A 144,179-nucleotide genomic window follows, 5' to 3' on the forward strand; every position below is an offset into this window, starting at 1 on the left:
TGAATTTTCTGAAAAACATACTTTTTCGAACTCCTCCTAGGCCGTTACTCCGATTTTCACGAAAATTGAACCAGGTCATCTTCAGACCATGACGACAAAAAGTTATGGATTTCAAGTTGATAAGTCAAACCGTTTTCGTATAACGGAGCAAAGAATTTGTGAGATTATGCAAAAATTACTCTTGAAGCTGTATCTCTACAATGCTTTGACATATTCAGACCAAACTTGGTACGTGTCATCACAAGCATGACCTGAGGCATCATACAGTGTTTCGGCGCAGCGCCACCTACTGGAGTGGAGATATGAAAAATGGCTATTTTTGCTTATAACTTCTGATGGGTTTGACCAAAATTCATTAATTTGGTATGGGTCATCAGGACAATGCCCTGAAGCAGCCTGAGAAGTTTCGGACCAGCGCCACCTCGTGCTCAAAAGTTATAACAACCTTGACAAAAATGCTAATAACTTTTTTTCTAATTGCTCACTGCTGCTGTTGGTCTGATGCTCACGGCCATGTTGGCTGGCTTCTTGTGCCGTTTTTGTGCTAGATATGAAAAATGGCTATTTTTGCTTATAACTTCTGATGGGTTTGTCCAAAAATCATAAATTTGGTCTCGTTGGATTCGGGGAATCATGCCGAGTCGAATGATATCCAATTTACCCATATCGGACATTTTAGCTGTCGGCCATTTTTAATTTTGTGCTAAAATGCTGTATTTTACGAACGCATTAGCGTATCGTTACGAAACTCGGTATGGGTCATCAGGACAATGCCCTGAAGGAGCCTGAGAAGTTTCAGCACTGCGCCACCTTGCTGTCAAAAGTTATAACGAAATTTACAAAAATGCTAATAACTTTTGACTATATTTACCGATTGTAATGGAACTTGTCTCAGTAGATTCCTTGGGTCATGCTAAGAACATAGATATGAAATTTGCCATAGTCAGCTAAACGTCCTGTCCGCCATATTGTTTTTCTTTAAAATCCTACTTTTTCGAACTCCTCCTAGACCGTTGCTCCGATTTTCACCAAAATTGAACCGTGTCATCTTCAGACCATGTCGCCAAAAAGTTATGGATTTTAAGTCAATATGTCAAACCGTTTTCATATACCAGAGCAAAGAATTTTAGGCATTATGCAAAAACGACTCTTGAAGTTGTATCTCTACAATGCTTTGACATATTGACAACAAACTTTGCAAGTGTCATTGTCACCTCAGTCTGACCATACCACAACAATTTGGACACAGCGCCACCTATTGGTCGAAAGTGATGAAGCAGTAAATCCTCATTTTTGATCATTTTTCAGCTCTTTTGCCTAAAATGATATTAATAGGTCTTTAATTGCTCACTGTTGCAGTTAGTCTGATGCTCCCAGCGGTGTTGGCTGGCTTCTTGTGCCGTTTTTGTGCTTGGCCCCGTAATTGCTGCTTGCAGCTATATTTAGAATTGTTACTAGTAAGAATTGAATTAAAGAGCTCTCTAATTCAGTTTTTACTAGTAACAATAACAATTAGAGAGCTCTATAATTCAGTTTTTACTAGTAACAATTGAATTAGAGAGCTCTCTAGTGGAATTGTAGAGCTCTGCAATTGGATTATTACAATTGAATTATGAGCTCTGCAATTGAATTCTTACTAGTAATAGGGTCATTCTACAGAAACGTCCACTTTTGGTATGACAAAATGTCTTAAAATATATTTCTTTTTTTAACATTTAAACTTAGACCACATTATTATATTACACTTGGACTTTATGAATACACATAAATGACAGCTTAATGATTTTTTATTTTTTTTGTACATTTATTTAAAGATTGCATGTCCCCTTTTTTTGTCACTGGTGTTACCTTACTACTTTGGCATTTGTAAACATTTTTATGAAATATTATTTCTCAATTTTTTTCTGCACATTCAGTCAGAGTTACAGATCATTAATTAACATTCAATTAATGTAAAATTATTATCATGTCACATATGACATTTTATTTAATGTGACAGACAAAAAACAGTAACACCAGTGACACAATGGATCACCAGTGACGTATACATAAGACCAAAGATCCTTAATTTTTCAACTAGAATTAAGTAGTTTGGACTAAATTTTTACATTTGGTGTACAATAAAAGACTATCATTGACACTTAGTGAAAGCAGTCAGTAAAAGATCATAAACAACATTTTAAAACTAAAGTCGCTGCACTGAATTTAGCCAAATCCCCTTAATTTAGCCATATCTGACCAAAGGAGGATTAACAATGAGAAAGAAAAGTTAGGATCATGTAATCTTAGTGCTTTTTTATGCAAAATAACTAAATGAATAGCTTTAAATAAAGTTTATCTATAAACGGGTAACACCAGTGACAGTGACACCAGTGATATTTTCATAAAAAGGTAACACAAGTGACAGTAACACCAGTGACATTTTTCATGAAAAATGCATTTTACAAAATGGCTGCTGCAAGGAATCAATCCACATGTTGTGAATCATGATATATTCACTAAATTAAGTAATTTAATCCATTTGTATTCTAGTTTTTTATAATTCCCTAGCAATAAAGTAGGTCACACCAGTGACTTCAACTAAAAGCTTCATATGAAAACATGATTTTATAATTAAAATATCTGATAACTGAAAAGAGATAGTGGACTTTCCATTGGCCTTTCTTCATTGATCTTCAGGAAATAGAAAGAAGGAAGTCAAGTGATGTCATCAGTGTGATTTTTTCTTTCAAAATAAGAGATTTTTGTTAAAGGTAACACCAGTGACACAACACCAGGGGACCACTACATTCATTAAAAAATTTATAATATTTATTTAGCATTTGGTTTTTTTTATGCCATTTACATTATATATTTGATAGTTATGCATACATTATTGTATTTAAAATGGTAGAAAAACCTGTTTGTGAGCTCAAAATAAAGCACTTTCCCTCTGTACATGACTGTGGGGACGAGCACTTCTGTGGCGCTTGGAATTTTTATAATTAATTAAAAAACAAATATTGCCACATTGATGGCTCAACAAGGTTTCATTGTTCAAATAACATATTGTTTCATATTAAAATATAAAAAAATTGTAATCCTAAAGTGTTTTTTAAGTGTAATATTTCTGTAAAGTCTAGGGACAGAAAAGTGGACGTTTCTGTAGAATGACCCAATAAATGAATTGTAGAGCTCTCTAATTGGAATTGTTACTAGTAAAAACTGAATTATAGAGCTCTACAATTCAGTTGTTATTAGTAAGAATACAATTGCAGAGCTCTATAATTCAATTAGAGAGCTCTACAATCATAATTGTTACTAGTAAAAATTGAATTATAGAGCTCTATAATTGTAATTGTTACTAGTACAAATTAAATGATAGAGCTCTTTAATTTAATTGTTACTAGTAAAAATATAATTACGACGAGTAACGCTGGAACGTTTTTATGCTGAAACTGCCTTCCATACGCTTGGTCTAATCATTAACACTCAAACTAAATTGTTGAATACAAACATTTAAATTAAACACATTTCTAGTTTTAGTGAGTGAATGTTTAATTATTATTATTATTATTATTATTATCATCATTATTATTTGACGTCTTTGCAGTTGAAACACTGCAAGATTATATTCCCTGTGATGGACTTGCCACCTATCCAGGGTGTTTAGTGTAGATGGGTTTCAAAGGTAAGCGAGTAAATAAATATTAATGTAGGGTGAATTCAGGTTGATTGGGACACTTCTTCCAAGTTGGGGAAAGTGTCCCAATCACCCTGAATTCACCCCTATATATTAGTGCAAACGATATTGACTAACGGTCTCCCTCCAATGGCAAAGCAGTGTATTAAATGGGACTACTTGGTTTTTAATATTTATTATCCAAGCCTTATAACCACGCAAAGTCTACATTATGTTATTAATATTCATGAAGAAGGGCTTTTTAAAGGTCTGGAAGACCTTATTAATATTCATAACCCAAAAACCTTCGTCATAGCATTTTGATATGAGGATTACTTAGTCGCTCGCCGAGCACATCGATCTAGTCATCATGCAGTTGCAGCGTCATTGTGGGCTGCCGTTTGAATGAAGTTATAAGACACACACATTTTCCGCATCCCAACTTAAACCCGGCCTTTGGAGTAGAGCTGTTTAAAGGACAAGGAAATAGAAAGATGCCCGTATTTACAGGTTTGTTCACATTATGATTTTACATAAATAATAGTTAGTCTTTAAACGATAATAGATGCGTGAGAAAAGGCAGCGCCGTTAGCATGAGACATTAGCTTCAGGCCTCAATTCATGGGTTGTGTTTAAAAACAGAGGGAAAGCTGAACAAGAAAGAGAAATCCCAGAGCAAACATTCTGGTGTGACATGTATTTAGGCGTTGTGTTTATTTTATATGAATATTTGCGATGTGAAATGTAAATGATCAGACTTGAGTATTAGTAATGCAGCATGTTATCATGCCGGCTAGGCACACTTTATTAAAACGCCTATAAATCTTATAGCACTTTCAATCAACCAATATTCAATATAATCAACCAATCAACCAGTATTACTGAACAGTAAGTACAGACTTTACGTCTACATGTTTTATTTAATTTATTTATTTTGCAGAATTGGCCATAGAACTTGTAGACATCAAATTTGATGCATCATGGCTTGTAGTTGTATCCTGCGTGCTACATATCTGGTGTGCCAGATTTACTAGATCATTGTAATGGATTTCCAGTGCTAAATCTGTTAAAGCTATATTTATTTATGTCTTGCTGCTGTAACAGCTTTCATGTGTCATTTTTGTAGACCAAAGTCAGTATCTCATTAGTTTAATATGTTTTGTATGTAGCACCATAAAAATGTATACTTGTGTATAAAAGTGTACACAAATTTTGCACTATATTCCAAGTCGTCTAAAGCAATTATTATTATTTTTTTTTAATCTGGCTCTCAAGTTTTGTTGAAGTGTGTCTGTACAGTTTCAAGATGTTACGATGTTATTTTATTATTTCAAAAGACATGAAGGTAAGTAGAAGATGATTAAATTTTCACTTTATTGTCACTTTTAAAGCAGGTGTTTTAAAACCGTTTCGGGAGCCTCCCCAGCCCTACACATTTTGTATGTTTTCCTTATGGACCCTTTTCATATTTCTGTGGTTCTCATAAGCATTTTGCGATATCACTAGATGAAAATGTGCATACAAATACGCATGCGTTCAGTTGAGGTGGGTAAATGTATTATCCGATAAGACATGCAAATAAACTATGATGGAAACCCATTTCCTGAATAAATCCCTTGATGCACAACAAAAATCTCACATGACTTTGCTTTGACAGAGAATATGATTGGCTAACTGGACTCACCAGTGTACAGCATCTCAAATGTTGGTTTGGTCTTTCTGGGGTGTGATTCCTAAAAGCATCATTAGCCAACTATGGTCGCAAGTTCCATTAAACTTTGTTGGTAACAATGGAACAGGTGGCTTTGGGAAATGCATCCCTGAAATGTCTGAGCCAAAGTCTGTCATCAAAATGATTTGGTTTATTTCCTCCCCAGAAGTGTCTTACATGATAGCCTTCCCAAACACCAGGCGTCTGAACGCAAGATAACGTGACAGCGTTTATTGCATTATTGTATTTCAACTGAGGCATGAGTCATTTATGATTGGAGAAAAGAACCACAGTTTCTTCCCCAATTGCAGCAACTTCCATTTCTATTACAGATATTTTACACCAGTTTCCCATTCTTTTTAACAACACTGCTGGATGGAAATGGTGCTTTATTCGCAAATGTTTTATGCAATATTCCAATTTTGCGCATAAGTTAAATTCGCAACTTTGGATGGAAACTGCTATAGCTATAGATTGGTATTGTGATGAATGAGAATTATTTGCTCCAATAGCAAAAAAATATCCACAATAATGTTTTTACGACTTTCCAAAAGAGGGAAACGATATAGTGTGGTTGATTTACGACAGACAGAAAAGAGAAAGGTAATAAATTTACTGTCACTCCCTCAGGCGCTGTTATAGAAACACCCCTTCAGCAGTGTTTTTTATGGTTTTAATACCAAGGTAATATGAAAAGTGTAGTAATAACGTATGTACGTTATTAAAAATGTACGTTACATTTTTAAAAATTAAAATATAAACATTTTACTGGAATATTGTGGAAATCACTGAAATAAGTCAGCAAAGTCATTGCTATCAGCAATGTGCAGATGTGTGGTGCTGAATGATTTTGTGTGACTAATTTTTTTGTCTTGATTTTTCTTTCTTTTTTTCTTTGAATATCTTAGTGAATGTGAAATGGGGAAAGGAGAAGTTTGATGCGGTGGAGCTAAATACAGAGGAGCCGCCCATGGTGTTCAAAGCCCAGCTTTTCGCTCTAACAGGGGTTCAGCCAGAGAGACAGAAAGTCATGGTGAAAGGAGGAACACTGAAGGTAGTGGCTGTGATCTGTAATGGAAAGCATTAATATTTGCTGTCCTCTGGTATTGCAGGTGTCTGACTTATTTTACTTTTGTTCACCAGGATGATGAATGGGGCAATATCAAGTTGAAAAATGTAAGTATATGGCTAAGTCTGTTTTTTGATTAGATTTAGAAAATGTACTTCAAGAGTTGTCCTGTAATCAGAATTCAGCAGTTGTTAAATATTGAAACATAAGATCTAAAATAGTTTATCCAACAGTACGCCTTAAAATAAGCATTGATTCTAATTAGTTCCTTAAAACATGTTCCTAGTCTTAATTTGTGCGCGTTTGTTGATGACCAATCGAGCATGGTTGTGCTGCTTTCAGAGCAGAAACGAGAGTTGATGCTCTCTGTTTGTTTTTCCGTCGTCTCTGGGCGTGTTCATATGTTAATTTATTCAAGCTTATTTTGTCCATTAGATCGAAAGATCTGAAAAAACCCATAGATTTACCTGCCCATTGACCCTCCCCTTGAAGAAATCAGGACAGAATTGGTTTAAAGTGGACACGAGACGGATTAAAACACCAGGTGTAAACTGGTATGCCGCCCTCGTCCACTTGTGATCCAGTCAACCAAAATGCATCTTGAAGGGGACCTATTATGCCCCTTTTTACAAGATGTATTATAAGTCTCAGGTGTCCCCAGAATGTGTCTGTGAAGTTTCAGCAATTTTTCTAGGGCAACACTGGTTTGTTTTAATAACCCAGACTAGTCCTGACTAGTCCCAGTGACTCGTTAGGGGTGATAAAATTATCATCACTCTCAGATTAGATTTGAGGACGCTGATTTTTATGTCATAGTGTGAATGTTCTTTTCTTGAATCAGCAAACCTGCTACATAAACCCGTGTCCTGTAGGCGATTTCCCCAGAACTGAAATTTAGACATGCAGGAGCTGTGTAGGGAAGGCGTATATTTTGCACAGATGATTTCCTATCAACACATACACTACATGTACAAAAGTATTGGGGGCACACCTCATAATTATTGAATTTAGGAGTATACATTTCAATCGGACCCATTGCCACAGGTGTATAAAATCAAGTACTTAGCCATGCAGTCTGCATTTACAAACGTTTGTGTAAAAATGGGTCTGTGTTAGATACTGAATAATGATAAATATTGAATATTAATAATTCTGTTTGCTTTAAGACCATTTTGTTGTAAACCTTTAATATTTATTCAAACATACAACATGTCCCATGAGCAGCAGCAGTCTCTTGTTTTGTTTGTTTGGAGTGTGGAAAAGAAACAGAAGACATTTGACTTATTAGAAGTCAGTGTGCCATAAGAATGATTTTGAAACTGATATTTCTAGGTAAGAAGAAACTTAAATACAGTTGTTTTAAAGGGTTAGTTCACCCAAAAATGAAGATAATGTCATTTATTACTCACCCTCATGCCGTTCCACACCCGTAAGACCTTTGTTCATCTTCGGAACACAAATTAAGATATTTTAGTTGAAATCCGATGGCTCAGTGATGCCTCTATAGCCAGCAATGTCATTTCCTCTCTCAAGATCCATTAATGTACTAAAAACATATTTAAATCAGTTCATGTGAGTACAGTGGTTCAATATTAATATTATAAAGCGACGAGGATATTTTTGGTGCGCCAAAAAAACAATGACTTATATAGTGATGGATGAGTTCAAAACACTGCTTCATGAAGCTTCGAAGCGTTATGAATCTTTTGTGTCGAATCATGATTTGGATCGTGCGTCAAACCGCCAAACTGCTGAAATCACGTGACTTTGGTGCTCTGAACCGCTTATTCGACATGCTGATTCATAATGCTCTGAAGCTTCCTGAAGCAGTGTTTTTAAATCAGCCATCACTTTATAAGTCGTTATTTTGTTTTTTTTTTGGTGCACCCAAAATATTCTCTTCACTTTATAATATTAATATTGAACCACTGTACTCACATGAACTGATTTAAATACGTTTTTAGTAGGGCTGCACGATATATCGCATGAAATTGTCACGCGCATTTCGTCAGTAAAGCCGGTTCCCTGATTACCGCTAAATCGCCATCACCTGCTTTCAAATGGAGCGGCATTTAATAGACAGAGCCGTAGTTCACTGAAAAGCCACGCAATATCGCGTTCATTATCGAAGGCGATTCATCTGCGATATGAACGCGATATTGCGTGGCTTTTCAGTGATCTACGGCTCTGTCTATTAAATGCCACTCCATTTGAAAGCAGGTGATGGCGATTTAGCGCTAATCAGGGAACCGGCTTTACTGACGAAATGTGCGTGACAATCTCATGCGATATATCGTGCAGCCCTAGTTTTTAGTACATTAATGGATCTTGAGAGAGGAAATGACATTGCTGGCTATGGAGGCCTCACTGAGCCATCGGATTTCAACAAAAATATCTTAATTTGCGTTCCGAAGATCTTGCAAAGGTCTTGCGAGTGTAGAATGGTGGCATGAGGGTGAGTAATAAATGACATTATTTTTCAACATTATTTTCATTTTTGGGTGAACTAACCCTTTAACAATCCACTGCAAACTCAGGTCTGGCTATATTCTGTTACACATCACCCATTTTTCATAATCCTATAAATTCCTGATTGTTAAAATCAAGTTCCACACATTTGTTTTGTTGAATAATGCAGCACATTACGTAAGTACAATAGGTTGCAAATGCTGTTTCATGTTGACTTTAAATGTGTTTTCTTCAGTTAAATAGATGTTTTGATCCATGTAGGGGATGACTCTTCTGATGATGGGCTCTGCTGATGCCCTGCCTGAAGAGCCTGTAGTACGACCCATGTTTGTAGAGGACATGACGGAGGAGCAGCTTGCATCTGCAGTAAGTTTTCAGCCAACAGATCTTGGATCAGAATGATCTGCTATTTAAGTATTTTAGCAGGAATCACAGAAACAGGCCTTCTCGTTTTAACTGCTCATTTCTGCAATCTCTGTCATGTTCAGATGGAGTTGCCATGCGGATTGACAAATCTGGGCAACACATGCTACATGAATGCAACAGTGCAGTGTCTACGCTCTGTGCCTGAGCTCAAAGGCGCTCTCAGGAGGTACAATTTAGGCATGCCCATCATATCAAATTCAGAGATTTTATGTGGTGTAATACATCAATGTGTTTTTTTTTTTTTTTTTTGGTAGGTACTCTGGTGCCTTGCGGTCTTCAGGAGCTAATGCACCTTCCCAGTACATCACAGCAGGTGATGAACTTTCACTGTGTATCAGTTTTGAGGTTACAAAATAAATTCTTGACTCTTTCATTACTTATTTGCCCAACATTTTGGGATCAGTATGTCCAAGCTTACTGCTCAAAATCAATGCATAAAATAGTTAAGCTGTGTAGCAATACTGAATATTACAGTTTTTGTGGACAGCATGTAGCATATGTTTGATCAAGTGAATTCTTTACTTAGCTCTGCGTGATTTGTATGAGTCCATGGATAAGACCTCGTCAAGCATTCCACCCATCATTTTGCTGCAGTTCCTGCACATGGCCTTCCCACAGTTTGCTGAAAAAGGAGACCAGGGACAATACCTTCAGCAGGTCAGGTCATATCTTTTTAGCTGAATACATTTAATCAGAATATTTTCTGTAAAATTGTAATGTGTCTTTTTCCTTAATTTTATTAAAAAATTTTGACTATCTTTTTATAAACATTTGAAGGCTACATGCTGTTTAAATGTATTATTTATTATTATCATCATAAATAAGCTTATTGAATTTAATTAATATTTTTATCTTCAAATAGTTAAATAAAATGGTAAAATAGTTATTTTTTCAAGGTATCAAAATTGGTACCAAAAACCATTAAATTTTACTCATTATGGTACTGTGACAACTATATTACAGAAATGCATAGAATTTAGTGTAAAAAACCCCAGGTCTTTATCATATTTGTCTGGAACTATTTTACAAATAATTAGTGCATTTTCTTTCTGTTTGCATGTTTATGGTCGTGTATGTGTGTGTATATATAATTATATTTTCCCTTCCCTCCCATTTACTCAGGATGCCAATGAGTGCTGGGTCCAGATGATGCGGGTCCTTCAGCAGAAATTAGAACCTGAAGAACTAGAAACCCCACCGGAGGCAAGGCTACTGTATTATATATTATAGGGTTGTCAAAAGTACCAAAACTTCAGTAACAAGTTGGCACTGAAATTTTAAAAATATGACTATACTAGCATTTCTGCAATACCCGTGAATGCAATGGCCAATCAGAGATCAAGTTCAGAATCCGCTCAACACCACTCAAAACACCGGAGCTTTAATTCACCATGCGCTTTAGAGTTCTGCATGCTCGTGAATCCTTTAATTATTACCAAAAAGTGTAAATAAGAGATTCATTGTGCAATATAGATAGCTTTTTTTATTATTATAGTGGGAGATTTCATAGTAGTGTAGATGTTATGGATTTACATCTGTTTTTAATTGTGCATTTGAATCCGAAACTGCAATGTTTGACAGCGATATTACCATAGCAACAGATGGGACAAAGCAATCTGATACTCTGTCGAAATAGAGGCGCATTAAGTCTGTGTAAATGCAAACTAATTGTCCTGCCGCTTGTTCTATGTATTGTATATACATTTCTTTGTCCTTCATTTTATTACTAATTTTTGACTTTTTTTTTTTTATTTATTTTTTTATATATATATATATATATATATATATATATATATACATTTGAAGGCTACATGCTGTTTAAATCAACATAAATGTGACCCGTCACGGAAACCAGGGACACAAGTCGGCAGCACAGCTATCGAGCAAAATGAGAAAGAAGCGTTTTTTTTTTTTGTTTTTTTTTTTAAATTGGTGATTTTCTTTTTTTTTGCAGAATCTGTTAGTTGAGATCACGAAGAAGCCTCTCCATGTTTGAGATAGCAGTTTTAGTATAGTCTAGTGTAGTCTCCCTCTGAACAAAGTCCAACCTGATAGTTCTCAGAAAATGAACTGTAACTTATGAATACTAATCACAAAAAAAAAACACTTATGTCTAAAGACACGTTGAAATGACAGGTTTTCAATCGTGTAACTCAAATCGAAAACAAACATTCTGTGTTTATGTAATCTGTATGAAAAGAGAGCCATGTCAGAAGTCTGTGATTCAGCTCATTATCCACTAATGCGGCCACGCCCACGGAGCCAGCGCTATTCAGACGCAAATAGTGCCCCAGGGATGACGCGTTTTTGTAGGCCAACCCGGAAGTTAGCGGCGCATGGGTTCCCTCGATCGAAAGCCTATGCATTTTTCCCATAGACTTTTGGAAAATCGCAGAAAATAAGCTCTGTGTTTAACAAAGGGTTATGACACTTACACGTTTGTCTATCAAGATAATCTTTACAAGTTATCACAACATTTATAGATTTTGAAGCCTAAATAATGTTGTCTAGCCTGGATGCCAGCCGAACTTAGCCCCGCCCACAACATTTTGAGGTCGGGGAGTTCGGTCTGGACTCGATCCGTAGAGGAGTAATTATGCCCGAACAGAAACTGTTCGGACCAATCACATTGTCAGGGCGATGATTGACAGATTATCACCAGAAACGTAATCAGCCACGTCATCAAAGAGCGCTTGGGGAGTTTGATTGACAAGCGATCTAACCAATCAGAACGCCGCATCCGCCATTTTGACCGACAAAGCAGTCAGGAGTTAGAAGATTAACCTCGGTGGAGTTAAACTTGAAAAATTGTGCATATTGATGTCTTTCCGCGTTTGAAACAACATTCATTCTCATGTTCATTCATGTTTATTTGATGCTATAAATGGACTAGTAGGAAGAGATGATCGGTTCATGAGCCTCTTGAGCTGAGGCGCTACAGCAATCTGTCACGGTCATGGTCACAACCCATTAAAGAGCCACAAAACGGTTTTTATTGTTTTAATTTTTTTAATAACTACACAGTTTGAAAGCTGGGACTTTGTTTAATATCATAAGTAACCTGCTCTGTCTCGTCTGTCGATGTGTTGTCAGTTTCCTCTTTGCTCCGCTATGTATTTTCCACTCTGTGTGGCGTGACAGCGCCACGGCTTGTCGGACAAAGCAACAATAACTAAGGGGGGCGGGTCTTTGCGAAAGGTCAATTAGTTTACAACAATGATGGCTGTTGAAGAACTGAGATGTGTAGATTCCGCCATCGCGTCCGTTATAGAAGATATCGACAGCGCATTAATTTTAAAAAAGGAACAGAGGACCGCGATCAAGGCATTTGTCGATGGGAAAGATGTCTTTGCCGTCCTTCCTACGGGATTCGGCAAAAGTTTGATTTATCAGCTGGCCCCGATGGTCGCTAAGAAGAGTTCTGTTGACAACTATGCGTCGCTCAACATACGTCACTTACTCTGTAGCTCTGATTGGTTGTAGGTCTATCCAATTGAGGTCTTTCCTGGATCGGTTGAAATACGCCCCCATAATCAAAGCCCAATGGAGCAGTATCAGACTCATATTCGAGCTAGAATTGAGTATGACCACGTCAGGCTAAATGTTGTCAGATATAAAAGGCTAACAGTAGGCTATAAACGGACTACAGCACACCATGGTCGCGGATCAACGTCGTCACCACCAAACTTCCTCAAACTATTTAAAAAACAACTTTACTTAAAAACATGCTCGCTGATTATGATCTGTGCTGTTATGAATACTTATCCACTTTTTCATGAGAAATGTAAGACCAAATGTCCCGTTTTTAATGATGATGTCTAAAGTCCCCGCCAAAGGAAGTAGTCCCTTTTAGCAATTTGTTAGCAACCGCCGATTTTAAGACACAGTAAAAGTTTAAAAAATCTCAAGTGGGTTATAACTGGTGTGTTTTATGTCATAGATCAAAACGTGAAAGTATTTAGAGGCTTTGTTAACCACAGACCTTATTTCAGGCGATTTAGCAAAAACTAGGGATGTCCAGATCCGATCACGTTACCTCCCGATCAGGACTCGGATATATATATTCTCATTATTTTTAACACATCTATAGTTATGCGGTGGCACAGAGTTAGGCCTGTTTCACACTGCAAGCATAAGCGGCGCATGAGCAGCGCATATTTTTTCAGCGTGCATGTTAACTAACGGATGCATTCACACAGGCAGCAGGAGCAGCTCGAGCATCAGGCAGGAGCGTCGCGTAAGCAGCAGTGCCGCGATCGTCTCGGCACTGAGTCTATCCCTGTGTCTCAATCAGCTCCCTAGGTCGTGAATCAGTATATAATGAAAGTGAATGTGGCTGATACCCTGATCAGTGCCCTGACTACTGAACTAGGGAGCTGATTGAGACACACGCTGCGCTGCTGATGCTCAATTAAAGTGAAAGCACACTTTTGATGGACAAAATAAATACAATTTCACACAAAAAAGTGTTCAAAATGCACAGAATAAGCATGTCTAATGTGTTTTAACAAGAATTTGAGTATGACACAAAAGAAAATTAAGAATCAAAAATTAGTAATGGAGATTTACCCATTTAAACTTGTTTTTATTTATTCAGTTTGGGTTAAAGTATGGTGTATTATAAAAATCTAAAGTAAACTAGCCAGAAAATATGATATATATAAACATTATTTTAGTTATTACACAGACTGCAGCATACCCAAATCAAACCAAATATATTTGTTTTTATATTAGACTTTTTTTATATTTACTGTTGCACTAAAGTCCAAAAGTGAAGAATTTGTTATTTATTACTTGATTGTTCAAGCTACCTCACAGAAGTTTGTTAACAGAGTTGTTGAATGTTAAAATAAGGAACATCCTGGATCTGTTTTTTCGCTCTTCTTTATTCTTTTTTAATGTATTATAGAAGTATCGGATCGGGACTCGGTATCGGTAGATACTCAAAATCAAATGACTCGGACTCGGACTCGAGGGCAAAAAAACCTGATCGGGACATCCCTAGCAAAAACCCATTCAAAAAACCCATAGACTTGACGGCATTGGAACCGGAAGTCCTAAAATGCTAACTCACTTCCGGATTTTGCCTACAAAAACGCGTCATCCCTGGGGCACTCTATACTGAGGCAATACATGCATTCATCGTCTCATTCGTGTATTTATTGTCTTGAAACGTGTTGATCTGTATGTTAAAGCCATGGTTAGCGACCTCTAGATTAGAAGACATGCCGTTAGTTCCTGGTTCCTATTCTTCTTTGGATGAATTTGTGGACTAAATGTGCACAGAGCGCCCTCCGGCTGCAAGTATGAATTGAAAACACAGTATCCAGCACTCATAGTGATGACAATAAATATTGAATATTACTCCTCTGTATAGAAAATTGACATAAACATATGAGGATCCATCAATATTTCTCGAAATGTGCATGCTTTTAAGCTAAAAGCCTATATGAAATGCCATAGAGGTAACATAATTGTTCAGACACTTTGCATCACAGAAATACATTAGGCTACATTTTAAGGTATATAATACCATTATTTGAAATTGTAATAATATTTCACAGTATTGCTGTTTTTTCTGTATGTTTGATATACACCATCACAGAGGGTTTTTTCACAGCCTACCTGACTGAAAGGCCTCATTATTATGCAAGTAATTTCAGGTCATTATTATGTGATTCTTTTGTCTTCTCAGGTGAGAAAATTTCATTTCATGATTATAGTGACCAAAATGATCACAGTTATCACAGAATCCTGTTCAAAAAGTCCTAATGCTACACAATGAAATCAATTCACCAAGTTTTATGTAGAAAACCAGCAAATAACATAAATTTTACATAAACATTAAAATAATAACATTAAAAATGAATTTTTAAGATTTAAAGGAGTGTCTTGCAACATGTTATCTCCTAAATCATTTTCAGCTTCTAAATTATTTTTATAAAAGTCAAAAAAGATAAATTACTGACATTTACAATGCACATTATCCTTTATTATTAATAGTATGCGGTCCATGCAGCTTTACAGGGGGTATGGCTTATCTAAATGAGATGTAAATGAGCCCTATTGTCACTCCCAGCAGGTGAGAATAGGTGAGAACTGCAGAAACTTTAAAGGGGGTTTTCTCCCATTAGAGCTTTTTTGAGTGCCTATCTTCAAATGGCCACAATTTCTCCAAATATTATCAGATTTCCATGTGTTACACATCGTTGGAAAGCTTGGAGACTGCACTTTCGGAATCTGTGAATAACTCAAAATGCCCCAGAACCAACTTGTGTCCCTACTTTCCGTGACTGGTCACAAATAAGCTTATTGAATATAATTTTATTTTCAAATAGTTAAAATGGTAAATTTTTCTATGGTATCAAAATTGGTACCAAAATCCATGACATTTTACTCGTTATGGTACTGTGACAACCCTAATATATTCAAACTATATAATTACAGGAATGCAGAGAATTTAGGTCTTTATCATATTTGTCTGGAAATATAAACGGTCTTACAAATAATTTATGCATTTTTTTCTGTTTGCATGTTTTTGGTCGAATAACAGACTGACAGTGATAGTGGAGCTGCTGCCTCCACAAAAAAGAAGAATTTCATCGATCAGTATTTTGGTGTTGAATTTGAAACTACGTATCCTTTGACAAGTGCTTGTTGTGTAAGTCTATATCAGCATGTGCTCTCTGTCAGTATTTCTTTGTGCTGCAGCTGTTTTTATTATAATAAACTGCACGGCCCGTTTATTCCTTCAGCCTTACCTTGCAACTCCAGAACCCGATTTGGATTTAGTCTTAAAAAAAATAGAATAATAATAATAATTCACAGTGTGGTACAATTTCACACCCTGACCCTAAATAATTGCTTGTTGGCAGCCTGGCCTACAAATAAATAGATTTTGTCATTTGATTAAAATGTGCTGAGTTTTGTTTTTTTTGGTTGGGAGGTGGACAGGGTGATGATTCATCAGAGTTTTTAGTCTTTGAGTTGACTTAAGCTACTCTGATACATTGAGAAATTAACTCCTGAAGAAAATTGATAGGAGGAAGATAGAATTTTTATGTTTGGGGGAATTATCTATAATGCCGCTGACTCTTTGTTTACTTGACTCTTTTGAATTCCCTGCATTGCATTGCTCTGCAGCCATAACTATGTATTGAGGGGATGGCCACACTTAATGAACTGAGCATTGCGATTTGTAGTCGGAGTACTCCTGGACCGAGTAGAAATTTTCTCCAGTCCTATAGATATGAACGTGCGACATTTTTAAGGTACTTAACCTTTATGTGTCCAGTATGAAATGTACTGAATCAGAAGATGAGGATCCAGCTAAAGGCTCAGAGAGCCAGCTGCAGCTTAGCTGCTTCATCAACCAGGAAGTCAAATATCTCGCCACTGGACTCAGATTGGTGAGTGCAACGTTCCATATGTAGGAAGTACCACCAGTGTTCACAATCCCTGTTAATCTTTACCTTTTTTTCTATATACCTAGAGGCTACAGGAGGACATCACAAAGTTTTCCCCATCCTTACAAAGAAATGCCCTCTATATCAAATCTGTATGTATTACCCTTTGGCATTTCTGACTTTTGTGGCATCACTGGAGAAATGCTGCTTTGTTCAAGTGTTTTCTTTCGTACAATAAAAAATGAACAGTCACTTATTATGTTTTTGCATTTAAGTCCAAAATCAGCCGTCTACCGGCATATCTCACAGTTCAAATGGTCCGGTTCTTTTACAAAGAAAAAGAGTCCGTGAATGCCAAAGTTCTTAAGGTAGGTCTTTTGCTGAGGTGTGATTTGGCATATAAAGTGTTGTCACTAAAATATATATAAATTGATTTGATAACTTATTTTGTGTAAACTTTAATTTTGCTGCATTTAGGATGTCAAATTTCCTCTTATGCTGGACGTCTATGAGCTGTGTACTCCTGAACTTCAGGAGAAGATGGTTCCTATGAGGTCAAAGTTTAAGGAGTTTGAAGACAAGAAATTGGAGATGCAACAGCAGCCGAAAGCAAGTGCCCATGTCATACTCAACATTTCTCGCATTTTGAAAAGCTATCCGTAAACTGGCTAACTTTTTGTTTTTCATTTTATTTCACATTTAACAGGTGATTCAGAAGGTTGGGGCTCCAAAGGAAACAAAATATGAACCTTTCTGTTTTTCTGAAGGCGAGTACTCACTGCAAAGCTACTTGATTTATTTAAAAAAAAATTTTTATTATTATTTATAAGCTGTTAACTTTTTTTTTTTTTTTTCCCTTCTCTATAGACTTGGGCTCTAACAACAGTGGTTACTATGACCTGCAAGCAGTTCTGACACACCAGGGCCGATCCAGTTCATCTGGCCACTATGTCGCCTGGGTTAAAAGGAAAGAAGGTCAAGTATTGTCGATGTCTGATCAAGTTTTTGCATTCATTATTTGTAAAACGTACTTGCATAATCTTTATTTTTGCCTTTGTAACTGTAAACGTAGCTTGATTGCATTCTTTGGTGGCTTTGTTGTTGGATAATGTTACTTTTTCAAATAATCCATTACAATATTTCATTAAAATGCTTTGGAAAAAGGCAGAAGTAACGTGTAGGAAAGGACATTTGATTTTATTCTAGTGAATGAGAAATAATTGAAGTGTTCGGATCAACCACTGTAGAGTTAGAACCGGGGAATTGAGTTTACAGCTTTTATAGAGCATGATGTCAGCCAAATCAGTCCCTGTTGGAACACTAATGGACGTGGTACAAAAGAGCTCAATATCTAAACAAGTTGGCAAGATTAATCTCCAGCTCAAGCTATTTTTTTTGACAAGGTTTATTGTTTCTGATGCCATTTCTGTAGAGTCCACTCCTGCTTTTAGAGGAAAAATTTCTTGCATTGCGGAGCAGGTTGCAGCTAAACAGTTTCTAATATTCCTTAAGACCTTGATTAGCTTGTTTAGGTGTTTTATTTAGGATTGGATATCCCTGCTCTACAGCGCTTTGATGTTCTAGCTGGTATTGATATTTCACTCTCTCTGAACAGATGAATGGATGAAGTTTGATGATGATAAGGTCAGCGTGGTGACCCCTGAGGACATCTTGAAGCTGTCTGGTGGTGGGGATTGGCATATAGCATATGTCCTTCTGTATGGCCCTCGACGTCTGGAAATACTTGAGTAACAGTGTTTCACAGAAAAAACTTAAACCATAATTGCCAGTTTCAAAGCACTGTCTGTATAGATGTGCAAATAAATGTGTCTTTAAAAACATGACCTTAATTTCTGAACTCTTCATGCATCTCAAGTGGCATGTCTGTTAAGGGTGTTTTCCCTTTTTATGGATGGTAGATTGCTGGACCTGATCCTTTTTATTGGACTTGGAGCAATTTTTTTTTTTTTTTTATATATACATTCACTTTTTTTAAGCCTGTGAAAAGGTGTTCATGCTCAACAGTGTCCCATCACAGGAGAAGTAGTGACTTGGTATCTAAAGATGTTCTTGGCCACAGGTTTTGGACATGTAAAACAAATACATCAACAGGAGTTGTGTGATACTGGGATCTTACCAAAAGAAACTCAGTTTACAAGGATCTGCTGTGTGAACCGAAATGTATCAAAGGTGGATTTCATATCATAGCACTTTGAGAGGATGTCTTTATGCTCAATTACTGCTTCTGTCTTCTAGCTACCATGCAACAAATGCCACTGTAAACTTTTGTGTCCTGAAATATTCAAATACAATCAAAGAGAATTTACCTCTGTAATAAGTTTACTGGCTTTTCATAAGCAGTGAAAACAAATAAACATGCCATTGACACTCGTGTGGATTTTGCAAACAAAACTATTAAATTCATTTCAGATTCCATTTATTTAAAAAAAAATGTAGACAACTCAAAGTACAGGAAAAAAAACAACAAACATTAAAACCAAACAAGATAAAGAAGATGCTGTTATGTTTCGTTGAGACCATCTGCGATGTTACGGAATCCAGCTGTGGTCAGGGCTGTGACCAGACTCTCCATTGTTGCTTGAGGGCCTTCTCGGTCCTGCCAGGCCACCAGTAGCATCTTTGCCTGAAGTTCTACATCCTCACTGTCAGCCTCTATCACACGAATCTCCTTCTCGCTCATCTCCAGATGGTCTGCCAGCGTCTTCCACTGGGACCCAAGCTTGGCTGCAATCTCATCCATCTGACTGTTGGTCACTCCCTTGCTCTGAATGCTGGGACCTGGAAAAATTCACTTTATTTATAAATATATAATATAAAAAACCCTCACTGAAGAATTCACTTTTAGTAAAACTAGCTTTGCCACATGAAAAGTACTTAAGGAGAGATTCTAAAATGCACGTCCACTGGACACTATTATCCCGTGAGGCCACAGGAGAAGATGTGTGAATGGCAGTGAAGCGATGCAATTGATGGCGCAGGTGACATGGCGGATGTAGTATGTCTGAATTTCATTCATACTAGCCATATTCATATTATATAGACCATACTTTAAGTTTTAAACCAAATGTATCATGCGATTTCAAAAGTAGTGCTAGTGTTGCAAACCTTAAAGGGTTAAGTCACCTAAAAACAAAAATTATCGCATAATTTACTCACCCTCAAGCCATCCTTGGTGTATATGACCACCGGTCACAAATTAGAAGTCTAAAACGAGAATTTTTAAAGAGTAATGTCGGAGGAGCTTGAGTTTGTTGCTAAGCCCTATTTGTTTGAACCACGAGAGGCGTCTACCCTCACCTAAGCTTACGCTACATTCTACGTCATACAATGGAACTCGACTCTCTTGTGAAAGGATGTTACCGGAAACTAGTGATTACAGTTTATAACGTTATAATTATGGATATTTTTCTTACAAAAACACATCGATTCGCTTCATTTATTACCCCCCTGGAGTCGTATGGATTACTTTTATGATGGATGGATGTGCTTTTTTGGGCTTCAAAAGCTCAGTTACTATCCACTTTCTGAGTTGAACGCACAACACTGTTAAGATTTTTCCAATTAGAATTTTCATAAACTACTCATAGTAGATGATTCATTCCATCATGATGGAATGCGTGTACGCCAAAGGGGATGTGAGGCTGCCTCTCTGCAACACTTTGGTGTATTGAGATGAAACTTAACTACCTGTCATCACAAGCATGACCTGAGAGTACTTGCACAGTTTTTGAAAGGAAATATGAAAAATGGCTATTTTATAACTTTTGAACAGATTGGCAAAAAAAAGAAAAAGAAAAAAAAACAAGACTGGATTTTTTTTAGATTTAGTGCAACATACAGTCTCGAACGACGCACAATTTTCACACTGGTCATTTTGAGCGGCTGTCATTTGGAATTTTGACGCACAGGTGTACATGGTTCCTACACATTTGCCATTTCAAAATTCTATACTTTTTCAGACTTAAATTTCCAAACCTTTTTAGACCATATTTAACAAATGATTCATACAGCATTATTTTCTGCTTTATATTTGGTTTATAGTACAGTCATCTGTAAATATTTTTAATTATCTCAGGGGTTTTTATATTTATTTTCTGGAAGTGATAGAGCCCCTAAAAAACACCACCACATATACACATACACATATATACAGACTTTACGTGCCCTCGAGAAATTGCATTTACATTTATTCATATATAAAATGGAAAACTAGGGTATAGGAGGGCTAGGCACAGTAACGCAAAAAAAAAAAAAAATTGGCCCAACGATGCAGTGTCTTTGTGTTTCTATTAGTGTCTGAGTCATTCATGATGACAATCGTGTATCTTGAGAAACATGGCCATCATTTTGATGGAAAGATGTCAAAAAGATCTGAAGCTGCAACGTAGATGCGATTTCTGTCAAAATGGATTAAAGCTCTACACTGCTCTACACTGAGGTGAATTTGTTCCCTCTTCTCTGCTCACCTCAAGCAGCAATTTAATCCTCTTTCTTGGGACCTTTATACTACATTGACGGCAGACAGACCCAAGTGCCATTCTGTGATGATGCTTTGAAAACAAAACCACAGCACAAAGTGAGGTGAGCAATACCATCCTGTTGCTGCCACCCCTTTTGAAGATGTTACCTAGCCACAGCTGCCACTTTTGATAATGCAAATGTACTGCTGTTCTGATCCAAAGAGTACAGTTTCAACTAGGGGTGTGATATTAAATTGTGACAATATTTCTTGTCAAGGTTAAAGCTGTACTGGAAGTGGTCCGCATTATTAGACCGTTTTCTAAGGCTGCAGCCACTGCAATATATTTTAAAACCATTTCATAATGTTATTGTAAAATCACAAAGGATGCGATTCAATTAAATAAATATGTACTACAGGTTTTGGAGTGATCTGTTGTTAATCACAATTTCAAAATAAAAGTTTAAACCCTCGCTCTGAGTTTGCATATTTTGATGTCCAAGAAATTACAGAGGCTGTAGCATTTCTATCATAAGTGGCCAAATATTAAAGATTAAGTGGACTTTTAAAACTAAACGTTGTTTGGCCAATATTAAACAAGGATTTGATCATGCTGTAAAGTGTAACAACAACAACTAGGCCATTGGCACCCTCTGCAGGCATGTGTTATAATATATACAGAAGTTGTACAGGAGAGATTATCATTTATACTAAATTACATTATATATTTTAACAGTGCTCTTCAATAAAACCATATGATTACTCGATTTTGATACTTTATTTGAACCAATTATTATTGCCTCATTATTATATATGTATTTGAATTCATTTTAAAGGCTGTTGTTCACTTAAGTGTATTTTTATTAACAAAAAAAATCTTTTATCCGATTACTCAATCAAAAATCGATCAATTACTTGATTACCAAAACAAACGGTGACAGCCCTAGATTGAAAAATGCATCTGCATTGTTTTGCATTTTGTGACTTTCAGTCATATTTTGTTGCTGAAGATTTCTGAATCTCGTCTTGTGCTCGTAAACCCAATATCGTGTATCGTCTCGTTTAGTGAGCCAAGTGTGTCGTCACACCCCTAGTGTCAACAGAATCTAGTGGAGGCAGGGCAATAGCAATAAAAATGGCTTCTGAGGTTTAATAATAAACAAGAACACACAACTCACTGTCATTGCTGTCTTTCAACAGGTTATCTCCATTCTCATCATCATCTTCCTCTCCAGTTTTTATCTCCTCAGAAGGAAGGTCTTTCTGTTTAAAGATAAACAAAAATTCAGTCCCATTTCAGAATTTATATAATACTCAAATATTTTGTTTACCATTTTACTCAAATATTCAGTGAGTTTGTCTAATTTGAATTAATTTAAACTATATTGTACACCGTTCTCCACTAATATTGGCATCCTTCATAAATGAGCAAAACTACAAAAAATTGGAACATACTTAAGCATGCGTGATGTGATGCTTGTGGTGTCAATAATTATGGAATGCATAGATTTAATGGTTAGATTTTTGTGGATTTTTTGATTGAAAAACCAAAGGATAAACACCAAAGACACTTTCCATGGCCATATTTACCAAGGGTGGCTATATTTGTAGATGCCACTGTATATATGTTGCCATAACAGTGGTTTTCGTACAGGAGGAGTGTTTTCATAGTTCTTATAACTATTGGTGGAAGTACCTGCTTTTTGGCACGTTCGCACCACGGGAACAAGGAATGATTTTAAGTATAGGAATGCCTTTTGGGGGGACTAAATTATCTCTTATTTCAGAGAAGGGTCCAACCCACCACAACAGGAACTACCAGTGAGTGTACGTTGGTTGGCCATGAGCATTTGAAACATTGGCACCCGCCATTTTTTAAAAAGCCATACCAACGCACAGTTTATAGCCTATACATTTACCCCCCAAACAAGGAAAACAGTGATAGATGGACCAATGCCGAAGTCCATGCACTTCTCAACCTTTATGCTGAGGAGGAAATCCAATGCGACTTTAAAAAGGACCAAGCAAAACATGATTATGTATTTCCACTTTGGGCATCAACCACATAACGCTATAATAATTTATCGTACACTGTTTACTTTCTTCGTTTAACAGTGCTATCTAATAACGTATTACAACTAATGAAGACAGAGAATGGAAGCATGGTGTACTCAGGCATACTCAGCGCCGTCAAAGTAAAAGTCTGCCTCGCCGTCAAAATAAAAGTCCCACACAACAATCAAAATGGCAGCAAGTAAGTTGATGTCACTTCAGAGTTCCCTACTCCTGGTGCGAATGCAACCAGGAAAATGGCCCTAGGGTAAAATAAAGTTCTCTGTGAACCACCCTGGTGGCTAGTTCCTATAATTGAGTTCCTAATAACTACCTGGTGCAAAAGCCCCTGATATCAGCCACTGAAAAGCCTATATTGGGCAAGAACTAGTTTGAATGTTATCTACATTCTAGAAAACTCCCCTAGTGTTTGATAATATGGATGTCCACTCACAGGAAGCTCTTTGGCCAGTTTGATGACCATGTTTTCCAGATAGTCTGCCAGACTCTTGAACTGCTGATTGGTTGGCTGGAAGAAGTGAGGACTCCTCCTGGAGAGCAGTCGCAAGGCTCTCCAGCCGTAGTTTGAGTTACGCACAACTCTGAGGGAAGACGGTGAAGAATTAATTTAATCTGATGATTAATGTGATGCATAGTTTGTAATCATTTTTATTCTTTTAAGAGAATCGATTATTAATTCTCTGTACTTGTACTCATCCTCCACCATGTTTGCTGGATCTGCCTGTTCAATAGCTTCTTCAAAAAACTCCTCCAGTGATGGCATGAATTCCCTTTAAACAAGACATGCATTAATGCAAAATTTCTCATATTAAGCACCTTTAAGCAAGTGTTTACCAAACACACACCTGCTATCTGACTTGCAGGCCTCCATGTTGTCAGGGTTTAGATTCCAGAGTCTTGTGAGTTCCTCACTGTTGATGGTCAAGAACAGCAGAAATGCAAAATAAGATCCGAATCGAAATCTTGACAAAGTTACAGAGAAATCAAATATTATCTTACTTTCCCATGAGAATTTTGCGATCAGGTCCTTTCCCCAAAAAGTCCTCTGGTGCTTGTCGCTTTCTGCTGGGGCGCATGGGTTTGGTCTCTGCTGGTCTGAGAGAAACAAAAGATTCTATTCACATATTCATTCATAACTTCAAAAATAACCGTGACCATAACTGCAAACTAATGTATTATCTTTTTATTTCTGACTTTTAATGCATTTTAAATCTTGCTGTCTGGTTGAAAGAGCTAGGAGAATTAGGAAGTAAGCATTTATAATCCCTGGATGAAGCTCTGACAGAGTTAGTCCAGGAAGATTTGTCTGTAAGGGTACTGTTTAAACGCACAGCTACCTGACAAATATTTTTACAGTTATCCCTCCAGCGTCAGGAACATCCATTTAGATCTGCCCTGATGGATAGATCCGTTTAGATCCGCTCTGACGGACAACAAAGTTGAGTAGAGTTATCCCTCCAGCGTGAGGAAGATTCAATTAGATCCGCTCTGATGGATAGATCCATTTAGATCTGCTCTGACGGACACAAAAAGCTCCCTGAAACTTCCTAACTCTTCCATCCGGATAGTGATATTCTCTGTTTTTACTGTTATTTTTATTGTTAGTTTTTACTGTTATTTTTACTGTTAGTTCCATTTTTATTCTTATGTATTTGGTTCTTCTTTATATAAAGCACTTTGAATTTCCATTGTGTATGAAATGTGCTATACAAATAAAATTGCCTTGCCTAATGAGAGATGAACAGTAGCTAAGTTTCCATTCAAAGTTGCGAATTTAACTTATTTGCAAATGTTTTATGCAATATTCCAATTTTGCGCATAAAGCACCGTTTCCATCCAGTGAGTTGAAGAGAACAAAATCCTGATAAATTGGCAGCAAATATCATGAAAAAAAAAGGAAGTTGCTGCAGCAGGAGAAGCCACATATATAATAAATGACTTGCGGCTCAAAGAGCACAGACAAAATGCAATAAACGCTGTCATGTTATCTTGCGTTTGGGTTCCTGCTGTTTACAAACAGTCAAGACAGACAGTTATGGGAGGTCATTATACCCAACCACTTTGATGACAGACTTTGGCTTAGTCATTTCAGAATAACCAAAACATTTCAGATGCTGATCAAGACCACTGGTTAGTCAAATTATGCCACCCCAAGCAAAGGTCACATGACCTTTTTGATGCACATCAAGGGATGTATTAAGATATGTCTGACTAATATCAATGCAGGCGAACCAACTGAATTTAAATATTCAAGTTTTAAACAAGTAAACTGTGTAAACATTTTAATAATTTATTGATAATGTTTTCTGTGTTTTTGGCTGCAGAGATTAAGTCAATGTTGCTGACTCGTCTCCGCAGTAGTGGCCTATATGCACATTTCCTACAGACAACATAATTAGAATTTTTTTTTTTTTCACCTGAATTGGTTGACAATCACTTGACATTTCAATCTATCTATTAGATATATTTCTCATGTCCGTGAGGCAAGTATACGTTTTTTTCTTTTTGACACACTCCAGTTCAACAGAGACCAAGACGGCAGAAAGCGCATCCTGTTTGTTTTCTTTATTTTACAAAGGCACAACGTTTTCTTGTTATTGTGAGTTTACACAAACATAGTTTCGAAGTTTACTCTTATCTGTATCTGCTGTTATCAGGAAAAAATGCAAGTGATCCCACCAGCACCTCCATGTCCATAAGCGCACTACATCTTCCACACTCCACACAAACACTCGGATATGCACCTAATAATAGTGCACATATACCTAAGTTAACGTTAGAGTGAGCAGCCATGTAAAGTTGCTACTACTTACATATTTCAAATAAGCCATATTTGAGTTTCATGGACGATAGGCGAACGTTTGGATTTCCTGTCCAACATACTGTAATTACCACAAGGACCCACATTAACGATCTGTTGCTCACGGACTGCGTGACTTTGCTATGAGTTTTCTGTCTGTCTAATACAATTTGTTCAATTAACGAATAGTAGGAGGCAGCCCTACATAATTCAAACGATTTGTTCATTCTGGCCATGAGTTGCTCAGAGACACAAAACAGTCCTGTGGCTTTGTTTGGAATGATTTTCATTGGCAAAATAGAGCTAAAACAGGCAATATTGTCTAAAATCTAAGCCAATTAATATTAATTTGTTTATTGAACTACTGTATAAAATCCAAATCACATTTGTTATCATGCTGATATTTGGAGAGAAAAAAAAAAAAAAAAAAAAAAAAAAAACAGCACTCTTTGTGTGATATTGATCAACTATATTAAATGATACAGAGGTAGTTTTGTCCCTTTTTCCTGAATATTTGGGGCATTCTAAATGCATTTTAATAGACTACATCACATAGTAGTGTATGAGTGCACTCTAAATGCACAGGCACACTAGTCTAACCTACTAGATACTGATCCTGCTGATACGGTCTTCTCTATCTGTCTTCTAAATTTTAATTGTGATTTTAACTTTAAAATGGTAAGCAATCACTTTGTTTTAGAATGTAGAATTTTCTATTTTAACCCTTTAATGCATAATCATGTACAGCATAGCCTACATAGATACATATACATTTTTCAATAACATTTTATTAATAAAACTGGATCCAACCAATCAATTATTAAAATAATTGTAAGTTGAAATCATACTTTTCACAATACACAGTGTGTATTCAAAGCAGCTTTACAGATTTGGATTACAATACTGTGGCATGTATATTTACTTTGTAAGTAAAAGTACTAATTTTAGTCATAAGGATATAAGATTTTGGTCATATCACCCAACTCTAAGAATTTTTTTTTAATCAAGGAGCTGCAAGAAAGCAGCTAATAACTTGTAAAACACTTTGCATAAATGCATCTGCTAAATGAATAAAAGTCAATTTGGAAAACAGTTAATTATATCTACATAATACGCTATAAAATTGAAGATAAATTGAAGATTTTTTTTTTTCAGAATAAAATGTAACAATACGATAAAGACTAGAATACAAGTCATTAACCTTGCATAAATGTAGTGTATATCTAATATTTAATGGGATAAAGTGTTTTGTGCTGTTTTTATTTAATACCTTTCTTTCACGAAGCTTGGGCAGCCCTCATTTTTCCAGGAGTTCCAGTTTTCTTCTGTATTCAGGATGTGCTGTTGGAGACAGCACAGTAAATCAAGATGACAAGAAAAGAGTTTTGGAGCACAAAAATGTACAGTATTCATCACAAGATGAGAGTGAAACCTAAAATCCATACACATGTATAATTTGCAGATACTTACCTCAACCATAGATGCAAATTTGTCACCATCTGGAGGGGTTTCTCTCAGTAACTTCAATGATAAGAAAAGTAGGTGAACAGTAATAAACAGTATGACACAGCTATGTAATTAATGCATTCCTGTGTGATGTGCCCAGGGTCAAATGTTCCAGAGATGCATATGGTTCATAGGATCCTATTGCCTATGTGCGTTAACATTATGTTAGTTAATTAAATGCACTTTTTTTTTTAAACTATAAATTCACTCCCATAAAACCTAAAATGTTGCTATCATGTTTTTATGGTAAAGTGCTGGCAACCACAGATGTTTTTCTGTACATTTTATGGGTTTATTTTTTTTTACAGTGTGGGAACCTGAAAAAAAAAAAAAAGAAAAGTCTCCAAGCTCTGTATTTGTTTAATATGACATGGAATTTTGTGGAACATGTCGAAGGTTAGGGTTACAAGTTTATAAAGTTGATAGAGCCCTGGGAAAAGCAGTCCAGTCCATTTAAATAAAAAATAAAATAAAAAAAAATAATAAAAAACCTACTGTGTGTTAACAGATCATTGAACTGGGGAACATAGGACCCTGGGAATATAGGTACACTCCCTTAAGTCCTGAAAAAAGTCACACTTGTACTCCTCTTGGTCAAAAATGACTGCATTGGAAATGAATGGAAAACAAATTTCATCTAGTGGAAGCTTTTGGTATTGCACCCAACCAAAATCTTACTGAAAGCTCATTTTTATAGATATCAAGCTCAAATTTGGAACAAATTGATTAGATTAATGGCTTTGATTTTCTCGCAGTTTTAGAGTAAAACATGTTTTGAAAATACAGATTTCATATAAAAATTGAAAATAGTAGTTTTTCATTTTTCATAAACATAAAACTAACTTAACTAAACTTTTTACTTAGCAATAATCTGTCAAGTGTCATCTTTAAAAAGAACATACTTAAGTCTGTGCTCCAAAGCATTAAAGATTTATGACAGTCTGAGTTGGAAGTTTCATTTTCAGATCTCTGTTCAAAAAGTGTATAAATGGATTAGAACTACTACATAAATATAAAATCTAAAATCATAAATCTTGATTTATTCAGAACGATTTTTTTTGGTTTGTTTTATTTTTTTACTGTCACCTTAAAACCTTAACTACAATATGATTTAAGTAACATTCTCTTTATTAACAATCTGGTTAAAAAAGTTCCATTCCAAGTACACCACACATGAAGTGATCAACATGGTGTAAATGTAAAACAATTAGTTAAATATCTTTGCAGAAATATGCCTGAAATATGAAGGCAAAACGTTTTACAAACTTATCTTAAACACATCCTATATGATCAGAATTAATATAAAATAAGAAAATGCTAAATATTTTTAAGTAATAGCAATAAATAACACCAGAAATAGGCTATTACTAACAGCAAATGCTTTGTAAAAACAGAAAACAACAGCAGCTTTTCAGCCTGTAACCATCATGCAAACATGAAATATCAAACAGATTTACAGGTTTTTGCATCCCATTGTGCTATTTGTCCTATTGTTTTTATGTTTGGCGGACATGTTTACGTGTTGCACTTGTGTCTCACGTCTTTTGCAGCATGTCACCCATGAAACGGCATTGTAAAATCACAGTGGTCAAGTTAAAAAACTGAACTCACATTTAATAACTTTGCCTTTTTTTCCCTCATTCCACTGCCTGCATCTTATTTTTTATAACGCAATAATGCATTTCTGAATGAACAGACGCTTAAGAACAGTGATGTGTTTTACGTTCATAGAGCGTCACATGAGAGCGGTTAATCAGGCGCGCCAGCGCCATCCTGAGGTCGGATCATTTTCTTCTCCTAATACGGTTATCATTGCTGTATTGTCAACATGTCTAATTGTAACGCTTGCTAACATTTTTATTCAAAATCATGATTTCTCAATTAAAAAAAAATAATAAAATCGAGGCAAAACAAATTCGAATTAATCAGGGGAGAAAAAAAAAAAAAAAAAAAATTGAAAAAATTGAAAAAAAAATCGCCCAGCCCTACCGAGTACCATAAAATCCACTAAAAATACAAAATATTAAATAAAAATATTATCAAACTAAACTATAGTACATTCACTTCATTGACGAGAAAAAAAAAAGAAAGAAAAAAAGTCATTTTTGGGCACCAGAGTGTTAATATGTACCACACACCTCCAATCAGTAATACTTAAGGTTAAGACTAACCTGATAGACAAGTTTGGCTGTGTCCTCAATCCACGAAGACTGATCATCATTCAAAACACAGCTGGAACTGCAAAGGTTAAAGAGAAATTATAGGAAAAAAACATTTATTAATGAAGCAGGGAAAACATATCCTTACAGCTTGAAAAGAAAAGCTTGCCGTTTCCCCTGACCTCTTGAACTTGACTTGGCCCTTGAGATACTGGAAGAGGATGAGATATTGAAGCAAAATGTGTCGTCTGAAGTTGCTGTCACTCAACTGAAGGTCCATCAACTGCAGAAAGGAGGGAGATTTGCCTTATATTATCAAGTCAATGACTGGGATGTACTAAACTCAGTTCTAGCTGTTATTTCTTTTTATTGAATAGTTGAATGAAAGACTGGAAGAACCAACTTTCTCACTGGTGAGGAACTTGGCAAAGTAGACATGGTCTCCAGCAGCAGTCCTCATCTCCTTCAGCTTTCTCTTCGATGCTTGCATGTCATCCAGTTTATAGCTCTTAAACACAGCTAGTGTCTCATCTGAATACTGCACAGAGAATACAATTGAGGGGACATTAAAACAAGATACATGTGGACCAAGCCTGTCAGTTTACCTTTTGAAACCAAACTAATCATTTTCAAAACCACTGAAAACCAAACAAACCTAAATGACATTTAATAATCCAATTTTCTCAGAAGCTTGACCAAATACGAAAAATAACTTTTAAGTGCAAACCCTTCAAGAATTGATTCACCACTTTGCCCATAATAAATACATTTACCTCAAATTAATCCAACAAGACAGCTTTTGAGGATGACTCTTTATATATTGGTTTGGATTAAAAAAAAAAAAAACCTTAAAATATCAAATACCTTAAGGAAAGTCATCCACGAGAACTTGTCGTAGCATTGTACAGGGTTTCTGAAATAGTCCTGCAGGGTCCAGAATTTTCTGTACAAGTTGTAGTCAATAGGAATGGAGCTACAAAACAAAAGCCCTCTGAATTAGACTAATAAATAAAAAGAGTCTGATTACAGGCAAAATAAAGCAAAAGCAACTCTTGGGCTGCACCGAAATCGCATACTCTCCTGACTAATTATTTATTCAGAGTAAGTAATTACTATAAGGATCATACTTTTTTAGCACTCGCAAAGTATGAATGTATGTATGAAGGTAAACTGAACGTACGACATCCTCTCTGTTGCCATTATCATATGACTTTCCAGCGTCAGTTGCGTCACTTCACTGCCATTCATAAATCCTCTCCCTCAGCCTCATGGGACAGTAAAGTCATCTGGATACTTTTTGGCTTCTCTTTTATGAGTACAGTGAATTCAGACATACTTTTGTCACACAGTTTTTCGCCAACTATATAGTGGGAAAGTGTGCAATTTCTGATGCAGCCACTGACTTTGCAGCTTAGAAGCTGTGAAAATACAAATATCTTTTACCACGGAGCAGGTGCATCTTCATCACCCATCTCTCCCTCCTCCACCTCCATCCCATCCTCCTTAACTTCTGTGTGCTTGGAGAAAAAAAAAAAAAAAAAAAAAAAGTTTAACATCTAATAAATAACACACTATAGATGTTGAACTAGCCATATTTCCATTCAACATTACAAAATTTAACTTGTGCACAAAATTGGAGTTTCCATCCCATGTGTTCAAGAGAACAAAATCACTTCCTGGGAAATTGGTGCAAAATATCTGTAATAAAAATAGAAGTTAATCTGTAATAAAAATAGAAGGGAATAAATTGTGGCTCTTTTTTCCTACAATATAAATGACTTGCGCCTCAGAGCGCGCGGACAAAACGCACTAAATGCTGTCATGTCATCTTGTGTTCAGATGCTGGTGTTTAGGAATGCAATTATGTGAGATGCTTCTGGGAGGGAAAACCAAATCATTCTGATGACTGACTTTGGCTCAGGCATTTCAGAATGATCAAACTGCTGTACGTAAACTTAAATAAATCCCTCGATGCGCAACAATAAAACTTACGTGACTTTGCCTCAACAGAAGATGTGATTGGATAACTGGCTGACCAATCACATCTTCTGTTGAGGCAAAGTCACGTAAGTTTTTTGTTGCGCATTGAGGGATTTATTTCGGCAAAGGTGTTTCCATGGTAGTTTATGCGCATTTCTTATAGGATAAAAAAAAAAAATAAATAAATAAAAATGTATTTGCCTCAGACCATAAGTTTATGCATATTTTTAGAATGTATGCACTGCAGTGAATAATTTTATCCCTTAAAACTCATCTTTGAACTGATCTCATCAGTTCATTTGAGTACAGTGGTTCAATATTAATATTATAAAGCGACGAGAATATTTTTGGTGCACCAAAAAAAAACAAAATAACGACTTATATAGTAATGGCCGATTTCAAAACACTGCTTCAGGAAGCTTCGGAGCATTATGAATCAGCGTGTCGAATCAGATGTTCGGAGCACCAAAGTCACGTGATTTCAGCAGTTTGGCGGTTTGACACACGATCCGAATCATGATTCGATACGCTGATTCATAAGCCTCTTGAAGCAGTGTTTTGAAATCGCCCATCACCAAGTTTTTTTTTTTTTTTGGCGCACCAAAAATATTCTCGTCGCTTTATAATATTAATATTGAACCACTATACTAACATGAACTGATTTAAATATATTTTTAGTACATTAATGGATCTTGAGAGAGGAAATGTCATTGCTCCCTATGCAGGCCTCACGGAGCCATCGGATTTCAACAAAAATATCTTAATTTGTGTTCCGAAGATTAACGAAGGTCTTACAGGTGTGGAAACGGCATGAGGGCGAGTAATAAATGACAGAATTTTCATTTTTGGGTCAACTAACCCTTTAACTCTACACCCTTGCTTCATTTAGTATACCTGATACATGAATATGCAAATTAGCCCCCGCCTCCACTCAATCACAGCAGATCGGTCTTCCTGATCTGCTCTGTCAACTGTAGTGAACGCTACACAAATGGCAAGTGTAAAAATTGCTTTAATTCAGCCATATGTGTTTGAAACAGATACTGATTCAGAAGAAGAGGAAGAACAAATTATACAGGTTTGTCTGTATAGTCGATGTATAAGAATTGGTCATTCGTTTTATCTAATCACGCTCTACAACATCGAACACACAACGGTAACTAATAGGATTAGCCTTTGTTATCAAACAGCTAATAATTCTAATGTTAATGTTACACAACCATGTTCCAATTCACCATCTCAGAGTCAGACAGCTGCCTTCTAAAAATCAGTGACCTTAGAAACGCTTTGAACCTCATAGAAAGTCAGTGGAAAAAAGCCCCACACCGCACGTTGATGGGATTGGTTAAATGTGTGTGACGGTAGGGAACGGGCGATTTAAAAAAACAAGTTTGAGACTGTCTTTGGTACACTACAATTTTAAGGAGAAAATACTTAGAGGTGGTGTTGACTGATGAATTGGCACATGGTTTGTCTTAAAGCATATTAAAACCACCACATAGACATATAAACAAAAATAAACTTGATTTTCACCACAGAGGGTCTTTCACATTTTCTTCTCACATGAACATTCAAAAATAATCTATTTAGGGAAATCAAGTCCAACATGTTACTTTACCTGCAGCCCAAGTGTGCTGTCCTGCTCATTTTTGTTAAACACCGTGATGTTATCAAGGTTGAACTGACTCTGTAAGTTCAGTCCTGTAACACAGGGGAAACACATCAGTCAAAAACAACCACTGAACAAAGAACTAAGAAAAACAACAAATGGAGAAAAAAAAAGAAGAAAAAAAAAAAAAAGTATACCTGATTTTTCAGACAAAGGGAAGAGACGTGCTAAAAACAGTTGGATTCGTCCACAAAACACTGTATTCTGAGACTTGGAGAGTCTTCTAAGGAGGTCTGCAGGCAAAAAACAGTGGTAATGTTAGGCTACCTCAGCACATTCTCAAAGAATACTGCTGAAGATATACTTGAGTATGTGCACATGGCCAGTTAATAAAACTCTGAACAGCAAATTCATCAAATTTCGTTTTCTATTCAGCACCTAAACTCTGGAACAGTCTTCCTAGTGCTCAGAAGCAGAAAATCTGCAGATCCTTCTTTTAACCTTGACAATCAATTGGACTTTCATTGCCAGACAAACTACAACCCCCGTCAATGATTTCAGCCCGTTCCAACACAGCCCACATACATCTGTATCCAAGATAAAGGAACTGTCTGCATCTTTAGCATTTACCATTTTAAGATAAATACTATCCATTTTTAAAATACTAACTTTCTGTAGCTGTATCATCAGTCACTCTGTGCCCATACTGTAAAGCCAGGAAGAACTCATTCACTGACACTGTATTATCCTCAGTAGGATGCTTAGCTGCTAAAACTCAGTTACGAGACATTTGCACTAATTTCTACAGTATAACTGCTTTAATGCAATTTGGACTGGATAAAGTGCTATATAAATAAACTTGAAACTCACCATTGCACATTCGTAACAAGTAATTTTTTCCAGCAGAGTAAAACGTATTCTGTGAACAAGAAAGAACAAACATAAATATGGTCAATAGAAAAACAGACTGAACAAACCATTCTTATGACTATTTTTAACAGCTGGTTTAAAATCCATTAACAGAATTAATTTTAAATGTAAATGCTGTAAATATCTCATTCCGTTTATGATAGCCATCACCATTTATAAAAAGCTTCCCTTTGGCACACAGACTCGACTTTTTAACATATTATTCCCCAAGGTACACAAAAACTCAAACAGACAGGTTATTATATCAATGGTTTCTTTTCTGAAGGGGCAAATGAGTTTGTAAATATTAGCATTTTACTGTAAAATTCATAATTGTTGATACCCAAAATGGCCAACATGGGAAATTAAGTATCGCTCCACTGATTTAGGTATTGCTTGGAAGGAGAGAAGAGCAATACAGGACTAAAAATAACATTACCTTTCAAAGGATTCTAATGCTAGGAATATGGTCATTTTCAATAATGTGAATGTCTCAGTTGAGCATTTATTTCTATTCGGTACATTTCACTGTGGATTCTTTGGTCAATCAATCGCATTTCAGGGCAGGCTTTGCTAACAGACTTTTACGATATGGACTCGACAGCAACATGTAAGTAACTGTGTTAATTCTAATGCCTGATCTGATATGTAATGTTTCACGTACAGTCAGATGTTCTTTGTCTATGTGTCAGTAAATCAAACCAGTGACAAGTGATTAAATTATATATAGAAAGTGATCAAAGAACACTCCCTTTACAATCGCTGTAGCTGTCAATCAAACAGTGCGAGTTTATCAGTGACTGAGTTCTGAACTCGTGCCAAAAATTCCATTTTATTCAACAAATCTCTTAGTTACATCGCGTTTGCACTGTTAGTTATGAGTTATCTCATATGCAACGATGTTAGCCAATCACAGCAGTGGGCATTTACACTGAAGTCTCACAGCAGACACGCCCCTTAAAACAGAGCATTCATATAAAAGGTCTAAAATCAGGGTAGGAAAAATGCCTTTAATTTCTACATTATTAGTTTGCTTTTTATTTAAAAAGCATACTAACATTATAAGTGCACCCCAGGAAACATTATAAAACAATAAAACAGCGCAGTTTGAAATAAAGATTCCAAATTTGCTATGGCACAACGGTCCACTTTCTGTGTGCAAAATTTCATAACTCTCATGCAAGCAGTTCTATGGGCTGCCATAGACTTCAATGGTGGAAGAAGAAGAATAACAAATACAACAGATTTCTACACTTCTTTGGTTCTTGGCCTCTAAATATTTGTCTAATTTATATCTATAAATAACAAAAACAAAGCACTACCAACTAAAAATTCCAAACTTACAGACTTCCATGTAGAGACATTTTCTTCAACAAAGGTGAAGATTTTGTCACACTGATCCAGAGGAAGACAGTCGAGAACATCTCCCAGCAGAAGAAAAGGAGTGGAAGCAGAGCAGATGCCTGTATGGACAAGAGATTGATGATCTGCAAATCATTTTTTATACATAGTATGTGCAGACTAACAGGTGATTGCAAAAAAAGGTGGGAGTGCACACATACCTTCAGTCACTCCATCAATACTGATGTAGATCAGAGAAAGGAAATCTTCAACATTCACTTTCTGCTTCACCTGCGCAAATAAAATGCAATCATCAGACTCATATGCAACATAACTGCACATATGCCAGTGTTGTTAGATGAACTTGATATTAAATAGTGCACAAAGGGGAAGCTGTGGACTCACTATTTGCTCTTCAAGAACTCCACGCAGGGCTTGATCAAGAGTGGCCTTCTTCTCAGTTTCACTGTGAAAAACCAAACAAAAAGATTATCCTTTCAAATATATCACTGAAGCGTAATAAACCAACTCCCGCAGCACAATTTAGAATGACCATGACTGATATTATTGATAAAGAGGAATAATTACTTTCCAGGCAGATGACTGAAGGCGTTGGTCAGTGGTTTACAGTTCCTGAGATCAACAGCACATTTAGCTGCAGCCTGCAAAATAAATAAATAAAAAATAAGCATGACTACGATTGAGCAATTGACTGATGCGATTGTATGACACAAACACTACACTGTGTGCAGAATTATTAGGCAAGCTGATTTTCTGATCATATTTTTTTTCCAAGCACATTTTACCAATTCCAATCCACATCAATCTTAATAACTACTATTAATATTGTTTTTAATCATTTATAAGTGATATATAATTGTTCATGAAGGCTGGAAATGAAAAATGCCTTATATTCAGGTGTGCAGAATTATTAGGCAGGTTTGCTTTTACAGGCAAAATGAGCCAAAAAAAAGAGATTTAACTCAGACTGAAAAGTCAAAAATGATTAAATACTCACGAGAAGGACGCAATACTAATGCAATACTAGAATTTGCAAAGTTAAAGCATGACCAAGGGAAAGCAAAATGCTCATGGGGTCAGCGGGGTCATACAAAATCAGGTGGAAAAGAAAAGACACATGTTAACTGCAAAAGATTGAAGAATTAAGGTGAAGAATTAAGTGTGAAACCATCAGGAACCCTTTAGTCTCCAGCGCCACCATTTTCCAGAACTGCAACCTACCTGGAGTCTCCAGAAGTGCAAGGTGTCAGGATCTCAGAGACTTAGGTTAGCTAAAGAATCCTAAAAAATGACCCGCTCTTAATAATAATCACAAGCTGAAATGTTGTGAAATACATGAAGACTGGGTTTTTATAGGCTTTATAGACAGACAGCTTGAGAGTGACTCCTGAAGGACCAGCACCACATCCTCTTGTACCACTGTTTGAAGAATTTATCTTCCAAAATCTGGCAGTAAGGTGTGGGAGTTTACTTTTAGTCCCTCTCTTATCCTGAAATGTCCATCTTGCAGAGATGGACTAAAAATGATCTTCCAAAACTTACTGCCAGATTCTGGAAGATAAATTCTTCAAACAGTGGTAAAAGAGGATGTGGTGCTGGTCCTTCAGGAGTCACTCTCAATCTGTCTGTCTATAAGGCCTATAAAAACCCAGTCTTCATGTATTTTATAACACTTCAGCTTGTGATTCTTATTAAGAGCGGGTCATTTTTTTAGGATTCTTTAGCTAACCTAACTAAGTCTCTGAGACACCTTGCACTTCTGGAGACTCCAGGTAGGTTGCAGTTCTGGAAAATGGTGGCGCTGGAGACTAAAAGGTTCCTGATGGTTTCACACTTAACTCTTCACCTTAATTCTTAACTCTTTTGCAGTTAACATGTGTCTTTTCTTTTCCACCTGTTTTTGTATGACCCCGCTGACCTAATGAGCATTTTGCTGTCCATTGGTCATGCATTAGTATTGCGTCCTTCTCGTGAGTATTTAATCATTTTTGACTTTTCAGTCTGAGTTAAATCTCTTTTTTGGCTCATTTTGCCTGTAAAAGCAAACCTGCCTAATAATTCTGCACACCTGAATATAAGGCATTTTTCATTTCCAGCCTTCATGAACAATTATATATCACTTATAAATGATTAAAAACATTATTAATAGTAGTTAATAAGATTGATGTGGATTGAAATTGGTAAAATGTGTTTGGAAAAAAAATATGATCAGAAAGTTAGCTTGCCTAATAATTCTGCACACAGTGTATAAGTATGATGACATTACATGGTTTCTGGAAATAATAACCAAATACCATGGTTTCTGGAAATAATAATACCAAAGTAATATAGTTTTTTTTTTTTTTTAAGCACTTACAGTGTTACTTTAGCCATGTAGCATATTAATACCATGTTTTTCAATTAGTAACACGGTATTACCATGCCCTCCACAAACATCATCTTCATCGTTTTTAAAGCCTTCACTAACAAATTACTGTACATACATGTGTAAATGTCCAATAGGCCTAATGAATTCTAAACATATTATAAGATCTAATATTACATAAGACTTTGGAGAAGAGACTTCGACTTTGCAAGAGACAGGAACAAAACATTTTCATTTTAAAATCGTCTGCCAATGTCAAAACACAGTTGTTACGATAGTACACTAATAATTTACCGTAAATTTATCTCTGGCTTCAATGAAGTCGAAGTGAGACGGAGGAGACATCTTTGCTGGCGCTTTGTCTGTCTGTCCCGTTCTACTTCCGGTTCTCCTTCTTCTTCGTTTATTAGCAATACGCATTTTATGTGCACATCTCCACCTACTGGACTGAATCATGATTTATTATTTATTTTTTATTTCGCTTTTCTTTCCCTGCAATCTGACTCACATTATAACTCTTTAAATATATTCAATATACCAGCTTAACTAATTATTAACATGAGGTTCTTTATAATCTCTTCATTCTTTTCCAGCTATTGAGAAACTTCCAACATTTTTGTTTCATCAATTGCTATGCCCCAGGTATGTATAAGCTCTAAAAACATCTATGCTCTGTGCAATTGTTTTCCATGTGATTACAATTCAAAAATATAGCCACAAGCAGCGATCATCAGGTTTTTACAGAAAAGTCCATCTTGAATCTTCACTGAAAGTAGTGCCTAATGAAACAGGTTACAACAACATACACGGGTGTCAAAAGGGGCAACTGACTTTCAAAAGAATCAGTCCCTCACTCTTACTGTTACATTAAAAGAGAAGTCAAAAATGCTGCTTAATAATGTTTACTGTCGTGAGCAATGAGAATTTCTAGTATTGCATTAATAATGCGTCCTTCTCGTGAGTATTTAATCATTTTTGACTTTTCAGTCTAAGTTAAATCTCTTTTTTGGCTCATTTTGCCTGTAAAAGCAAACCTGCCTAATAATTCTGCACACCTGAATATAAGGCATTTTTCATTTCCAGCCTTCATGAACAATTATATATCACTTATAAATGATTAAAAACATTATTAATAGTAGTTATTAAGATTGATGTAGATTGAAATTGGTAAAATGTGTTTGGAAAAAAAATATGATCAGAAAGTTAGCTTGCCTAATAATTCTGCACACAGTGTACTTCAATTCATTGTTAAAATATATTCATTTACACAGTGGCCATCATAACTTGTTTTCATGACAGATTTATTTAATTTTTATGTAATTTTTATTTACAAACATTAAACATATACATTAAATAATCAAGACAGGTGAGATAAATAATATAGTGCATAGCCTATATGTAGTGAAAGAGTTATTCTCTAGCGAACTAACAAGCTGCGGACACTCGCTGAATGGCATTTCTAAGATAAATGGTTGATACTCGGTGTGTTCCAAACGGGATATATCGCCCTCTGAAGGGCACTTCGGAGTGAAAACAATCATGGCCGCCATATTGAAGGGTCTTTCCAAACCGAAAAATGGCCACTTCAAAGGGCCCTTCGGAATAAGGATTTCGAAAGCCTTGTCCAAATACCCACACTTGCGGTCTTTGCACTTGACCACTTGTCTACTTACATGACGTATTTCCTGTATTTGGCTCTAGTGTTCAAGTGGGCGTGAAGACTGCAAGTGTGTGTAGAACTTTTGATTGCCCGATGGGACACACTTACAGTCTTGCAAAAAATGCAAGCGTTTACAGCTTTTTTACTATTATTATTATTATTTTTAGTACTTTGCATTTTAAAATACACTTCTAAATGTGTGTTCAGTGGTCGCTATGCAACTAACAAGACACTATTTTAAAATTGTGGTGCTTCTTTAAGTGATAAAAAGCAGTTGTACAAAATACACATAGCCCACTCATCTTTGCATCAGTAAAATGCGCGATACTTTATATTTTACTACTTTATTATATGTATGTAATTAATTTAACTTGACATCTTGCGATTTCGGGGCATGTGAGTACCTGAACATAATGCATGATGGGATACGCTAGCCTAGCCGGTAGTGTGGGTTTAGTGTGCATTAAGGGCACTGCACTTGGGCATTTTTAAGACACTGGACAGTCTTGCACACTTACTTCCTGTCGCGTGCACGAGCTCTCAAGTGGCAAGACCGCAAGTGTGGGTAATTGGACAAGGCAGAAGAGTACAACTGATGGACACTTCTGGCCCCCATGATCCTTTGCACAGGGAAGTTCTTTGACTTCACAGAATAGGTACAGGAGGCTCGGAGTTCGATTTTACCTATAAATGTATGTATAGTATTTTTTCTATACTACTGTAATATTTATACGAGTTAGATATGGTACATTATTATGGTCAAAATGACAAAAAAACTTTACAGCTCCTTTTATCAGTCCATTCAAATGTTTAAAATACATGTACCCAATTATATTTAATGTAAAAGACCAGCAGTAGGCAACCTTATAATGTTACTACAGTAAATTAATGCATATTAATACAAAGAGTAAACCAGGGAAAAAAAAGACGAAGGCGCCTCCTTGATTGTCTCATTAAGATGATGCAGAATTTTTTGACCGCTGCACCCTTCATCCCTTCGAAGCTCTCACTCCGGAGGGTAAACCCTTTGAAGGGATTAGGGCATAGGGATGAGCCCTTCCGAATGGAACGCAGGGAGTGTTTACAAGTTGTTTCTTACCAAACTTCATCAACATAAGGGCAGATCCATCGAGCGCAGCTGTGATGACGCTGTGAAGTGACACTTCAGTAATCATGAATATTCCAATATAACATTTTCTTTGATTCCTCCATTTTCTTTCCTTGCATCCTTCACTCACATCCCACAGGGGGTGGAGTTGAGATGCGAGGAAAGGAAATGAGGATGCACAAATAAGAATTGGGAAGCACCAACTATGTTGAGATGATTTCTTAGGAATAGCACAGACGAATATTATCATAATTACACAGATTTGATCTAGATAAGATACAGTATACAGAAGATTCAGTATTTCTGTCATGTATTTTGCAATGCAAATTTGTATGGGAACAACAGCACAACTAATGACAACTATGGCATTGTGTCAGTATAACTATTTCCATGTTCTGGTTTGAGGTTTTTGAAGGGCTTTGTGCTCCACAGATCAGCTGTAAATGTCACCGTTTTCTGGAATTAAGCTCAGGTATGAAAATACATTCAGTGTCCCATTTTTGTCACATTCACATTGTTCTTAGTGTCTGACAGGTGAAGGGACGAATCCAGAAAGAGGACAATCACGGTATTATTGATATATTATTAATTGCACATAGTTTCTGGGATAAACTGAAGTCCAGGGATTCTAAAAGATTTAAAAACCTATTTAATCCCAATTCTCTGTATTTGTACCAAAATGTTTGCACGTTTCAGATCCTTCCTATTGAATTGAAAAGTTCAAATGTTTACATCAAATTAGTTTAAGATAGAGTTGAGTTAAAAATTACAGCTTACCAAAAGTTTCAGTTTTGGAGCATACAGTGCAGCATCAGTGGGGTTAACATTATGCAGGGGAAATCTAAGCTAAATTTAGCATACAGTGTCAGTATGAAAACTGGTTTTGCCTTTTCTAAGTCCATGTATGCAGCACACTGTATTCAAAGTCACAACTACACATAGCAGCAGGACTTCAGAAATGCAGTACAATCTTGTGGTACATTTGGCAGTGTTTTTGTATACTTTATTTAAAGCAGGTAAGTTTAAATATTTTTTTATTATTATTTGCAAAATGCATTGTGTTGATTTTGCTCCTAAGTTCTCAAAAATTAAATAATGCAGAAACAGGCCTTTTTATGTTATCATCAGTGATTTACATTTTGGTCTTGCTTTCTTGGTTTGGAAGATTTCCCAGCTATACTGACATGACAGAAGCTGAACTGAACTGAACATAACTAAAACCAGGCTAAAAGCTCTTTATTGCTTATAGTTCTCAAAATTAAATAATGCAGGTTTTTTTTTTTTTTTTTTTTTTGTCTAAGAATCACTTTTAATAATCATGTTGCATTATTGGAACTAAACAAATCTTGAATAATAACTAAACAATTCTTGAATAATTTCCTCAACAACTGCAATATTCAAAGGTTCTACTAATGTAGAGTTTACAAAAATCACACTTATTTTTCATTATTACTCTTTCTGACAAGCTTGCTTTTAGTATCCTCTTATTTTCTCTAATTTCATTCCTTTTTCTACTTTAGTACAGGGAAATTACGGATATGTCCAAGTTCGCTGTCGAGTACCTGACACTCAACAAAACACTGAATTTATCTTCTCGGTCAACTACAACATGATTGAACATTTGAGATATAACAGCACAGAGGATAAGGCTGTTGGTTTCACTGAATTTGGAGAGAAACTGGCAGAAGAGTATAATAATAGTAAGCTTTTACGTGCGCAACCAGAATTTATGCTGGATCAATGCAAACAAGTTGAAGATTTAATTATCCTTAATGTAGGGTTGACAGGTGAAAGACATTTTCTACTTATTCACTACACATGCTTAAATTAAAGATGTAAGATATAATTTTATTAGAATAAAAACCTTATATTTTGTTTTTTTCATTTACACAGTACCACCAGAAGTCATTATCCGATTGGATAGAGAAGCTAATGGGAATCAGAAAGCTGTTCTAGTGTGCAGTGCTTATGACTTCTACCCCAAACCCATCAAACTGACGTGGATGAGAGATAATAAAGAGATGACGGCGGATGTGACCTCCACAGAGGAGCTGGCTGATGGAGACTGGTACTACCAGATTCACTCCCACCTGGAATACTTTCCCAAACCTGGAGAGAAGATCTCCTGTGTGGTGGAGCACGCCAGCTTTCATAGACCCATGGTCTATCACTGGGGTCAGAACAGAGTCATAACTGATAGTGTTAGGAATCAGTTTGTTGCCCGCAGGACATTTTTATGAATTTCCTTTCATTTTTACAGATCCTTCTCTATCTGAGCCTGAAAGGTCTAAGATAATTCTTGGGGCTGTGGGGCTGGTGATGGGGGTCGTGATGGCAGCCGGAGGACTGATTTACCATAAAAGAAAACAAACAGGTTGGTATTCATAATGAAGACACATTTGGTGTGCTGGTAGCGTGAAGAAAATTCACCTTCCTTGTCATTATCAACTGGAAATTTATTTTGATGCTGTCTACAGGCTTTTATAGACTTCTAGTTTGTTTACTTCCACTGCAAACAATGGACGGTGATGAACAGCAGTAAGTCACAACATCTGGGACTGCAACATCTCGAGAGATCCATCATGAGGACTGTACGACAACAATCAGGCATCAGTCACCTGTGCCACATCTTCTGATTGTCCATGTTTATTAAGTAGTCAATTACATAAACTCTTCACTGTCACCTCTCTTTGGTTATTGATTTTCTGCTTGGCTTATGATTCTCAATTTTGTGTCTTCTGAATCCCTACGATGGCATTTGCCCCAGAGACTTTTGCATTCACATTTAAAAACTTTTGCAAATTTGTGGACTGCTTTATTACATTTTTAGTAAATGTATATGCAGCTGCATATATCATATTCATCTAATTAAATAGCCAGTAAACTGGTGTGACTGGATTTCTCAATATTTTAAAACATTTCACACATTTGAGCCCATCTTGCCATTGCATGTGCTATGATGTCAAAGGCAGACAGTCCACTTAATGGGTTAAATCACCCAAAAATTAAAATTCTGTCATTAATTACTCACCCTCATGTCGTTCCAAATCCGCAAGACCTTCATTCATCTTCAGAACACAAATTAAGATATTTTTGATAAAATGGCTCAGTAAGGCCTGCATTGCCAGCAATAACACTCCCTTTTTCAATTCCCAGAAAGCTACTGAGAACATATTTAAAACAGTTCATGTGACTACAGTGGTTCAACCTTAATATTATAAAGAGACTAGAATACGTTTTGTGTGCCAAAATTAACAAAATAGTGACTTTATTCAACAATATCTAGTGATGGGCACTGCTTCATGATGCTTTGAATTTTAAAGAATCATTTGTTTTGATTCAGTGGTTCGGAGTGCGCATCAAACTGCCAAACTCACGTGAACTATTGAAGTTTCAAAACACTTATGACGTAACAAAGCCTTGTTTACTGAAATAAAGTGATTTTGGCGCTCTGAACCACTGATTCGAAACAAATGATTCAAAGCTTCATGACTCAGTGTTTTGAATCGCCTATCACTAGATATTGTTGAATAAAGTCTCTATTTTGTTATTTTTGGCACACAAAAAATATTCTATTTGCTTTATAATATTAAGGTTGAATCACTGTAAGCCTACTCACATAAACGGTTTTAAATATGTTTTTAGTAGCTTTCTGGTCACTGAAAAAGGGCAGGTGTGCCGCTAAGGGGAGAAAAGTTAGGACGATTCTAAGGGCCCATGCACTTTTGGGGCCCCCAGAGATCGGTTTTATTAGTAGTAACAGTCAGTGCTCAAAGTGGGCTGGTACGCTTCTCGCGCACTGGCACTTCTCACATGTTGCCGGTGCTGAACAGAATCGTCAGGCTACTAATTAGCTGATTGTATACATCGTGCGTTCAGAGCTTTTATAAGCTGTACGAACTGAGCACATGACGTCACAGCAGCAGCGCGAATGAGTCTGGAGGGCAAGGAGTGATGTTTCTAGCCATAGAGAATACGAATCTGACGTCACGCCGCATTGAGTTCTGGGTAACTTCTTTGTTTATCCGCCATCTTGACAGAATCGCGCAGCCTTTCCGTTAGTGAGTTTAGTGCAGTAATTTGTTTTCTGTCATGATTGTGAAAAATGTCACCATTGTATGTCATTAAAGCTGAATCGATAATTGTGATAGTAACTCAGATCATCGTTCTGAGAGAAAACAAGACAGTAAAAAACGTTTTTTCGCCTTTTCTACGTGTAAAAACACCAAGGGAAGCAGGTCGAGGAGATGACGAGAAGACGCCGGATGGCAAATCTATTCATAATTGCACTGATTAAACCCACTGCTTATCACTTAATAAAAGAATCACATTGCTAAGTGTTTTTGGACGTTTTGATTTCGTTTGGTTTAATAATTAACATTACCTTTGCAAGTCTGACTCTCACTGCGCTCGTGAATAAGCAGAACTTGACGCGGACATTCAAATGCTTAAGAAAAACGCTTCATGTGACAAACAAACAATTCTGTACATATTTATTAAAGCATACTGTGTGGAGATACGCAAATGAGCCCAAAATATGAACGCAACGTTTATATCTTAAACGGTTTCCTCTCATGTCCTCTCAAGAAAACGCTTAATGCACTTAGACTGATATTAAAGATACCAAATTCTATTTACAAATAAAGCACATGCAGAAAAACGGATGAGACCAAAATACTTTCAGTATCACTTAAAATGTAAGCATTTTATACATTTTCTTCATAACGGTTTTATAAAGGTAGGAAATTGCTTAGTGTGGTTGTCATTTGTTAAAATAAATATAAAAATACAGTGTGTCTGTCCGCTGAATTTGACCCATAATCTCTGATTCTCCTCATCTGTGATCATGGAAAAGGGGAATTACAATGACAAGTTGTAGGCCTACTCAATATGCTCGTTTAAGCATCATTTAAACGTTTCCAACAAATAAATGAATCAACTTTTCTCACTGTGTTAATTACATAGATTTATTTGGATATTCATACGATGGCTGAAGCAGCGGTGAGCATCCAGCGTGCGACACGGTAAACAGAATAACATTGTAAATGAAATTCTACAAAACTTCAGTGAAAAAAAATTAAATAAATAAAATGATCATGCGATGCGATAAAATAGCTTCTATTCCCTGCAAACGATACCATTAAAAATGTTAACGTTCCACTTAATGGCAGAAACAAAACAAAAGGTAAGCAAGAATCCGTATTAATTTCAGTACGAGTAATAGAGGGCGATCCTGTCAAAATGGCGGCGCCGCCCTGGCATGCAATGAGGCGTGACGTTGGTTCGTATTCTCTATGGCTGCGTTCCAGTTCGGTTTTTAAATGCCCTTCCCTCGCTAACTTCACTCGGTCTCGTTGACTCGGATGTACGTCATTGCTTACGTTGCACGAGTGCCCACTTCTGGCGGAACCTTTGTATGGGCTGAACTGGAACGTCCTAAGCCCTTGATCACTTGGAATCCGCAATGGAGCTGATTTATTATTTATTTTTTCCCCTTACAAAATTGTTTAATACAGCATTCTATATGTATATATGTGTGTTTTAAATTTTTAAAAAATAATTAATATATCATAGAGTTGTTTGTGGTGGGGTAAATTAAACGCGATATGCGGTGACGTCACAATCGTGTTGCATTGTGGGTTATGGAGCTGCCTGAAGTGTACATATGAAGTAAGGCTTGTTTGACTTGATGCAGCGCCGCAAAGACCGATCGGCGGCTGACTTGAAGCAGTGCATGCCGGTAAGAAATGTTGTCCGACTTGAGACAGCGCTGACATCATGTGACTGTGACGTGTGGCTTTAAAGTACCGCGAGAGCGATTCGAGATCAGCCGCCTGAGTTAGCCAGCACAGTTTAGGTGTGTTCGACATCGGCTGCGGCTGGATGTAACCGATCGGCGAGATTAGCCGCGTGCAGGCGGGGAGGAGCTGAAAACGGAGACGTGAAGTCGGACACTTTCTGCTTCCCGGAGTGACGCTCGTGCTGCGTTTGCATCGGTTTGCATACTTTATCACAGCTGAAGTGAAATAAATGCAATATTTGACTAATACACTGATGTTTCAGAGACCTTTTCATTCAAAACTTTATGTACTGCTTACAGCGTCTGTTTTTACAAGAATAAATTTCAACATAAGTGTATGTTATTTAAATAACAATGTAGTTGGGTCTTTGTTTTTTATCCGTTTTATTTTGATAAACATGACACAATACAACATCGCGACTACATGAAAAGAGCTTTAACTGTTATAAAAACACAGATTTTTGAGCATTAGTGGAGCTGAAGGCGTGACAATAAACACGAAACACACGTGATCGTTGTTATGCGGTGAATCCGGCCAATCATGAAACAACTGTGTCGTGATCAGCGCTCCTGCAGCTCCTCTTGAGAAACTGCGCTGGCTAACTCAGGCGGCTGATCTCAAATCGCTCTCGCGGTACTTTAAAGCCACACGTCACAGTCACATGACGTCAGCGCGGTCTCAAGTCGGACAACATTTCTTACCGGCATGCACTGCTTCAAGTCAGCCGCCGATCGGTCTTTGCGGCGCTGCATCAAGTCGAACAAGCCTTTTCTCAAGAGGAGCTGCACGAGCGCGGATGACGACACAGCTGTTTCATGATCGGCCGGATTCACCGCATAACAACGATCACGTGTGTTTCGTGTTTATTGTCATGCCTTCAGCTCCACTAATGCTCAAAAATCTGTGTTTTTATAACAGTTAAAGCTCTTTTCATTAAGTCGCGATGTTGTATTGTGTCATGTTTATCAAAATAAAACGGATAAAAAACAAAGACCCCACTACATTGTTATTTAAATAACATACGCTTATGTTGAACTTTATTCTTGTAAAAACAGACGCTGTAAGCAGTAGCTACATAATGTTTTGAATGAAAAGGTCTCTGAAACATCAGTGTATTAGTCAAATATTGCATTTATTTCACTTCAGCTGTGAGTATGCAAACCGATGCAAACGCAGCGCGAGCGTCACTACGAGAAGCAGAAAGTGTCCGACTTCACGTCTCCGTTTTCAGCTCCTCCCCGCCTGCACGCGGCTAATCTCGCCGATCGGTTACATCCAGCCGCAGCCGATGTCGAACACACCTATCGACTCGCTCCCTCGGTCAAAATCGAGGGAGCGAGGGTCTGTCCATATAAACTTCCCTCGTCCACTTCACGAAGTGGAACGCACTTCAAAATGGCGGCAGGTATTCGCCCGAGGGGAAGTGTTTAGGGAAGTTCGCGAGTGCGTGTCTAAAACCGAACTGGAACGCAGCCTATACATGGGTTTCATGTGACGTCACTGTATTCTATCGCCGCCATATTTGGGACCGGTCACAGCTGCGCGCCCTGTTTAAGTCTATGGTGACAGCAGCTACAACTACCAGAGGAAGGCCAACGAAACGCTTTCAGAAGGTTCACAACAAGTTTATAATATATCTTGGATATGTGGTGCTGTTAGCCGTTTCAACAGTCGTCAGAACTACAAATTTATTTGATCCCAAAGTAGTTAGATCGGCAGAATTATTGGCTTCATTCAGAAGGGACCACACCACTGGCAGCCAAACAGCAATGCACAACATTAATAACTGCTGGACTGTCATTTACGTAACATTATAACGAGGACACTATTGTAATAAAATGTTGTGAATTCTCTGTGTTGTTGTTTCAGCGTGTTGTTGTGGTAAGAGCGCGTCGACTGAGTTAAACATTGATTACATAACTTGTTCAAACTTCACTTGTGCATTCGCGTCATTTTGTACAGATAAAACTTATTAATTTTATTAAGTATAAATATCTGATTATTCTCATAAAGGATGTGTTTCGTTGAGGTAAATAACCCACAGAGCTGATGATCATCTATAGCTTCAGTGCGAGCGCTCAAAAAGACAAAACATTAATATGATTGGGACTGTCTTCTTCTTATACATGATATTATAATCGTATATACTTGTAAAATAACGTTGTGAATTATTTGGGCTTATTTGCTGTGTTTCGGAGTTTCAATGAGGTTACTTCAAGTTCATCTGTGCGTGATTTTGTGCAAATACTAGTTGTAATATTATTTTTATTTGTATTAATATCTGGATTATTTTATATAGGATGTGTTCCGTTGATTAATTAAAAAGTTGAAAGTTAATTAACTTTCAGTTTATGGGTTTTTTTATTCTCTTCAGCTTCAGCGTGCGCAGCTCAAACAGCAATGATTAAGTCATTAAAATGTTTAACGTTACTACACAGTATTATTAAAACTTTAATATTTCTTTTAGAAAACGAATGCATTATTTTTAATAACTAGCTCTTATATTCTAGTATTATTTTCATCAACACATAGTTTGATTAATAATAAGGATCATGAACAATAACAGATTTTTTTTTTGTATACAATAACATCAATAACAGATTCATTTTGATAACAGTATTATTTGAGCTGCGCGCGCTGAATGAACACCCGTAAACTGAAGCGCTTTGCTAGAAGGTTAATTAACTCAACAGGACACATCCTATGGTAATTCATATATATTTATACAAGCTATACATAAAATTACAACTTATATTTGCACAAAATCATGCACGCATGTACTTGAACTAAGTAATGTAGTCAGCTGGTGTCGTGAATTTGTTCATCCTGTAACACGCCGAAACACAGCAACTAGAATTCATAATATTTTCAAATAAATCAAATAAATTTGAAGTTCTGACGACTGTTGAAACGGCTAACAGCACCACATATCCAAGATCTATTATAAACTTGTTGTGAACCTTCTGAGAGCGTTTTGTTGGCCTTCCTCTGGTAGTTGTAGCTGCTGTCACCATAGACTTAAACAGGGCGCGCAGCTGTGACCGGTCCCAAATATGGCGGCGGGCATAGCGGAAGTGACGTCTTTGAAACCCATGTATATAGAGGGTATGCATCGACGTCACTTTCCCGCCGAAAGCGCGCTCCCTCAGCTGGACTGAGTGGCAAAAGAAGCTGCTGCGTGACTGGATTTAATAGAGGAAACTGCGAAAACGCGAGTAAAACTGACGAGTTACACTAAAGGTTGGAATTGAATGTGTTCCTTACAACTTGTCAAATAAACCTAATCCATGGATATTGCATGCAGCCAGGAATCGTGTTTCCTGACATTTATATGTGCCTGATTTCGACGACGGGGAGACACATAAAGCAAATCTGCCTGTGAATATTTTATATAACTACAATATAGGTAGGTTTAAATCCGCGTAATCACTTATATCAATTTTATATCATCATATTGTCCAGCCTTAAAACATATATAGTTTTATAGTATAGTTTTTGTCAGTGTTGTTTATTTAAAAACACCCAATTATGCAGAATATAAGATGGAAAATATTTAATTGATGAGTTGTCAACATAATATATAACAATACAATATATACGGTATGATTTTACCTCAAAATCCAACAATTTGACACAAAATGATTACTGCAAATCCATGTTTATCTGCTGAAGTCAAGTTGTTTCTGTGAATTACAGTGATCCATTTGCTTCTTTTTTCTGTAGCTTTCAGCGGTCTTTAAATAGGGTGAATTGCCCTAATGTGGGACATTTTTTGCATTTCAGACTTCTGTGACATATTGCAATTTGTAGCCAAAACATTAAATTCACACACAATACCATTTTAAAAACCCCAGGATGTCTCCTAATCAAATCAAAAGATAAAATGGAGATAACACATTCATAAAAGAAATTATAGACATATTAGTGCTCTTAGTGCAAGTCGTCTAAAACAATCTGGTGTTTCCTATTGTGGGACAGTTGTATCCCTAATGTGGGACACTGAAAATTCTATGATAAAAGGCCAAAATCTATGATGATAATAATAAGAATAATGATAATAATAATGATAATGATGATAATAATAATAATCATAATAATAAAAGGTCTATGAAAAGGCCAAAGTCTACGATAAAAGGCCAAAATCAATTGATTCATGCAGAATAGTAAAAATCTTCTTAAGTTAGTAATTATCTTGGTTATGGATGGATTGATTGATAATTGAACATCATCAGAAAAATAATACAATATGATAGTTTTGATGCATTTATTGTAAAGACATTAGGCAACTATTTTCATAGGCTATGTTATGTTATATATAGAAAATAATTAAATGCACAGTCAGAATTCTTCACTGTTCTCTTCAACATATAGCCTAGGCTTATTTGAAGACAAAATATAAAATCTTGCAACCTGCAAAAAATAAATAAATAAAAAAACCTTGAACAAACTTTAGGCTAGGTTTAACATTGAGTCAAAATTCATAAAAATGCTGCGAACTGCATAAATGTTTATTTGGCATAATGTTTTCTATTTTACTAAACAACAAACACACACAATCATTCTATTATTGCACAACAACACTAAAACACTGTAAATAACCATTTTTGTCCCACAATCCATGCCCCAATACACATTTTTGACTGACTAAAGTACTGTCCCACATTAGGCAATCATACTGTCCCACTTTTTGAAACCACATTTCCTAAAGTGTGACACTAGGAAATTTGATAAAAATATAAAATAGTTTACACATACAATGTTATAGTATTTTTTGATGGACATAAATTTCATAAGCACATTAGGCCAAAAGATATCATGATTTTTTTGTTTAAAATTAATTTATACTCCTTAATGTCAAGTTTGTCAAAACTCTATGTCATTGACCTTTGGGTGGCTTTCACACAAGGTCCTTCCTTTTTGATGATTGCTACAGTCTCATATATGACTGGACATTTGAGAGGCTATGTGATTTTGATCACATGGCACCACAGCTTCAGATAACCTATAGTTTCACTGACATTCATGTATTTATGCGGGACCTACAAACACTAAACCTTAGGTGTCCCACATTAGGCAGTGTCCCACTTTAGGGCAATTCACCCTATATATCTCAGGGTTTGTGTCAAAGCTATTTGTACAGTCAATCACAAAGCTCTTTCCCGTTTTGGATGTGTTTTGTGTGTTTTTCGGGACATTCACGCTGAAAACCAATGCTGCCGCTCAGTCTTTTGCCACTCAGTGGACGTGACCGCAGTCGTAACGGTCGACGGTGACGTCGAGTGCATACCCTCTATAGGAATCCTATCAAAAACTCAAAATTCGCATGTTTTTCGTCGTTTATGGTTGCTCAAATCGATCTTAATCGAAAACCCAGAAGGTGTTTATATCGTTTACATAACTTATACCGTTTTTTGTAACTTATTTCGTTTTTTAACTTTAAAAGTTGTCGCCTTTTAGCGTTTTGCGTCTGCTGATACTTAAATGAATATGGATACCTGCTTACCTCTTTGACTTGGGTAAATATTCACATTCTTCATGCTATCGTTTGCAGGGAGAAGAAGATTTTTTATCCTATTTAATTATAATATGGTATTTTCACTTCAGTTTTGTAGTAGCTTCTGTTCACATGTTGATCTGGTTACCATGAGAACAGTGTCATGCGCTGCTGCTTCAGCCATCGTATGGTAGAAAATGTCCAAATAAAATAAATGTGTTCAACAAGCTGAAGTCGATCCATTTATTTGTTGGAAGCGTGTAAATGTAACTAGTTTTAGTAAATGTAATTTAAGTAATGTAATTTTGTTTTTGTAAATATTCACTTTCCCATATGACGACGTGGGAGGATCGGAGGGTCACGTTCAGGACACAGACACGCTGTATTTTTGTATTTATTTCAACAAATGACAACCAAAATCAAATCCATAGAAGCTCGTGAACAGTTTTGAAGTGGCTGTGTGTGCAAGTTATAATCATTCACAAGCCGATCTCATACTCTAAAATATGTTTATTATTACACAAAAAACAAATACAAAACTCAGCAAAGTATGAAGGCAGTGGGTTTATTTAGTGACATTATTACATTTGCTATAGTCGTCTTCCCTCACCTTCTCAACCAAGGCGAAAATTTTATTACCGTCCTTTTTTTCCACGAACGACATCGTGAGTTCCTATTACAATTCCCGATTCAGCATAACCTACAATGGCGACATTTTTCACAATCACGACAGAAAATCAAAATACTGCTCTAACTTCATTAGTAGAAAGGCAGAGCGATAAACAAACCCAGACCTAAACACGGCGTGACGGCAGCTTCACATCCTCTATATCTGCCTCCTCGATGGCAGGAAAGTCTTTTAATTCATCGGAAAAGTGGCTCCTCTTCATAACATAAGGATCGCTTCCAACATATGTTGTGATTTTCTGTTTATACCTTTCTAAACCAGCAGAGAAAGGACTTTCCCCCATCTCTTCCATTCTAATTTTCACTGCTTGCCCTCCACCGGAATTTCGCCCGTCACCAGAACCACGTGATTGCAAACAACCTATTGTCTGCGCAATATGACTGTGAATGAACCCCATTTGTTTAATTTTGCATGAGTGGCGCGCGAATCACTGTAGGCGCGTTCACCAGCGCTCTCCAAAAGTGTTAATATTTGCATGAGGCGTTCCTATGCGACGCTTATGATAAAATGTGCAACCCATTTGAATTCTATTGAGGATAATAAAACGCTACGGAGAAAGTTGAACAGGATCTAAAACAGCCACTAAAATGACTGATGAAAAGAGGGGAAACATCATCCCGCAAACTTTTTAAACTCATTAAGACCACATTTACTAGAATTTATCAAGGTCTATTGTATTTATTGTGGCAAATTTTGACTAGTTGTAGAATTTATAATAGATAGGCTAATCTGTTAAGGGAATATATTTTTCACTAAAGATTTATATTACAGCTGTGGCATGTTGTAGGCCTAGCTACCCAGATAGCAAACTGACATAGAATCAACGTAGAAACGACGTTTCTCGTGACATCGAAACGACGTTGATCTCCGACGTTGATCCGGCATCAGTTTGCTCATCGGGGTAATGTTGAATCAACGTCAGACACTCCATTCAAATCTAACGGAAAATCGACGCAATTGGTTTGGTTACCGAACGTTGAAACGATGTTGATTTTCGGATGGTTGAAACGACGTTGTAGAATCAACACATATTCAACATAAAATCGATCTAATTGGTTTGCTTACCTAACGTCGAAACGATGTTGATTTCAGTTGAGTGAAACGACGTTGTAGATCAACACGAATTCAACATGAAATCGATCTAACTGGTTTGCTTACCCAACGTTGATGTTGATTTCATTTGGGTGAAATAACTCTATACAATTAACACATTTTCTACTTATTTAAAAAATCTCAAAACACTTAATACTAAAAGATAAGCCTGTTTACAAAATAATCACACATCACATTCAGTTAACATTGCTTTAATATTTACAAAATACAGGTACAAATAGCTTACATCGTTAGAGCATACAAATCTTCTATACAAGACTAACATAGAAAAGGCATTTACTCTCAAATACACACAAAGAGGTATACAAGTTAATTATTAGCTATTATAAATAGTCTCAAGCTACAAATTAAAAGCAATATTTACTCAAGTATAAAACTGGTCATGTTCTTTTGTACCAAATGTGTTATTTTTATTGGAGCACAAAAGGAGATGTAAGGCAGAACATAAAGAGACTGACAGCCTGAGTCAGAATTCACTATCACTGCTTCTTTTCTAATGGTGACTGAGACTATATGACTCTCTCCTTTTTGTGTTCAACAAAAATAAAGACATATGGGTCAGTAGATGATTTATAAAGAAATCTTACCCTTGAAAATGGAGGACAGAAGAATATAGCAGATGAATTGGTTTTCCTTTGCAATTAAAATGTAAGTTCCTTGCTCTTGTAACAGGGATGTAAACTCATCAGGGGTGAAAAGGGTGACAGATGTAACCCACAATTTCAATACAATGGACAATAAAATATATATTTTTAATTACTTTTTTAATTTCAAGGTTTATGAATATTTAAATTTATTTCATAATTATTATTGACATTTATATCAAAATTAAAATATTTCATCTTTATCTAAATGTAAACCAGTGTCAATTCATGAAGTGCCCCAATGATTTAACGGATTCACTCCTGTAATTGGATAAATGCGAATGTCACTCCTGAAAATTTGCAGTGCAGGTGGTTCTCTAGCAGCATAAAAATAAAACTGAGTACAGAAAGCAATGTGCATATTTATTATAATATTGCTCATTTATTATAAGTCTATAGCCCCCAGCTGTTAGAATAGCGACTCAGTTATGCACATGCTGTATTGTATCTGGCATTATTGTAGTGAAACTGAGCAACTGACAGTGGAAGGTGTAGGCAATATTTCAGTGAAGTCATCAAAATGTTTTAGGAGCTGAAAACTTAGTTCCTTTCTCTCTCACAAACACAACAGTTACACCTTTTCAATTTCAGAGTGTCTATTTACATAAAGTGCAAATAGCGTCCCTGGTTGGCAAACGCTATTTACACTAGCTTTTGGGCCACTCAAGTTTTAAAAAAGAAGCACAGAAGGCAACGTCTTCAGTGACACAGCAGTAGCGAGTAGGGAGTTCTGGCTTTTGATGCAGGTTCAAATCTGCCTTTTGCTAAGCTCGCATTTATTTTCAATAAAAATGAAAATAATGTTCTAAAAGAGGAACTAAACTGAATGAGTGTTTAATAATATTAAAAGTGTTTATTGGGTAGGGTTAGGAGAAGGTGTAGGGAGGATTTTATTCTACCAATAAGGCAGCATCCATTTAATCATTTTAATAAATACAATCATTTACACTCTATATTACTGCATCCTGTTAATGTACAAAAATACTGAGGTGCAAATAGTATCTGCCAATATTAAGTAGGCCTATAGATAGCATCTATTTACTCTTATTGCAAAGAATTGATACTTTACATGGTGTAAATAGAATCTATCACTATTTTCACCTAGTGTAAGAAAATGTGCTATTGTCACTTAGTGCAAATAGCCACTGCCTTTAATTTTTTTCATTGCAGGTGCACTAAACCTATTCTACAAATCACAAATTAAGAAATTCATAAGCTCAATTTTTTTGTAGATCAGTAAAACTTTGGCCAATCATGCACATTTATGGAAGTATTTTAATGCCAAATGTTTTTGAAATAAAAAGCTTGTTGAATTGCACTAACTGGAAAAAAAACATGCATCACATTAGCTGTGCTTGCATTTAGATGCATTGTATTTTTAAGGCTTGCATTTTTATGGGCTGAAATTCAACATGGTCGTATATTTAAGCTGTGAATATTTCAATAAAAAATATTTCACACACATTTTCATTATTAAAAATTCAATAATTTATTTTCACCTTTCAGATTTCAATTCCAAAATATTCATTCTGTTTAAAAATACAACCTATAAAATTCGACTAGCAATTTTCAGTCCATTTTATTTCGCTTTACAAATTCGCTTCCACAAATTCAGTGGTTCAAATTCGACAGAAAATTCAACATTTCACATCCGGGGAACTGCAGGAAAAGCAGTAGAGTGCCGATGCATGATCTCCATCTGCTGTTAGTCGACTTCACCAGCAGGCGCCGCTAGCGGCTGTTTACAAAGACGAGCAACGGCTAGTAAGTCATCATTCATTCATAAAAGCGGATTTACAGAAATGGAGCAAGCGGTAAGTGAATGTGTGATGATTATCAGGGCCAGTATAAATGCAGAAAAGCTGATAAAGACACAAAAGCTGCATTTATGTTTAATTCAGTGTCTTTACGGTTACTTTCCCTGTTTAGTCTACATGTAAGCAGCTTTCTCTCCCGTGAACGAGATTATAACGTTATTGTCCGATGCTGGTGTACAGATATACATTAAATCTGAGGTAGACATATATTTCTCTCTGTTGTTTAGTTTCCTTAACTTTATATCGCAGCACTGTGTTGTAATACTATGGTTTCCCTCATCCGTCATAGGATTCCCCTGCCATCAGGACATCTTAACACAGCTTAATGGACTCGTGTACAGTGATATAAAAGAGCAAACTCGCACCTCGTTTGTGATGTAAGTTATACTATATAGGCTCCAAGAAAGCAGATACTGGCATAAAGTTGTTTTGACGCTGAACATTTGATTTTCGCAAATTTAGGGACCGTCTCTAAAGTTACGATATTGGTATTCACGTTTCTACCTTCAGTAGCGTTTAAAGAGAATGATTTACAGTCACAAAACCAACTCTAAAGTGTTCATCTAGGTCTCAGGTAATGCAAACCTTTTAGATTTTTGATGCTTATTAAAATAAAAGGTAACACTTTATATTATAGTTAGTTAATATGAACTAATAAAGAACTGCACTTCTACAGCACTTATTAATCTTTGTTAATTTTAATTCCAGCATTTACTAATGCATTATTAAAATCAAGAGTTGTATTAACATTAGGTAATGCACTGTGAACTAACATGAACAATGAACCGCTGTAATTTTATAAACCCTAACAAAGATTAACAAATACAGTAACAAATGTATTGCTCATGGATAGTTCATGTTAGTTAAGACATTATGATCCATCCATATTGTAAAATAAACTGTCAAGTAATATGTGAATATTGCTATGTATTTCACTACTGTATGGGATCATACAAAAAATGCCATAATTTAAAGCTCAATAGCATTTGACGAGAATGATTTACAGTCACAAAACTACCTGTAAAGTGTTCATATGGTGTCAGGTCGAACAGTGATGCGCCCTTCTCTCTCTCTCTCTCTCTCTCTCTCTCTCTCTCTCACTCACTCACTCACTCACTCACTCACACACACACACACACACACACACACGTTAGGTTTTTGTGAATTGTGGGGACTTTCCATAGGCTGCAATGCATTTTATACTGTACAAACCGTACTTCCTATCCCCCTACCCTACCCCTAACCCTAAACCTAACCATCACAGGAACCTGTGCATACCTTTATTTTCTCACAAAACCACCATTTAGTATTTTTAATAATTAATTTACATTGTGGGGACCGGTGGCCGGTCCCCACGATGTAGGTGAACTCAGGTTTATATTACATCGTGGGGACATTTATATACATCCCCACGATGTAATATAAACAAGAACACACACACACACACACACTTGAACTCACACAAACTCTTGTACGCACATGCACATGCATATTCAAACACACCCCACTCAAAGTACATGCATATTATATACTATTTCTATTTTTTAACACGTTCATCACACAATTCATTCTACTTCATTTTCATTTTTCCTGCTCATATATTATCCTGCTTATACAAATTTTACATTGTGTTGCCAAAGCATGTATATGAGCAGGAAAAATAAAATTAACTAAGTAGAACGAATTGTGTGATGAATGTGTAAAAAGAAAAAAAGAAAAGAAAAAAAGTATGTGCATGTACTTTGAGTTGTGTGTGTGTGTGTGTGTGTGTGTGTGTGTGTGTGTGAGAGAGAGAGTGAGAGAGAGAGAGTGAGAGAGAGAGAGAGTAGGGCGCATCACTGTTCGACCTGAGACCTAGATGAACACTTTAGAGTTGGTTTTGTGACTGTAAATCATTCTCTTTAAACGCTACTGAAGGTAGAAACGTGAATACCAATATCGTAACTTTAGAGACGGTCCCTAAATTTGCGAATTGACGTTCAGGGTCAAAACAACTTTATGCCAGTATCTGCTTTCTTGGAGCCTATATAGTATAATCTACATCACAAATGAGGTGCGAGTTTGGTCTTTTATATCACTGTACACGAGTCCATTAAGCTGTGTTAAGAGTTTTATATGTCCTGATGGCAGGGAGCTATGACGGATGAGGGAAACCATAGTATTACAACACCGCGCGGCTGAATTAAACACTGAATTAAACATAAATGCAGCTTTTGTGTCTTTATCAGCTTTTCTGCATTTATACTGGCCCTGATAATCATCACACATTCACTTACCGCTTGCTCCATTTCTGTAAATCCGTTTTTATGAATGAATGATGACTTACTAGCCGTTGCTCGTCTTTGTAAACAGCCGCTAGCGGCGCCTGCTGGTGAAGTCGACTAACAGCAGATGGAGATCATGCATCGGCACTCTACTGATTTTCCTGCAGTTCCCCGGATGTGAAATGTTGAATTTTCTGCCGAATTTGAACCACTGAATTTGTGGAAGCGAATTTGTAAAGCGAAATAAAATGGACTGAAAATTGCTAGTTGAATTTTATAGGTTGTATTTTTAAACAGAATGAATATTTTGGAAGTGAAATCTGAAAGGTGAATATAAATTATTGAATTTTTAATAATGAAAATTTGTGTGAAATATTTTTAATTGAAATATTCACAGCTTAAATATACGACCATGTTGAATTTCAGCCCATAAAAATGCAAGCCTTAAAAATACAATGCATCTAAATGCAAGCACAGCTAATGTGATGCATGTTTTTTTTTTCAATTAGTGCAATTCAACAAGCTTTTTATTTCAAAAACATTTGGCATTAAATTACTTCCATACACATTTCTTTGTGTATGATTTTGTGAATCACCTACACTGTTTGGCTATTCTCATGTGGTAACATTAAAGAAATATTAAGTGCTAGCTACAAAACAAACAAACAAACAAAAAACAGTTTGTAATAAAAAAAAAACATCATACATAAAAGAGACTTGTATCCCTTTAATATAGACTAAAATACTGAATGTCAAATAGTAGCATTTATAATAAATATTTAGCTACTGTTCATTTCTTGCCAAAACCATACTTCTACAGTGCATGGTAATTTCGGGGTGGTGCAGTGTTGATTACTGATTGATTAATAATGACAAGATCAGATTGTCAGATTGTATATCTTTACATTTTGAATATATTTGTTAAAATTTGAATTCATGTTAATAAAAAAGATACTGCAAAGTGTGACATCATATCAGGACTGTTACAGTGTCCAAAGAACACGGCTTAAATGTGAGCATATCAATTTCTTAATTTGTGAAATAGGATTTGTGCACCCCCAATGAAGAAATTGAAAAGGTGTAGCTGTTTTTGTAACTGGAGAAAAAAGTTTGCAACTTTTAAAAATCCTTTCAAATTTTTAAATAAAAAAATAATTTACTGATGTATGACTATTCTTTAAAATTAGAAATCCCACTGTCACAGGTGCTCAGTTTTGCTATAATAATACCCGCACAGAACATGGTAGTAATCAGCCATCCATTTAAAAGCAGAGGTCTTTGTGGTGTACTGTTGGTACATATGTCCAGGCCAACATCTGATGTCCTGATGCCTTCAACTGGGGATCCCTGAGAACCTGCAATAGAAATAGTACAGATCAAAATCATACATCATACATACCCATTACAAAGTATCTCATCTGGTAACACAAATTATCATTCCAGGTTTAGTTTAAGTTTAGCTCAATATACAATATTTGTGGCATGATAATGCCCAAAAGAAATTATTTCAATTCGCCCCTCTGAATATTCCTCAAACGTGGCATTTTGTGAGATAACCAATGACCTTGTCACGTCTTCTTTTACATTGTAATTTTCATATAAGAGAAATAATTAATGCAAAATATGAAACATCCATGCATTTACAAACCTCATTTGGATAAATACAATAGTGGAAAACTTGAATCAGTGATACACAGGAAAGCCTGTCAGTGATGTGCTGTAAAGTAAAAGGAAAGACACTGATAACACTGTAAAACTGTTTTCATAGTGGGTCCTTTTATAATAAAGTCATTATATTATGTTTTTAAAAGATCTTGTTAATTTTGTTTAATAATATGAACAATATTAATAGTAGTAATAGTAGTAGTATATATAAATGCTAGAAAAATTTCACCATGAGCTGTTTGCATGTAAATGAACATAATGGGAACAGAAAGTAAAAAACAGCTCCATCTGAAACTTTTCAATCAAATCAAAGGAGTACAAGCTCCTGTTCTAAAGTTATAGTACACATGGCACACAAATGAGAGGTAGTCTCTCCCTAATCTTACAAAATAACAACCATCCTGACAAACACATGTTGTATGAAGACTAGAGTTGGAATAAAACACCCCTCCTAATCCTCACATATCATATAAATGTGAATATGAAAAAGAGTTATTTTTGTTTCCCCTCCTCAAGTCCATATTGTCCTTTCATCTTCAGGAAGCCATCTTTCAGCCTCCATGCAGTGGTTGGGTAGAGCTACATTAGGTTAGGACAGCCTTAAGAAGTTATTTCATGTGACTAATAGAAATTATGTCATATGGGTAGGGATAAGTATCTTACAGTTCTAACGGTATTGCTACTGCTACTTATTGATCGGGTACTTCAACGGTATTCTTATCGGTTCTTTTTATTATATACAAATTAAGAACATAATTAACATTGCTTTATAGATGAAATCAACTGAAGATAAAAGACATTAAATCTCTCAAGATCTCAGCAGAAGAGGATTAAACAACTCTAAACAACAACTAACACCGTGTCTATACCAGACATGACTTTTTTTGTGTCGCGCCTCAACAGCTAAAAGCTGACCGACTGTTGCAAAGTACTTGGTCTACGTCAAAAATAGAACCGGAAACCAGCTTACTGTCAGGAATTTGTTGTGTTGCGTCACTACTCATCCAGTGTAGACAAAATCACAGATTATAACAGGTTCTATTATTAAACATGCTGAGAAGATGTTACTGTTTATGTGATCACAGATATATCGTACATCACAGCACACATGAGCTTTGAGGCAGTTTGTCTCAATCGAGATGTGTTATAGGCTGCCCACAATATGCGCGGCAATATCCATCGGCAACTGTAACAGATTTTAGATTTTTGAATTTCATCTTGGGATTTCAAACAGAAACCAGATTTTTCTTACCCCCCCCCCCCCAAGAAATATTTTATGTAATTTTAATTATCTAGAAAAAGCATTTTGATTTAACAATTTCTAGATATTTGGAATATAAACAATACGAAAATATTAAATAAGAAAATCATTTTTTGTAGTGCAGTACATTTTTAAATATATCTCCGATTGTGTTTGTCTAAAAGAAGAAAGTCGTATACATCTAGGATGGCTTGAGGGTGAGTAAATCATGGGATAATTTTCATTTTTGGGTGAACTAACCCTTTAAGGTCTTTTTTTTATCTTTGGTTGATTTCATCTAAGGCTGTGGCTGGAAGTTTTTCACTTTTTCTGTTGTTGTTTCTTTCCTTCAGTAATTCTGCTCGTTAACAGCAGGACTGGTTTACGTCACGTGACAAGCATTGATAATGACACAAGAGTGGGTAACTTTTGTCCACCTCGTCTATAGGCAAGGACTAAAATAGAGAAATTTCATATGAATTAATATTGATTCTGGAATAATTTTTTTTTTTTTTTTTTTTTTTTTAAATCATAAACAAATTGCGATAGGTGAATCGATTTTTTTTCCCCAGCCCTAACATCTATATAGCAATAATGAAAAGTGCGTGTAATTTCTCCAGTACCGACGGCAGAACCAATATTGTTCAAGATTATCGATACTCCGGTCTTTCATAATTTAGCCCCCGGGGCCTGTTTAATACCAGATTTCGGTACCCATCCCTACATATGGGTGAGTTCATAAGGATGAAAGCTTGTGTCAGTCTCTTGATTTGTGACTGTGCAGCTATTGTGAAACTCACCATCTTCATGTATCAAGTGTGAATGGCATCTTGTCCTGAAGAATCACAGCTCCAAACGCTAGAGATTACATCTCATCTGGTAACAAGAGCATAGTACAGCCATAACTGTAAGAACCCTAATGATATCTTTACCCCCTAATATTGCATTGATGATATAAATTCAAACATATTAGAGGCTAAGAGTATGAGCAATGAGTAAGCTGCCCAGATTTCTGAGAAAAATAACTTACATGCCTAAAGTTGTCGACCCCCTGGACCACAATCAGCATTTGTAAGTAAAAAGTATTTAAGAATATATCAGTAAAAATACATGCACGTATACAAATAAATAAATACCTTTGAGTGGAACAGTATGGCGTCTCTTCACTTGAAAACATAACTCAAAACAGACCTAGAGAAATACAATAAAATAAATTAACGACCATGATATCCTGTTATCATAATAGTTAAATAAATGATTATAACTATAAGCATTATAACATTATACTTGTCATCTATGTTACCTCATTTAGCTGATTATTTAGCCTACAGGCCTTTCAAGGACAGTCTCACTGAAACAACCCGGGGTTAATGATTTTAAAATGTGAGACTTCTTTCAAAAACAGGTAAAAACCTTACAGACCCACAACTTTTCAACAGTAGTGTGCTGAATGATTGAGGTTTTGCTTACTATAGTCATCTGGTTCATGGCCTTTGACAGGAGGTAACTCAGCTCTGCTGGGGTGCAGGAGGCCATCAGCATGGAAGGATCTAGGAACACAACATGCAATTTGTCACAGAGCCAACAATATTTATTACAGGTTTATTACAAGTAACCAAGCTAGAGCAGAAGTGGGAAGAATAATATACATAATATTAAAAAATAATTTCTTAAGTTAACAGAATTTATATTTTTAGTATTAGAATTCACTATTGTACATACAGTGTCACTTACATTTGAATGTCAAAGACTTCTTAATAAATTAAAAATATAATATAATAATAATTTTGCAAAAGAAAACTGCAGATGCATGGTGATATAGGTGAGATATATTGTGAAATAAATGCATATTAAATTATTTAATGAGCTTTCTCAGTTCACCTGTGTTTCCTCCTCCTCTGTCAGCTTCTCCTTTGTTGTAGAGGGGGTTTTCTGTCTCCCCTGAAATTACATTAGAGATCAAAACATGTTTGAAATAGTTTCAGCTAATTTTCGCGCTCATGTAAGTGACGTCACCGATTAACGGTACAGCAAGCCATACTTTTAGTTTAAATAAATAAATATGTTTACTATCATTCATTGATAACTTGCCAGCAAACCTTTACAAAACTATCAAAACACCTCATCTACACATAAAGACATGATTAAAAGCCCAAACTTACAGTAAACAAGGGCTCAGAATATAGTTAGCCAACCGCTTCTGAAAACGGTTGAGATGCTAACGGACTTTTTCAAAGACACTAAATCATTTCTTTTAAGTAAATATTCAACAGAAGTGTGTCAGTTACACTTAAGAAAAGTGTCAGGAACAGTTTTATATACTATGTGTGTGATTTTATGGACTAAACTTACCTAAAATCCGTGAAAACAACAGCGAGACGGAGTCCTGCTGCCTGACGTTTCCCCGTTTCCATGGCAACTCAGATCCGCTCCAGCGTTTGAAAGCGATTCGAACGTTCAACGCGCACGCGCATTAAAACACGCCGCAGTCACGCAGCATACAAACATAAACATGCAGAATTATAACATTATGTAAATAAATACATCTATAATTAAAACAATACATCATTTAAAATAATTACAGAATTATTAAATCATGAATTTAAAATGCATTTTGTAGTTCTATCGACCCATTCGTGCAAATTGGGAAAGTGAAACTTTAAAAGAACTTTTATATTTTTTGAAAACGTGCTTGGAGTATTTTTATACCAACACTTTACTTTTGTTATATATATATATATAAAGCCAGTTTTTTTGTGCTTTCAGATTCTCTTTAACTGTAAAAAATAATAATAATAAAAAAATAATAATAATACAATATATTAGATTTTTTTCATGTCCACTACAATGAGCACAGGACGGAAGCAACAACAACAAAAAAATTGTAACCATACAGTATTATGAGATAGAGTTCAAACACAGTATGTGAACTAGCGTTGAAGATTTTGATTATAACACATATACTGAAACAATGAGCAATGACAATCAGAATGAAAAAATGTAAGATAGGATGTAGTCTGAAAAAACATTTTGATTCTTTTTGTTGGTCGAGTGGGTGAATTATGTGTGTACTTGCTGGTTTTGATAAATATGTAATTGTGTGCATATAGCATCCAGGCATCTGTGTGTGTGTGTGTGTGTGTGTGTGTGTGTGTGTGTGTGTGTGTGTGTGTGTGTGTGTGCGCGTGTGTGCGCGTGTTGCTTTGTGTACACTCATAGTCATTTCACATTCGTTGTTTCACAATATTGTCTCTTGTTAAAAACTATACATAACATGATTCATGAATAGGTTATATTTTTTTAAATATATGTTTACATATGTACACAGGCCTATTTATACATGTAACATGAAGATCAATTTTTAAGCTTTATGTTCTATGCATTTTTAAAATATAAACAGTAGGCCTATATATAGCCTATATATATATATATATATATATATATATATATATATATATATATATATATATATATATATATATATAATTTATAAATACACACACACACACATATATATATGAAGAATTCAGATGCAAAAGCCTCTAAGTGCCATCTGAAATTCTTATCAAATTAGCATTTTTATGAAGCTTATATGTTTATGTTCAGTTATTTCACTTTAATGGCAATGAAAAGGACCTATTAATTGCCATTCAAGTGAAATTACTGAACCTACGAGCTTGATAAAAATGCTCATTTTAGAAGAAAATTTCAGACGGCACTTAGAGGCTTTTGCATCTTAAGTATTCATATAATATTAACAGTGTTTAACATACAGTATGTTGCATTTATGATTTTCATTAACGCTCCTTCTCGTGTGCTTTATGACCTGCCTGCGATACCGTTTGAGCAATCTTCGGTAGGCTATGCTTTCATTTAATTTTAAAATGGATGGCATCGGACAAAAAAAAAAAATCACGGAAACTTTGAGGACTGCATTTTATCAGTGTAAGAGCCTGCTAGATTTCGCTGCTCAGCTATGTGGATTTATTATAAATAGCCACTTCTATAAACTTGTTTAATTTACTTAAATAGGGTTTTTATAATGAATTAAAATTATATCAGTAAATAAGACAAAAGACATGCACGATCCTATTCCGTCCGAAAAGAGATTTATAGTGCACGCAATGTCCGATTCCTCTAACCAAGTTTCAACATTTATCAGACGTTATGATTTCGATCATATGCGTCGGCGTAGCTATCAGTTGATGAAACAACCTCATTTCGACATTGAATCGATGTTATATTTTCGACGTAATAACGTTCTGATGTTCCGATCAAATAGTGAACGTTGAATCAACATTGAAATTTGATCGGCGACTGATACTGATCTTTACAACCAAAAATAAACGTTGAATCGACGTCTGTTTGCTATCTGGGGCATGATCTTTATTTTGATAATAAAGCGATAGCTACTGAAAAGCATATTTTTGTCAAATCTGATATATACGAAATATATAAATTATATATATTTTATATATAAATATAAAATATATAACCCCGAATATAGGGTATAGCCAAGCCGTATTATATGAATTATAATCATAATTATATACACCACACACATATGTATTTAATTTTAAGTTAAATAAAAATTTACAATTCTCAACCACTAGATGGCAACTGTGGCTCTACTGAGACATGACCACTGGCAACGCAAGACTTTACGTTAGCTCTCGATCACTGTTGCCAGATCTCGTGTTAAACTTTTCATTTTACAACTGTTGGAGAGCAAGTAACAGCAAATGTTAAAGCAAATTCTTTCCTGCTTTTGGTCTTGTAAGTATCTGTGTTTTTCATTTTGACATGCGTTCATTATTTATGTACATAGTGTAACCGTGACATTTTAGCGGGTAACAGTGCAGACTCAGAGTAAGTGTGGTTAGATTAACATGCTACATGCACATGTGTTTCCTTGTGCCCTAAAACTCACTATTATCTAAATACAAGGGGGTAAACATGAAACCTGTGCACCCTATTATTATTTGTTACAGAAGCCTCATATATCTTTTAATCTTTTGATCATTATGATATGAAAATATGAGTTTTTGATTTGGCAAGGCAAGTTTATTTTGTATAGCACATTTCATCTACAATTTTTAAGGTAATTCAAAGTGCTTTACATAAAACATGGAATTTTTGGAACCGAAAATTAATCAGGTTGTTTTATAAACCAAAAAACATTGTTAAGCTTTTTTATTTAACTTTTTTTGTCAATGTTTTATATTTTTATTAAGTTGTATTTTTTAATGTTTATTTGTATTGTATTTGTAAAATTTAATTTTCATTATTTTTTATCATTGTGTATTATCTTGAGTTCTTTTTCTAAATAAAACCTTTTATATTTAATTTGTTTGGACGGATTGTCATTTATGAGAACCTGTTATATTTAAGTGAAAAAAATCCTTGACCTTTAGCCATTATTTTGTTGTCTATTGCATGTATAGATGTAGTCATTCATTAGCTGTATATTTGATGAGTCTATTTTTGGGTTATGATTAGACGTCTATTAGATTTTCACTGACAGCCCAAATTAAGCCTTGTTTTATCCTAGATCCATATTCACCGTCTATTAGACATAAATACGTAGTCGTCTAATAGTCGTCTAATTGATGACTAGTCTATTCTTGGGTTATGGTTAGACGTCTATTAGATTTTCACTGACAGCCCAATTTTTGCCTTGTTTTAGCCTAGACGGCCGGGCTATGTTTTGACGGCTATTAGACGTCTATTAGATATAAAATTGCTTGCTGGGTTCAGCTTCTGATGGTGGTCTGCACTGGTGATGCAAGACCCTTCGCGTTAATATTTCCATGCACTCGCGCTCCCTTCTGGCACGCGCACCTGTTCACAGTTCACTGAATATGAATACCCCCCCCCCCACCCACCCCCCCCAAAAAAAAATTCTCATCGAATCTACACGATTCACGTAGGTCACCTATTTTGGTTTCAAAACGGCGAATTTCGCCGAAAGGTGAGGGATTTTCATGCCTGATTTCAGTATACATATAGAAATATAGATACTTTTGACAACACTAGGCTGTGTACACGGCTTTTTAAAAATGGCGGGTCCTGGTGTTTCGCTTTATTCCCCTGGTGTTTCGTGTGCATTAGACATATCAGCGTACACCTACGTCACTGGTAGCTCCTTTTGTGCTGGGTTAACGTAGACCTTTTACACTCTGAAGTAGTCGTGATTCGCCTCTCACAACGTGACATGCTCTACACACTCCTCTTAAACATGCAGAATAATCTAGTGGATATTTTTCCTTGTAATCGCGCCTTTGAACGATTACGAAATCGTGGCATCCGTAATCGTAATTGCGATTAGAAAATATTTTTCAGACCTGAAACTTGTATAATCACTTTCTGGGGGGTAAAATTTGCATTTTTGGCAGGGATCCTGTGTGTTTATGTAGAAAAACAATGGGAAAGTAGCGCATTGGAATAGAAAAATGCGTTCTGTGTGAACGGCCCCTAAAAGTAGCTCAATTCTGTGGGAAAACCGTGGACTTGGCAACACTGCGGGACTGTCCAGAAAACGGGGACGTCTGGTCACCCTATTTTATTGCCCATTATGTTGACACGCTCATCGTATATTTCTGTGATTGGCTTCAAAGATCAACGCTGTAAAAACGTAGTAAACAGTCATCAATGACGCTCTTCACTGAGCGCTTACACAGATACACAAGGGAGCATTGGAAAGCAGGCGTCTGATAGATGCCGCTCGCGCTTTCAGATTCAAACACTTCCGTGTGCTTTCAAACGCTGCCGCGAGTTCATCACTGAAGCCAATCACAGACATATCAGATGAGCGCGTGAACACAATGGCCAATCAGAGGGGTTTACGAATCCGCTCAACAGCACTCAAAGTGTCACATTTTTAAAATTTCAGTACCAATAGTTACCGAAGTTGGTACTTTTGACAACTCTACTCAGCAGTAGATATGTGAAAACAGTCTGTGGAAACTGTGCTTTTTTTCATTTGTAGATGATGACCACAAGATCCTGTAGAATCAGGGTATCTTCCGTTCATTCGTTTTTTGATTTAATATTGAAATCAGGAAAACGAGAAAAACGCACTTTTTTCATTTTTCATTTTTAAAAAGAAAACAAACAAAAAAAATTGGCTTGATTTTTTATTTTTTCGTTCTGGGGTTGGAAACGAATAATCAGCTTGAATATTTGATCTCTACAAGTGGGCGGGAATTTCCACAGGTCAACCAGAAATCAAACCATGTCGTCATCAGTTGTTCATCGGTTCCACTCAACAGAATAAAAGTTCCTCGCTCTACAGCTGTACGGATTCTTAACGCGTTTATTCTACATTTCATCTCTTTCTCATCAAATAACCAAATAACCATATAATTTTCTCTGCCAACTAAACTTCCAATGCAAATCAGAACCATTGTGCAACTGACTCGTAGCGTACAGAGCAGTGTTTCACTCCTGAATGAATCGGAGTCTTTGAAAGAATCAGTTGACCGAATGATTCAATGGCCCAACAGAATATAGAGATCCACTTGATATTTATTCCTGAATGAATCAGTGTTTTGAATGAATCGGTTGAATAAATGACTCATTCATTAACACAATGACTTGAAATAGGCTATAAAAATACTCTTCATCTCTTTATTGTTGCCACAGTCACCGTCTTGTCCCGTTTGTTTGTCATGTGCTTCTTTGTTCTAAGTTCCCGCCACTCATCAATCACCTTGGACACTAACCACCATCACAGCTGTTCCTCATTTTTATTGTGTATTTAAGTTCCTGCCTGTGTTCTGTTCAGTGTCCGGTATTGTTAATGTTACATGTGTTTGCTGTCGCCCATTCTTCCTGTCTTTGAGATTAAACTTCCTTGTGTTACGAATGCAGAAGATTCAAGTGTTCCTTGGAGCACACGCGTTACAATTGTTAGTGTTATTTCAGGGTTTTGATATCTTCTTATAACTAAGATAACTATGTTAATATTTAATAATAAATAAGTTAATATTTAACACTATATTCAAGATTAACCCTTTATTTATTTATTTATATTATTTTTTTAATATGTGATATTTCAAATTGGCATCTCAAATGAGTTCACCCCCATCATCAAATCATGACATCTAATTTGCATTTCAATAATGTCCATCTCTGAACAATAGCACAGCTTTGAGGAACTAATAACATAATATCTTTTCATATCTGTCATATTTCAAATTCATCCCATGTCCAAAACTCAGGGTGTTGTCTAAAACAAAAGTTATGACTGCTGCATATTTACACTCAAATCGACAGGCTACTGATTTGCACTTTACTTCAATGTATCGTACATTCGCTCTGCGCTGCCCAGTGTGTCGAGCAGCTTCACTAGATTTTTATAGTTGGTCAGTTAAATTAAACAGACATTGTGCCAAAGTTGTAGACTGGGGGTAGTTGTGTGCAGCTGCAAAGTAAATTAATATTTATGAGAAAGAGATGAAATGTAGAATAAACACGTTAAGAATCCGTACAGCTGTAGAGCAAGGGACTTTTATTCTGTTGAGCGGAACCGACGCATTCTTTAGAACTTCCGCAATAATATAAGCCAGCTCAAAAACTTCCGGTGAGATGTAATTTGCTGATGTGTTGAGCATCAGTAGTGTAATACTTAGTTTATAATCAGAATATAGTCACTTAAATAGTCAGGCATAGCATTAATTTAGTTATTCAAACGTAAGACAGCATAAAATAAATAAAGACGTACCTCATTGTTCCTCCTCAGCTAAATTCAATTCAACCATCAGGTTTCACACTTTTGTGAAAAAAAGCTTAAAAATTAAATATTTATTGTGCACTTTAGTTAGATTAATTGAATAAAATGTTCACAAGTGTGCTGAAATCATTGATCTCGCGCTGCACTGACAGACAGCTGCTGTGATTACAAAAGCATGGTGCTCGCTTTCTGTGTCATTTATTCACAAGAAAAGTTATTGTTTTTCTTAAGATTTTTTGAGTATTTCATACATCACATTGACAAAATATATTTTTAAACCTAGTTATTTTATAATGTTTAATATTTAGTCAAAAACAAAGTGAAAAACGGTTAGAGGAAATTACTTATATGAGCAAATAAATGCTACTTTGCCACCACATGCTGGTTAAAGTGGTAACTATTGTCTCTTTTATTTTTAAATACAGGTGCTGGTCATATAATTAGAATTTCACTAATTCCATTCAAAAAGTGAAACGTGTATATTATATTCATTCATTACACACAGACTGATATATTTCAAATGTTTATTTCTTTTAATTTTGATGATTATAACTGACAACTAAGGAAAATCTCAAATTCAGTATCTCAGAAAATTAGAATATTACTTAAGACCAATACAAAGAAAGGATTTTTAGAAATCGAGGCCAACTGAAAAGTATGAACATGAAAAGTATGAGCATGTACAGCACTCAATACTTAGTTGGGGCTCCTTTGGCCTGAATTACTGCAGCAATGTGGCGTGGCATGGAGTCGAGCAGTCTGTGGCACTTATGAGAGCCCAGGTTGCTCTGACAGTGGCCTTCAGCTCTTCTGCATTGTTGGGTCTGGCATATCACATCTTGCTCTTCACAATACCCCATAGATTTTATATGGGGTAAAGGTCAGGTGAGTTTGCTGGCCAATTAAGAACAGGGATACTATGGTCCTTAAACCAGGTACTGGTAGCTTTGGCACTGTGTGCAGGTGCCAAGTCCTATTGGAAAATGAAATCTGCATCTCCATAAAGTTGGTCAGCAGCAGGAAGCATGAAGTGCTCTAAAACTTCCTGGTATACGGCTGCGTTGACCTTGGACCTCAGAAAACACAGTGGACCAACACCAGCAGATGACATGGCACCCCAAACCATCACTGACTGTGAAAACTTTACACTGGACCTCAAGCAACGTGGATTGTGTGCCTCTCCTCTCTTCCTCCAGACTCTGGGACCCTGAGGAAATGCAAAATTTACTTTCATCAGAGAACATAACTTTGGGCCACTCAGCAGCAGTCCAGTCCTTTTTGTCTTTAGCCAAGGCGAGACGCTTCTGACGCTGTCTGTTGTTCAAGAGTGGCTTGACACAAGGAATGTGACAGCTGAAACCCATGTCTTGCATACGTCTGTGCGTAGTGGTTCTTGAAGCACTGACTCCAGCTGCAGTCCACTCTTTGTGAATCTCCCCCACATTTTTGAATGGGTTTTGTTTCACAATCCTCTCCAGGGTGCGGTTATCCCTATTGCTTGTACACTTTTTTCTACCACATCTTTTCCTTCCCTTACCCTTTTTTAATGCGCTTGGACACAGAGCTCTGTGAACAGCCAGGCTCTTTTGCAATGACCTTTTGTGTTTTGCCCTCCTTGTGCAAGGTGTCAATGGTCGTCTTTTGGACAACTGTCAAGTCAGCAGTCTGCTCCATGATTGTGTAGCCTACAGAACTAGACTGAGAGACCATTTAAAGGCCTTTGCAGGTGTTTTGAGTTAATTAGCTGATTAGAGTGTGGCACCAGGTGTCTTCAATATTGAACCTTTTCACAATATTCTAATTTTCTGAGATACTGAATTTGGGATTTTCCTTAAGCCGGGGACACACCTAACGATTAGCTGAAACATTCTAAGACTGAACTGAACACACATACCGATTGTTTCCTTCGACTGGAGCCGATTTATATACTTACACATGGAATTTTAACACCGACTGCAGACTGAACGCAACTGGCTCTGACTGGACGCGTTTGAGCGCGATCAGTCATAAGTATCAATTGACATTCATAATCGCCCTTACAATCGTTAAGTGTGTGCGCGGCTTTAGTTGTCAGTTATAATCATCAAAATGAAAAGAAATAAACATTTGAAATATATCAGTCTGTGTGTAATGAATGAATATAATATACAAGTTTCACTTTTTTAATGGAATTAGTGAAATAAATCAATTTTTTGATGATATTCTAATTATATGACCAGCACCTGTAAGTGTTTCCAATCAAATATTGAATTTCCTACATTTTTAAAAGTTCGGTTTTACAATGGGTACAATCTCAGAAGGATGAACAAATAATGTTTGTGGTCATCACATTAAAAATAACATTTGAAGCGCTGGGGAAAAAATGTGTGTGCGTCTCTAATTACAGATACAGCGTTTTTAAATGGTCCCAATAGCTTCGTTTTTATTGCAATCAATAAAACTGGTTTATTGGCAAATTAGGTAAATGTGATAACTGCATTAAAATATGAATACAACATTAAAAACCATTGATGGTTTTATGTCGATGTACAGCAAGTACAGAATGAACAGCTAACAGTTCACTGGAAATGCCCGAGCTGGTTTAAAGGGATAGTTCACCCAAAAATGAAAATTTGATGTTTATCTGCTTACCCCCAGCGCATCCAAGATGTAGGTGACTTTGTTTCTTCAGTAGAACACAAATGATGATTTTTAACTCCAACCGTTGATGTCTGTCAGTCTTATAATGCGAGTCAATGGTCACACAGTTTATAAGAGTCAATAAACGTGCACAGACGAATCCAAAATTAACCCTGCGGCTCGTGACGGCACATTGATGTCCTAAGACACGAAACGATCGGTTTATATACTTCAATGAGTGCTAGACATCACTGCCGTTGTCAGAGCGCGATCAGACCTCACGAATCGAGTGACGAATGCAGTTGGACATAGTGGTGTTTTAGAGGTAAAAAATGATATAAATGCTGTTCGGTTTCTCGCACAAACCGATCGTTTCGTGTCTTAGGACATCAATGTGCCGTCACGAGCCGCAGGGTTTAATTTGGATTCGTCTGTGCATGTTTATTGACTCTTATAAACTGTGTGACCATTGACTCGCATTATAAGACTGACAGACATCAACGGTTGGAGTTAAAAATCATCATTTATGTTCTACTGAAGAAACAAAGTCACCTACATCTTGGATGCGCTGGGGGTAAGCAGATAAATATGGAGTCAAATTAATGCCTTAAAGTTTTGCACAAAAATAAAGTTTTGCAAAACACAAAAAAAGAATTGAGCAATAAAAAAAATGTTTTGCAAACAAAAATAAAGAATTGCAAAGGAAAAATAAAGTATTGAGCAGAAAAAAATAAGTTTTGCAAACAAAAATAATAAATTGCAAAATAAATTAAAGTAGTGCAAAAATAAAAATATAATCAGTTACAAAAATCAATGACAGCTGTAATCCTATTTTATCTTTGCCACATATTTTTCATGCTCAAAACTACTAAATCATTTGCAACACTCATTTTATTCTGCGTTTCAGTCAAGCGTGCGCTCACGATACCGGTTTTCTTTTGCGCTGCACTTTTCTGCGCGGTTCTCTTTATGGCACTGGTTTGACGTGGGGGTGGAGTCAAGAAATGGGGGCACGCCCCCGCGAAACACGTCATCGGCAGGAGACGCAGATCGGAACAGAACAGATCAAGCATAGAGACAGAGCGCATTTATTATAATCTGAAAACCACCGGGGAAAAACAATCCAACCGTCTCCAGGCTGCCTTCTTGTCTTTTCTGACTCATTACAAAAAACAGAACAATGCCTAAAAGCTGCTGTGTGACAAGGTGTACAGCTAACAAGCTAAAAAACCCAGAAATAAGTTTTTATAAGCTGTCGACCCCAAACAACGAATGTTTAAGGACACACAAGTGGACACAGGCAGTGAGACAGAGCGCAACGGGTCATATTACTATAAGAAAAGCATTGGAGGGGGTCGTAATCGGCGACAACATATGCTAAACAAACCAACAAAAACAAACCATTCATTATTTTTAACCATGTCAAAGAATTGTCGCCGATTACGCTTCCCTCCAATGCATTTCGCGGGGGCGTGCCCCCGTTTCTTGACTCCACCCCCACGTCAAACCAGTGCCATAAAGAGAACCGCGCAGAAAAGTGCAGTGCAAAAGAAAACCGGTATCGTGAGCGCACGCTTGACTGAAACGCAGAATAAAATGAGTGTTGCAAATGATTTAGTAGTTTTGAGCATGAAAAATATGTGGCAAAGATAAAATAGGATTACAGCTGTCATTGATTTTTGTAACTGATTATATTTTTATTTTTGCACTACTTTATTTTATTTTGCAATTTATTATTTTTGTTTGCAAAACTTATTATTTTCCGCTCAATACTTTATTTTTCCTTTGCAATTCTTTATTTTTGCTTTCAAAACATTTTTTTATTGCTCAGTTCTTTTTTGTGTTTTGCACAACTTTATTTTTGTGCAAAACTTTAAGGCATTAATTTGACTCCATAGATAAACATCAAATTTTCATTTTTGTTATTGGTTGCAAGTTAGTAACATACTAACTATTCATGTTAAATTAAAGTAATACTTTTTATGCGTTTTATAACAGGGCCTCAACATGGTGCGGGATTGTTTTGCACAAATTTAAACGTCCCCAAAAGTTCCGCAGTCACAACACAGTATTTCCAGACACACAAATCGTGGTCTCTAAACTAGGCTATATCATGTTGTGAAGGTATGCTCAAAAAAAAAAAAAATTATAATAATAAAATAAATAATAATACACTTGCAACTTTGTGCTTAAAATGTGTCTAAAATGCAAAATAACAGTTAAAAATAGTTAATAGTTAATTCAAATAAGTTGAATATGCATAAACAGCATGTGAAAATGAAAACATTAAATTCAATAACAAACGTAAAAAAACTTGTTAAATGACATTTTATTTGTCTTATCTTATATTTATGTTGTTTTAATTTTTGTAAAGTCATACTTTTGTTAGGCCTATAACATAATAGGCATATTGGTTTGAACTGCTTTTACAATATTTACTATTAATAGTTATAGATAATTTTTTGGTGAATTGTATAAAAACCAGACCAAAAATCCTAATAATCAAACTAAATCATAATAATTATTAATATATATATATATATATATATATATATAACACATTAAAAATGTATTGTCCTTGTTTTTTTAATTAATAGATAATAACAAATGAATCCCCACTCAAATAGGAAATGTCCCCGGTTTCCATTTCAGAAATCTGGTCACCTTACAATAAGAGTTGTTTACGAATCCACTCAACAGCGCTCAAAGTGTCACATTTTAAAAAATTTTGACAGCTCTACTGCTGAGTGTTATGTTCATTTGATCAGTTCCAGTTCTGAAGTCAAAAGAGGGTCCAACCAATACTAGCAAGATAAATACCTAAATACCCCCCCCCAAAAATAAATTCCCACCCCTATCATTCTTTAAATCTCTCTCACAGCAATTCCAACTCTCAAAGACATCCATTGCGTCACTTTTGTTCCATCTGTTTCATTTGCATACACAGACACTGCAAGCCAATCAGCCTTATGCTATCTGAATTGAGCCTGGGTGAATGGCAGCAAGTGAAAGTATGAGAGCAGAATGAGAGCGGGAGCTGTACATTACTTCTGCCTCAATGGATATAAGGTTACCACAATTGCCTAAATGCTGCCTTTACACCAACTTCCACCTAGTATGGAAATAAAAACCCAGGAGCTAAGGAGCTAGTTATTTTAATTTATAAAGTTTTAAATATATGGATATTTTTCTTACAAAAACACATCGCTTTGCTTCAGAAGGCCTTTATTAACCCACTGGAGTCATATGGATTACTTTTATATGGATGGATGCATTAATTTTGACTTCAAAACACAGCCCCCCATTTACAACCATTATAAACCTTTGATGACTAAGGATTTTTAAATCTTTTAAAAAAAATTATTATCTCTGATTGTGTTCGTCTGAAAGAAGATAGTCATATACATCTAGGATGGCTTGAGGGTGAGTAAATCATGGGATCATTTTCATTTTTGGGTGAACTATCCCTTTAATAAGAACTCAACGTCTAGAAACTATTGATAGTTGAAGTTATTGATACAGTAATTGTACAACAGAACCCTACAATTATTGAATTATAATTTGTAGTTTTGTAATAGTGATTCATTTTTCACCTCGTTTGAATTCTAACTGATCTCAAGTTATTCGCTTTTTCATTTATTTTTAAATTAACTCCAATATTAGACTAGCCTCATTAACCATTTATGCACCTATAGCTCTGTCCTGATCTTTATCAAAGGTAAGCAACAGTACCTTCACTTTTTCATTTAAGTGGTTTGGGGGATTCAACATGTGGACATTCTGATCCCTTTAAACAGTAGATTATAGGGGCATGCATTCATCCAACTACGGTGGAATTATTCTGCAAGAGGTCAAACATAAACCCGCTTAAGAACAGACCAAAATGGAATCAGTGTTTGGATAATGTAATATGCTTTAGATGTTGTTCTAAAGCATAAAGCACTATACAGCAGTGATTGTAACACACCTTCAACATACAACGATCAACCTATGCAAATTAAGTTTTAAAAAAATTGTATATCCTAGATTAGTATTTATATCCTATATATCTAAAACCTCTTATGAAATACGTTTGAAAAAGTTATTAATGGTACATATATCTGACCATTTCTTTACCATTATAGCCTACCAGATTATTTCTATTTTTATATTTCTATTATCAGCTATTTTTACTTATTAAAACGAAATAATAATGAATGAATAACAAATAGTCAAATGAAAAACAATATTGATTATTTTAATAAAATATAAATATGTTTAAATGGAAGATGCTATTACCGAGCATAGAGAAGATGAAATCCTTGGCGGTGTGTATTTCCAGTGCCCTCTGGTCATCATACTCTCGTTGGTCATGTTTACTGAATTCATGGATGAGTCGATTGAGCTCCTCGATCTTCACTGCAGACCTGAAATCAAGCTCATGGCAGCACCACAGCTTGTGGTTGTTGTTGTTTAAGCCTCCCGGTGCTGCGGTTGGACTATTTCCCAGACTGCTAACGGATCCGGTCCGGCTGCTCGGAGCAGGGACCGCCATCTTCACATCAAGAGGAGCCTTCGAGAATGCGACGTTTCTCGTGGTTTCCCCTCCTTTTTTTAATGGGCCAACATCAGGTGGTCTTTGAATGGAGCCGTGATGTCATGCAATCCACATGCAGTCTACATTTACTCATGTTACAGAACATAGCAAAATAAACAAAATAAACAGGTTTTAAAAAACGTGGATAGCCTATTTTTGTAAATCGTAAATTCGTACATTTGTATAACGAAAAATAGTGTTGATAAGATTTGTTGTTGTTGTTGTTGTTTTAGAAGCTTATAATTATTTACAAAGGATGCCTTAAATTGATAAAAAAAAAAAAAAAATCTCTGTTCATTAAAGATTGTTGACATGCAGAAATAACAAGTGTACAGACTTATGCATGATGTAAAAGCAGTCCGTTTATGAAGATCTTCATATGAAGATCTTTTTTTAATCTATTCTACCCTTATCTTCTTGTTTTATCCTACAGTGTCAGATGTTGCTTTTTCATAGAAACTTTCAAAAGGGCCAACAGTATTGCAGATGCTACTCATTAAAGCTACCAGGTATGGGCTCTGTTTATATAGGCTATATATATATATATATATAGCCAAGAGAACAAGGCTGAGTTTCTAGAGAATGTGTTTGACTTACAATTAAATTTACTTTCAGAAAACTTATTTTCATAAAACGTTTTTTTCAACTGTGGTAATAATAATAATAATAATAATAATAATAATAATAATAATAATAAAGTGTTCTCAAATTTGCACATTACAGTGACTTCTTAAGGATCATATACATTTTTTTCTCTTAGTAGACTAACTTTCACACTTTATCAAATGTTACAAATCCATCAAAGTTACAAATTTAATTTTAAAGTAGGCCTAAAATGGGAAACAACAGAGCTGTTGAAAGGGGAATGGGCGGGACGAAGGGACTTCAGATGTTCTGCGCAGACATGACGCATCTATAGCGTCCTTGAAGGTTTGCTTTTGTGATATTAATTTCGGATTGCATTAAATTGTACGTGTTACAGTTCAATCTATCGATTATATTATTTTTTATGATTTTATCAAACACATTCGGTTTGAGTAGCTGTTTGAATCTTTGTACATTACGTTTATGTAAGTCAAGAGTTTAAAGTGAGTGTTGCCAAGTCTGTGGGTTGATTTCCACCACCGTGCGTACGATTTCGGCGCTCCACGCCCTCAAAACTCCCCCCAGACGTACAAATTCAATGGAGAATTCGGCCGCCGACGAAGAATATCGCATTGGGCTATTTTTGAATGGCCAATAGGCTACTTTTGTTGCGCAGACCTGGCAAGCTGGCAACCCTGGCTGCACACGAGTTGTTGTACCACGTGGTTCTTGACGTTGAGAAAATAGGCTTGTTTGAGATGAGCAAATTCTGCGCAGAACCGATCACCGGTGATCACCGCGAGATGCATGCCGGTTAGAAATGTGTCCGAGGGTGGGCCGCCTTGCTCTGATGTCATGCCGACGTGTGTCAAAAACCTCTCGCGAGTGCGAGGCGGACGTGTCGGATTCTGCAGTCGAGTGCAGTTGCTCTCCACCGACTGCGCTGACCAAAAGCAGGATGGGAAACGACTTGCTGACGACACAGCTTAAAGCTTATTGGTTTAAACAACCGTTGATGTATTGATCTGATTTAAAATGTTTGATTTTAAAACTCTAATATCATGTTTTTATGTGTAAAAATAATGTGTGAATATTCCCAAACTCTCTGACACAGTGATCTCTCTATGGGTTATGCGAACGTTGTCATTTATAAAAAAATATATATATATAAAAACATGTCTATAATTAAAGTAAAAATGACTGATACACACATCTTTCGAATGGAAATAAATAACAAGTACTTTGGGTGTATTGTTCATTATGTTTATTTTCATATAAAAGCAACAGAACTTAAATTACATCCAGTTTATCAACAGAGAACTGTTCGTCTTGCCTGCACTTTTTTCACTCCTCCCCTAACTGCAGCCGCCTACTCTCGGCTGATCTTCAGGCGAGGCTAGGCGCATCTCAAACAAGCCTAATAACACATATTACAAAACAGGCTTGTTTGAGATGCGCCTAGCCTCGCCTGAAGTTCAGCCGAGAGTAGGCGGCTGCAGTTAGGGAGGAGTGAAAAAAGTGCAGGCAAGACGAACAGTTCTCTGTTCTCGTAGTCAGAACCTACGAGATCAAAGGCGGATATCGCGGGATTCACACTCGTGCGCTGTGTTGCTGATAAACTGGATGTAATTTAAGTTCTGTTGCTTTTATATGAAAATAAACATAATGAACAATACACCCAAAGTACTTGTTATTTATTTCCATTCGAAAGATGTGTGTATCAATCATTTTTACTTTAATTATAGACATGTTTATAAATTTTTTATAAATGACAACGTTCGCATAACCCATAGAGAGATCACTGTGTCAGAGAGTTTGGGAATATTCACACATTATTTTTACACATAAAAACATGATATTAGAGTTTTAAAATCAAACATTTTAAATCAGATCAATACATCACGGTTGTTTAAACCAATAAGCTTTTAGCTGTGTCGTCAGCAAGTCGTTTCCCATCATGCTTTTGGTCAGCGCAGTCGGTGGAGAGCAACTGCGCTCGACTTCAGAATCCGACACGTCCGCCTCGCACTCGCGAGAGGTTTTTGACACACGTCGGCATGAGCAAGGCGGCCCACCCTCGGACACATTTCTAACCGGCATGCATCTCGCGGTGATCACCGGTGATCGGTTCTGCGCAGAATTTGCTCATCTCAAACAAGCCTAACATTGTCCCGACCCGCCGTGCATTATGCAAACCAGGGACATGGCATGGAGGGGTTGCTTTATGAAATGTGCCAAAATAAACTATATACCTGCACAATTCCTGTATCCAAAAAGCTCAAGGTAACTACGGGAGTAAGTTAGTAGTAGAATGACATATCAAGCTTGCAATAGTTTATCTGTCACCTCCAATGTTGCACAATATAAGATGAACGTTTGTAGTAGCTTGCTTTTTTTTTTATTTTTTTTTTTATACGTGCTTTTAAGTTGTCTCTCATGGTTGTACATGTGTATGTATGTTTTGCTTTGCGTTGTTGATCGACCTCTTGGCAACCTGAAGGTCAGATTTCTGCATTGAATGTAATACGAAAAGTACATTACGGTAGAACATGGGAAAAGTACTGAGAAACATATAAATTCTGCTTGGTAGTAGGGCTGGGCGATATATCGCATGCGATTCTCACGTGCATTTCGTCAGTAAAGCCGGTTCCCTGATTACCGCTAAATCGCCATCACCTGCTTTCAAATGGTGCGCCATTTAACAGACAGAGCCGTAGTTCACTGATAAGCCACGCAAATATCGCGTTCATTATCGAAGGCGATTCATCTGCGATATGAACGTGGCTTTTCAGTGAACTACGGCTCTGGCTATTAAATGGCGCTCCATTTGAAAGCAGGTGATGGCGATTTAGCGGTAATCAGGGAACCGGTTTTACTGACGAAATGCGCGTGAGAATCGCATGCGATATATCGCCCAGCCCTACTTGGTAGATTAACCATCCATCCTCAGCAAAGATGTGGCTTCAGGAAAGCTCAGAGACAGAGAAAAAAAGAGGTCTGCAAGAGGAGACTGATGCAGGTGAGCAGGGCCGCATTAAGACTACAAGGGGCCCCTGGGCTTTACCTCTTGAGGGGGCCCTTCATCCACCAGCACTATTACCTATATTCAGGGGTTAAATTGGGCTGAGGCCCGGCACATAGGCTTACGAGGGCTCGACATATGCTTGTCCGGGACTGCGGGGCAAGTGGATTTTTTGAAGTGAAAGAGAATTTTACTTGCCTGACCAGATAAGTAGCTTGATTAAAATATCAATAACAACCAAAACGCGAGAATGATTAATCTAGCTTAAGTGGCGACTGATAGGATGTAGGTGGCGGTGATATTGCGCTGTTGAGGATCACGTAACCTCTTGAGGAGAATTCAAAACAAATGAGCTCTGCTCACTCAAAGAAACTCAGTTATCATGTTGCAATAAAAATTCAATTAAATTCAAATTTAGCTTGCTATTTACGACATATGATAAAGTTAAGCATCACACGACCGAAAGTGCTGAATTCCTGAATATCACCTCGATTGAAATTGACACTAATTTCATACAACAGTTCAATAAAAAAGTAGTTAATATCAATCACTTACGTTTTAGATGCAATATGCCTGTTTTTGTTCTATTGTAGCTGCGAAAATAGTTCCAAACAAAGCAGAAGCAGTGCATCTCGCAGCTGCGCTCAGCCGTTTTGAATGATTCAGCGTTTTGAACGAATCGGTTGAGTGAAGATTCAATCGCCCATTCGTAAACAACTGCTTCATTCTTGATTCATTTGAATAAATGACTCAGTGGCTCACTCATTAAGACGGTCACTTGCCGCCATCTACTGGCGGCTTAATTTCATGTTTAAAAGTATAAATTTCCCACCAACATTTATTTGTATATTCAAAAATATTTAAAGAATCTCATAATAATATTATTGAACGCAGTTGTACTTTTTCAGTGTAAATTATTTAATTTGGTAACAGCCCTATAGTGTCTTACTATTTTAATTTATCAAATGTAAGAATATGAAATAAAAGATTTGAATAATAGTAATTTTTTTTTTTTTTTCCAGACAAGCTACTTTTTTACTCTGACAAGTAAATGACCAATTTAGTTGTCCAAAGGACAAGCACAAAACCAGGCTTAATGTCGAGCACTGTATTTTGTATTTATATTCTGTCCTTTAATGGTAGCATCACTCTTATATTTGATACTGACACAAAGGAGAAGGCACAGGCCTACAGAAATATTTTATTGTCATCAGATGTAGCTTTCACAATACCAGCATCTATAATTATTTTGATCAGCATTTTATTGTTCATAGCAGAGGGCTCTCTCAACTTGTTATATTTTACAGTTTGTCAAATGATACGATTTTGTAGTCTTTGCATACACATGCACCCCTCGAAAGCCTGAAACCACAGAGCCCCCCCACATAACAAATCCCAACTTAACCCCTGCCTACATTCACTCAATCTACTTAATCACAAAGTGCACGTTATCAGCCTTTTATTTTGCATGAATAAATGCCATTACCAAAACATCCGAATCTATAGGTCTGTTATAAAATATAAATATCACTGCATTAACTACATATTGGCACATTGTCTGAACTATTTCTACAGGCTACTCATTTAGAAGGCTGCATCCTCCAGAGGTCGCATTTGAAGGCTGTATACGTCATTGACACCAGCTCATTTAAGAAAAACAACCGTTGAAAGAAAGAAAAAACAGCATTTTGCACCTCACGAGGAATAAGCATCAATTTTATTATGGTTAATTTTCTTAAATAAGACATCCTTAATGATGTATGCAGCCTTCAAATGTGAGCTCCGGAGGACGCAGCCTCTGAAATGAGACGCAGATTCGAACAGTAACAAAGGCGCCAGTTTTACCATTTCAATTCCAGCGTGAGTCCTTGTCTTTTGGAAGTGCATGCAAAGTGGATTTGCTTTTACACCGTAGAGATGTCATGTCAACATGTCAACAACACAAACCAAACTCTTCCAGTCTCAGCTTTTTGAAGTCTCAGTCTTCCAGTCTCAGCTTTTTGAAGTCTCAGTCTTCCAGTCTCAGCTTTTTGAAGGCAGGTCAAAATAGATGTTGTTCGCGAGCAACCGGCTGCCATTACGCAAATTTTTACATTGTTATGTAGGCTTGTAATAGAAAGTGAGACTGGAATTGCTGAAGACTCATTTTGGCAGTTCAGAATCAATTCATTCTTTAAGGCAAAAATTACTTTTTTATCCTGCACTTTGATCTTTAAAACACAAGACAAAAACACACGCAAGTTCGACCCAAATGTTTAATGTCATGATTGTTACCATTAGTAGCCTACCATTAGTATTTGCATTAGTTTATATCCAGCTGGTCGCTTTTATCGATTAGTTACGCAGCAAAGTTGCATAGCCTAATTAAAACTAGTGTCATGAGAAAGCAAACTGTATTGTCATGCAGCAGACATATATAAACAAATCAGAAATGCATTTGATTTCAGTTCTCTTTTATCATCACTGTAATACAATAAATCTTATTTAAATAATAATCAGTGTTCTAAAATGGAAGCAAATAATGTATTCATACATACAATGTGTGTCTAATGTCAATGTGGCCTTTGTGTAGATATTTAAATATGGTCATCTTTATGCATGACTGTTTTATGGATTTATGTTTTCATGGATTTATATGAAATGGTAAGACTTTATAATAAGATTCAGATTACAGATGGTAAGGTTAATAAAAGTATTGTTCATTGTTAATTTCAACATTTCAACATTTTACCTCATTGAACGTTTTCAGAAACTGTATTTTTGTAGGCTATGATTTGTATTTTTATTGGACTACTAACGACAGGGTTCAGTGAGTGAAGGGTCGCACATCGGTCGATAAGCGTAGCGCCGCACCACGTCTTTAAAATTCGAACACATTGTCTTCTTTGGGGCTGTTCACACAGAACGCGCTTTTCTGCACTACTTTTTCTTTGTTTTTCTACGTAAACATGCGCTAGAAGGACGTGCAGAACCGTTGCGCTCGCGTCTTGATGCATAACATGGCGTTCTAAAGCCATGAATCAGTTCAGCTAAGTTAAAAAAAGTTTTAAAAAGCGTCTCGAGACCTTGCGGTTTCCCCCATTCCACTGCCCGCGTCTCGCGTTTTTCAAAGCAAAAACGCGTTGTGTACGCACACAAGCAGCGCCACTGGGTCTGTCCGCGTTGTCCAGATACTGATACTTAGTTGCTTGCTGCTAGACGCGGCGCGTCGTAATGAACTTCACGCGCAGAACAGCACATGTATTCAAATCAAAGCAATGTTAAAGGGACAGTCATCACATTATAAAATGCGGTTATATTTTTTCCGGCATCACCGGGGCCCTCCCTCAGCCCGGGGCCCTGGGCTTAAGCCCAGGTAAGCCCGTGCATTAATGCGGCCCAGCAGGCAGGAGGACAAAAGCATGCTGTGCCTGCCAGGAGAACCTGTGCAACCTATGCCACCCAGAAAACCAGATAGACTCTTCAGACCACTGGTGTTCACAGTGGGGGTAGGTCTTTCTTCTTACCGCCAGGGTCCCACGATCATGGAAAACCTTGAAATTTGATTATTACAATTGAAATGAAATTGTGACTTTCAGGCTGGCAAAAATCATGGAAATGTGATTAGGTTAGTCTGTCTGTTAAGGGTCTCATTGGAGACATTTGCTGCACACTACTAAATATAATCATTATACTTTAAAATATGGCTTGCAAATGATAATATGCTCAGTATTCTATGGATTTCTTTGCCATTTTACAGAGATTTAATGTATCATGTATTAACTGGAGGAGTCATGAAAATGTTTGGTCAAAAAGTGTGAGAACCTCATTATGGAGATGAGAGCCATCTTGAAAATGTACCAAGAAATATATATTTTCTTCATGCATGATTATTGATCTTTATTCAGCTTGTCAAATGTTGATTTGTGGCTGTATAAAATACTGTACAGGCTGTTCCAACACCATTTCAGTTTACAGGCTGCTCCTTTGGCACGGCTGCCATCTTACAGTATGAATCAGTAAAGTCACGAGTGCAAATGGCCATGGAGGAGGCCAAAGAGGAGAAGCGGGATAAACTCAGAGAGGTATAAGTGCAGAACAGCAACAAAACAATTTTATGAGACCAAAGAAATCGCAAGTCCTTTTCATCAAACTATGCTTGCATTCTGTGAAGGGTCATGATACAACATACTGGCATAACTGGTGGAATCAGCTGTCACACTTCCAGAAGCAGGTGATTCTGGTTATGTCTGTGGTCGATGATTGGTGGAGTGGTCTCAGTGAAGGACAGAAGACGGTCACAGGTCAGTTCTACTCAGAAAATATTTGGTACACCTGCTTTTCACACTGCGCTTACTCCCGGGATATCATTGTTCTAAACACCACATTTAGTGGTGTTTTAAGGAACATTTCACACTTGTAATTTAGAAGTGGGGTTAGCACTACTTTTTACCCAGGGTTATGAAACCCTGCTCTGGAGCTTTTGCGGTGCTACCCTTTGCGGTGCCATACTTGTACAGTGTGAAATGATGCAGTATTAGAATGTTACAGCTACACGCTTAGCAACAGACAGCCAATCGCATTGTATATAAATGGTAAGTTCAGCGTTTGAGAGGAAAAATGTCAAATGCTGACAGAAAATGCGTCAATTTGAGTGAAGAACAGACAGTTTCATTCTTGCCTTTATAGTCCAAAATGTCCATTCAATTTAAACTCGATAGTACAGTCAGCAATACGAGGATGCGCAATGCTAGAGCTAAGTAAACAGGTCTGTACAATGTGAAACGTCAGTTTATGAATACCAAGGATTCATTGTTAACCCCGGGTAAATTATGAGCAGTGTGAAACGTGAAGCAAGATAACCCAGGAGGATTCCGTTTACCCGGGGTTTAGAATGACACAGGGTTAACTATTTGAAGTGTGAAAAACCCTTTTGGGCATTTCACACTGCTCTTAACTATTATCTTATCACAACAATTTGAGTGAAGAAGAGTTTCATTCTTACCTTTATAATCCGAAATGTCCATTCAGATTAAACTCGATAGTAGGAGTATGAGTATATATCTTTATTGTCCACCAAGGTGGAAATTTTTCTTTGGCTCACCAACACAGAACATAGCTAAACAGACAATATTAAAAAAACAATAGTCAAGTCAAGTCAAATTTATTTATATAGCGCTTTTTACAATTGGTAATTGTTTCAAAGCAGCTTTACATATTAGAAGCACAGAAAAAAGGGAAGTGGTTAAAAATAAGCTGTACAAACAAGCGTGGTAATATGTAACATATACAAGATGGTGCTACATTAAGCCAATGTCGGCTGACTCCCAGGGGTGGAAAAAACCCCCTAGGAGAAAAACCCAGCGTGCTAACACTGGGAAAAAAGTCCTAGGAGGGAAAAAAACCCTTGGAAGATATATATAATATATGTAAATGGATATGGAGATCAAAATCTGAATTATACATTTTTATTATAGAGATTAAAAATAGATTATATATAAATATATGTAAGCGGATACGGAGATTTAAAAATCTGAATTATAGATGCAGCCAGAACTGGATCTGTAGGCCCATTGTCTCCTGGGCTACGTTGTAGTCAGGTCCAGACACAGGTTCTCCATCTGATCTGGATACGGCCTGGATCCAGCACCCGGCAAACCTCAGGATAAGCAGAGAGACAGATATTAGCGTAGATGCCATTCTTATTCTGATGTACAGGTATATCTAGTGTTATAGGAAATGTTCTCGGTTCCGGCCGACCTAATTATTGCAGCGTAACAATCCTTTAACGGATTTGAAAAATGTTAATGTATTGATAATGTGTTATGTGTATGCAAGAGCAAAGAGATGTGTTTTTAGTCTAGATTTAAACTGACAGAGTGTGTCTGCTTCCCGAACAATGCTAGGAAGATTGTTCCAGAGTTTAGGTGCTAAATAGGAAAAGGATCTGCCGCCTTCAGTTGATTTTGATATTCTGGGTATTATCAACTGGCCTGAATTCTGAGATCGCAATAGACGTGAAGGACTATAATGCACCAAGAGCTCGCTTAGATATTGGGGAGCTAAACCATTTAGAGCTTTATAAGTAAGTAGCAAGATTTTAAAGTCTATACGATGTTTAATAGGGAGCCAATGTAATGTTGACAGAACTGGGCTAATATGGTCATACTTTCTGGTTCTAGTAAGAACTCTAGCTGCCGCATTTTGGACCAACTGTAGTCTGTTTAAAAGCCGAGCAGAACAACCACCCAGTAGAGCGTTACAATAACCTAGTCTTGAGGTCATGAATGCATGAACCAACTGTTCCTCATTTGTCATTGAGAGCATATGTCGTAATTTAGATATATTTTTTAGATGGAAGAAGGCGGTTTTACAGATACTAGAAACATGACTTTCAAATGAAAGATTGGTATCAAAGAGCACACCCAGGTTCCTAACTGAGGACGAAGGGTTAATGGAGCACACGTCAAGTGTTAGAGAGTATTCAAGGTTTTTTCGTGAGGAAGTTTTTGGTCCAAAGATTAGGATATCAGTTTTTTCTGAATTTAATAATAAGAAATTTCTTGTCATCCAGTTTTTAATGTCAGCTATGCATTCTGTTAGTTTTGTGAATTTGTAGGTTTCGTCAGGGCGCGAGGAAATATAGAGCTGAGTATCGTCAGCGTAGCAGTGAAAACTAACACCATGCTTCCTAATTATCTCTCCTAAGGGCAGCATGTACAGAGTGAAAAGCAACGGTCCTAGTACTGAGCCTTGCGGAACTCCATATTGAAATTGTGATCTATACGACATCTCTTCATTAACTACTACAGACTGATAACGGTCAGATAAGTAAGATTTGAACCATGCCAAAGCAATTCCACTAATGCCAATATAGTTTTCAAGTCTTTTTAAAAGAATGTTGTGATCGATAGTGTCAAAAGCAGCACTGAGATCTAATAACACTAATAGAGAAATAGAGCCACGATCGGATGATAGGAGTAGATCGTTTGTAACTCTAACGAGAGCAGTCTCAGTACTATGGTATGGTCTAAATCCTGACTGGAAATCCTCACAGATTCCATTTCTTTCTAAAAAGGAGCACAGTTGTGTTGAAACTGCCTTTTCTAGTATCTTTGACAGAAAAGGTAGATTCGAGATTGGCCTGTAATTTACTAAATCTCTCGGATCTAGTTGAGGTTTTTTAATAAGAGGTTTAATAATAGCCTGCTTAAAAGTTTTTGGCACGTATCCTAGTGCTAACGATGAATTAATTATATCAAGAAGTGGACCTACGACCTCTGGAAGCATTTCTTTCAGTAGTTTAGTCGGCATTGGGTCTAACATACATGTTGTTGATTTTGATGATTTGATAAGTTTAGATAATTCTTCCTCTCCTATAGCGGCGAATGATTCTAGTTTTACCTCAGGGACACTACAGTGCACTGTCTGAAGCGAAACTGTAGACGGTTGCATGTTTTTAATTTTCTCTCTAATATTATCAATCTTGCAAGTAAAGAAGTTCATAAAGTCATTACTGCTGTGCTCTTTGGAAATGTCAGCAGTTGAATCTCTGTTTCTAGTTAATTTAGCCACTGTGTCAAATAAGTACCTAGGATTATGTTTGTTTTCTATTAAGAGATTTGAAAAATAAGTAGATCTAGCATTTCTTATAGCCGTTCTGTACTCAATCATTTTTTCTTTCCACGAAAGGCGAAAAACTTCTAGTTTTGTTTTCTTCCAACTACGTTCAGTTTTTCTCACAGCTCGTTTTAGAGCCCGAGTGTGCTCATCATACCACGGCGTTGGATTAGTTTCCTTAATCTTCTTTAGACGTAAAGGAGCGACTGCATCTAATGTGCTGGAAAAGAGAGAGCCAATAGTTTCTGTTGCAGCATCGAGTTCTTCTAAGTTGTCAGGTATACTAAGGCGATGAAAGTGCTCGGGGAGATTATTTATAAAGCAATCTTTAGTGGTAGAAGTGATGGTTCTACCATATTTATGGCTGGGTGGTGGTTTTGTAGCCTTGGCTAACTGTATTATACACGACACTAAATAATGATCTGATATATCATCGCTCTGCTGTAGAATTTCAACAGCATCAATATCAATTCCATGCGACAGTATTAGATCTAAGGTATGATTACGACAATGAGTGGGTCCTGACATGTGTTGTCTAACTCCAATAGAGTTTAAAATGTCTGCAAATGCCAATCCAAATGCGTCTTTATTATTATCAACATGGATATTAAAATCACCAACAACAAGGACTTTATCCGCAGCCAGTACTAACTCTGATAGAAAATCAGCAAATTCTTTGATAAAGTCATTATGGTGCCCTGGTGGCCTGTATACAGTAGCCAGCACAAATGTCAACTTACATAATGTTACATAAAGCACCATCACTTCAAAGGAATTATATTTGAAATTCTTTTGAATGATTCTGAATATATTACTATAAATGACAGCAACACCTCCCCCTTTGCCTTTCTGTCGAGGATTGTGTCGATAGTCATAACCTTGAGGACTAGACTCATTTAAAATAATGTAATCGTCTGGTTTTAGCCAGGTTTCTGTCAAACACAGCAAGTCTAGTTTATTTTCTGTGATAATTTCAATACACAGACATAATCACATTACATAAAAATAAAAATACAGTTCATGCTATTATCATTCTCCTGCAGAATTAAGGATTTTGATAACATTAGGAATTAAAAAAAAACTCTTAAACACATTTCTATTCTATATCGTCTTCCTGACTTTAAAGGCTCAAATTGACTGAAGAGAGGATGTGAACTGTCCGCAAGAATACTTCTTGCCCTCTTCTTTGCACTTTCAGCAAAGAGTTGTATTAAGGGCTTCTGTGTTCTGTAGTAAGGTTCAGTAAGCCTTTTTAAAAGAATGTGTGTCTTCACTGAATTAAAATCTGAGCTGAAGTCGGCGAATAAGACCCTATGCTTTACGATATGTGAGATGTTTTGTATTAAGCAAGGTCAGCACAGCATCATCTGTGCCTCTATTATTTTTATATGCAAACTGAAGTGGATCTAGCATAGAGGCCACAGTGGAAGTTAGATGGTTAGCCAACAATCGCTCCATAGTTTTACACAGTAAGTTATTGCATTAGGCTGGAAATTATTTACTTGCACCTGGCTTTTTTGCCACAGGCCTAATTGTTGAATATTTCCATAGTTTCTGCACTGTACATGCATCCAAAAGAAACTGAAACAGCCTTGCAAAAACTCCTTTTAATTGAAGAGCACGGTCTTTAAGAAGGCAGGTTTTTAAACCATCTGGGCCAGTAGTCTCCTTTGATTTCAGTTTACTAAGGCTAGCCATGACATCAGCCTCATTAATTACTATTGTTGTTTCTACAGGGAAATTTTTGCGTATATCATCACATTCTGTCTTAACGTCCACAGTGTCAAATCTTGAATAAAATTTATTCAAGTCATTAATAAAAGTTTGACTGTTACTCATAGAACTATCATCCTTTTTATTAGACCTACACATTAATGTGTTCAATCCCTCCCATGCCTGTCTTATATTATCAGTTAAAAATTTACCCTCTATAAAGTCAAATTTTGCTTTAAGATTTTTTCCCCTCAGCTTTCTTCTTTTCTCAAACTTTTCTCGTATTACAGTCAGCAATAGGAGGATGCACAATGCTAGAGCTATCTAAACAGGTCACGTGCTGCATTTATCCGATCAGTGTCACTGACACCGCAAATATTCAAATAAGAACGTTAACCCAGGGTTTAGGAATATACCATGTGAAACGTCAGGTTATGAATACCCAGGATTAATTGTTAACCCCCCAAGTAAATTATGTGTAGTGTGAAACGTGAAGTAAGATAACTCAGGATTCAGTTTACCCAGGGTTTAGAATGATCCAGGGTTAACTACTTCAAGTGTGAAAAGCCCTTTTTTAATTTAGAAGCGGGGTTAGCACCGCTTTTTACCCGGTGTTATGAAACCCTGCTCCAGAGCAGTGTTAGCATCGCTTTTGTGCTGTTAACCCTACATTGTGATGCTAAACATGCACAGTGTGAAACAATGAGGTGTTAGAATGTTACGACTAGATCCTTAGCAACTGAGATAGCGTGCTTCATTTTGACACTTTGGACAGTCACAGAAATACTGCGCATTGTATATACAGTAGTTTCAGCGTTTGAGGGGAAAAATGCAAAATAGTGACTGAAAATGTGACAACTGGAGTGAAGAACAGACCATTTCATTCTTACCTTTTATAGTTCGAAAAGTCCATTTAAATAAAAACTTGATAGTACAGTCGGCAATATTTAATATGAGGATGCACAATGCTAGAGCCGTTATGTAAACCTATTCCATGCAGCATTCAGCCAATCAGTGACACTGACACCACAAATATTAACCCTGGGGAAATTATAAGCAATGTGAAATGTGAAGCAAGATAACCCAGGATTCCATTTACCCAGAGTTTACAATGACCCAGGGTTAACTATTTCAAGTGTGAAAAGCCTTTTTCTGTAGATCCATATTAAAGTCTGTTTTCTGCTTTTTATTTCACACCCCATTATCATCTTTTTAGGTATCCTAGCTCTAAACACTCTGATTCTGTGTTGTTGGAGAATTCCTTCAATGCAACGCTCTTTGGTCAAGTACTTCACATCTGACCCTGCTTCCAGTAAGTGAGTGCTGAGAGTCGTTCGATGTGGTTCCCTGAGAAATTTATTAAAGTGATAGTTCACCTAGAATGAAAATTCATCATTTACTCAGACACCTGTATGGCTTTCTTTCTTCTGCTGAACACAGAAGAAGATACTTTGGGAAATATCTCAGTGTTATCGTGTCTGTACATTGAAAGTCACTGCCAGGTTCCAATGTGCTTCTGGATCCCACTGCCTTTCATTGTATGAACAAGTACTATAGAAACTTTCTTCAAAATATCTTTTGTGTTCTGCAGAAGAAGGAAAAAAAGTCATACAAGTTTGGAACGACATGAGGTTAGAGGAAATAATTACAGCATTTTAATTTTGGGGTGAACTATTGCTTTTAGTGTATGCATTTTGACAGATACTATTGGTTTGTGTGTAACCACCATTTTTGGCCACCAAACTTCAGTCTGCTTTGTTTTATTTCAGAGACACGTTGCCTTCCCATGGTTCTCTCTTCTTTCAGCCATTACTCCATCATTCACATGTTGACCAACATGTATGTGCTATGGACTTTCTCTACTAGCATTGTCTCTCTGCTTGGGAGAGAGCAGTTTTTGGCCCTTTATCTGTCTGGAGGTAGCACTGATTGTTTAATAAACCCAAACAAAATATTATCTGTCTGTATTATAGTACATATAGTTCTGGTCTAATTTGAAAGATGTATTTTTCTTAAGGTGTTATCTCAACATTTATCAGTTACGTGTTTAAGACAGCTACTGGTCTTAGGGGCCCTTCGCTTGGAGCGGTGAGTTTCGTGCATCAATGCCTATTAAAGTGTTAGTTCACCCCAAAATGAAAATTTTGTCATTAATTACTCACCCTCATGCCCTTCCAAACTGGTAAGACTTTTGTTCATCTTCGGAACACAAATGAAGATCTTTTTTATGAAATGTCATTTTGATGAGGTGTCTTTTCCTCAGATTTCATCAAAAAGATCTTCAGGGTGCAGGGGTTTTACCAGAAAACATACCTCTTCTGCTATCACTTAACTAATAACCATAACAAACAAAGACAAACATAAAAAACCAACAACTGCACTTGATATAATAACGCCCATATAAAGCTCTTTTCTGCATTTTTACTTATTGTATTGTAATCTTATAATAAAATGCTTACAATGTTCCTCATTTGTAAGTCACTTTGGATAAAAGCATCTATGTATGTTTCAAAACTGGGGGCCACAGGAGGGTGCTAAAGGGTCAGAGGAAAAAAAAGATGTAATAAAATGTTTAAGGGCTGTGAAAGTTAACATGGTAACTTAAAATATCAGTTAACTTTGTTTATATTTATTTCATGGCATAAATTGCAGCTATTTTTTTAACATAAAGAAATAAAAAAAACAATCTGCATATCTCCTGCAGGCCCAGCAACACTGTGGATTCGTATATGCTATTATTTAAGTACTGTATATGAGGGCAAACAGAAAAAAACATTTCCCCACATACAGATCTTTCTTAAAAAAAAAACAGAAGTTCAAACAACTTCTACAACTAATGACTTATATCTCATGTAAAATTATTGTTCTGGGGAAGCTTTTAGGCAGTTCAGTTGTTCTAACTTAACTGAGATGGATGATGACATCACCGTTTTCTCCAGAGCTGATGTATAGACGAATTAACTAAATTAATAACTATTGATTTTTATAAAGGAATGAATCAATACTGAACTTACTTAAGCTGGAAAATGACACCATTTTCTTCCAAAGCTGCTGTGCAGCCAAAATTATTTGCCAGTTTGACACAATCTGCATTGTAAAAAGCACTATATAAATAAAGGTGACTTGACTTGATTTGACTATAAAGGTGTCGCAACAGTTTATATTTAGCACTGTCAGTGTTTCAGTGCTCTCTTTAAGCTCTCTTTAAGTGAGTATTGATTTGTGTCCTGTAGTCGGGGGCCATCATGACAGTACTAGCAGCAGTCTGCACCAAGATACCTGAAGCAAAACTGGGCATCGTCTTGCTTCCTATGGTCAACTTCACTGCAGGAAATGTAAGTGGGTGTGTGAAATAATTCAAATGTACTGTATCTTGTTCTTTTGTATGTGCAGAGTGAGATACTGCAATGGCAGTAATGTTGTTTCATATGTTCTAGGCTTTGAAAGCGCTTCTTGCTTTGGATACAGCTGGTCTTCTTTTGGGCTGGAGGTTTTTTGATCATGCGGCCCATCTTGGTGGGGCTCTGTTTGGAGTGTGAGTGTTTCATTGTGCTACACACCACTGATCTGAACAGGTTTATTATTTCACATAAGGGATGTGAAGAATAGTGATCTTCCCATTTTTCTTTAGATGTATGCTTTCTTCCTGGGTTGAATTAAAGACCTCATGAAATCAAAATAAATCAATAAATCCCAAGAAGCCATGATTTACAGTGAATTTAGAAAAGCTAAGGGGCATTCTAAATTCACTGTAAATCATGGCTTCACTGGGCTTATTGCTTTTATAAAATAGTTATTCCACATACATGGTAATGTTTCATAAAATAAACACGGAGACACAAAAAATGTTATGCTATTGATAAAAAAAATATATATTATTCTTCCACCAAGCAATGTAGCTCTTCAGAAGCAACGCACAGATGCAGGGTGCAGTAATACTGATGCAATGTGGTCACAGGTGTATGTTTGTAGAGTAATTTACAATGGCTTTGAATGCAATCATGATCAAAGACTGAAATTATCCATTTTAAATAGAGTTTTGTTAATGGTAAGTCCATGTGTCAGCAAGTGTTGCACAAACAGATGAGGAGAATGAATAAAATTCCAACACTAGTCTTTAATAGCAATCCACACCATAAAACAGATCAAAGTGAAGTTGCATATACTCTGAACACAGGTAAAGGATGAACTTAAAGGATTAGTTCACTTTTAAATAAACTTTTGCTTATAATTTACTCACCCCCATGTCATCCAAGATGTCCATGTCTTTCTTTCTTCAGTCGAAAAGAAATTAAGGTTTTTGATGAAAACATTTCAGGATTTTTCTCCATACAATGGGCTTGAATGGGCACCAGACGGTTCAACGTCCTAAAGACAGTTTCAGTGCAGCTTCAAAGGGCTTTAAACGATACCAGACGATACCAGACGATGAATAAGGGTCTTATCTAGCGAAACGATCAGTCATTTTAAAAAAATTAAAAAAAGTTTAAGTTTTATAAGCACAAATGTTCTCCTTGCTCTGTTCTCGGATGAGCGTTCGTGACGTCACGTAATACGCAATTACGTTGAAAAGGTCACGCTTGACGTAGGCGGAAGTACAGATTCGGTGTTTACAACTTGAACGTGCAAATACTAACCCTGCGTCTCGATCAGCTCCCTAGTTCCCTAGGTCGTGAATCAGTATGAAAGTGAATGTGGCTGATTCCCTGATCAGTGCCCTGACTACTGAACTAGGGAGCTGATCGAGACACACGCCATTTACAAAAAAAGGTAAAACAACTAATGGTTCTTCTTGTGTCAGTACCACCAGACAGTCATACCCTTCTCCATCAGAACAAAAACACCTCTAAAGGAGGTCGCACACCGGAGCTCAATTTTGAATCGACTCCTGATAGAAGAGCTGCACAATGGGAGTGTTTTACGTTAACAGGGAAACGTTACATATGCTTTAATATTTCGCACTGAGGTTAGTGTACATGGAAAAATGGCACAACAAAGCAAAAGGAAAGAAAAGACTACGTTTATTATACATTTTTAGACTTTATTCAAGCTGTTAAACTAAGAATGTAAAACTGATGTATCTTGCAGCACAGGGTGAAGTCAATACATTAACGACAATTTGAGAGAAATATAATATACATTTAATGTAAACAATGTACATGGCGCTCTGTGGCGCAGCAGGATTTTGAACAACTTCCTGGGCGCCGCGGACAGGCACCGAATGTCGCCGCCGGTGTGCGGACACTCATAGAAAACAATGCGTTCGAATTTTAAAGACGTGGCTCTGCGCTGAGCTTCGCGTCCGGTGTGCGACCCCCTTAAAACGCTGTTGCTCAGTAACGGTGGAAATTTTGTCCGGTAATGCAGCGAGATGGAAACAGGGACTCACCGACTGATTCTAGTGGCGGATTTAATTGAAATGGTCCAGTCGTGGCAGCATCTAGATTCTTCCTCTGTTGGCAATGGTTGGCATTTTCCACATGTGCATCACCACGTCTCGTTAGATCTTCGTCTGCCCGATGCTTGAGAGGTGTGTGTCGCCGCAGCAGTCTCTTCCATCTGCCTAATTTCTTCCTCTGTGTATTCCGGTTCAAAAGGTAGGGCAGGCGAAAAACTCATCTTCTCCTCGTCTGACATTGTTGTTTTACCTTTTTTTGTAAACGGCGTTTGACTTAGTATTTGCACGTTTAAGTTGTAAACACCGAATCTGTACTTCCGCCTATGTCAAGCGTGACCCTTTAAACGTAATTGCGTATTACGTGACGTCACGAACGTGCATCCGAGAACAGAGCAAGGAGAACATTTGTGCTTATAAAACTTAATTTTTTTTTTTTAAATGACTGATCGTTTCGCTAAATAAGACCCTTATTCATCGTCTGGTATCGTCTGGTATCGTTTAAAGCCCTTTGAAGCTGCACTGAAACTGTCTTTAGGACCTTGAACTGTCTGGTGCCCATTCAAGCCCATTGTATGGAGAAAAATCCTGGAATGTTTTTATCAAAAACCTTAATTTCTTTTCGACTGAAGAAAGAAGGACATGGACATCTTGGATGACATGGGGGTGAGTAAATTATAAGCAAAAGTTTATTTAAAAGTGAACTAATCCTTTAAGCACTAAAGTTTTTAAGTACTAAACAAAGTAGGCTAATTAATGAAACACAGCTGAACTAAACAAACTAATCATAGCAGTAACCATGACAACTAAAGAGTGGCAGGAAAATCAAAGAAAAGGAGCACATGTGACTAATGAATACAAAGTCCATTACAATGAAACCATAGAACTTATATTGACAAGAAGTGAAACTCAATAGAACGTTCCATTGCAACACCAGCGCCCAGCAGCAGTCCTACGCTTCCTCCATTTTGGGATGAAAGCGACTCGGCAGTCCACTAGTTTCTATGGAAATATCAGCTGCTTTGTTAAAAAAAAAAAAAAAAACATATATTTTTTTAATACGTTTTTTGCAGTGTTGTCTTATATTTGTCTGTTAAAGCAAGACTATGTAAAAAAAAAAAAAAAAACAGCCACTGTGTCCAAAAGTAGGAATTATGGGATAACAGACACAGCAATGCATCATGTTCTATAAGGTCATTATGTTTAGCGTGATCCAGGGGATTAAAACGTATATATTTCAGACCTAGTGGAGTAATTTACTATTACTATAACTCCACTAGGTCTGAAATATATATTGTACATTTTAATCCCCTGGATCACACTACAAACATGGTGATCATAACTTTATTAATTATTAATTTATTAATTTACTATTAATAGTAAATATGTAAAGTTGCATAAAATGGAAATACTCAATAAAGTAGGCTAACTACGTTACCTCGGATGTGTACGTTAATGGTTGGATTCCACAACTGATAACATAAAACATATATAGGCTAAGACGATACAACGTTTACTGTAGGTGTCATAAAATTTAATGAATTTGAGAAATGTTCTATTGCGTTTCTGATTTGGCTGTGAGATTCGCCGATTTTGGGTGCGTAAGATGTGATGGGTTCTATTGTCCAGTTGGCATTTTCACCCCAAAATGGCAGCCGTGCTACCGAAGCGCCACCTAGTGGCTGTTAACCAAAAAGCATCAGAGTTTCACCTCTTGAGTTCTATAGTCTTTGATGAAACTAAGAACAAACACAACTGAAAATTTGTAACATTACAACCCCTCCCAGAAAGCACGACGTTGTGCCGTGAAGAGGAGAAGGAAGCAGCTTAAGAGGAGGATGAGATAACTAAGGGATGGTGACAGGAAACAGCTGAGGGATGGTGAAAGGAGGACGACGAAACCCCAGCGAGGATAATGGTAGATGCCCGCTGATGTGCACCCAGAGCATGGCGGTGACGACAACCCATGGCGGTGTCGAGGCGGGGAGGAGCCAAGGTGTTGACGGGGCCAACGACATCAGTGTGACGACCGGCGGAGAAGGAGCCGATGGATCCCAGGCCACAGACAAAGAGTCAGTGGACTTGAGTGACACCGCTGGCACTGGAGACCCTAGGTGGAGTCGCGGTGACGAGCATCTGAGGTGGAGCCAGAGTGCCGAGGACTGAGGCGGAGCCGGTGTGACTGAAACAGAGATGGAATCGGAGGGAAGGAGGAACCCACTGAAGCCGTAGGGGTGGTGAGACTGAGCGCAGCGGAAGGCTCATAAGTCTGTGGCATAAGTAGAGTGACGACTGACCAAGGTAGAGCTGGTGGGACGAGGGAACCAGGGAACCACAAGGAAGTGGGTCTCTGGTGGAACTGAGGGTGGAAATAGCCAAGTCGGTGCTGACAGGTCAACGGGCCGAAGTGAAGTGAAGAGATCAGAGGCTGGAGGCACAGCCAAAGGATCCTCTCACTCAGGGGAGGGTGATGATTGCATGACCTGAGGCTTCATGTCACAGAAAGATGTCCCCGGTGGAGATGAAGGGCTGCAGAAATCCAGCAGAGGCGGGGCTGGACGACTGGCTGATTTTTGCGGTGATGGTGACAGAGGAAATTTTGATGGGATAAATGGTAGAAATTCACAGTTCTTACAGGTCATCAATGTGGCCCCAATGCTCGGTTCAACCAGCGGTAATGATGAAAAAAACGTTTCAGTGCTGTCTTTAAACAGCGATGATGAACAAACAAATAGTTCAGTCCATATAGGTCAACTATACAGTTTCACTGCTGTTTTTAAAAAGCAATTATGAAGAACAAACAGATAATTGAGGGTGGGATAGGGTGGGAGGCAGTACCTCCATGTCCAGATCTATCAGCCAGTCCTCGGTGTCCAAAACCACCAGTATTCCCTGCAACACTGATGTCGCTGGCTCATATCCCTGGTCATACTCATACTCCGGGGAGATGGTCGGCGCTGTCCTTTCCATGACGGTTCTGGCTCGCTAGGGGTTGCACCGACTAGTTGAATGGGGCGCAACAGCATAAGATATCTTTTTTTTTGTTTTTTTTTTATATTATATTTATTGTAGTATTTTCAGATTTACAGACAGATGGACAGTACAATCACATAACAGAAACAAACACGACTACAAAAAAAAAAAAAAAAAACACAAAACAACAACAACAACAAAAAAAAACTCCTTCAGTTAGAATCATGTTTGCAGTTGACGACAACGCCAAACAGGCACGGGAAATCAAAACAGATTTTTGCCCAGCATGGAATGGATAGAGGTCAAATTAAAGACAGAGGTTAACAAAAATTACAATAAAATGACAATTAAAAAAATGAAATATTAAGTTGTTTCATCATTGGTTTTTAACTGGTGATTGAAAAGAGGCCTCCAAGAAGTTTCAAATTTGTCTATATTACCAGAGATACTATATCTGAGTCTTTCCACATGCATAGTGGAGGAAGGTTCTGATAACCAGATCTTGAATAGTGGCTTCAAATTTTTCTTCCACACACAGTGTATAGTTTTTTGGGCGATCATCATGCCATACTGTATAGGCAAACGGGTAGCATAATTAAGGCGCTGCAGGGAAGCTGACCAGCCAAGAATGGCAGTCGCAGGGTCTACTGGGAGCTCACATGTATTAGCATCAGAAAGAAATTGAAAAACTTCTGACCAGAATTCACCAAGTTTTGGGCATGCCCAGAAAAGATGACCAAGAGAGCCCTCTGCAGATTCACATTTATTGCAGAGAGGAGAGATAGTAGGATAGAAAGTGTTGAGTTTAACCCTAGAGTAATGCAATCTGTGCAACACCTTATACTGAATAAGCTGGTGCCTAGTATTAATGGAACAGGTGTATATATTTTTAAGACATTTTCCCCAGTCCTCCTCAGAGATTTGAATATTTATTTCCTCTTCCCAATTGTTTTTCAGACGGGTAGTGGAAATATCTAGCTGACTCGTGAAAAAGTTAACAAATTTTGTAATTAACTTTGGGGTGTTGGGAGTGCAAGTAAGCAGTTTATGTAATTCATTATCGGCTGACAATATTTCGAAATTTGGCACAGTGGAATGAACATAATTTCTGAAGAAGTGTGATGCAGGAAGATCAAATTTCTCTGTTAGTTGAGTAAATGTGGCAAAAGTATTGTCAATATATAAATCTCTCAAGGTAAAGATTCCTTTTCTAGCCCAACCTGTGAACACTGGATCTAATAGTGAAGGTTTAAAGGCATGGTTACGACAAACAGGAGCAAGAAAAGAGGTACTGTATTTGGTAAATTAAATGTCTTAACAATCTGAAGCCATATCCTAAGAGAGTTGTTAATCATAAAGTGGGATCCTGCTGAAGCTTTGAATGTCTCTGGGGCAGCAAAAAGCAATGAGGAGAGAGACCAATTTGAAGCGCCCCGCTCAATCATTAGCCATGAAGGGATATCAGCTGAAGGACTGTCCGGGCGTGTGTCCTGCCAGTAAGTTAAGTCTCTACAATTGGCAGCCCAATAGTAATGTTGAAAATTTGGCAAACCCAAACCCCTGTAATGACTGAGGCAAATCAGACACAATTATTGGTTATTTAACCAATAGTTTTAAGCTCACTCTGGAGTCTGTCCCCATCCCCCGGGAAGTTTTCAGTTACAAGTTTATTGCGCTGAGGAATGTGGTTGCCGCATGGAGAACAGAGTAGAGACACAGAAAATCTGCATCTTCCCTGCATTTTCCACACAGAACACAGACTCTATGGCATTAATGTATAGACAGACTGTGCTATAAATGATTCCTTCTCAGGAAATGGTATCCATTATTACTGATGTTGTATTGTACTCATTGTATTTACATGTTTGATGATTGTTAAATGTTATGACCTGCACGGTAACTTCAATCATGCCATGTTTAGTGTCTATACGTTTGTAGCGGGAAGATTTAAATGTTTGTGTATGCGGTACATCCATACCTGTGCAACACATCAGTATTAAAAGAATATTTTATAGTTCTGATTCAAGAACTCAGCTTGTTAATCTTTCTGGGTTGTAAAAGCCCTGACAGGAGGGGTGTTGCCACCCAGAATTACAACATCTTCATTGGTCCGGTCAACAACTGAGAGGTGTGACTTTGACCAGAGGTTAAAAACCAGCGAACAGTGCCACTCCCTCTCTTTTTCTCCTTGCTTCTGAACGACCGAATCGATCTCCTTGCAGCCGGCCTAGGCCAGGCCTGCAAGGCCTGTAGGCCTCGGCCTACAAACGAGCCATGTGCTCCTCATCCCACATGGAAAAGACTGGCAACAACTTCGGACTGAATCACCCAAGATCTCTCCTCAGATGGCAGAGCCGATGCTCCTCAGCCTAAGGGCATCTTGCAAGTATCGTACATTTTAACACTAAACAGCAAGTTAGTATTAATTTGTAAGACTTACCTTGCTATTGCTGAAGAAACTGATGATTCCTTTCCAGATTGCCTTTGACATTTCATGTAGCTCTAGTAACAGCATCTCTTCCGGTTCAACACTATCATTACTCATTCTGACTTGCGTGTGTGTGTGTGTGTGACCCTTTATGTATGTTATGTTATGTGTTTGTTAGTTTAGTTATGTGTTTGTGAGTTAGTTAATAAAGATTGTGCACAATACACGTTTGGTTCTGACTCCGTCTGCTAATGAAGTGCCTCTTAAGTGATAGATCCGGACTACGTGCTCTGAGTAGTACAGTACAATAAGAAATATTATTTTTCCATAACTTGGAAATTGACATTTCTTAGAATTAATAAACAATCAACACTGAGCATTCACTGGACGAACAGGTTAACTGATTGTAATGTTAATTGTAATGTAGCTACGTCCAGTTAATCTGATTAACGGATTTGCATATTCATAATTAATCATAATTAATAATCATAATGAGTTATGAATAATTATTAATATTTCCCCTTTGAGTTAATTTTCACTACACCCCCCAGCGACCTAGGCTTGCACATGTGTATTTTAGATATTCTATGTGCTTTGAAGCCCCAGACAAATGGCAGCACAATAGAATCTAAAGTTTTGAAAAACTTTTTGGGCAAATAGATTGGTAGATTCTGGAAAAGATACAAAAATCTAGGTAACGTCACCATCTTAATAGCATTCACACGCCCCATCATTGACAGAGGTAGGGTCCTCCAGCATTTTATATCGTTCTTTAGGTTTTCGAGCATTGTTAAGTCCTTAGGGTTATATATCCTTAGGGTTTTTAGGTATATTAACTCCAAGATATTTCAAACTATTTATGGCGATTTTAAAAGGTAGAGTACGCATAAAGTTTGGATCAATATTGTTTGTCACAGCCAAAAATTCACTTTTTTGCCAATTTACTGAGTAGAATTCGTTTTGGCTTGGTGTTACAGTATACAGGAGACAGACACAGATGTCACAGGTAATGGATGTTTATTTGACCACAGTAGAGCAGGTGAACACACACAGGTGAGTGAACTGGTTATATTGGAGTTTAAGCAGGTAGTATGAGGAATAGTTACTGTCCTTTCTCTTTGCAGGTAGATGTAAGTCGGAGCTTGGGGATCGCTGGAGCACAGAGGAGATCGCTGGAGAACTGAGGAGCTGACGGAAACACACCCACACAGCAGACGAGGCACACAGAGGGAAGGAGACACGCTGGAGACAGGTGAGTATTCGAAGAGGAGTCCTTGAGGTAAGCATAACATGGGTATATGCGAACGAGACCGGACGTGGAGTGCTGTGTGCGTGTGGGTTAAATAGTGCTGGTGATGAGTGCGATGATGAGGTGCAGGTGGCGGTGATCAGTATTCTGGTGATGGCGTGCGTTGTGATTGGAGGTTGGAACCTGACGTGTCTGTGACAGTACCCCCCCCTCCACGGCCCGCTCCAGAGGGCCGAGGACCCCGACGCCGTGGTGGTCGTCCTCTTCCCCGCGGTGCCGGTCTCTCAGGGTGACTGTCGTGGAATGTTTGGAGTAAGTTGGGGTCTAAGATGTCGTTCCTTGGGACCCAGGAGCGTTCCTCGGGGCCGTATCCTTCCCAATCCACAAGGTATTCCAGCTGACCAACACGACGTCGGGAGTCCAAGATTTCCCGAACCTCATATGCAGCTCCGTCCTCCAGGATGAGTGGAAGGGGGGGTTCGGCGGGAGCCACGTCAGGTCTGTGGGAAGAACAGAAGGGTGGTGAGCTTTCAGGAGTGACACGTGGAAAGTGGGGTGTATACGATACCCTTGTGGAAGACGGAGTTGATAGGTGACTGGGTTGACCTGCTTGACGATAGGGAATGGGCCAATGAACCTGGGACTCAGCTTTCTGCAGGGCAGACGCAGTCTGATGTCACGGGTGGATAGCCAAACCAACTGACCAGGCTGGAAGACAGGGGTGTTGGAACGTCGGAGGTCGGCTACCATCCTGCGTCTGCGCAGGGCTCGTTGCAGTTGATGGTGTGCTGAGTCCCAGACCCTCTCGCTCTCTCGGAACCAGTAATCCACTGCCGGAACGTTGGAGGGTTCCCCATCCCAGGGGAACAGTGGGGGTTGGTAGCCGAGTACGCACTGGAAAGGTGTGAGTCCTGTTGTAGACTGTCGGAGGGAGTTTTGGGCGTACTCGGCCCAACCCAGGAACTGGTTCCAAGAGTCCTGGTGGTCATGACAGAAGGTACGGAGGAAGCGGCCGATCTCCTGCACCTTCCTTTCCGTCTGCCCGTTCGATTGCGGGTGGTATCCGGATGTCAGGCTAACGGCCACACCTAGGAGGGAGTAGAACGATTTCCATACCCTGGATATGAATTGGGGCCCTCGGTCGGAGACAATGTCCTCGGGTATTCCAAAGTATCTGAAGACTTGGTTGAAGAGGATCTCGGCTGTTTCCATGGCAGTGGGTAATCCTGGAAGTGGGATTAGGCGGCATGATTTGGAGAAGCGGTCCACAACAACTAGGATGGTGGTATTTCCGTCTGAGACAGGGAGATCAGTAATGAAATCCACTCCTAGGTGTGACCATGGGCGATCTGGAACGGGCAGCGGAAGGAGTTTCCCAGCTGGCAGATGACGAGGAGATTTGGAGATGGCACACTCCCTACAGCCCTGCACGTACCTTCTGACATCCGATGCCATCCCTGGCCACCAGAAGCGTTCTTTAAGCAACGAGAGGGTTTCATTGACCCCCGGGTGACCAGTGCCAAGTGACGTGTGAGCCGAGTGGATGGTGGGAGTGTGTCGTGGAATGTAAAGCAAGCCGGGTGGACAGCCCGGCGGAGGGTTCGTGGAGGCATTGGAGGAGGGAATGGTCTCTTCTGACCAGGTAATAGGACTTACGATGAGAGAGCTCGGGATGATGGGTTCTGGTTCCTCGGTTTGTTCGTCAGGAGCATGAAGACGGGAGAGAGCATCGGCCTTTACATTCTTGGTGCCTGGGCGGTATGAGATGGTATAATTGAAGCGGGAGAAAAACATCGCCCAACAGGCTTGCCTGGGGTTCAGTCTCTTAGCTGATCGAAGATATTCAAGGTTTTTATGGTCAGTTAGCACCAGGAACGTGTGTTTGGCTCCCTCCAGCCAATGCCTCCACTCTTCCAAGGCAAGCTTAACAGCAAGAAGTTCCCTGTCACCGATGGAGTAGTTGACTTCCGCCGGGCTGAGCTTGCGGGAGAAGGCGGCGCATGGATGGAGTCTACTTGGCGTCCCCTGCTGCTGCGACAACATCGCTCCCACTCCAGTTGTCGAGGCGTCCACTTCTACGACGAACTATTTCTCTGGGTCTGGATGTACGAGTAAGGGAGCGGTGGTGAAGGCTTCTTTGAGCTGGTTGAAGGCGTTGGTGGCTGCCGGGGTCCAGGACAGAGACTTGGGCTGATGACGGAGCAGGCTGGTGAGTGGATGGGCTATGGAACTGTAATCTTTGATGAAACGTCTGTAGAAATTGGAGAATCCGAGGAAGCGCTGGAGTTCTTTTATGGTGGTGGGTTCTGGCCAGTTGGTAATGGATTCGACCTTCCTCTCGTCCATCCGGATGCCACTGTGGTCGATGTTGTAGCCCAGGAATGAGACGGAAGGTTGGTGAAATTAACATTTCTCTGCCTTGAGGAACAGGTTGTACTGGCGAAGCTTGGTGAGGACCTCCGCAACGTGTCGGCGATGTTCGGCCTGGCTCCGGGAGTATATGAGAATGTCGTTGATGTAGACTAGGACAAAGCGGTGGAGAAACTCCCGGAGCACCTCATGAATGAAATCCTGGAATACGGAGGGGGCGTTGACCAGTCCACATGGCATTACTAGGTACTCGTAGTGGCCAGTAGGGGTGATGAAGGCGGTCTTCCACTCGTCCCCCTCACGTATCCGGATGAGGTTGTACGCGCTGCGGAGGTCCAGCTTTGTAAACACAGTGGCACCACGGAGATGTTCCAGGGCCGCTGGGACGAGAGGAAGGGGATACCGGAACTTAACGGTTATTTTGTTGAGGGAGCGATAATCAATGCAGGGCCACAAACCTCCGTCCTTTTTAGCCACAAAGAAGAAACTGGAAGCAGCAGGGGAAGTAGACTGCCTGATGTAACCTTGGGCGAGGGCCTCCTTGATGTAATCCTCCATGGCCTTCTCCTCCGGGATGGAAAGAGGGTATATCTTACCCTTTGGCACTGGTTCACCCGGAAGCAGGTCGATGGCACAGTCCCATGGCCGGTGTGGAGGCAGCTTGGAAGCCCGCTGTGGGCAGAAGACATCGCTGAAGGGGGCGTAACACTTGGGGATGTCGACGGAGCGTTGTTCGACTGGACTTTCGATGGACGTGGCGCAGAGAGAGAGGTCACAGTTCACTTTATTAGCCATTTGCAGTATGAAACCACATTGGAAAAGATGTGCAAGAAGCTCTGAGTACAATGTACAATGTCAAACACTCAAAAAAACATAACATAAAACAGATAAGCAGATGCCACATAAAAACTCAAAAGTAAAATGCTATACAATAGAATCCACACATAAATATAAAGTGCCAAATTTAAAGTGCTTTGTTTAAAATGATTACAGCTTGGGGAAAGAAACTGTTTAAATGGCGATCAGTAGAACATTTTACCGAGCGATACCTTCTCCCTGAGGGAAGCATCTCAAAGAAGGCCCCTGCAGGATGGCCTGAGGCATCATTAACGAGTTTTAAAGCTCGATTCAAGAGTCTAGCTTTATATATAACCTCCAAGAATGGCAAAGTACAGCCAATGGTCCTGCTGGCTGAGCGAACCACTTTGTTCAAAGCCTTCTTCTCTTTCAGGGTGAGATTACCATACCACAAAGTAATACAACTAGTTAAAACACTCTCAATTACACAATAATAAAAATTCAAAAGAATCTTAGTATTTTGAGTAAACTCTCGAAGCCTGCGTAAAAAGAAGAGGCGCTGTCTCGCTTTCTTAGCAATGCTAGTCGTATTAGAGCTCCAGTTCAAATCATGAGAAAGAGTCACACCCAAAAATTTACATTTCTCAACAATCTGCACATCAGAATCATAGATAGTAATAGGCAACTGATTCCTGTTGTGACAAAAATCAATAACAAGTTCACATGTTTTTGAAGTGTTCAGAAGCAAGTTATTTTTTTTACTCCATTGAGCAACATTCTCCACCTCCTCACGATACTGAGATTCATCGTTTGAACTAATCAGCCCAATGATAGTTGTATCATCGGCATATTTGATTATCACATTATTATCATAGGATGCTACAAGGTCATGAGTATACAATGTGAACAATAGGGGGCTCAAAATACACCCCTGTGGTGAACCAGTACTAACATACAACTCATCTGAAATACAGCCATTTAATTTTGACCCTTTGTGGTCGACAAGTGAGGAAGTTTAAAATCCATTTACAAATGGCATCATCGAGTCCAAGACATTTCAATTTGTGAAAGAGCTTTGTTGGGACCATTGAGTTAAAAGCTGAACTATAGTCTATAAATAGCATTCTAGCATATGATTTTTGTACATCAAGATGCTTATAGACAGAGTTCAGAGCAAAGGAAATGGCGTCCTCCACACTTCTGTTTTTCCTATATGCAAATTGTAGTGTGTCCACAGACATAGGGATTTGATCTCTAACAAAGTTCAACACCAACCGCTCAAAGGTTTTCATCAAGACAGATGTAAGGGCCACTGGCCGATAGTCATTCAAACACGTCACAGGTGTCTTCTTGGGCACTGGAATTATGATTGATCTTTTAAAACTAGCTGGAACAGTACACTTCCCAAGTGACATGTTAAAAAGATCAGTCAAAACAGGAGCAAGTTGCTCGGAGCACAGTTTAAGGACACGAGGAGGAATACCATCCGGACCAGGTGCCTTCCTAACCTTCGTCCTGGACAAGATCCTCTGGACATCCTCCTGAATGATTGTTAAACTCTGCTCATTACAAGCCGAAAAAACAACAGGTTCAACATATCCAGTTTCAAAACGACAATAAAACTCATTTAATTCGTTTGGCAAGGATGGATCAACATTAATGATAGATCCTCCTTTAGGTTTCCAATCAATGATAGAATTTAGCCCTTGCCACATACGTCGAGGGTCCGCCACCGTGAAATGTCCCTCTATCTTAGCTCCATAGCCTCGTTTAGCAGCTTTAATAGAGCGCTCCAAAGAGTATCTGGACACCTTATAAGCAACAGCATTACCAGATTTAAAAGCCACGGCCCGCTGTTGTATTTTCCTATTTACATCCGCATTGTACCACGGGTTCTGACTGGCATGCCGTTTTATTACCTTTTTTGGAACACAGCAATCAATGCAAAAGTCAATGTACCCAGTCACTGCATCACAATACTCATCCAAATTTTCTGAATGGAACACAGACCAATCAGTAGCATCAAAGCATCCCTGTAATTTCACTTCACTCTCCTTCGTCCAGCACTGAACAATACATGACGAAGGTTTTGATTGTTTACTCCTCTGTATATATGTAGGAAGAAGTAACACAGAGGAGTGATCTGATTTTCCAAAAGCTGGTCTAAGACTAGATTGATAAGCAGATTTTACATTACTGTAACAGTGATCCAGGATATGTGCTCCCCTAGTTGGATGTTTAATATGCTGATAGTAGTTGGGAAAGACAGTTTTAAAATTACACTTATTAAAATCACCAGCTACTATAACCACGGCATTAACATGGGAGTTCTCAAATTTGTGTACAATGTCACTTAATTCACTCAAGGCCACAGAAATGTCCGCCCGCGGATGTATATAAACACCACACAGGAACATTACCGAAAACTCCCGTGGGAGATAAAAGGGGCGGCATTTCAAAATAAGACATTCCAAGTTAGCGTTGCAAGTTTTGTTCACGATGACACAGTCCGTGCACCAAAGTTCATTGATTAAAAAACACACACCTCCACCCTTCGATTTCCCGGTGCGCTCCTTCACCCTGTCCAAGCGGTGTACAGAGAAGCCCGGCGGCTGGAGAGAAGAATCCGGCACGCCGCTGTGTAACCAAGTCTCTGTCAGGCAAAACACGGAGCAGTCCCGGGCCTCACGCTGGGCCTTAATACGACTCAGCAGGTCGTCCGCCTTATTTGGCAGTGACTGAACATTCGCCAGGTAGATGGCCGGCAGCGGGATCCTCGACCGGCCGCTGCGCAGTCTCACAAGCAACCCTCCTCGCTTCCCTCGGTGTCTGCGCTTCTTCCGCTGGTAGCATGTAATGTCCTCGCTCAGGGGTTCAAATGTTCGGCGTGTGTAGCGATACCTCCGCCCAGTCCTTTCTCTCTGCTCCCGACCTCCACGGCCCGACTCCTGGCCTCGCTTGCCTCGAGTGGGGCACACATCGAAATCAGCACACCTTAAACCAGTATTGACGAATGACAATCCACAACCTTCCTCACGAATCTTCAATAATGTCTCGCGGCCATAGCTTAAAGTGGCAAGTGCATTAAAGACAAAAACAAATAAAAAACAAACAGCGCACAAAAGAGCTCTTGCTACGGCGCCATACCTCGGCGCCATCTTACCGGGGTCAGTTGCCGGCTGACCCCGAGTCGATGAGCGCGACCACTGGAAGGGAGACATTGGCGGCAGTAAGATTGACGATAGTAGTGAGTGGTTTCAACTTATGAGTAGCAGGAATAATGGCACTCACCAGGGGTCGTGGCGGTCGTGTGGGAATGCAGCAATAGCGTGCCCGGGTTCACCACAGTAGAGACAGAGACGGTGGGTCAGTTCTTCAGAAGATAGACGAGAATGTTCAACATCCATAGGTGTTTGGGCTGGTTCTGGGGTGCTGACGGGTTCGGACTGGCAGAGGAGCACGTTGGAGAGGGACTGGTCCTGGTGCTCTTGGATGCACGCTTGCATGCGAGTGGCGAAGCGAATGGAGAGCTGGATGAACTTTTCGAGGCAGATGGAGTCCTCGCATGCAGCGAGATGCAGCCGCACCCGAGGTTCCAAACCTTGGCGATACGTCGTTATTAGAGCTTGTTCATTCCATCCGCTGAGTGCTGCAAGCGTTCTGAATTGCAAAGCATAGTCATAAACAGACAGAGATCCTTGTTTCAAATTATAAAGTTTCTCACCAGCTGAAGAGTCCATGATCGGTTTCCCGAACACTTCCCGGAAGTGGGAAATAAACGCGAGTAGGATTGGGTTACAGCGCCCCGCTGGGACCAGATGGAGTCGGCCCACTTTAATGCTTTGCCACTGAGCTGAGATATGATGAACTCTATTTTGGAGGTGTCACTCGGGTACAGGTGCGGCTGCATCTCCAGGACCAGTGTGCATTGCAGCAGGAAGCCGCTGCAATCCTCCGCTGATCCTGAGTAGGGCGCCGGTTTGGCCATGGGACTGGCGTACGGCGGCAGTGAAGGAGGAGTGTTGACATGACTGGTGGTGTTAGCTGGTGCAGGTGAAGGGACAGTAACTGGAGATGGCGGTGGATGATGAGTGGATAACGTGCGCCAAAGCGCATCCACGAGTTCCTGGAACGGATCTGGCTGGCTCATACTGGGTCTGCAGTGTTGGTCCGGTCTTCTGTTACGGTATACAGGAGACAGACACAGATGTCACAGGTAATGGATGTTTATTTGACCACAGTAGAGCAGGTGAACACACACAGGTGAGTGAACTGGTTATATTGGAGTTTAAGCAGGTAGTATGAGGAATAGTTACTGTCCTTTCTCTTTGCAGGTAGATGTAAGTCGGAGCTTGGGGATCACTGGAGCACAGAGGAGATCGCTGGAGAACTGAGGAGCTGACGGAAACACACCCACACAGCAGACGAGGCACACAGAGGGAAGGAGACACGCTGGAGACAGGTGAGTATTCGAAGAGGAGTCCTTGAGGTAAGCATAACATGGGTATATGCGAACGAGACCGGACGTGGAGTGCTGTGTGCGTGTGGGTTAAATAGTGCTGGTGATGAGTGCGATGATGAGGTGCAGGTGGCGGTGATCAGTATTCTGGTGATGGGGTGCGTTGTGATTGGAGGTTGGAACCTGACGTGTCTGTGACACTTAGGGCCTAACGTTTATATAATGTTTTTTTTTTTTTCATAACTAAAATAGCTATGTAGTGGTTAATAAAATAATACAAGGACCGTAAATGGTTCTGCCACAAACTCAACTGTTGAACTGGGCTGCATTTCCCAAAAGCATCGTAAGCCTAAGTTGATCGTAGCTCCATTGGTGGCAATGGAGCTACGATCAACTTAGGCTAACGATGCTTTTGGGAAACGCTACCCTGAACAGTACCAGAGGGTTAAAGGGATAGAAATGTTTATGTTGTCCCAAACACGTATTTCTTTTTCTTTCTTCTCTGGAAAATAAAAATTAAAAGACTTATGGAAGACTTTTCTGTGTCCCTCAAAAATATGATTATAGTAACAGTTCTATTTAGAACTGCATCGCTCTCATGAATAACCCCTTTATATGCATTTCTTTATTCCTGCTTTTTTGTTTTTCAAAGCTGTAATCGTCATAGCCACCTCATTAATGGATTTCTATAGCTCAACCATCAAACTACAGTTTTATAATTTAAAGATAATAATATACTAATCGTACTGAAAATAAACTATTATTAAACACATTATTTACAACACCAGCGTCCTTTATACCACTTTCAAAGGATAAAAAATTAGAAGTTTATTTCTTTATGGATCCTTGGATCTATTTAGCACCAAAACGGGTTCTGCTATTGCTACAAGCTGAAGAACCATAATTTGGTACCGTTTAAAACCATTTTTCTTTAGAGTGAAGGGAGGAATGCATTTTCTTCAAGTGATGGACTTGATTTTGTTATTTTCAAAGCAATAGCCTACTTGCTACTACTAATATTTATTGAAATCACCGCCTGTTAAATAAAACTTTACTAAATTAATAATAAATAATTATAAATAATAAAATAAAAAAAATATGGAAAAATGCAGGTAAGTTAACACATCTCATCATGTATATGATTTAAAATTAATGATATTAAAATATATATTTTTCCACCATCAAATAGGCTATTAGTGATTCACATTTCACAAACTTACATGTAAATGAAATATACTGTCAATACACGTTACACAAATTATTTAGATAAATAAATGCATTTATTTCTATTCAAAGGGATAGAAAACAAATTAATAATATAAGTCTAAAATGATTCCTTATCTTATAGCTCCATCTAGTGGACAAGGTTAATATCCAAGCCTTCGGGTTGCAGATGAAATTGCTGATGATTTAGAGCAGTGGTTATAATACCAAAAATAAAATTATAATAGTTCAGGGTGAGAACAGCAAATTCTAAACCAGGAGTTCTCAGCTGAATAGGGTTGGAGCTAAACTCTGCAGTAAAATGGACATTAAAGACCATAGCTGACAACCCCTAGTTTAGAATTTGCTGTTCTTCTGAGCACCAGAAATTCATACATCTATTATAACTGCTCCTCTTTTTGGTCAGAAGTTACCATGTTAGTATTCCTTCATTGTAACAAATGTAATAATAATAATAATAATAATAATAATAATAATAATAATAATAATAAGAATCCTTTCTACCATCATCTTTTTACTGTTTATACTTTTTGTAACTTCTTATTTTCCCAAATAGACAAACTATATCCATGAAACCAAGAATGTTTTCTAGGATAACTTGTTCTCCACCTCATGTTGAAGAAAATGTTAAATGACAAAGAAAATTCAGGCAAGATCACGAAAGAACAAAAAGAGATATAGAAAAATTGAGCATAAGCTTTTAGGGCTATGTCATCCAAGTTAAAATAATGCCTTTAAATTTTCAAAACATGTTTAATTTGTTCACTTCAACACTAACGTAACAGCCAATACACACAAAGACACACACACACTCATAATACATTAAATAAATTTAGAATTCTTATGCACTGTTGCCACTAGTTAGTTAACTAATTATTTTAAAATCAATAGTCTATAACAAATAGCCTACATCTACTAATGGAAATTTTTTAATGCGTTTAAAGGCGTCATATGATGCGAAGTATGATGATCAGGCGTCATATGATGCGACGTATGATGATCAGGCGTCATATGATGCGACGTACATATTTCAGACGTACCAATCACAAGTCATTTTTTATGTAAATTTCTCACGTACGCCGCCGTCACGCCACCGCCTACGATTAGATCTACAGTGACGTCGCTGTGACGTCGCCGCGGGTCTATCGTCTGCCCTCCCTATCAATCCCATTCAAAATTTGACACGGTCTGACGGCGACGTAAGGGTAGACTGCGCCTTATCCTTGGCCTGCTTAGCCTTAGAACTGGCACGGACCGCCCCTCATATCCTTCAAATTCTTTTTCACACCGTCAACGCCCTTCGTTGTGAAAGTACCTCTGCAGTGAGATCTGGGAAGATGGAGATTTGTACTCCGTCATATTTTAGAGGCGAGTGTTGCCGCGCAAGCCGAAGGATCGTCTCCTTGACCGAATTGTGATGTATCCTCGCGATCAGAATTCGGGGATGCCCTCCTTTTGATGGTAACGGCCCGGTGTGATGTGCATGGTCAATCTTAATCCCCCCAGGAAAGTTCTCTGCTCCCAGAAGGGTCAGGAAGAGTTTTTCCACAAACTCCGTTGGGCGACCGGACTCCACGTTCTCGGGTAGGCCTACAATTTTAATATTCTGTCGTCGGGAATGGCCCTCGAGATCATCCACTTTAGCACGTAGGGCCTTATTAGCTGCTAGGATTTCCTGACAGGAGGCCTCCAGGGCAGAAATGCAGCTTTCGTGCTCAGCTTTAACACTCTCAAGGTCCGAGATACGCGTGGTGGTTTCAGACAGCGCCGTTTGCAACTGAGATAGAGTCGCTTCCAACGAATTAAATTCATACTGTTATTCATAGTTTGAATGGCGGAGAGGATATCTGTTGAGTCTGGGGCCGTGCAGGCATAAGATATCTTTGATAAGTCCATATTTACGCTCCGTTTCCAAAATGACAAATAAATGCATACGCTGAGAGCTCCATAAGACGTGTGATTATACCATCTGGAAATTTGAAATTGAATGGGAGAATGCACGTTTTAAATAGCTTATTGTACAGGTAATTTAATTGCCGTTCTAAACTAATGTGTGCTGCAACTGTAACACACACACACACAGTATAGCACGAAAATGTTGAAGACCCATGTTTCATTTCAAATATTTTCGTTCAATGAAATGTTTTCTGGAATAAAAAAAGGGAGGAGCTCCACCCAAACTTACAGTTTCAGTATAAGGAAAATAGTTGCACTCATCAAGTGATTTTCATGAGGTATTTAAGCTTTTGGACTTTGTTGGGTTCTCTCTTACCTATTACCTGTTTGTTTGTTTTTTTTCTTTCCTCTCCTTCTTCCAGGTGGTACATTGTATATGGTAATGAAATGATCTGGAGGAAGCGTGAGCCACTGGTAAAATTTTGGCATGAACTAAGGAACAAGCCAACCAGCAGACACCGACCAGGTGGAGGTGGTGGTCAAGTTTAGGATTATTCAGCTACCTCAAGGTCACTGGACCCTCTTATTTTAGACACTGAAATTTCATTCAACATACTGACTGACTGACATAAATTCGAAGGATTAGTGTAGATACGTGTGTTATGTTCTCCCCTTTCTCTCCCTTCACCTTCTTGTCTCAAGAATGTCCTATCATTAAAGGCAAAAGTCATAAGAAGAAGCCTATAAAAAGAATCCTCATTATGTTTCGCAGCAGCAGTATTGTCTGAGGACAAAGGCATTGATCTCCACATGGAGCTTAGTATGTTTTGTGTATAATGAGGTCTGAGACCATATATAAAATCTGGGATTCAATGTAAAATAAATGTAAAAATGTTTAAAGTGCCCCTATTATGTTTTTTTGAATATTACCTTTCATGCAATGTGTAATGTAGCTGTTTGTGAATGTAAACGATATGCAAAGTTGTTAAGCCGAATGTGCACGATAAATAAAGTTATTGTCGAAAGAGCGACTCCGAACCACATAAACAAATACTGAAACTGTCTTACTGAAATACTTCTGCAAATCATCTGTGCCTCACTATTACCTAAAATTGTGTCCATTAATGCAGATTGTCTGTCGTTCTTACTACTTAATCATTACTTACTAGTAATGATAAAGGATGGAGCAAGATTTGTTTTACAAACTTTAAAGTTACATAGTCATTCACGTTAGTGCTCTGCTAACGTATGCACTGTTATTGATACTGTTAATAATATAATTCCCACATGTGCACCACAGTAAATTAGAAATATATACATCGGTTTGATGATGGACATACACTTGTTAATGCTGATGTAGAGGAATTACAGTTGCAACATCTATTGTATGTTAAACTGAGTTGTGTATGACTTGAGAAATGTCCTGAGAAGTCATCCTTGAGATGTGGAGGTTCGGGTTGAATAACTAGTTCTTCCAATGTTTCGTCATCTATCTCGTGCTCAGATTGATATTTAAAATTGACGCCATCGTTACTGTCTTTACAGTACAGTGTTTACAATTGCTGAGCAGTGGAAGACTGCGGTCACACCATCTGCGCTTCAGAGATGCGCGGTCACGGCATCTAAGCTTAAAAATATATTGCGCGTCAACATGAGGTTGCGTGGTAAGCAAAAGGTGCGGTCTCTTGGTGTCGGTAGAAATATTTTAAAAATTCATAAAAAAAAAAAAAAATCAAATCAAATTGTTTTCTGCAAACTCCACCAGATTCTTGTTCTACATCTCCCCATTGTGATGATTTTCATGTTGTTTACCTTTCATTCTTTAATAATTTTATGCCAAAATCATGACCAATACGATTTACCTCCCTAGTGAAAAAAAAAGTATACTTTATTATATTTTAAATATATTCCCTTTTTCTATAGTACACTGCAAATATACTAACAAACAATGTACTAGGTATCATTAAATATATAAAAAGTATATTAGTATCATATTTTCACAATGCAACTTTTAACACACTTTAAAATAATTGTACTTTAGTATATTTTCTAAAAAATATATTTTAGAAAAATATACTTGAAGTGTAAGTTCAGTTTATTTTTTAAAAGTGTATTTATTTGCACTTTATAAAAATATATTTAAGGTATATTTTAACAGTGTGCTGAAAATGATCATTGTAACAATGCACTGAAAGTAGCTATATTTAAAAAATACATTATTTAATATCCTGAAGTTGTAGTGTATCTAATGTTAAATTTGAGTATATTTTTTAAGTTTACTTCTTCATCCTTGGAATTCATTATATTACTTGTGCTATTTATTTCAGTATGAATGCATTACAAGCCAATTTAGTATATGCAGTGTAGCCTATACAATTTCCAAATATGTGTAAATGTTTATAAAGTTTACACTGGCAGAATCATTTTACAATTGTATACACAAATCTATATTAAACAACACACCAGCAGCACAAGTAATGCGAAAAAATATGTCAAGTGGTTAAACTTATCGGAATTCAACTGTCTCTTCAACTTGGTCTGTGACCAATCAGATTTTGTTGCTCACTGCCTTCAGCCAATCAGAGCTGCTGACGTCACGGTCGTCGTCTGAATCCCCTTGCTCAGTCACTCAGGTGAAATATAATGTCGCAATGTATAATTTATTTAATAAAACACTGAAAGCGCAATACATCGCTCAATCTTGGGGATTTTGACCAGTTCAATCAAGTGACATCGCAGACTGACCGTGATGGCGACGACAACCAGCTAATCTAATGGCCTACGCGATCCTGAAAGAACCGGAGAAAAGTGCTGCTACTGGGAGGTGAGTTGTAGTCTACCAGTTAACAAACTTTATTTTATTTTATTTAACAAACGGAGAGCCATATTTCGGCTTGATATCTCCTTCTTGAGTTTTTGTGTGGTGGTTTATGGCGCATGTTTGTATGCAGCACCAAAACTGGTCAAATCGGCCCGTATTCTGTATGAGATTAATTCATAAAGTGTTGTATGCTTGACTATGTGTAACGGAGTTTAAAAATAATGTTAGTTAAATTCAGCATAAATTGGGAAACTCGCCATTGGCTGTTACGTCACTCGCGTTAGTGCACATCAGAGCCATAGAGAGAGAGAGTTGCGACAACTCCATAGACTCCAATGGAACGGTTTTTTACAGCAATGGCGGCTCGTGGAGCCTCTCAATAGTTCCCGGAAGTAGCAGCCGCGCCGTAGAGTTACAGCAGAACAGACCGTTTGTGATGTACTTTTAAAAGGTAAGCCGTTTAAATTATAAGATTTTATAGTATCAGTACATCTGAATCAAATTAACTTGTGTATTAAAGCATGCTAGCTGATATTGCTCACTAAATAAATAGTTCCAGGGGATAGTAGATTAGATAATAGATTAAAACAATTTATTCATCGTTGTGTAATTAGAGAAAAAGGATTCTAAACGGGGTTAAATATAACTTCGGGGCTTGTGGTGGGTGAAAGTGGTAAAATGAGAATATCCTTATTCCATATTAAATGTACAACCCAGGTGAAAAAATACTATAGTAAATAGTAGGCTATAGTGTTTTTGAACCATACTATAGTAAATTGTAGTATACTATATTATAGTATTTACAACACGTTGTTAATGAATGCTACAGCATACTGCAATATAGTGAACTGATAAACTGTAATAAATACTGTTGTGTACTTTAGTTTTTTACTGCAGTACTGTTTTACTGTAGTTTTTTATTGTAGTATAATATACCCTAAAGTTGTAGAAAACTTAGTACAGTATTGGGTAACTTAATTTGTTTATATTACTATAGTTGTTCTATTATCACAGCAACTATAGAATTACCACAACAAATTAATTCAAGTACTTTACTATAGTATGGTTCAAAAACACTATGGTATTTACTATAAATTACTATAGTATTTTTTTTCACCTGGTAATAAAGAAAAAAAAATCCTTATTTTAGAATTTATATTCGAGAATGTATTGTGATTCTGTTGTCTGTCTATTATGTGTCTATTTTTGGATTGATGGGGAGAGGGAAGTTTATAAGTGAGATAAAAAAAAAACTGCTTAAAAGCAGCAAAAAAAAATAAAAATAATATATATATATATATATATATATATATATATATATATATATATATATATATATATATATATATATATATATATATTTTACACTAGGCTAAATGGGAAATCATACTAAATACCAAAACTGTGTATTATATACTACTACTGTATTTAATTTCTCCCATTTTGTTTCCTTTTATCTTGCTTTCAATACAAGCACAAAGGGGATTCAGATCCTGAAGACTCCATGCAATGATGCTGTCACCGCCAGTCTCTGCTCCTTGGATTTTGCAAGCTTTTCCTTGCTCCTTATTTTTAATAAACCTTTAATAAACATAAAAGTTCCCAGTGTTGGTTTTTGTGAAAAAAGGCAGATACACCTATATATGATTAACACACAACTTGGCGCACAATCTTTAGTTCTATTTAGATTGCTCCTGCTGACTAGAACATAACTTTCTCCTTTCCGTGTCAGTGGGGAAACCATGCATTCATACTGTTTCTCTGAGTGACTGGATCATCCTCATGCAACACTGAAAACCATAGCGGGGAGACTACAAGAACATGTAGGAAAGGACAGACGAAATGCTTGACATGCAGTTTATTATAAATGTATAAATCCATTGCACTAAATCAGTGCAAAAGTCAATGTGTGTATAATGTTTTATTTTAGAATTGAATATATTGTGTATGAATGTATATATAATAAGTGAATGGGGTGCATAAGAATTGTTAACATTAAGATTAATTAAATTTCACTTAATTAAATTTTACATTTCACTTATTTGCAATGGGTTTTTTAAGACAAGCTGTCACCTGCAGGTCTCCTGTCCCTGTAAAACCATAGTGAACATGACTTGATTGCCCTTAACTAACATACAAGTTTAAAAACATAAAAATACTTCAAAACAACTGCAACGCGATCTTTAAACAAGGTAATGTTAGCCAGAAATATGTTAACAAGGCAGGCAACGCTGGTTGACAACACTAATCCTCAAATATTAGCAGGTTTTTATCTTTTAAAAACAACATTGCTGTAACTACAAACACATGCTACATTCACATGTCGGTGTATTACATAAATATTGTAAACCGATGCATTTATTGACTACAAATTACCAAAAATCATGGTTCTGTCTCTCTAACCCTATCTTTTTGAATTGCCGCCGAAGCACTTCCTGGAACTATCTGAAGGCTACACGAATCACGTGACGATCAAGCGTTTTGAACTTCCGTTGTCGCAACTCTGTCTCTCTATGGCTCTGGTGCACATGATATTGCGGGGCGGAGCTATTTAATCAGAATCTCATAGCTCGTCCTGCTGCTAAGTCGCATAAATGTTTGCTCCGTCTTAATAAATACGTTTGGATCATTTTCAAGCCCAAGTTTGAATTATAAACCACACAAAAGGTTATTTATTTTGTCTGTCAACTTCTAGTTGTAAAAACTTCACTTTGCAAAAACGTATATAATCAGAATCTCATAGCTCGTCCTGCTGACGTTAAATGCGACATTGATGTGCTGTATGCTGATAAGCCATTTGGTGCTGTTTTCCCAGTCTTCTTGTCGCAGATACAGTAAAGAAACCCTGAGTGACCATCCACCTGTTCTCCATGTGAATTTATTCCATCTACACACACACACACAGTCACATTGGTGCTGTGACTCGTTGTTTCTTCAATCAAGATGATATCTGAAGCGGCCGAGGGTTCATCTTAAAGTTTTCGCTGGAGTCAGGTGGACACATTCTTGTACAGAAACTGATTTAACAAAAAAAAAAAAAAGACATGAGGAACTTTATTCACTTTTTTTCCAGTGAGAGACTGAGTATTTGAGATTCAGAGACATTTACAAAGGACAGTTTTTCAACCGCAATTTCTAGAATTATTATTTTTTTTCTCTTCTATTTCATTTATTGTTTATGAGTACTGATATTCATTATGAGTGGTTTTGATGAATATAACACTTCAATCTGTGGAAGTAAAGGTAGAGGATGGGGTTTATTGACAGTACCAAAGTCATTACAGTTCAGTGTGCCCAATGTTCAGAGTGAAGCGCATGTGCTCATAGACAGTCGTGCTTCCAGTTCAGATCCATTAGTTTGTGAGGGCCCATCCACTAGTCATGAATCAGATACTTCAATAGAGCAACAAGGTGTGTTTTCATCTACCCCATTCCCCATTGCACAGTCTCCTGATGTAATCACTGCAATGACTGACATAATCAGCCAAGTCGGTCAGCAAATTGCTGATAGCATAGTCACCAGACTCAGCCCAACACATACAGTTAACACAACTTCAGTATGTAGTCCTTCCAAAAATGTGACGATAGATGGTACAGCTTCACAAATGCTGGACTTACTACAAAGCCAGTTGTCCATTTCCAGAAATGTGAAAGAACCGCCTAGCTTCAGAGGTGAAGTTTCTGACACTGTTGACTTAAGTGAATGGATTGATGTCATGAGAGATTACATAAAACGTAATAATTTGAAAAAAGAGCAACAAGCGGAGGAAATTTTGATCCATCTGAGAGGCAAAGCAAGAGATGTGGTCAAGTTTGGCATAAGAAACAGTGACATTGACATTGTGCATAACCCTGATGCTATCTTCAGTATTCTCAGGAAACACTTTGAGGCAGCTCCCTGCTCTCCTCTCCCGCTGGCTGACTTCTATACCACCTTACCCAGACCAGATGAGGATGCCTATGAGTACTGGCTCAGGTTAAACCGTGCAGTAGACATCGCCGCAGAACATTTGAAAGAACAGGGTAAAGTGTTGGACTGTCCAGGTACAGAGGTAACCCGCATGTTCATCAGACACTGCCCACGTAAAGAGCTTGCCATCACTTTTCGATCTAAAACAATGGACGCATGGTCTGTGCGAGAAGTTCAAGATATTTTGAATGAATATCACTCCGAAACCAGTCTTGTATCTGCAGTGAGTCATGCTGCGCCCACTAGAATTCCTGTGAACAGAGCTGAAGTGGAACTGTCGACAGCAGCACTTCCATCTACTTCTGATGTCCAGCAGTCTAAAGGCCACCGGGACGAATATCGCACGTGTTTATCGCCAGCGTTTTTCGAGACGTTTTTTGTGTTCACACCCAAGCGATTTTCACTGGCGATGCGCAGAGTGAACGTGCAAATTCACTCCCTGACAGTATGTGGCGCTTGTGCTTAACGGTAGTGCAAATAAACATATTTATGATATTAATAAAGTTAAAGAAGATAAAAATGCAGATATTAAATGTCATATATATGAGAGATGGTAGTCAGAAACAGTAGTGCAAATAAACATTTATGAAATAGACATTCTCAACTATATTTCTTGAATGTAAAAGAAAAAAAAACAGCAAAAATACAGAAATAATACACATCTATTGGTATGGCCAAGAACTGGCTGAGCACCCATAGCGTGCGTCTCAGTCAGCTCCCTAGTTCACTAGTCAGGGCACTGATCAGAGAGTCGGCCACATTCATTTAAATGGTATACTGATACACGACCTAGGAAGCTAGGGAGCTGTTTGAGACGCAGGGATAGTTTGTAGGGGTCTTCCTCGTATACTTACTTTCTCTTCGTCGTCTTGTGTGCTCGGCAAGACTGTTTTGTGCTTGAGCGCCACCAAGTCGTGTTTTACTGTAACTTCAGCAGCTCCAGGCACGTGAACAAAAGCACCAATCTCATTGGTCGGCCAGTTTTTAACGCGGCGCGTCAATTCAAAAAAACGTTAAAAAAAAAAAAAAAAAAAAAAAAATGACGCTTTTACGCCTCGTGTTTTTCGCGTCGGTGTGCACACTCACATTGGCGCCCGTTGTTTAGTCACGAGGCGTTAAACGTCGGCGAAAATCGCGCGCGATATTCGTCCCGGTGTGAACAGGCCTTAAGTCTTTGGAAGCTTCTGCATTAGAGCGAGTCATGAGCCTGTTGGAAAAAGTCCTTTTAACCTGTTAGCCAGCACCCCCGCTTTTGGAAAATCCCAAAAAATGACATACCCAAACTAAAACAGATACAGTTCATGAACCCTTTGCACTAAAAGCATAAGTAAGGTCTCATTTGAAAGCAGACACTTTGCAGTTTATGGTAAACTCATAATTAATTATTGTCACAATGAGGAAAATAGTTAAAAATAGCTTTGAAATTTTGAAAAGTTATTAGAAATGTATTTTTAGGGGCCAAGCCCCAAAGGGGCTGTAGCCCCTATTGTAATTGTACGTTTTCCCTTTTATTAGGGGCCAAGCCCCAAAGGGGCTGTAGCCCCTATTGTAATTGTACGTTTTCCCTTTTATTAGGGGCCAAGCCCCGAAGGGGCTGTAGCCCCTATTGTAATTGTACGTTTTCCCTTTTATTATTATTAGGGGCCAAGCCCCGAAGGGGCTGTAGCCCCTATTGTAATTGTACGTTTTCCCTTTTATTATTATTATTCTTCCTCCCGAATGGGAGTCTATGGCAGCCCTATCAACGGAACATGAGAAAATGATGAAATTTGGCACACTTGTAGTGATGGTCATGTCTAGAAATCTGACCAATTTTGGAGTCTCTAGGACCAACTCTATAGCGCCACCACCAGTTCAAAAATTCAACATTCTAAAGTTTATAACTTTTGAACCATTTGCTCTAGAAAAATACAATTTAGTACATCTGATTCGTCTCTTCATGCTGATTCTATTCAAATTCTTACATTAAGTCTCCGCCCATTACAGTAGCGGCCATTTTGAAAAGTACAGTATTCCGTTTTTTCGCTAGTCCTCCTTCAAAATTTGTCCAATTTTGTCCAAACTTTGATCAGGTGATCTTTGGTCTGAGCTGCACAGAAATGACTGAACAGATTTTTTTTATTCATCTTTGTTCAAAAGTTATGATGTCACGAAGTTAACGAGGTTGACCCAAAATTGCTATAGAGGCTGTATCTCGGCCAAACTTTGAGCAATCAAAACTAAAATTGGTACACTTGATCAAGACCATGATCTGAGGTTCCATGCCAAATTTGGGAACAGCGCCACCTACAGGTCATGAGATCTGAAAAATGGCTATTTTGGCCAATAACTTTTGAACACTTTATTTTAATTCGTCAACATCGGATGAACCACGTGTCCGCCATTTTGAATTTTGTCATAAATTGCAATAACTTTTAAACAATTTGACATATCTTCACACAAATTGGTATGTATGACCTTTAGAAGGTCCTGAAGGTACCTGAGAAGTTTCAACACAGCGCCACCTACTGTTCCACAGATGTAATGATTATTGCAAAACCACTTATAACTTTTGAAAACACTTTCCAAAATGTGTATGCTTTATGTCATTTTATTCCCTGGCTTATGCCGATTCCGACGATGTGTCATTTGTCATTTTCCTTAAATGTACCTGTCCGCCATATTGAAATAAATGGAAAACAGTTTTTTCGCTACTCCTCCTACAATTTTTGTCCAATTTTGTCCAAAATCAGCTCAGGTGATCTTTGGACCGAGCCGCACAGAAATGACTGAATGGATTTTTGATATTCGCTACCATTCCCAAGATATTCATCTCTGAATGTGACCTTGCTTGTGTTTGTTGTCTTATGCTAGTTAGCTTAGCATGCTAATTGCTTAGCATGCTAACCAGTTGTCATTCTCTTTAATGTGGCTCTTCAGTTATCAAGTTAACCATGAGCTTCATTAGCATTAAGTTAGCTTAGCATGCTAATATGGTTAGCATGCTAAGTAATGCTTTTTTTGTGAATTCTTTGTTAGACTAAAAGGTTTCTTCCACAGTCTGTTGAATGTGCATCCTCAAGTAGCTCAATGTGTAAAGCCAGTTATCTGAAGAGCCCTGTATCCGAAGTTAGTGGGTTCGAATCCCAGGTGGAGCGGTTTTATAAAATAGTGTGTTTTGATTCCTTTACTGCCTCTTGGATTAGAAATAAATGCTTTTTGTTTCATGCTGTGTTCATTTTCATCTAAGCTTATGTACATTCTGAGTTCATTCTTGCCCGTAATTCTGAACCAGCTGTTTCATGTTTGTTCATTTTCTGCTGTTTTTCCTCTTCCTGCTCTGTATTGCACTACAGCATGATGAGCTGCAGAATGATCTAAAGTGCAGCTTTATAAGAATTCTTCATTTTGAGTTCATTTTCACATGAACTAATAAACTTCGGCAGGTGTGGAAACATTCACTTGCACAGTGGTGCAATGAGATGAGAAATGGACCTTGGACCCGGAGGTCGTGGATTCGAATCTCGTGTGGGGTTCCTTTATACAATTGTGTGTAATGAGTCATTTTGATACCTTTTTTATCCAAATAAGGATTGTGCTAATCTTTATTCCTCTTCAATGAGATACAAGTATTTTAGTTCATTCCGTGTTCGTTCTCTGAACTTCTACTGATTTTCTTTTCATTTCCACCTGTCCTTCTGAACCAGATGTTTTGCATGTACATTCAATTTCTGCTGTTTTTGCTCTTCCTGCTCCGTATTGCGCTACTGCCCCTACTGGGGCTTGGCCCCGAATTGCTGCTTGCAGCTATATTTATGAAATATATTTATGAAAATAAAAGTGAAGTTGGCCTTGTGGCAATCTAGAAATGCACTGCAGCTAAAGCCACATGTCTGACAATGTTATATTTCAAATCTGAAGATGATAGGTTTAAAACTCTGAGTTTTATTACATGTTTTTCAAGACCATGTCATGAGACTTTATTTAGAAAGGACTCTAAAATGTTAACTGATGTTTATTGTCATCTATTCAAGGGTATTGTCTATATTGTGTTTGTGGTGCTAACAGCCCCATTCAGTTTCAGTCTCCCCTGAACACATTCACACCTCTCCAGCCAGCTTATGGCTCTTATTCTTTTCTTTTGTCTCTATTATAATTACTGATGTTCTATTCAAGATGATTTAATCCCTCATTTCATTCACCAAACTTCTCACTTCACCTTCTTTCAAACTGTATCTAATGCCCTTCTTGGAAAAAAAGAGAGAAAAAAAGTGAGCTTTATGATTAAAAAATATTTATTTACATTATAGCTCAGAACAGGTGCATCTCTGGGCTTGTTAGCATGTTAGCTTAGCACACCATCAAAACACGACAATTTATAAGATTAAAACCACGTTTTTTCTCCAAACTTACTAGTCGATTGTTTTAAATAACCTTCTTTGATGTGATGTGGCTTTGGATCAAAAATCAGACAGAAAATATATCATTTTAGGCTATTCTGCACAATGAGAAAAGCTATCTCGATTAGCATTGCATTATAAATATAATCTACTATTATGAATACCTGACATGGCGTGAAGAACACAGATAAACCACATATCGTCAGAATCGTGTATTTATTACTTTCAAAAGTGACGTTCTGTATGTTTATATCAATGATTATAGCGATGTCTGGTAGCCTCTGTTAGGTCCGTGTATGTCACATGACTGCCTCTTGTTCATCGTGTGTTATTTGTGGACTAAAGGTGCACAGAGCGCCCTCCGGCTACTGGTATGGTTTGAACACACAGTAGTCAGTGTATACAGCGCTCATATGACGACAGCAGCGTGTTTTGGGTAAAAATTTAATAAAAATTACTCCTCTGTATAGAAAATTGACATAAACGTATGACAGTCCATCAATATTTCTCCAAATGTGCATGCTTTTAAGCTAAAAGCCCCGAGGGATGTTATTTTGTGGAGTTTTTTCATGATGATCGTACAGAGTTTTTTTCTCAATGGATGAAGCTGACGCTCATATTTCAATGAAAAGGTAACGTTAGGTAAGGTTCTCATATTCATAACTCCCGACGCATATTAACAAATAACGGTCACTATACGATGTTGAGAGTAAAATAAAGATTAAAAATTGAAGCTCGAGTCTTAGATCTTTTTAATGATGTATAGTTTGTCAAGGTAATTACATTAAATCTAACAGTAAATTTGAGCTAATTTAAACAAAGAAGCTTTGGTGCGTCGGCGTGCCAGTGCTGGTTAACAGGTTAAAGGAGTCCACCAGCAAAGAGCCAAGTCGACGCTTAAGGCCCAACGTAAGTCTGCCTCGAATAAAAGGACTTAATGACCTGCCATGCATCTGTTCGAGCCCTAATCATTCTGGCCTCACGCATTGTCGTGATAAAAAGTTATGCTTCCAGTGTCACTCTCCTGATCACTCACGCTTTGTTTGTCCTGAGAGAGTGAAGTCTCCGTCTTCTCAAGGGCTGGGAAACTAGAAGATCTACACTCAAGGGAGGACAGTGTAGATCATGTAAATAATCCTCCAAACCAGTGTTGTATGAATGATCCTACCTCAGTTTATAGTCTTTCTAATTCTGTTGAGCCTGCAGGAAAAACTGTCATCTTTCAGAACATGCACAGAGTACAGAGAATTGATAGTCTGTTTTACACACCTGCGACAGTATGGGGCGACCTTCAACTAAAAGCTATGGTTGACAGCGGCTCCATGGCATGCACATTAAGTGAAGCTGCTGAACGTCGCTTATTGCAGCACAAGCCTGATTTACAAAAGCTCCCTGCCAACGATGTTGTCATAATTGGCTGTGGTGGACAGCGTGTTACTCCAAAAGTGATGTATGAACTTGAACTCTCAGTTTATGCCTGCAAGATGGTTGTTCCAGTTTTAGTCGTTCCAGGTCAGACCGACGATTTGATCCTGGGTAGCAATGCTATCAAGTGGCTGATTCAAAAAATTAAGGAAACTGATGGATACTGGAGACTTGTCAAGTGTCAAGCCCGGCTAACACTGATAATATTGAATGTCACCAATTCCTGTCTCTTCTTTCAAATGTGGAACGATGGAAGGGAGAAGACATGCCCGACAAGGTAGGCACAGCTAAGTTGAAGGAGAAGATAACTCTAGAACCACACCATGAGCATCTTGCTTGGGCTCAGAAATGTGATCATAGGGAGAGTCATCACACCTATGTGGGGCAGTAGATGGGTGCCGTTCAAAATAGTGAACCCTACGGACAAAGTAATCGTTCTAAAGAAAAACACAAAGATTGTGGATGTTTTCACTTGTATAGCTGTTGAAGAGTTGTCTACTCCTGAGTCCCTCAAAAGTAATGTTCAGTGTGCTGTGAGTCCAGCGAGTCATGTGCGGTCCAGTGATGAGAGAACAAACGTGCTGAATAAGTTAGGACTGCAGGATCTGGATTTGGATGCTTGTGAAGTCTCAGATGAGTGGAAGGATAGACTTCTGAATCTCATTGAGAAGTATGAGTCAACCTTTTCTCATGGAAAGATGGACTGTAGGGAAGCCACCGACTTTGTCCACAAAATTCATTTGGTGGACGAGAAGCCATTTCGACTCCCTTATCGACGTGTAGCCCCCTGCCACTATGAAAAGCTGCATACTGTCTTGAATGAGATGGAAGCGAAGGGCATTATAAGAAAATCTCAGAGTAAATATGCATCTCCATTAGTTCTGGTGTGGAAAAAGAATGGCGACCTTCGTATTTGTACAGATTTTAGATGGCTGAATGCGAAGACAGTAAAGGACGCCCACCCACTCCCGCACCAAGCAGATGCACTTGCAGCCCTGGGAGGCAATGTTTTCTTTTCAACCATGGATTTAACTTCTGGCTTTTATAATGTTCCCTTGTTTGAAGAGCATAAGAAGTACACCGCCTTTTCCTCTCCTTTCGGGCTTCACGAATACAATCGTCTACCTCAGGGTTTGACGAACAGTCCAGCAACCTTTATGAGGATGATGATGTCCATTTTCGGTGATGAAAATTTTACTAGCCTTCTTTGCTACTTGGATGATTTGATGGTTTTTGCTCCAAGCGAGCAGGTAGCTCTTCACAGACTAGAGCTGGTTTTCTCACGCCTGTCTAAACACAACTTAAAGTTGGCTCCAAAGAAGTGCATGTTCCTCAGAAGATCTGTTAAGTTCTTGGGACACGTTGTCACTGAGCATGGTGTTCAGACTGACCCAGAAAAAGTTAAGGTCATCAATGACATCCAGACCGTCGATCTCATGGAAGCTGATGGTATAACCCCTTCTCAAAAGAAGATCAGATCTTTCCTGGGTATGATTTTATACTACCAGCACTTCATTCAGGACTGTTCTGCTAAGGCGAAACCTCTGTTCAATCTCCTATCAGATCGGTCACAGAATAAAGTTCAGAGGAAGTGTGGTCGTATGAGGAAGCAACTCAGTGTTGTGAAGCTTTCACCTGATGATTGGACTAGTGAGTGCCAAGATGCTTTCGAAATCTTAAAGCAAGACCTTCTGCACAGTGTGACTCTCGCTCACCCAGATTTCAGTCATTCTTTCGTTCTCTCTGTTGATGCTTCATTTGATGGCATAGGAGCTGTGTTATTTCAGGTACCCCCTGATGAGAAAATTGCACGCCCAGTTGCTTTTGCAAGCAAAACACTCTCGAAGTCTCAGATGAACTACCCAGCACACAGACTCGAATTTCTGGCTTTAAAGTGGGCCATTTGTGACAAGTTTAGCCACTGGCTAAAAGGGAGACATTTCACGGCATGGTCTGATAATAACCCTTTGACCTATATTCTAACCAAACCCAGATTGGACGCTTGTGAACAGCGATGGGTGGCGAAGCTCGCTGCATACGACTTTGACCTGAAGTATGTGCCAGGCACAAAGAACATTGTTGCAGATGCTTTGAGCAGAGAGCCCTTTGTTAAGTCTTGTGTCAGCCATCGTCTGTTGAAAGAACCAAACGTTTCTCTCTTGGATGAAGTCAATGGTGTTGTTACCGGTACTGTGCAAGATGCCTTTCGTGTCACTAACAACTGTCAGAATGTGCAGGCTGCCAGTGGAGGTGAAACTGAGAATGAGCTGCAGGATGACATAAATGACTCATGTCCCAGATCCTTTCATGCTGCTGAAGTTTCTGCTGCCCTAGGTGCTCACTGCGATGGTGGAGTTAGTCCTTTGCCTGTAGCTAGTCCAACGTCACTCCAGCTCCCTGTTGAAGATCCATCTGTTGCAATCCCATTTTCCAGACTCGCCAGTCTTCAAGAGCAGGACAACATAGTCGGTAGAGTCATCAACTATGTTAAACGTCCTTTAAGGAGTGAGAGAGCGAAGGAACCTAGCTCTGTAACAAACCTTTTGAAGCACTGGAAAAAGCTAAAGATTCGTAATCATGTGCTGTACAGAGTGAAGAAGGATCAGCTGATGAATAGGAAACTCTTTCAGTATGTTGTGCCTGATTCTCTAAAGCATGATGTTCTCCGTGGTGTTCATGATGCCACCGGACACCAGGGGAGTGCAAGAACTCTCTCCCTCGCAGCTGAAAGATTCTTTTGGCCATGGATGAGCAAGGATGTGAAGCTTTACGTAAAGAACTGCCAGAGATGTGTTGTCGGGAAAACTCCAGAGCCAGATGCTTGTGCGCCCCTTGAGCACATTCGGACCTCTGAGCCGATGGAGCTCATATGTATAGATTTTTGGAGTGCTGATCAGAGTTCAGGAAAAGTCGTTGATGTCCTAGTAGTAACGGATCATTTCTCTAAGATGGCACACGCCTTCCCTTGTCAGAACCAGTCTGCTAAACAAGTTGCTCGTCGCCTTTGGAATGACTTCTTTTGCATTTACGAATTTCCAAAGAGAATACATTCAGACCAGGGTGCAAACTTTGAAAGCAAGATCATCAAGAACCTACTTGAGATGGCTGGTGTTCAAAAATCACACATCACACCGTACCACCCTATGGGTAATGGTTTAGCAGAATGTTTTAACAGGACTCTGGGGAATATGATAAGAGCTCTTCCAGTCAAATCCAAGGCGAGGTGGCCACAGTTTCTAAGGACATTAACCTTTAGTTACAACTGCACTGTTCATGAAACGACCGGGTTCGCCCCATTTTATCTTATGTTTGGGCGTATCCCGAGGCTGCCGATCGACATCATGTTCCAGCACATCCTTTGTGACGATAGGGTGGTCAACCACCATGAGTTTGTCTCTGCGCTGAGAAGAGACCTGAGCACAGCTGCAGAAATTGCCCGCAAACACAGTCTTAAAGAGCAAAACCCCCATGCCATTCTTTACAATCGGAAGGTCAGAGGTTCACCCTTAGCAGTGGGAGATCGAGTTTTGCTGGCTAACCGTGGAGAAAAGGGCATGAGGAAAGTTGCAGACAAGTGGGATTCCGTTCTTTATGAAGTACAATCAGTGAGACCAGAGATTAATGTGTACAGGATTAAAGATGTCCAGACTGGCAAAGAAAGAGTGGTGCACAGAAACCTGTTACTTCCAGTGAATTTCTTATCCTGGGATGGTGATGATGAGGAGCAGTCGGTTCGATCAGCTTCCACCGATGCTACCCGTGGCAGTGCTCTTGATTCTGCTCTCATGGATGATACTGATCCTGTTTCAAAGACATCTGAATGGTTACTGCAGATGGATGGAACGCAAAACAGTGATGTTATGCAGGATGCCACTTGTGGTGAAGCTTCAGACATCCCTGATGAGATGACTCCTTCAGAGTGTTCTGATAATGGTCAGCACAGTCCAGAAACTGAGCACGTTCCTGAACCTATTCAGAGCACAGAGAGTTTACCTGCATCTAAGCCCAATGAGTCCTCCAGTTGTGTGCAAGAACCTGATAACAGAGATGTTCTTGTTATTTGTGAACAGCTCACAAGCACACTAACAAGTCACATCACTACACGGTTAGGGAGATCAGTTAGGCCCCCTAACAGACTTATTTGTGAAATTGATAATCAACGAATTGTCAGAAGTGATTTACACAGTGATGCTCAAGTTATTTTTCAAGGAACTAGCTTTGTTGAGTTGTTAAGGAACATTTTTGTTTAATATGTCAGAGTGTGAATGATGGTTCATATCTAAGAGTCAGTTATAATGTTAAGTGTTTAACTTTGAAAAGAGTTTCTTGCATTGTTGCACTGAAATTTGAAGAGCAGAGATACTATTGTAGCCTCTTTGAGTGTGTAGACTGCACCTCCTATAGTCTGTGTTAAGTATGGGACCTGGTACCATTCCATTCTTACGCACTTCCTAGGAAGAGAATGATTTTCTGACATACTGTATTGTAAAGCTCTTATATTCACATCTGTTTTATTTTTTTCTGCAATCTTTACTGTGTATTCTATTTGTTACATATGTTGGTTCTAGCCCAATTTAGCAGAATTTAAGGGGGGTGTATGTAACGGAGTTTAAAAATAATGTTAGTTAAATTCAGCATAAATTGGGAAACTCGCAATTGGCTGTTACGTCACACGCGTTAGTGCACATGATATTGCAGGGTGGAGCTATTTAATCAGAATCTCATAGCTCGTCCTGCTGGTAAGTCGCATAAATGTTTGCTCTGTCTTAATAAATAAGTTTGGATCATTTTCAAGCCCAAGTTTGAATTATAAACCACACAAAAGGTTACTTATTTGTCTGTCAACTCCTAGTTGTGGTAATCGAGTCAAATATGTATTATTTGTGACTATATGATGAAGAGTGTGTCAGTTGGCCTGATTGTAATCTCCAAACTTCTGTTTATTTCATTTTAAGACGTTAAATGCGACATTGATGTGCTGTATGCTGATAAGCCATTTGGTGCTGTTTTCCCAGGTATGTGTTTTATCGAGTTTTGTCATGTTCTATGTTAAAATATTAGCCCCAGCTGAATGTTAGCTTTCAGCACATGTGCTGTATCGTTTCGCACGTGCTCTCTGCTGTGTAACTGCGCCATCTAAGGGCTGTGTTCTTCTCTCCTCATTTCATTTATATAAAATATGTAAAATGATGGTTACTTGAGTTTATATTTTCACTGTGTCAATGTTAATTGTCTGTATTAGTGTTTTATATTTTATTTTAATGGATGTATGCTTTATTGAGAATTTTTCCACTGTATGTTCACGTTCACTTTGCAAAAACGTATATAATCAGAATCTCATAGCTCGTCCTGCTGACGTTAAATGCGACATTGATGTGCTGTATGCTGATAAGCCATTTGGTGCTGTTTTCCCAGTCTTCTTGTCGCAGATACAGTAAAGAAACCCTGAGTGACCATCCACCTGTTCTCCATGTGAATTTATTCCATCTACACACACACACACACACACACACACACAGTCACATATGTACCGAAAACAATATCGACATGCCATTCTGATACAGTTCCCTGCTGCTAATCCTCATTTACTGTTCAAAATAGTATTGGTTCAATGTAGGATTTAGACAGACTATTGTAAACGTGAATAAAGAGTTGAACATGCTGTCTTATATCTTTGGTATATTCTGTCAACATGCTGTTCTTCACGAGTCTCTGCGGTCATCATTGTGCCATCAGACACAATGAGAAGCTCATCAGAAAATGGAATATAATGTGTAATTTGTATTTGTGTATAGAGAGTCACCGTGGTCCAATGGTTTTTTTTTCACCGTGGTTTTTTTTTTCTTTAATGAAAAACATGGTAAGTTTAGCTGAATCTAAGTTTAAATAAAAACTATTGGATTTGTCAATGAAATATGTCTCTTCATTAGTGATGGTGTTACATTTTATTTATTTTAATGGCCTTGAAAACAAATGCATTCAACTTTGGGAAAATGTGTTAAACTGTATTTAAATAGTAGCACAACTGTATTGTGTGAGATTATGTAATTCAAAGTACAGTAGTCAACATTTGATGTGGATCAAAAAAGTTAGGACAACTTTGATTAAAGGTTTTGATCCACTTCAAATGTTGACTATATTATACAAAGTATAAGTAATAAAGTGTATTGTTATTGACTGCAAAGTGTGTAATGTTTAAACCAAAGGTACTGAGCATACAGTATATACTATTACCTGTAAAATAATATATTTGGTGTATATTGCTTGTGTTTTCTGAAGACACTCGTAATTATTTTGTAATATACTTAAATCACAAATAAAGTGTACTTATAACACAAAGTGTACTCATAACAGAAATAAAGTATACTTATAACACAAATAAAAGTATACTTATATCAGAAATAAAGTATATTTATAATACAACGTATATTATAACAAAAAATATACTTTTAACACAAATAAAGTATACTTATAACACAAATTAAGTACACTTTAATATCACTAATCAAGCATGTAATTAGTCCCTACACAGACATATACTTAAAGTGTACTAAGTATACTTGAAGTTGTTCCAATTTAGCACACATAAGTATACTAAATATACTTAAAGTTGTATTTTAATACTACTTAATTTCAACTTAAATATACTTAGTACAAAATTAGTTGTTTCAAAATAGCACACTTTAAATGAACTAATCATTAACACACTTGAAATATACTAATAATTAGTCTTGCTGAAAGTATACTTGGTATACTTTTTTTTCACTAGGGCTTGCTATATAGATGACGCAAGACAAAAGATCCACAATGGCAGGTAGGTACACAGGTGAGTATCTTGATGGAGTCTGTTCGTGTATGTAGAGACGAGACCAGACAAAGGAGTACAGCTTTTGTATATATGGTACATATGGTATGTACTGATGAGAAGGTGCAGGTGCGGTGAATCAGAATTATGGGGAGAGTGAACGAGTGGGTGGGGCGTGCTGATCTGGTGATGATGGGTTGATTGTGCCATCTGAGATGGCTGCGACTCCTTGACAGTACCCCCTCCTCCACAGGCGGCTTCTGACGGCTGGATGGTGCGACGACGGGGCCTACCTTGACCCCTGGGAGCTGGGTGTTTGGTGTGAAATTGGGTGATAAGAGCTGGATCAAGAATGTCATCATGGGCAACCCTGAGTAATAATAAGGGAGGCTGGTATACAATGATGCACTGGAATGGGATGAGCCCAGTGGTGGATTGCCTAAGGGTGTCCTGGTTCTGGTGGCAGTAAGACCTCAGGTAACTCCCGATCTTCTGGATATTCCACTCAATCTGGCCATTCGTTTGTGGGTGGTAACCGGAGGAGAGGCTCACAGAAACTCCCAGGAGCTTGAAGAAGCAAGAAGCTTGCCACACCCGTGAGATGAATTGGGGATCGCGATCTGATACAATGTCCTCTGGTAGGCCGAAGTGGTAAAACACATTTTAGAAGAGGGCTTCTGCAGCTATAAATGCAGTCAGTAGACCTTTCAGAGAGATGAGTTTACAAGCCTTTGAGTAATCAACGATGACGAACACACTGGTATGACCATGGACGATGTGGAATAGGCAGAAGAACCAGCTTCCCCTCTGAGAGTTTGCATGGAGTGTTGGTAACGGCACAGACTGAGCATCCGCTGATGTATCGGGAGATATCCTGAGCCATGGTGGGCTCTCAGTAGCGATGACGTAAGAGCGAGAGGGTACGTTGACTACCTGGGTGTCCAGAGCCCGAAGACATGTGAGCTAGATAGGCTGGTGGTACATAGAGTAGCCCTTCAGGACCTCCTGGTGGAGCAGGGTCAGAGCGTATAGTTTGGGCAATTTGTTCATTGATGGACCATTGAATGGGACTGACGATCATGGTTGGAGGGAGGATGGGTTCTGGAGAACTAGGCTCAGGATCTGGTTGATAGAGACGTGAAAGGGGATCTGCCCTACAGTTCTTATGACCAGGACGATATGAGACTGTGAAATCGAATCTGGTGAAGAACAGGGCTTGTCGTGGATTCAGTCGTTTTGCCTCACGCAGGTTCCGATGATCCGTGATTACCTCAAAGCGTTTGTTTTCGCTCCCTCCAGCCAGTGTCTCCACTCTTTCAAAGCTAGCTTGATGGCCAGGAGCTCACAATTGACGATTGATGTCGTAGTTCTGCTTCGACCCCAGTGGTAGAGGCATCCACCTCGACAATGAAAGGAAGATCTGGACCAGGATCGGAATGGCTTGGAAGGCTTCTTTGAGATGATGGTAAGTCTCTAGGGCAGATGGGTTCCAGGACAGAGACTTGGGCCAGCCTTTGAGAACTGAGGTGAGAGGAGAACTGAGCAGGCTGTAATTATTGATGAACCTTCTGTAGAAGTTGGCGAATCCCAGAAAGCATTGCAGTTCCTTGACGTTGACTGGCTGCGGCCAGTTCCTGATAGTTTCCAACTTCCTGCCGTGTTGGTTGATGACATAACCCAGTGTGTACGGAAGTGGTATGACTTGACCTGACCTGTTGAAAAGAGATGGTACCCATCCCTCCTAGGATGATGCCGCTCTTCTCTCTAGTAATATGGCACATAGTCTTAGAGATGAAACATGACAAACTGGGGCCCAGGTCAGGAAGCAGACAGACTGGCTAAACCGACTGCCTGCTAGCTGTCTCACGTCACAGAAGTCAGATAAATCCGAACACAAAGAGACTCTTCCAACTAGATATGATCACATAGAGAGTGGGTCTGTACCCCGAATTAATAAATTAAAAAAAAAAAAATCCCATTTGAGAGTAAAAATTTAATTGATGTTCAACAAATAAAAAACAGATATAATTCTGATGATCAAATGATGAAGCTCAGTTTGCTTAATATTAGATCCCTTTCTTCAAAAGCACTTAGTGTAAATGATATTATCACAGACAGTAATCTAGATGTGCTGTGTTTGACAGAAAACTGGCTAAAACCAGATAATTACATTACTTTAAATGAGTCCAAGCCTCAAGGTTACTATTATCGACACGAGCCACGTCGGAAAGGCAAAGGGGGAGGTGTTGCTGTAATTTATAGTAATATCTTTAGTATTACTCAAAAGTCTTTCAAATATAATTCCTTAAAAGTGTAACCTTTATGTAACGTTATGTAATGTAAGTGACAAATCCCATTTGACATTTGTGTTGGCTACTGTATACAGGCCACCAGGGCACCATACAGACTTTATCAAAGAATTTGCTGATTTTTTATCAGAGTTATTACTGGCTGCGGATAAAGTCCTTATTGTTGATTTTAATATCCATGTAGAAAATGAAAAAGACGCATTGGGGTTAGCATTTACAGACATTCTAAACTCTAATGGAGTTAGACAACACGTGTCAGGACCCACTCATTTTCATACTTTAGATCTAATATTGTCACATGGAATCGATATTGATGCAGTAGAAATTCTGCAGCAGAGCGATGACATCTCAGATCATTATCTAGACTCATGTGTACTACATTTAGCCAAGGCTGCAAAACTGCCATCCTGCCACAAATTTGGTAGAACTATCACTACCACTAAAGATTGCTTTAAAAATAATCTTCCTGATCAGTTTTATCTCCTTAGCATACCAGATAGCTTAGAAGAACTCGATGTTGCAACAGAAACTACTGAATCTCTCTTTTCCAGCACATTAGACTCAGCTTAAAGAAGATTAAGGAAATTAGTCCAATGCCGTGGTACAACGAGCATACTCAGGCCCTTAAGAGAGCAGCCAGAAAAATGGAGCACAGCTGGAAGAAAACAAAACTAGAGGTTTTTCGCATTTTGTGGAAAGAACGCATTTTTATGTACAGAAAGGCCTTAAAAACCGCTACTTATTTTTCAAATCTCTTAGAAGAAAAAAAAACACAACCCTAGGTATTTATTTGATACAGTGGCTAAATTAACGAGAAATAAAGCTTCAACTTCTGATGTTTTCAAACAGCACAGCAGTATTGACTTTATGAACTTTTTTACTTGCAAGGTTGATAATATTAGAGAGAAAATTATAACCATGCAATCGTCTACTGCAGTATCGCGTAAGAGTGCATTGTTGTGTCCCTGAGGAAAAATTCCATTCATTCGTTGCTATAGGAGAGGAAGAATTGTCTAAACTCGTTAAAGGGTTAGTTCACCCAAAAATGAAAATTATGTCATTAATGACTCACCCTCATGTCGTTCCAAACCCGTAAGACCTCCGTTCATATTCGGAACACAGTTTAAGATATTTTAGATTTAGTCCGAGAGCTTTCTGTCCCTCCATTGAAAATGTATGTACGGTATACTGTCCATGTCCAGAAAGGTAATAAAAACATCATCAAAGTAGTCCATGTGACATCAGTGGGTTAGTTAGAATTTTTTGAAGCATCGAAAATACATTTTGGTCCAAAAATAACAAAAACTACGACTTTATTCAGCATTGTCTTTTCTTCCAGGTCTGTTGTCAATCCACGTTCACGACTCTGCAGGGACGCTGCTTGTGACAGCGGTTGTTGCTGTGTAGGAGCTTCTTCCATCGCTCTTGGTTCTTCGTCCATGTATTCGGGTTCAAATAAATATGGCTGAGCAAAAAAATGCAAGTCTTCCTCTGTGTCGAAATCCTTAGACATGTTTGCGAAGGTTGTTTTGTTTACAGTAGTGATGGCCGTCTGACACCGATGCTCCGACACAAGCTTCGAAGCTTGCTTTGGTGCGGAAAAAAAAAACACACGTGACCGATGACGTCCGAAGCAGCAACTGCTTCGGTTCTCTGAGTCAATCACGTGACTGGTTCAGACCAGTCGATACCACTTCGCATCATTCACACAAACCCTAGTTACACTCATACAGACATTATTTTGCTATCTACAATTTCGACACTAGATGTCACTGAAACAAAGCTTTGAATGAATGAACCCATTTTCAAAACAATTGATGAAGTGGTTCAATACTGGTTCATTGGTTCATTGCTTCATTTGGACATCACTAGTTTACAGCGTGCGTCTCCCTCAGACTGTAAACGAAGCTCGGGCGCACCAGATAACACGTCAGCAGCGTCACTGCGGAGTCATGAACGTGGATTGACAACAGACCCGGAAGAGAAGACAATGCTGAATGAAGTCGTCGTTTTTGTTATTTTTGGACCAAATTGTATTTTCGTTGCTTCAACAAATTCTAACTAACCCATTGATGTCACATGGACTACATTGATGATGTTTTTATTACCTTTCTAGACATGGACATATACCGTACATACATTTTCAATGGAGGGACAGAAAGCTCTCGGAATAAATCTAAAATATCTTAAACTGTGTTCCGAAGATGAATGGAGGTCTTACGGGTTTGGAACGACATGAGGGTGAGTCATTAATGACATCATTTTCATTTTTGGGTGAACTAACCCTTTAAATCATCAAAATCAACAACATGTATGTTAGACTCTATATACCAACTAAGCTATTTAAAGAGATGCTTCCAGAGGTCATAGATCCTCTTCTTAACAAGGTTATAATCGTTAACGAAAACGAACGAAAAAACGAAAACTAGGTGGGAAAAAACATTGTCGTTAACTGAAATAAAATAAAAACGAGGCATTACAAAAAAACGATAACTAACTAAAACTGCAATGTGTATTTGGCAAAACTAACTAAAATAAAATAAAATTATAGATTAAATGTCCTTCGTTTTCATCTTTATCAATGTCTTTCATAGAGCAAATAACGTTCAGCTGCATTTCCTTTCCCTGCGTCTCTCACATACACGCGCGCGCGCACACACACACAGCCCCTCCCCTCCGTGCACACGCCGCGTCTCCATGAGAACGAGTGTTCGACTTTGAAAGCAAGTTCGCTAAAGGTTGGTATCTCGTGAACACCTTTACACAAACACACATTAAAAAGTGGTATAAAAATATTTTTAATTCTGAATATAACTTTGTCAGTGTGTTAATGTCGACGCGAGAAGCGATTGCTACTGCAGCACGTTAACTAGTCGCAAGTTTGAGGTAAAACGCACTTGGGTTGTAGATGTTAAAACGCTATATAAGCTGTGATTCAAATATTAAATAATGTCATTTGTTTACTGTTTAAATTACTGTTTGCTGCTTCAATCCAAATGTGTTTGCATAGTTCACCCAAAATGAAAATTACTGTGAGAAAAAAATCAAGTTTACAGTGTTTTAGTGTCACTGAAGGTAAACCTGCGTTGCTCATGGTGTTTAACGTTACCTCTCTTAACGTGCTCTTGCTGAATGGCAAGAATTGCACTATGGACTATTGTACCTTTTGTATGTTTTCATTTTTTTTAACTGTATTTTACTTTTTATAACGAACAAGCTGCGATGTAACATTTCCGCTGCTTTGTTGTGTGTGCGTGAGGCGCGGGCGCGATCAAACAGCTGTCTTTGCAGGGGACTTGCCTCATCGTCATGGCAACGGTTCGTAGTCAGGTCAGATTACGTCAGAGTTGGTTGCCGTTTGTTGGATGCTCAGATATGGGAAGCCAAACACACCAAAAGTGGTACGAGGCAGCGGGGTGTTACACAGTTCGCGCCGCGCTGACATGTCATCTGCGCGGATCAATGGACCGAGCCGCGCGACCGACTCGTCAGGGCAGCGCGGCTCGAGCTAATCTCACCAGCGCAGCGCGGACGTGTTTTCTAGCGCCACCCAATGGGCAGCGCGGCTCGAGCTAATCTCACCAGCGCAGTGCGGACGTGTTTTCTAGCGCCACCCAATGGGCAGCGCGGCGCGGTCCAGTTTAAACAGCGCAGCGCAGACCATACATACACTCAAATGTACTATAAAGAAACCCCTCATTCCTTACAAACATTGGTTCTCTGCTGAAGTTTAGGAAGACAAAGGAAATCAGGATGAAATTCATAAATTTCTTTTGTTTATTATCTTTAATAGTGTTACAAGTAAACAGTAGTGTTGTGCGTCGATACTTTGAAGAATTGCACATATGTATAGAGGCTACGGAAAGAGCTGTACAAAGCAGAAACTTCAATGACTTTCAATATCGTAGTCGTCTTGAGGAGCACGCCAACCTCCTGGTAATTATATCGGACAGTTTACATGTTCAGGTAATTTATTACTTTATAGATTTGTAGACTTTAAGGTTTTTATATCTGAATTCCGTAATTAAAATGATCATCTGCATTTGTTGACACTTTTTTGCCATTGAGATGAATTGGAAAAAGTCTCCCAATCAACCTGAATTCATACATGCACACACGTTTGTTTTGCTATCTTATTGGGGACATTCCATAGACTTATTGGTTTTATACTGTACAAACCGTATATTCTATCCCCCTACACTACCCCTAAACCTACCCATCACAGGAAACTTTCTGCATCAAAAAAACAAAAAACAAAAAAAAAACATAATTTAGTATGTTCATTAATCCATTGTACTCGTATACATACACAATGTACTATAAACCCATTATATATATATAATGTTTTATGATATAATGTTTTAGAACGACCTTGACCTCATCACCACAATCAATGAACTTCAAGAGGCTATAAAAGACTTATGTCTTCTGGTGGACCATATTTTCAACCCTCCTGTAAATGCCCCATATTCACTACCAATTTTACAGACCAGGGGACGGCCAAGGTAATTTAAATTTTAAGTTTGATGTTGCAATTTTGCAATTATTATTTTTTCAAGGCTTTTTCTTTAGGCTCATGTAAATCATAATCTGCTGTACAGTGGCACAGGGGAATCTGTCAGTTGATGGGTCCCTTTGACTTCCATAGGTTTTTTTTTTTTTTTTTTAATGCTATGGAAGTCAATAAGACCCATCAAATTTTTGTAACCAACATTCTTCTATGAAATATCTTCTGTGTCCACTGTTCATCAGAGAGAAAAAAAAAATCTTCTCGTCTTAATAAAAGTTAACCCATAAAACATTTTTAATTCTAACTTCCAGATATCACATCACAGCTGAACAACTTTTACAGTTGAGGACAACTGGTATGTCCTGGGTTTCCATAGCAAATGTCCTTGGCATTGGTATGTCCACTCTTTCTCGAAGACGAGCTGTCTTTGGACTACTCAACAATTATGATGCCATTCCAAATAGTCAGTTGGATGACATTATTCGAGACATCACTGCCCATACTTCTAATGTTGGTGAAAGACTAGTACAAGGTAGGCTGCACATTATGTACTTATACTATTTTAAATAATCTGTTTTCAATAACATTTTTAGAAAATTATATTTCAGAACTGTATTTTATTTTTATGTGTTAATTTTCTTTGTTTAATCTCAAGGAAGCATTAGAGCAAGGGGGTTTAGAGTCCAAAGGCATCGGGTTAGAGAGAGGATCCGTCTTATGGACCCAGCAGGAACTTTAATTCGCAGAAGACGGCTCATTAGAAGAAGAGTGTACAATGTGAGAGGATCAAATCATTTATGGTATGTAAGCTCGACAATGCAATTTTGGGACACTAACAAATCAGTAACAAGAACATATATTTATTTTTAAATTGTTTATATTGCGGTGTGTACCAGTATTTTTCTCAATTTCATTTATAAACAACATGTCAGGCAACTTTTATTATTGACAACCAATAAATAATTGGTTGTTAATAATAAAAGTTGCCTGACAAATAATGTTGTTTACATTTATGTAAGTATTAAGTTATAGGAGGTGAAATAATTAACACATCATTACTATGCCAACAACATGTGAATGAAATTTTAACAGAAAAAGTTACTGAGTCTCAAAATTTTAGGCAGCCAAGAGCTTGGTTATAAAATCATGTTTTTTATTCAGTGTAAAAAGAGGTAACCTGCAATTATTACCTTAAAGAGCTATCTGTACATGGTACCTATGCTTCAATTTCTTCAATTGTCAAATTAAACCTCTTATTTCTTTTAAAGGCATATTGACTCTAACCACAAACTGATTGCATGGAGATTTGTTCTTCATGGCTGCATCGATGGATTCAGCAGAACCGTCATTTATTTGAGATGTGCCACAAACAATCGTGCCAACACAGTGCTGTCATTTTTTCAAAGTGGTGTCTGTCAGTTTGGTTTACCTTTAAGAGTAAGGGGAGACAGAGGTATGGAAAATGTACAAGTAGCACAGTACATGATAGACAGAAGAGGTGCAGACCGAGGGAGTTTTATTGTGGGAAGAAGTGTGCACAATCAAAGGATTGAACGTCTCTGGGGGTATGTAAACAGGGTTGTATCGGACTTTTACAGGCAGCTTTTTCTATACATGGAGCATGTGGGCATTCTACACCCAGAAAATGAGATGGACTTATGGTCCTTGCACTATGTCTTTCTTGGTAGAATTCAGCGGTCCTGTGATCAGTTTGTCAGTCAATGGAATTACCACAGTCTAAGAACGGAGGGTGCCATGAGTCCACTGGCATTGTGGAATTCTGGCATGATTATTGAGCCAAACCTTGTCCTTAATGCATCTGACATAGAAGAGTATGGCATTGACTTTGTAGGGGAATATGAGACTGACACACAGGCCATCACAGTTCCGGAAAGCACATTTAGAGTTAGTGTTGCAGATACTGATAACCTGCAAACATTGCTGGATCCTCTATCAGATGATGGAAACTATGGAATACAGCACTACTTATTTGTATTTAACTATCTGTCATCACACTATACATAATAAAAATTTGCACACACAACACAAGAATTCATGTACAAACTTTAATTTTATACTTAAATTTTCAAAATCCATTATATATATATATATATATATTTGAACCTTTTAGCTTAGTAAAATTAATCCATAAAACAGTCAATTACAGTTCAAGTACTTTATAGAAAAATACAATTGTGTTCTTAGTATGTCCTCTGTAAACTGTATAACAATAAACTATTGAAGTGTTTTTATATTTTGTAGTCGTTTTTTCTTTCTTTTTTTCATCAGAACAAACAGTCACTAAAACTACATTTTAAAGTTAAAACTGAATTGAAAAATGTCTATTTTAGATAGAGGTGAACTTTAGCCTTTGGACAAACGTGTCTATATTTGTAAAGAACAGTAAACCGTAAAATGAAATTGATCCCATAATTTATTCATCCTCAAGCCATCCTAGTTGTATAGGACTTTTTTCTTTCAGCCGAACACAATCAAAGTTATATTAAATAATACCCTAGCTCTTCCTAGCTTTGTAATGGCATTGGATAGTGCCAGAGTTTTTGAAGCTCCAAAAAGCACATCCATTCATCAAAAAAGAAATCCATACGAGGTTTATTAACTCCTTGGAGTCGTATGGATTTCTTTTTTGATGAATGGATGTGCTTTTTGGAGCTTCAAAAACTCTGGCACTATCCAATGCCATTACAAAGCTAGGAAGAGCTAGGGTATTATTTAATATAACTTTGATTGTGTTCGGCTGAAAGAAGAAAGTCCTATACAACTAGTATGAATAAATTATGGGATCATTTTCATTTTACGGTAAACTATTACTCTCTAATATATTGAACATTTGGAAAATCAGGGCAGCATGATGAAGAACATGATCCAGAGCAAAATAATAAAGAATATTATAACAGATCTAAATTTTTCCAAACCCAACTGAGCCTTTTACTGCATCTATCAGCAGGTTTTGTAACTCTGATTCATCAAGTACCCCTCTTGGAAGGAAAAGCACCATTGAGCATGTTGATGCATAAGGCAGTCTCCGGCATCCGTCTTCTTGAGTGTAGAAGTCAATTTCAGCTTTTTTGGGAAAGCCAAGAGGAGGGACAGCATCAGCACCGGTCATGAATGTCAGAAGATCCTCAAACATCAGAGAGGTCTCTTTTTCTGTTAAGCACATTGTAAAACATCAATTCCCGATTTCACAGACAAGGTTTAAGCCTAGTTCTGGACTATGTGCTGTTTTAACTGAAATCAACTCGAATTGACATCTTTTAAAATATGTCAGTCATTGTTTTGTCTTTAGATGCACAACAGTATTTTTTTTTCTAAGGCACATTTATTAAAGGGTGAATAAAAAATTACATTATTTTCATTTTTGGGTGAACTAACCCTTTAAATCTACTTAACATTCTATACCCTGATTATTGTTAAAATGTAATCATTATTATTATTATTAGCTAATTACATTATATATGTACATTTCTGAAATTGCTTACATTGGACAGTCACCTTTGATAACAGATTACTCTAAAATGTAATGTTGACATATATTGTGAAAAGCGCTATACAAATAAAATTGAATTAAATTGAATTGAATTGAATTAATGTCCTAATGGAACTAAGGCCTAATCCTGGCTTAATATAAATCAGAGGTGGGGAACGTTGACCCTGGAGGGCCACTGTCCTGCAGTGTTTAGCTCCAACTCTAACTAAACACACCTGAAGCTAATCAAGGTCTTCAGGATTACTAAAGTTACAGGCAGGTGAGTGTTTTTTTTTTTATGGGTGGGAGCTAAACTCTGCAAGACAGGGGCCCTCCAGGATCAATGTTCCCTACTCCTGATCTAAACCCTGTCTATGAAGCCAAGCCCAAGTGAAATAACCAAGCTCTTAAACCAACATTATGAATGAAAAAACATTAATTATATTACAACCTACCCTGAATGCTGTTGAGTAAACATTCCCAAGCAAAGATGGTGTCCTCTTCAATCTGTCTGTGGTTGCTGCCTTCATCACTCCAGTTCACAACAAGAAGGTCTTTGAACTCATTTCTCGTCAGTGGCTTCTGAGTGTTAGTGAACAGAGGCTTGAATGCCATCCAGTTGTTTTCCACTGTCTGCCAAAGGGATCCACATGAATTAATTCCTGCCTTAAACTGTAAAATCATGCTAGCAGGCCTGGGGTAACAAACAGATAACAAACAAAATAAAGGTGTTTTATAATTGCACTGTTATAAAATTGTTTTAGGTTTGATGACAACATTACAGTTTGATATTGACTTAAGATATGTTGGCTTCTTTTACCTAAGATAAATGAAGTGTTTAATGACCAGGCTGTAAACTCTGGGCATTTCAGGAAGGCCAGCATTGTAGATCCAGGGTACCCCACATTCTGCAATCCAGTCTCCAAGAGAGGCCTTCAGTGAAATTAGGTCTCCCACACTTTTGCACTGCTTGATCTAAAAAGACCAGTTTTAGACAATATTAGATTACCATTTAATTGTTCATCAGATTAAACATATAGGTTATAAGTTACCTGTTGCAACTTTAACTGCACTTCATCATCAGGCAAGTCCTGAAAATCAAACCTATCCAACTGCCCTTCCTGTCCACACATCAACAAATACAAAGTTGGATGAAGGGCTTTAATGCCTGGGCCTCCATGAATCAGTGACCAAGCAATGAGTTTTCCACACGTGTAAAACCGGTTCTGTTCTAAGGCTGACTGGTTGTAGGCAAAAAAAACCTGGCCTTGCTTTCCTTCAAAAATTCCAAGTGCTGACTGTGCCTCGATCATTAAGAGCCTGATGGAAGGAAAATAATATTTGTTAGGGA

At 37.9% G+C, this 144,179-nt stretch overlaps 6 protein-coding genes and 2 long non-coding RNA genes across 11 annotated transcripts in view; 5 read left to right on the plus strand and 3 right to left on the minus strand.

Annotated features, from left to right (window-relative positions):
* The first annotated feature begins 3,997 nt into the window (after positions 1-3,997).
* usp14 (ubiquitin specific peptidase 14 (tRNA-guanine transglycosylase)) lies at positions 3,998-18,586 on the plus strand. Its single transcript, XM_048180025.1, has 16 exons — positions 3,998-4,171; positions 6,281-6,426; positions 6,516-6,548; positions 9,172-9,276; positions 9,399-9,502; positions 9,591-9,649; positions 9,863-9,993; positions 10,459-10,539; positions 15,890-15,972; positions 16,631-16,745; positions 16,829-16,894; positions 17,018-17,110; positions 17,220-17,351; positions 17,449-17,509; positions 17,610-17,717; positions 18,358-18,586. The coding sequence occupies exons 1-16, from the start codon at positions 4,156-4,158 to the stop codon at positions 18,492-18,494; spliced, it is 1,470 nt and encodes a 489-aa protein (XP_048035982.1). The 5' UTR covers positions 3,998-4,155; the 3' UTR covers positions 18,495-18,586.
* A 576-nt stretch (positions 18,587-19,162) lies between these two features.
* thoc1 (THO complex 1) lies at positions 19,163-38,435 on the minus strand. The gene is made up of 21 exons (XM_048180023.1): positions 38,280-38,435; positions 36,188-36,261; positions 36,005-36,065; positions 35,821-35,890; positions 35,603-35,721; positions 34,220-34,268; positions 33,547-33,642; positions 33,359-33,441; positions 31,204-31,277; positions 30,625-30,733; positions 30,164-30,298; positions 29,943-30,043; positions 29,773-29,839; positions 27,566-27,616; positions 27,366-27,436; positions 24,295-24,390; positions 24,141-24,206; positions 23,982-24,065; positions 23,729-23,876; positions 22,401-22,485; positions 19,163-19,541 (listed from the first exon to the last, which is right to left on the minus strand). Exons 1-21 carry the CDS (start codon positions 38,403-38,405, stop codon positions 19,264-19,266), a joined length of 2,043 nt encoding a protein of 680 aa, XP_048035980.1. The 5' UTR covers positions 38,406-38,435; the 3' UTR covers positions 19,163-19,263.
* A 1,602-nt stretch (positions 38,436-40,037) lies between these two features.
* On the plus strand, positions 40,038-43,641 carry LOC125261465 (rano class II histocompatibility antigen, A beta chain-like). Its single transcript, XM_048180028.1, has 5 exons — positions 40,038-41,769; positions 42,274-42,540; positions 42,647-42,928; positions 43,014-43,127; positions 43,231-43,641. Exons 1-5 carry the CDS (start codon positions 41,658-41,660, stop codon positions 43,293-43,295), a joined length of 840 nt encoding a protein of 279 aa, XP_048035985.1. The 5' UTR covers positions 40,038-41,657; the 3' UTR covers positions 43,296-43,641.
* A 15,479-nt stretch (positions 43,642-59,120) lies between these two features.
* LOC125261462 lies at positions 59,121-64,877 on the minus strand. 3 transcript variants are annotated; one of them, XR_007183305.1, is made up of 9 exons: positions 63,832-64,877; positions 63,361-63,420; positions 62,950-63,029; positions 62,783-62,830; positions 62,616-62,670; positions 62,510-62,530; positions 62,280-62,355; positions 60,223-60,291; positions 59,121-59,929 (listed from the first exon to the last, which is right to left on the minus strand). It is a non-coding gene; the product is annotated as an uncharacterized LOC125261462 (long non-coding RNA). The 3 variants fall into 3 exon arrangements; XR_007183303.1 differs by lacking the exon at positions 62,510-62,530 and having other exon boundaries at positions 59,122-59,929; positions 63,832-64,873; XR_007183304.1 differs by lacking the exons at positions 62,510-62,530; positions 62,783-62,830 and having other exon boundaries at positions 59,122-59,929; positions 63,832-64,872.
* Positions 64,878-82,106: 17,229 nt separating this feature from the next.
* Positions 82,107-114,274, plus strand: parla (presenilin associated, rhomboid-like a). Its single transcript, XM_048180033.1, has 9 exons — positions 82,107-84,503; positions 84,966-85,079; positions 85,169-85,298; positions 91,544-91,639; positions 92,097-92,246; positions 92,345-92,415; positions 93,561-93,662; positions 93,765-93,862; positions 113,542-114,274. Exons 1-9 carry the CDS (start codon positions 84,387-84,389, stop codon positions 113,666-113,668), a joined length of 1,005 nt encoding a protein of 334 aa, XP_048035990.1. The 5' UTR covers positions 82,107-84,386; the 3' UTR covers positions 113,669-114,274.
* A 1,763-nt stretch (positions 114,275-116,037) lies between these two features.
* Positions 116,038-117,538, plus strand: LOC125261464. Its single transcript, XR_007183306.1, has 2 exons — positions 116,038-116,391; positions 117,415-117,538. It is a non-coding gene; the product is annotated as an uncharacterized LOC125261464 (long non-coding RNA).
* Positions 117,539-139,012: 21,474 nt separating this feature from the next.
* On the plus strand, positions 139,013-141,804 carry LOC125261463. Of its 2 annotated transcripts, XM_048180026.1 has the most exons (4): positions 139,013-139,333; positions 139,650-139,870; positions 139,994-140,138; positions 140,607-141,804. In XM_048180026.1, exons 2-4 carry the CDS (start codon positions 139,696-139,698, stop codon positions 141,361-141,363), a joined length of 1,077 nt encoding a protein of 358 aa, XP_048035983.1. In that variant the 5' UTR covers positions 139,013-139,333; positions 139,650-139,695; the 3' UTR covers positions 141,364-141,804. The 2 variants fall into 2 exon arrangements, with proteins under 2 accessions (XP_048035983.1, XP_048035984.1); XM_048180027.1 differs by lacking the exon at positions 139,013-139,333 and having other exon boundaries at positions 139,356-139,870.
* Positions 141,805-142,086: 282 nt separating this feature from the next.
* Positions 142,087-144,179, minus strand: part of LOC125261470 (G2/M phase-specific E3 ubiquitin-protein ligase-like) — an 8,365-nt gene continuing 6,272 nt past the window's right edge. Inside the window, exons 4-7 of the mRNA XM_048180034.1 lie at positions 143,881-144,148; positions 143,649-143,803; positions 143,284-143,522; positions 142,087-142,509 (exon numbers count right to left, since the gene is read on the minus strand). Coding sequence (XP_048035991.1) covers positions 142,259-142,509; positions 143,284-143,522; positions 143,649-143,803; positions 143,881-144,148 — 913 coding nt within the window. The 3' untranslated portion in view covers positions 142,087-142,258. The remainder of the gene's footprint in view (positions 142,510-143,283; positions 143,523-143,648; positions 143,804-143,880; positions 144,149-144,179) is intronic.

This window comes from Megalobrama amblycephala, unplaced genomic scaffold (genome assembly GCF_018812025.1).
Source record: "Megalobrama amblycephala isolate DHTTF-2021 unplaced genomic scaffold, ASM1881202v1 scaffold416, whole genome shotgun sequence".
Classification (NCBI taxonomy): domain Eukaryota; kingdom Metazoa; phylum Chordata; class Actinopteri; order Cypriniformes; family Xenocyprididae; genus Megalobrama; species Megalobrama amblycephala.

Bases quoted from the DNA above. Each gene is read 5' to 3' on its own strand.
- parla (XM_048180033.1), top strand. From the start codon at position 84,387: ATGCGGCCCAGCAGGCAGGAGGACAAAAGCATGCTGTGCCTGCCAGGA. The intron at 85,299-91,543 runs GTCAGTTCTACT...TCATCTTTTTAG, and splicing joins AGGACAGAAGACGGTCACAG to GTATCCTAGCTCTAAACACT. The intron at 92,247-92,344 runs GTAGCACTGATT...ATTTTTCTTAAG, and splicing joins GGCCCTTTATCTGTCTGGAG to GTGTTATCTCAACATTTATC.
- LOC125261463 (XM_048180026.1), top strand. From the start codon at position 139,696: ATGTCCTGGGTTTCCATAGCAAATGTCCTTGGCATTGGTATGTCCACT. The intron at 139,871-139,993 runs GTAGGCTGCACA...TTTAATCTCAAG, and splicing joins TGGTGAAAGACTAGTACAAG to GAAGCATTAGAGCAAGGGGG. The intron at 140,139-140,606 runs GTATGTAAGCTC...TTTCTTTTAAAG, and splicing joins AGAGGATCAAATCATTTATG to GCATATTGACTCTAACCACA.
- usp14 (XM_048180025.1), top strand. The intron at 6,549-9,171 runs GTAAGTATATGG...TGATCCATGTAG, and splicing joins GCAATATCAAGTTGAAAAAT to GGGATGACTCTTCTGATGAT. The intron at 10,540-15,889 runs GCAAGGCTACTG...GTCGAATAACAG, and splicing joins AACTAGAAACCCCACCGGAG to ACTGACAGTGATAGTGGAGC.
- thoc1 (XM_048180023.1), bottom strand. From the start codon at position 38,405: ATGCGTATTGCTAATAAACGAAGAAGAAGGAGAACCGGAAGTAGAACG. The intron at 30,044-30,163 runs GTTGGTTCTTCC...TCCTTTCTGCAG, and splicing joins AGTTCCTCACCAGTGAGAAA to TTGATGGACCTTCAGTTGAG. The intron at 29,840-29,942 runs GTCAGGGGAAAC...TAACCTTTGCAG, and splicing joins GGCCAAGTCAAGTTCAAGAG to TTCCAGCTGTGTTTTGAATG.
- LOC125261465 (XM_048180028.1), top strand. From the start codon at position 41,658: ATGCAGCACACTGTATTCAAAGTCACAACTACACATAGCAGCAGGACT. The intron at 41,770-42,273 runs GTAAGTTTAAAT...TTTCTACTTTAG, and splicing joins GTATACTTTATTTAAAGCAG to TACAGGGAAATTACGGATAT. The intron at 42,541-42,646 runs GTGAAAGACATT...TCATTTACACAG, and splicing joins CCTTAATGTAGGGTTGACAG to TACCACCAGAAGTCATTATC.